A 111,817-nucleotide genomic window follows, 5' to 3' on the forward strand; every position below is an offset into this window, starting at 1 on the left:
TGGACAGCCGTCGTAACATAAAACAAAATCGTATGAAATATGAACAAGAGATTTTTTAAGAAGAATGGCGGATGGTAAAAATGTTAGTTTGATTGGGTTTTAAAACTGACAAATCATACAATAAAATATGAATAATTGATATTGCCATACGATCATAGACAAATACATAAAAAACAATGAAGAGTAATTAGCCAAAATTTTGTGGGGGGCAGGTGGTGTGAAATTTCCAACCTCCCCCCCCCCCCCCCCAAAAAAAAAAAAAAAAAAAAAAAAAAAAAAAACGCTGAGAGCGAGCAAAAATTTGATCTTTTTATTGCAAAAAAAATATATAATTTGACCTTATAATATATATATTTCACTCCTTTTCCGTTCCTTTTCTCCCTCTTTTTCTCGACTGGGAAAATTTTTGGGGTCCACGCAACCAGCCCCCCCCCCCCCCATCTGTACGCCAGTGATGAATCGGTGACTATTTTTTCTACTTTGGTTTTGCGTTCATAAGCCTTAATATGCTTAAATGCTATAATGTGCCACCCTTTCTTTCATTTATTTCTGTTTTCTAAATATTTTTGATGGATTGATAACGGAGAAAAGGATATTATCTTGGATAGCTCAGAATGGAATACCAAAAATATAATTTATATATCACGCATTCGCGCATGTGCACTATACTGTTGAATATGCTCTCATATGCAATAGCAAATTTTGTACAGGAGCCTATGGGATATTTTTCGAATTTTCGGTCCTTTCAGGGATACGCTCTGATAATGCACGGGTAATTGATGCAGTCCGAAATACGCGTTGTCAATGCATCGCTAAAACACTCTATATAGATGATAATTAACTTTATTTAATATCAAATAAGTTGTAAAATATGTTACTGTTAACTAACTTGGCTTGAAGTGTTTGTATTTTATAAATACCCAATGTCTTCGACTGTAGACAGTTTTGGAAGTCTAAATTAATCCAATACAAAGGTTTGTTTATAGAAGACTTTATTACCGAACCAATTAAAATTCAGTTGATAAAAATAATCACAAAGCAATAAATAGTGCATGTACAATATTGCCATACGATATTGCCATACGATCATAGACAAATACATAAAAAACAATGAAGAGTAATTAGCCAAAAATTTTGTGGGGGGCAGGTGGTGTGAAATTTCCAACCTCCCCCCCCCCCCAAAAAAAAAAAAAAAAAAAAAAAAAAAAACGCTGAGAGCGAGCAAAAATTTGATCTTTTTATTGCAAAAAAAAATATATAATTTGACCTTATAATATATATATTTCACTCCTTTTCCGTTCCTTTTCTCCCTCTTTTTCTCGACTGGGAAAAATTTTGGGGTCCACGCAACCAGCCCCCCCCCCCCCCATCTGTACGCCAGTGATGAATCGGTGACTATTTTTTCTACTTTGGTTTTGCGTTCATAAGCCTTAATATGCTTAAATGCTATAATGTGCCACCCTTTCTTTCATTTATTTCTGTTTTCTAAATATTTTTGATGGATTAATAACGGAGAAAAGGATATTATCTTGGATAGCTCAGAATAGAATACCAGAAATATAATTTATATATCACGCATTCGCACATGTGCACTATACTGTTGAATATGCTCTCATATGCAATAGCAAATTTTGTACAGGAGCCTATGGGATATTTTTCGAATTTTCGGTCCTTTCAGGGATACGCTCTGATAATGCACGGGTAATTGATGCAGTCCGAAATACGCGTTGTCAATGCATCGCTAAAACACTCTATATAGATGATAATTAACTTTATTTAATATCAAATAAGTTGTAAAATATGTTACTGTTAACTAACTTGGCTTGAAGTGTTTGTTTTTTATAAATACCCAATGTCTTCGACTGTAGGAAGTCTAAATTAATCCAATACAAAGGTTTGTTTATAGAAGACTTTATTACCGAACCAATAAAAATTCAGTTGATAAAAATAATCACAAAGCAATAAATAGTGCATGTACAATATTAGGTTAAATAGAGAGTACTAAAGAAAGTTTTAAAAATACATTTCATCATAAGATAAAGAAGAAGAAGGGGGAAAAACACTAGGAGAAATTTACCTTGGCATCAATTTGGTTTTGTCAAGAGCAGTGGCGTACCTAGGATTTTCCACAGGGGGGGCAAATAATTTGACAAGCAAAAAAAAAAAAAATCTTCAACCACAAATAAAGGATCTCGTCCGCCAAAAAATTTGACAAGCAAAAAAAAGAAAAGAAAAAGGTCTTCAACCACAAATAAAGGATTTCGTACCAGAAAAAAAAATTTGACAAGCAAAAAAAAAAAAAAAGGTCTTCAATACTCGTCAGGGGGGCAGGGATATGTCCCTTGCATGGGTTGTGACTCGTCAGGGGGGGCAATCTGCCCCCTCTGTCCCCCTGTAGAAAAAAGAATAGTAACAATTGGGAAAGAATCCTTCAAAAATTTAGAGATTTATGAATTTTACCGTTTTGACAACCCACAAGTCTAAGTACATGCACTGCGTCACTAGTGGGTGTGAAAGTGGTTGTAGAGCTACAAAAATGCATCTTTTCTGAAGACTGTTGGGATAGCTATTCATTGTGAATTTTGTGCACAGGTTAACCAGACTAACGGTCAGTCGATTTAATTGATTATCGGCGAAACGTCGCATGAGTTAATTGTATTTCAATATTTCATTCAAAATCTCCATGATGACGATACGAATATGTAAAGAATTCACAGAAAATGGTAGAAATAAACATATCTCAGTTATAGTGATCTGTCAGTTTAGTCAGACGACAATAGATTTAATAATAATAATAAAAACATAGGTATATTTACCCAGGGAAGCCACTTCAGTTCTGAAAACTTTTCTCCCAGCGGGCCCTGCTATTATTATTACCCCGGCTTTAGCTGGGCTGCCTAGGCGCTCAAGCATTCAAGGAATTACTTCTTCCGGGTACCCATTCACCTCACCTGGGTTGAGTGCAGCACAATGTGGATAAATTCTTGCTGAAGGAAATTACGCCATGGCTGGGATTCGAACCCACGACCCTCTGTGGGTCGTGGGTTCCAGATGTAACAGATAATTATTTAGTCTGGCGCCAAATTGAACAAATTAACTTTGAAACATCCTTCGGTCATAAATTTTGCAAGATATAACAATTTTCTTTAGCTTGTATCGATCATTAAGATAAATTCAATAGACTTATATTTAAATATACTTTTCAAGAGTCTTGACGAACCAGGCCCGTTGCACAAAAGTTACTATTATGGTAACTTTGTCATCCAATGGTAACTACCATGGTAACGCTGATCAACGACCATTCAAAATCAAAGATTATGCAAGTTACTATTGCATGGCAAAGTTACCATAATGGTATAACTTTTAAGCAACAGGGCCCAGAAATCACCGCAAAACGAATTCAACATGATTTCCCAGTAAATATGTTTATAATTCATCTAAATTACCACTTGCGGAAGTACAGAGAATGCTCTACTAGCAAATTGATCTTATTGAATAGCAGACTGCATATAAGCTGTGTAAAAATATAACTACCGATAAACACCAGCTACTACCCAGTTTTACTTTCCATCCTTTGTTTTCTGAGAAACTATATATAATTCTTTTATTTTAGACAAATAATAAAAACTAAAATTTCTTGTTATTGGTAACTTATCTTATCATTCTTTAGCATGATTGATTTTATTTGTCAGGTATGATTTAAACAGGTAAAAGTATAACATAAAGCATCAAAATACCGTGACAGGATGTCCCATGAAAGCCGACATGGCCTATTTCCAATGGGGCCCTCCACTAAGTAATTAATACAGTAAGATGTAATACCAATATCAATAAATCGAAATGGTTGATCTCATTTTTGGGTTCGTTCATACCTAAAATAATTTAAACAGAGGTCCAATATATAAGAAAACTGGCGAATAGCGTGGGCGGCGGAAGCGGGGGGACGGTGGGGGCGGACCCCCCTAAAATTTATGTTGATAACCTTTTTTTTTTGCTTGTCAATTTTGTTTCCTACTTCCCCCCCTAAATTTAGGTGGTCCCCCCCTAAAATTTTGGTTAATAATCTTTTTTTGCTTGTCCAATGTTTTACCTGTGTCCATCCCAACATTTCAGGTGGACCCCCCCCCTAAATTGGCTTCCGCCGCCAATGGAGAATAGTGATGCCCATTTTTTCGTAAATTCAGGAAATTACCCTCTTTTAGATATTGGTGCTTTCAGACGCCCAAACACGTTTAAAGCATGTACTTATTTCACTCGCTACGCGTTTATTCATGTTATTGGGAGGGACTGTTAGTTATTTCAGGCTTAAATGATGGTATAAGTGCTATACCTACGGTCTTTCTGATAAATTCATGTTTTTTTATTTATTTATTGAAAGTGCTAACGCGCAGGAGTTAGGGTAACATGATTATATACACGCGGGATTGTAACTACACTGTAAAAAATGAAGTGCTTATCAAGCACTTACAGTGCTTGTATAGTGACTGCACTACGAGTGCTGATTTTCTAGTTTAAATTTGAATTAGAAAATCAGCACTCGTAGTGCAATCACTATACAAGCACTGCAAGTGCTAAATTAGCACTTCATTTTTTACAGTGTATCTGAATTGAGAGTGGGAGTTTGGTATAAGAGGCTTACAAAATGGTGTTGGCGCTATCTACAGTCTTGTGCTTATACCAGGACTAGAAATGCAAATCACAAGATTTATCAGACACGTATATTAAAGTATGTGTTCATCACAGCGACACCAGATAAGATTGTAAATTGATGAAAATCATGTCAGCGTCCAAAATAGCTCCCAGATATACATAACCTGATTGCAAAAGCAGATTGGGGAAGTATGATATGATTTATTATGACAGCGTCTCAGACCATTATTCTCGCATTTTCACACTTCATGCGTTCGGTTTATATCCATGAAAAATTGTTTTGTTTTTTTCTTCTATTCCTTTCATCTACCTAAGCTGTATGCATTAACAAGGGGTACGCCTAAACGTGTGCATGCATAACAAAAACTGAGTCTATGTATGTAATCAACGAATGCAGATTATCGTATGTATATTGACGAAGAAAAATAAGTTGAAACGTGATCAAGTATGAGAAATAAAGGTAATCATGCATATTTAAAAAACTGATGAATGGACCCCCCCCCCCTCCAGAAAAAGAAAGAAATCAGAAAGGAAACAAAAACTGGTTGGTGAATTGAATGTGGGTACACTTTGGATAATTCAGCTTAATTACGCATGTCAATATGATGTTCGGCACGTGCAGATGTACAGTGTCTGACGAGTATAGGTTTGACTCATATGCCGTAGTTTTGGTGGTATTAGGGAGTTTTTGCATTCACTACGGAGAATTCCTACAACGCATCGATTCCTTTGAAAATACAAGTAACATCACAATGGAGAGCTGAGAGGCTTTTGTAGAAAGCTGGTGGACTGGGACAGCAGATCATCCGAAGTTTTGCAGCGGACGAACAATTGCAAATATGTCGTTGTCCAGAGTCAAGAGATTCCGATGCTGTCCCGGTCCACCAACTTTCGACAAAGACCTGTCAGCTCTCCATTGTGATTTAACTTGCATTTTCAAAGGAATTGGTGCATTGTAGAGAGTGTCTCCGTAGTAAATGCGAAAGTCCGGTGTTCCGTAACTGTGCAAACAATGAATTGCTTGTCATAAAGTGTTCCCGAGGGTGTGTGTGTATGAGAGGGTGAATTAAAGTGGACAACCATGAAGGAGGAGTAGTCCCTCTAACGGCAGACCCCGCCTGAACTAAATATGAGGAGTACCCCCTCCCCCCCCCCCCCCCCCAGCGAAATATATGACTCCCTTTCACCATGTATATACATTTCATTACACTTTAGATTTTAATAATGGGATAACACAAATAAAGGCCATCATAAAATTCGCCTATCCAGGTATACGCTCCATGAATCCGTGCATCATTGACTCTTTTTCTATTTGCTTTTCAAGTCAAATGGAATTTGCACCCGACGATGAAGCCAAAATGCCTGCAAAGGGGAAATTTAAGCGCAGGCCTGTGTCATCATCACCTTGGGTGGTCACGTGATATAGGGCAATCGCGTATACCCGTCCATTCGAGAAAAGGGCCCCCTAAATCCAAAAAAAGTCAGGTCCAGTTTACCCGGCGATTTGATAATTTTGCTTTGATTGTCACAAAAAACATCTGGTAAACTGGACCGAATTTTTCGGGAACTTGGGGTACCCTTTTCTCAAATGGTCAGGACAGGCCGCATAGAAATGTTGTTAGCGCTATAGCAATGCGCTAACAGAGGCCCTGTTCCAACAGGTAATGTGGCAGCGATGCCTCATGTTACAACAATACTTACACATTGGAATAAATGTTTTGACTTCAAAATCCGACAGATGTGACAGGGTTTACTGTTAGTGCTCTGTTAGGCTAACAACGTTTCTGTGCGGCCTGTGCAGGTAAATAGGACCTATCGTTTCGGGAATGGGGGGGGGGGCTTTCTCGAATGGTCGGGTATCGCGAATACCCGACCCGATGTAACAAAGCGGTGTGATGACACGAGCCGGTAACAACACACGCAGTAACCTCCTGCTACATTGAATTGAATTTATTACCAAATATATCACTGTCAGGTACAATTACATGGAATAGTACATCACATATAAACAAAACATTTGGTAATTGAGGTTAGCCCCAAATAATGTCATTATCATAGTTTAAACAATAATTTTAACTGAACCTCAATATTCTACATCAAATTCAGTACTAATTCTACTTATTACTGTTGCAGAAATTTGCGATCATTTTTAGTGAACATATTTACACTATTTACATGAAAAAATATCTTAATTATTCACAAAATCTTTATATAGAACTATTTGTTTTCAGGCAGTATTTACCCTACCAAATTAATTATAATCTTCCAGTAGCATTGATTTTAAAGATTTGCTAAATATCTTGCGACTGGGGGTGTTTCTAATATTACTTAGCAGATGATTCCATAAAGAAGTACCAGAAAATGAAATTGATTGTTTTCCCAAATTGGTATTATTTTTGTCAAGATTAACATTTCGCTTTTCTCTATTTCTCGTATTGTGAAGATGGTCTATAAATGAAAAATAATCAATAAAACAATGCGGCAACCGATTATAAATTAGATGGTGCATAAATACAAGTTCTTAATGATTCTACATGATATAGGCATACAAACAATTGCTGGTCAAATGTCATCTCTAACTCATGTCGATATTTGATGCCACTTGTTCCATTGGAAATCCTCACAGAAGTGTGATTTTGTCGAAAATATAAAATTTTGAATATTTTAATAATTTGAGCATCTTTATTATCAGACTGCATTTTAAAATTGAATGACACCTCATCATTATTTGCTATATATCAATAATTGCGATTAAAGTACATATCAAAACATGAACTATGCAAACAAACTGTTGATAATTTGAGCATCTTCATTATCAGACTGCATTTTAAAGTTCATCATTATTTGTTTTATATCCGATATAATTGCGATTAAAGTACATATACAAACATAATGAAATATGCAAACAAATTATTGCTGGTCAAAATGTCATCTCTAAGTAATATCGATACTTGATGCCACTTGTTACATTGGAAATCCCCTACAGAAGTGTGAATTTGTCGAAAATATAAAATTTTGAATATTTTAATAATTTGAGCATCTTTATTATCAGACTCCATTTTAAAGTTGAATGACACCTCATCATTATTTGCTATATATCAATAATTGCGATTAAAGTACATATCAAAACATGAACTATGCAAACAAACTGTTGCTGGCCAAATATCATATCTAACTCATGTCGATATTTGATGCCGCCTGTTCCATTGGAAATCCCCTACAGAAATGTGATTTTGTCGAAAATATAAAATTTGGAATAATCCAATATTTTGAGTATCTTTATTATCAGACTGCACTTTAAAGTGCAGACACCTCATCGTTTTTTTACATCAATAATTACGATTAAGGTGTTACTTTACCATTTTGTTTGGACAATTTGCTGGTACAAACCCACACCTATTCCTTACTGTTAGAACCATAAATCCGTCAAAATCAATTTACATTGAATGATCTCAGTTGATATAATGGGTAGGAGTAATATTTTTTATCTTGTTCCTTTATTCAATCTCCTTTATTCAATGCTCAATAAATTTTTTATCATACTGTATTTTGTTCTACGAAATAAGAATGTTCATCTGTATAATTGTACTTGATTTGTATTACTTTATATTACTTTGTATTATGTTTTGAATGGAAATGGAATAAAGAATTGAATTAATTGAATTAAAAATCTTTGAGGAGATTTTTTTTAAGCGCTTTAATACAATATCGGCAGGTATATAAAATAAACACATTCATGTATAAACACAATATATGCATCTATATATTCTTTTATGTGTCTTTTTTTATATTTTTTTTTTGGGGGGTCCCTTCCTTTGCAATCCTATTTTTCAATACTGCACATTGTGTAAGAAAATGTTATATATTTGATTTATGTCATGCGAATGGCATATGTGGGGGCACATGCCTCCGATCAACAGAGCTGAATTTCACTTTGTGCCCCTGACCAACTTAAGCTCCCACATTTTTTGCATATTTGCATGACTGTAATATTTTTTTAATGTAATGTATATATAAGTTTTTATATTGGTCGAAATAATAATAATAATGATAATTATAATAATAACTTGATTTTAATTCGTCATGATGACGAATTAGGTGGTCTGTCATCATTTTCCATAAAGTTAATTAATTTTTAAAAAATCACTATAATCATTATCACTATCATAATCATAGTCACTAACATTACCATCCTAATCATCATTTGAGAAAATCTCATCACCTATATTACCTAGATTACAATACGGAAACTTAAAAAAGGTGATTTTTATCTGTTATTCTTCAATGTTTTAACTTTCATTCCTTTTAATGGTCATGAAGGACCATGTGCGAAATGGTGAAAAATGTTCACCCTTGGGCCCGAACCCGTACGTGCACACAAGTCATGAACGCTTGCGACGCAAGTCTGACACCTCACCAATGGTGCTGCAGTACTTCCCGTAGACTTTACACGTAATCGAACTACGATAATCTCAAAATCAATTTTGCAAGTGAAATACGGGCATGATCTTGGCATCTGATCAGAAAATGGAGAAACATTTACAAAAGCTTGGAATCTCACCTACAACGTACCCAAAGTTCAGCGTAAACCGACGATGAATAATGGAGATATGGCTCAAGATAAACAGGGATGTAAAATCCAGTTTTGAGAAAATCTCCCGTAAAGATTATACACGCCAAAATGACACACCTCTATAAATCGCAATTTTTAGGATGATCTGTTTATCAGAATGAAAACTAAAGGTTATTATTAAGAAAGAGTAAGTCCTCAGCTACAACATATAGAAAACTGGGTGAAAATTAACTCACGTTTACGGAGTTGGAGTCAAATTTGCATAATTATGATGACGTCATGGTACGCAAAATGGAAATTTTGCGTTCCGACGCCATTTTGATTCGTGGTGAACTTTGTATGAAATTTATTCTTCACATGCTAATACCATGTACCATAAAGTTTATCAAAATTCACTTCTTTTCATTTTGTGTGATGTGTAATTTGTGAAAATGGGACAATTTATATGGCAAACTATGACAAATACAAGCTAAACAGATCAGACATACTTTGCGATTGACATATTTCATACAAAACTCTCACAAACACACAATAAATTAATGGATTTAGCCAAATCGTCTTTTTTTCCAATTGACCCCCAGTTTTCTTCGTTAGATATTGTCTTTTATATTCAAACATTTGCCATGTTTTCTGTGGCGAGTTCATTCCCCTTCTGTTCAATTACAGAGATCAGGGATTTAAATTCCTTTTGCATATTTTGTGACGGACAATAATAAGAAGTACTTAAAAGTAGTCTCTAAGATTATGGTATCAGTCATGTTATTCCTGATATTGTATCTTATGTATTCTCTGTATGACATTTCCTTGTAGTATGTAGCAAGGTCATCAAACCACTCATTAAAGGAATGCTCCAGGCTGAAGACAATGTGATTTGAACAAATTAAGAAAAATCATTTAAACGAAACAAAACAAATTTTGATCAAAATCGGACAAGAAATAACAAAGTTAGGACATTTTAAAACTTTGTATTATTCCGTTGAAACAGTTCTAGGCATGTCTTCATGAATATTCAATGAGCAAACTGATAACGTAATATTCCCACTTATTCTTTTGTATTTTTTATATGAAATTATTTTTATTAAACTTTTTTCCTCCAAGAACTGAAAAAACATTAGTGCATTAGATATTCGTTGCTGCAACTTATTTCATTATATGGTAGATTGCATACTTTCGTCTTAATTATAATTATTTTGTGCAATATTGAATACATATATTTTTCAAAGTAAAGCTATTTTAAATGAATAAACTTGTTTCTGATTCATGGCCGAAGGCAGCGGAGGGGGGGGCAGTTACCCTCACCCTCCGAAATTTTGATAACTTACATTTTTATTGAAAATTTTCACAAAATTCACCAAACGTATGCATGAAATTCTTCAATTGCACATTACAACATGCAAAAGCTCCCCAATGACAAGCTTGGTCACTCGCTTTAAAGTTGTTTCGAAATATTTTTTCGCGTCCTACCCCCCCCCCTCCCCAGCAAAAAATTACTGCGTAGGCCTACGACCATGTTCTTATTTATTATGTGATACTTTTGCACATGTGCGTGACACGGACTCGGACTCGTACATGCCAGAGTCGGACATCTCGGACTGCCTGGACTCGGACACATCACTTGTCTCACTGGCCTAACAATATGAAGGCAAAAGATATTTATTCGAGCAAACCCATCCTCATTTTATATATATATATATATACACCACTGATTCTATGGAGGGTAACCACTGAACTTACTTTTCGTAAAGTGGGTAGAAATATCACCAAGTTTGAAACTATATTGACTGGCGGCGGGAAGGCTATTTAACTGTTTCAGGTGATAGATGGATCGTCATATTATATCCTAATGCTCTGGTAGTAACCATTTGACCCCTGAATTTCAAGGGCCACTTTAACACACGAGTCTATGGAAAATGTTTTAGTCCCGTGATACCTTGAACTTTGAGTGTTCGCTATTGTAAATCTCCTGCGCTTGGCTGCTTTTTACTGAATGAAGTATATATAGAAGTCTCGTGACCCTGGCCCGTTGTCCCTTGTTTTTGCAATATTACGACGCCTATTATGCTTTTGCTGTATTTGCTCTTACCAATGGTATATTTGCTTTGGTCCTTTTAAATATGACCAGTTTTTACTTTGCAGGTGTCTATATACTAAACGATATGGATGAATGTAATATGCATATAGGAATACCCATATAAAACTTGACTTATGAGTGCCTGGCAAGAAGACATAAGGTCCCATTTTTGTCTCACCTGCATAGCAGAGTGAGACTATAGGCGCCGCTTTTCCGACGGCGACGGCGGCGGCGGCGTCAACACCAAATCTTAACCTGAGGTTAAGTTTTTGAAATGACAGCATAACTTAGAAAGTATATGAACCTAGTTCATGAAACTTGGCCATAAGGTTAATCAAGTATTACTGAACATCCTGCCTGAGTTTCATGTCACATGACCAAGGTCAAAGGTCATTTAGGGTCAATGAACTTAGACCATGTTGGGGGAATCAACATCAAAATCTTAACCTAAGGTTAAGTTTTTGAAATGTCATCATAACTTAGAAAATGTATGGACCTAGTTCATGAAACTTATACATAAGGTTAATCAAGTATCACTGAACATCCTGCATGAGTTTCACATCACATGACCAAGGTCAAAGGTCATTTATGGTCAATGAACTTTGGCCAAATTGGGGTATTTGTTGAATTACAGCCATAAATTTGAAAGTGTGTTGGTCTAGTTCATAAAACTTGGACATAATAGTAATCAAGTATCACTGAACATCCTGTGCGAGTTTCAGGTCACATGATCAAGGTCAAAGGTCATGTAAGGTCAAAGAACTTTGGCCACGTTGGGGGTATTTGTTGAATTGCCATCATATCTCTATAAGTGTATTGGTCTAGTTCATAAAACGTGGAAATAAGAGTAACCAAGTATCACTGAACATCTTGTGCGAGTTATAGTAGTTTTCAAAATCAGCACTGCTGCTATATTGAATCGCGTGATGCAGGTGAGACGGCCAGAGGCATTCCACTTGTTAAGTCTTTTGTATGACTCGGGGATTGAGCCCATGACCTCCCGATCATGGGGCGGATGGTCTACCACTGAGCCTCCACACCCGGTTTACCCATACATTGTATAAAAAAAAGCATTAACTAGGGTGTTGAAATGACACCCGAGAGATTGAACTTAACACCGATCGAGAAGCGTATAAGTAACAACCAGCACTGTTAGGTGTTGAACTAAGAAAATAAACACCATAGTAAATTAACATGCGGGTTTTTAACCCAGGGCAACATACTGTCCACACAACTTTTGGTTGGAATCTGCCCAAATTGGGTAATAAAAAACTAATGATTGGGTAATAAATTTGCTCAATTGGATAATAATTGCCCAGAATATATATATTTTTACCAACATACATTACCCAACACAGTGGACAGTATGTTGCCCAACATAAAAGTGTGTACAGTAATTTACACCATAGTTTTCAGTAATCTAAAACTTGATAGGGAATCAAAGTCAAGCAATCTAACTATAGGTTTATGAATTAATCTACACTGCTAACTTCATACTAATATTGAAATTACCACATGTTATCTACGGAATGATAATACAATGTAGATTAGATTCATAATGCAAATAGGGCTACCCCATAAAAATGAAATTTTAATTATTTAGAGAAACCTATTTTTTAAATACATTGTTTAAAATATTTTTCATTTCATGTGTCCGGGGTGGGGCTTACCATGCAAAAAGGTCAAATTTAGTTATTTTTACGTTTTTGTATACGGTTTTGGAAAAGGTAGGACTGAAGCCCGCAGCCCCTGTAAACCTTGCATGAGCATTTGAACAGAGAGATATTAACTTTATTATTATTAAAGGGGAATTTCAACCTGACAAAAAGTTTACTGTAAAAAATAGTAGACAAAATAATAATAAACATTGACGATGGTTTGAGAAAAACCAACCAAAGAATTCAAAGGTTATTTGAATTTTAATTATTTGATTTGTGACGTCATAATGCGAGCAGCATTCCTATAGAGAATGGTAAAAAATAAATAAAATGTCATTTGCTCTGAAAATTTAAGAATGGTTTTACTGTGCCTTTTGTATACCAATAAAAAAAATAATTTCACACCCAATCATGAAAAGAAAACAAAAATAAGTCATCAGGAACCATTAAAAGTATGAAATTCACCCATTTTATATTACATATCATATGGGGCAGCTGCTCGTTTATGACGTCACAAATCCAAGACTTAATAATATAATAACCTTCTTAATCCTCAACGGATGTTCCTCAAACCTTCACCAATATCTTTTATTATTTTTTTGCTATTTTTACAACAAACTTTTCTTTGGGGTGAACTCCCCCCTTTAAATGTTATGTTCGTTATAAACGAAGATGGAATCCGCGGTAAACTAAGAAAGGACGACTTCAAATTACACAGGTGAAATATGTTGCTCCAGAAAGCTTGATTGATATTTATTGTCATGCTGATCCAACAAGAACGATTTGTTGTAGTTTTGTTTGAAATGGCTATCAACAAAACAGGAGCATTGCACTAACGGATATAACTGAAGAGAAATGATGCATGAATTCATAAATTATTGTCGAGAAGACAAACTGAATAATTCTTTGACCACAGATATACACTGTTAGAATATTTATCCTTAAAATAAAAGAAGTTCCGGATCCTGCGGCAGAGTCTCGAGAACACCTGTAATCTTACCAGATTGCGTAATCTTACATTATATCATGTAAAATTGCAGGAAATTGGTATTTGGTGTATAGAACCTTACAAATTTCCTTAAATAAAACACCCTTTTCCCCTTTTTAAACAGACCTGTTCTGTTAAATTGCAGAAAAAATCTTATTGTATGAATTTACAGAATGATTCTGTTATTGCTTTCTGCAAAATCTTCTTTTTTCTGTAAAATCAGTGTTTTTTAACAGTGTAGATACTAACTATTTTACCGTTTTATGAAACGATGAAATATATAGAGTTGGCTAACTCATATGTTTGTTCTACAAAATATCTGAATAATTACATGGAACTATATATATCAATGATGTCAATAATTACTCATGATTATGTTGTCATGAGTATTTTTAGATTGTGGTTTTCCTGATTAAGATACGCCCTGTGAAAAAAAGGCAGCTATTCTGCTATTGGTGTATCAAACCTTTAGCATTTATTTCATGTTTACCAAGTTAAGAATATATTCTTTTTAATTAAATGGTTTATTTCTTTTATCAATATACATAAATAGATATCAGTGATGAATTCATAACAACAACTAATGAGCTCACATCTTTGTCAATATTTCATGAGCATTCATCGCCCATGAGGCATTGCTAAATTGAATATATTCTTGTGAACTATTATGTCATTTTTTTTCATATTAGATATATTTTGAATAAACTCCACACCAATAATTCCATAGGTGATAGCAGTCAACACAATGCCATCTTTGGCCATCTCCTCACCTCGTACGTAAAACGGAGGGATGCAAGTATTATAGATTTGAAATAACGCATCTAAATCTGCGAGAAAAACATAGAAGTGATCAGTCACACTAAAGAAACTACTCCAAATCGGCCGATGATATGCCCTTGATAATAATGCAATAGGTTTGGTCGGACTGGAGACTTTTTGGCTGGTGAGACTGTTGCGCGAGTCCACATCACTTCTATAAATAAACCACCATTGTGACGTAGGCAAACTTCACAATAAGAGGAGAGTCTAAGGTACTAGTACATTATTGGTCATATCTTTTTTGATCAGCATTTACTGGAGTCATGGATATTTATAAAATATAGAGAGATCATGCGATACTTGATATGTAATGACAAAGCTCTCAAAATAACGAATTTATTATTTAATAGGCCTCGAGGTTTAAAAGCTTCGAAGTACTTCTCATGACCGCAAAAAGTCAGCTCAAGGATATTGAAATTAGGTGTCAATATTCATCATCTTATTCATGTATATACAAAGTTTTTATTAGTAAAACTTAATGAAAAATTTGGAGAGTAATTATCTATTTCATCATCTTCATTATCCTAATAATGTGAAAAAGAAGAGTTATAGTCATTATTTCATGGATTTTGATTATGCATGGTTTTGATGAATCGTATTTTATATTACATACCGATACTACTGTACAAAAAATGTCTATTCGATATATAATCTTATCTGGAATAACACAAAATTGCGCCTGATGTTTATAGCATTTCAAATAAGTAATAAGGTCCCCTAACGTGTTACCATAGCTTTTATTATTATTATTGTTTATGTTTTTATTAAAAGTCAGATCAAATTACAATATATACAATTATTCAATGAGACTATTAAAAGAAATAAAAATAATCACATTTACAAAGATAATAAAAAAAAAAAAATCGGGCAGAAATACAACTAATAATCTGTGCCAAACAGTACCTATGTAAACTTTTAACTTTTAAACTTTTAAAACTTTAAAAATGTTCATAGGTACATCCACATCTGTTAACATTATCACAAGTTATCATCTTACGGCAAAATCAATCAAAATCAATGGGGAGGGCGTATTATAGTCTTGATATTACTCTCTGGATACCAGTTCGTAGTTCCACTCTGCGCATGATCAGAGGAAGGTCATTGGTACTAAAGCGACATGGTGGTTTAAAATCTAATGAGATAAGCACCAACTTTGATGTCTTGATTTATATTCATAAATTCTTTTCAATTGTGTTTTCATTTACATCCACAAAAACCCACAATGCGGCCACGAACGTCTGGTATTTCACAGTTTGCCAAGTGCATTGTGCAACATGAATTCACAGTAGACATCGGTGTGCTATTCTTATGAGTCACCTGGTCTATTCAATTTCTTCATCCAGCTATGCAAGGCACGCTTATGAAATATCTTGCTTTGAAATCATAATGAAAGAAATGAAAGGTCATTTGACCAAAATTGTCCATGAAGTAACTACGAACTGGCATATTGACCACATTAGTCCAGGATAGAAGGGGTCGAACTTTGTTTTTTTTTTATGGTTTCTTGTCAATTCGAGGGTGCTGATTCCGAATCTGAATGATGCCACTCGTGTAACCTTCGGAGCATTTTCTGCAAATTGGCAAAATCCAATATGGTCGCCAAAGTATTCAAATTACCCATGAAAATCATAAAATTGTCCACACATTAGCTAAAACGTACATGCAATTGTGCTGCCGGAGTGAAATACTCTCTGAAAAAAAAAGATTTTTGACAATATTTATTTTCTTGATATTCAAAATGGCCGCCATAAACCACTGTACAATATGAATGGGGGGAAATTAATTATCACAAAAGTTAGCACTAAAATGCAAGTAATGATGATCTATGAGTGAAGTTAGTGTCTGAAAGCATGATTGCTAACGATATATATCATTTGTTGTGTCATGTATGTGATAAAATCCTGTATTTTGATATTCAAAATGGCCTCCAAATCCCTAACACTATTATGTACAATGTGAATGGGGATAAACGAAAATCACAAGAGTGAGCATTAAACGAGTGGAATACTGACTAAAAACTTATTGTTAACAAAATTTATTATTTAACATGCCATGTATGTGATAAATCCTGTATTTTGATATTTATAATGGCCGCCAAATGCCCTAAAATTATAACGTACGACGTTAGAGAGGATAAAAACAATCACAAGGTTAGCGCTTAAACGTATGTTTTTGTGTTAAATTAGTGGAATACTGCCTTAAAATATAATTTTCAACGAATTATATTATTCGGATTTCATGCTTGTGTTAAATATTGTATTTTGACTTTCAAACTGGCCGCCAAAGAGATTGACTGTATTATGTACAATCGATCTGGGAAGCCAATTTCACAGGAGTCAGCACCATAAAATGCATATAATTATGATCTAAGATTAAAATATTGTCTGAAACATAATTTCTAACAAGATATATCATTTATTCTGCCAGGTAGGTGATAAATAATGTATTTTTAAAGTAAAAATGGTCGCTATAGGCCTAACGGTAGGTCTAGTATGTACTATGTAAATGGGAACATATAATTTTAGCAGAATTTGCTTGACTAAATGGTGTTGCATGTATGAGTGAAATTTTGTCTGAAAATATGATTTCTAACGAAATAGCTCATTTCTTATGTTATTTAGGTGATAAATGCTATATTTTAAAATTCAAAATGGCTGCAATATCATGATGCTTTTTTGTGGAAATTATCTTTCCCCATTCAAATTTCACATATTAAGATAAGGGACTATGGCGGCCATTTTCAGTTTCAAAATGCAGCATTCATCACCTTTATGACACAATCTATGATATATTTCGTTAGAAACGATTGGGTTTAGACAATTCTTTACACTTACATCAAAATTAAGCAATTTTTATAGTAAAAATTATGTCAAAATTATCTGTCCTTAGTTACAATATGTGATGTATTTAGTTCGAAATCATGTTTGCCTTGATAGTTACGTGCGTTTTTTGTCTTTCTCATTCTGATGAAAATTAATTTTTCTAAACACATTTTACATAATTTAGTTAGGGCTTGTAGCAACCATTTTGAAAGTCAAAATACAGTATTTATCACCTACATGGGAGAGGAAATGCTATAATTCATAAAAAAAATCTCGTTTTCAAACAATATTTTCCTCATACAACAGAATTATATGGATTTTATAGTCAGGCAAATCCTGATTCTTACAAAATTATTTGTCCCCATTTACATTGTAGATAATAGTGTAAGGGCCCAAAGGGGCCATTTTGAATTTCACAATACATCATTTATCTCATGCTCGTTTTGCAGCTTTTCAATTCAGACCTCATCCAACACTTTTGATTCCTGCTCTTTTCGTGATGGCATGATCATAACAAGCATAGTATCATTTTAAAGAGAATTATATGATCCTTTGAATGATATAAAAAATGGATTGTGTAAAATTAGGAGCTGGGAGAAATTAATGGCCAAACTCAGATTTCCAAACTATTTTTGAGCGGTTTAGTATGATAGAATTGACAGTGTTACCATGACTACTTCGAGATACTAATTCTGCGGTAAAATTGATCTCAGGCAAACGATGTCTCGATTTGGTCAATTAAAATATGCATCAAAGATTATGGATTAAATCTTTCGACCATATATTTATTCAAACTTATAAACGTATATCGATAGGTGATGTAACCTTATTGATTATTTGTGTAAGTAACTCACTCCCTTCCTAAAATGGCTATATGATAGATAATTATTTATATGTTTATTTACGTTTTGTTTAAAAAAAAGACAGGGTTAATTTATTCCGTTCAAGTCAACCGGCCTGCACTGGAAGGGAGTCTTGCCAAAGTACATACATAATTATAAACATGACAAATAAAATACGAAAAGGAAACGATGATCAATGTGCCAAATTATGGATGAAAAATTGAAAGAATAATACCAGCTGAAATACCTTTTTCTAGTACTGTATACGCTAAAATATGATTTGATCACCCTAAAAAAAAGGGTAGCCCATAGATTACTGAATTCAGTTCTTCAATTGTGTGATGTATAAGTGTGTTTATTTTAAGTACATGACTATGAAATCTGAAGGTATCAAATGTCCTAATGCTAACTGATTTTTGGTTTCTCAATAGATATTTCCTGGAATTTGATATTCAAGCTATCATTTCAATGTGCCAAATTATTGATGAAAAATTGAAAGAATAATACCAGCTGGAATACCTTATATACGCTTAATTATGATTTGATCACCCTCAAATAAGGGTAGCCCATAAATTACTGAGTTCAATTGTGTGCTGTATAAGTGGGTTTATTTTAAATACTTGACTATGAAATTTGAAGGTATCAAGTGTCCTAATGCTATCTGATTTTTGGTTTCTCAATGGATATTTCCTGGTATTTAATACTCAAATTAACATTTCGCTTCATCGAAATGGTAATCTGTTTATAAGTGGTTTTGAGAACCGATAGGTGATAAATTACTGTAATGCTAATTATAATACTGTAGTACCACCGTTTATGTTATGCTATGAATTAATCGAAATGCAACAATCAAAATGATATCAATCATGGAGTTAGCAAGCAATTTTCTGGTATAATTTTTGAAAAAAATAATAATAGCTGTATTTATAAAGCGCTTTTTGCCTGAGGATACAAAGCGCTGCTATTATTATCTCGGCTTTAGCTCGAGCTACCATCACCGGCGCTTAGTGCGTACAAGGAATTAATTCATCTTACGCGCCCGTTAAATAAAAGAGCATTAACGTTGAATAATGTCGAGTGCAACATCATGCAATACTGTTATTTCATCATTGTTAAATTCAATTTATTGTTCATTTTAATTCTTTATTTCATTTCTATTCAAACATAATACAAAGCAATTTAAATCAGATAAAAAAAATAATGGATTGATATTAAGAAAAGCAGTGTAAAATAGAGAGTATGGAAATTGGGGGGGGGGGGGAGTGGTCCACTAAAATCAGTGCTTGTACAGTTTGGATCCCCCCTTAAAAATTTAAAAACAATTAGGTGCGTAATGTTATACAGGCGTAATAAGGAAGAAGAAATGAAAAGGTGGATATCGGACTGGGATAAACAATTTTTTTTTATCCATTTCCGTGATCAACTTTATAAGGCGAGGTAACAAAAAATAATTGGGAGGCCTGTAACTGCAAATATGAACACTCATGAATCGTTTAAAGTTAGAACGGTCTTTTTTCCTTTCTTTTTTTAGTGATCCAACTCTGTATGGTGCTCAGAGACTTCTGGTATAGTAAGTTTTAAAGCGCTTTATAATAAAGCATATGATTATTATTATTATTAGTTCACATTCTTACTTTCAGTTTAGCTCCGTATATGCGAGTTGTGATATGAATGGTTTTCTATAGAAAATGAATCTAAATCAAATCTAAAAAACCAACTTAGTTTGTGCGCCTTGGTAACTTTCAAGGACCGATATAAAACAATGAAAGAATAGAAACAATGAATAGATTTATGCATAGAAACAAGTCAAATGAATAATCGACGATTGCGTTGATACAATTGAACACAAGTACGTTACGTATTTATAGTAACCAGTAAATTATAGATATAGATTGCTCTGCATACTCTACACAGACAAACGTCGTTTAAAAATTCAAAGTAAACGAAGTTTACTAATGTATGAGCTTAACAGTAGATGTTTAAGCGGTCTAAACAACTGTTTAAAATCTTAAACAACAAACTTTGATATTTATATATTTGATTTTCATTAAATTAAGCATGATTGTTTAAACTGTTAAACAACTTCTGTCAGGTTAATATTGTTCAAAATGTGGTATAAAATCTTAAACAGCGGTTTTACTTTTGAAAGATAAATTGTATGAGTTTGATGAACGTCACGAGCTCACCAACTGTTGTTTAAAACAGAATCGCGTGTTACACGAATTGTTATTTTTTATAAAAGGTACATTCACGAACTCGATATGTTGCTAAAAAAATATGAAAGTGAAGCACGCTGTGAAATCAGTGTACTTACGTAACCAGTCGCAAAGGAATGAATTGTTAGAAGACAATGTTGAACGAATTATTGAAGAAATTGAAGATAATGTAGAGGAATAGGTGAACATAGTGTGTTCTCCATCACTACACTCTAAATTTCCATTTTCTTAAATAAATAAGTCCAGAACGGTCGTCATAGTTACCAGATAATGTTGGAATTATTTTCAGTGATAGAGTTTTTTTTTCAATCGTCAAGGTTTTAGATTCATATCTTATTTTTCAGTAAAGAAGGATAAGTTATCAAAACATTGAATTTATAAAAATAGAATTAAGGATTTTACTGTTATGTGTCGTTCTAATTTGTTGTAGCCAACGATAGCACCGAATAAAATTGAAGTAATTTTAGCGTGTATAATTGTTGTATAATTAGTGTTTGAGAGACCAGAATGATGCATTCTGGGATATCCAGAGGTGACGGAATCGAAAGAGTCTAGGGCGCGAGATGAAGCTATATTGAAATTCTATGCAATCATATGGTACTCTTCTTTGAAATAAAACCCTTACATGCATGGGTTAAAGTCCATACCCACTCTTTTCTGGTATTGTATTGTATTTTTTGTATTTATTTAATCACGGTAAAACTTACATTCAGTCATAACAGACTGCTTTTCAGCAAGTCCGTGAACATTAAAAACATGTAAAAGTGAGACAATACGAAAATATTCAAAAATATTACAGTAACACATAAAATAAAACATACATAATTAAAATGAAAAACAATGATAATTAAAACTATATAAAACCGCATGTACGAAAAGAAATTATTCTCTAGCCCCCCCCCCCCGGCAGATGAGTTAGAAGTCGATGGAATTAACTGATTTCATAAATAAAGAGAACTGATCCAATTGACGGGTATTACTTGGTAAGGAATTAAATAATTGAATACCTATATAGAGACCGCCGTCCCTTATGAAATTTGTTTTTGGTTTTTCGAGATTAATCCTACACTGGTAATTTCGAAGAGAATAATTACTTTTCTTGATACTTATTTTGGAGCACAAGAAAGATGGAAGTTGTCCATGAAGTAATTTAAATATAAAGGAAACTGCCTGTTTTTTCCATCGCAATTCTAACTTGTCAATGTTCAGAGTAGAATAGGTTGGTACTATATCTATAATCAACTCTTAAGACCATACGCAGTGCTCGATTTTGAAGAACACTCAATTCTTTAAGTAAAACTTTCCATGCATTGAACCATACTATAGAGCAGTAATCAAAGTGTGGTTGAAAGAGTGATTTGTAAAGCATTATAGCAGTATTCAGACTGATGTCCACTCTACATTTATTCAAAATCTTGGAAATTAAGTAAAATAGTAATGCCAGTTTTAAAAGCAGCAGTAGCAGTAGTAGTAGTAGTAGTAGTAGTAGTAGTAGTAGATGTGTAATTTAAAAAGTGGCATGATTAAGGAACAACATAACATCTTCAAAATTTCATTTGGTTTTGCAGATCGTCTTAAACACCCTATTCTTCGAGATACTTTATTGGCTGTGTAGTCGATGTGCTATTTCCATACTAATTGTTCATCAAGCATGACACCAAGATATTTAAATTTCTTCACTCTATCGGTGTGTTGATTGGAGAGCATTAAATACAGAGTAGAACATTCTTTAAGTTTTTGTCGAGTGCCTAGTGTCAGCTTATTATTGGTAAACCATTTTTCTGCTACCTGTAGACCAACTTGCACATCATTTTGTATTTCATCAACATTTTTGGCTCTTAAAAGCAAGACGGTATCACCAGCATGTACTTTGCATTCGAGATCAGTAAAAGCCAATGAAAGACTATTGATGTAAATTAAAAACATTGACGGCCCTAATAATTGAGCCTTGAGGCACTCCAATGGTAGCCGGGGCAAGTGAAGACATATGATCATCTATTTCCGTTTAATAGTAGTAATAATAGTAGTAGTAGTAGTAGTAGTAGTAGTAGTAGTAGTAGATTTATAAGTAATAGTAGTAGTTAGTAGTAGTAGTTTTTGTTGTAGTAGTATTAGTAGTAGCAGTAGTAGGTAGCAGTAGTGGTGGTAGTAGTTATAGTAGTAGAAGTAGTAGTAGTAGTAGTAGTAGTAGTAGTAGTAGTAGTAGTAGTAGTATAAGAAGCAGCAACAGCAGCGGTAGTAGTAGTAGTAGTAGTAATATAAGAAGTAGCAGCAGCAGTAGTAGTAGTAGTAGCAGTAGTAGTAGTAGTAGAAGTGGTAGCAGTAAGATGTGGAGCAACAGTATTATTATTCGTAGTAGTATTATTAGTAGTATTAGTAGTAGTAGAAGAAGTAGTAGCAGTAGTGGTTGTAGTAAGAGGAGCCGCAGTAATAGTAGTAGTAAAAGTAGTAAACATGAAGTACCCCCAAAATAATGAAATAACACGGTTGCAATCTGGACAAAGTCTACTTGGGTTAAACTGCAGAGGAAAGGTCTGGATGGTTCACTCTTATTCTACAATAATACTTTAGCACAAGTATAAAAAATTATACCAAAGTACGATCTTTGCTTTTTGTAAGTTTTAAAGAATCTAACTTCATTCTTCCTGATTCTGCTTCAATCTATAGTCAAAGCTTAGATATCTTTCCCCTTGATTATATTTAGTCATATTTTGCCCCAATTTTATTGTGCCTAAAGGCTTGCTAACGATGATGGTAATTGATCTACATATTTATCTTCCTGCGCTTGTTGGAATAAAGTAACGATTAAGTTTACTTGTGGCTTTATGCCAGAAAAGTAATCATTATTGAACTTTGGCTTTGACCTTTATGCGGGTAACATCGCCAATATTTGTTTAAATAATCATCACAATCATAACAATGTTATTGTTATTATTTTTGTCATATTTGTTTTTATTGTTATACTAATTATAATGATTATAACATTTCTATATTATATAATTATTATCATTATTATTCATTATCATAATCACCATAATTATCCTTAATACTATCATTAAAGTTATTACTATTATCATTATCATAATCATTTCCGATATTAGTAGTAAAAATAATATTTCATAGTAGTAGCAGGTGATACTACTACATTTACTTCTACTACTACGACTGCTACTTTTTGTTGCTATTGCTACTACTACTACTACCACTACTACTACAACTACTACTACTCCTACTATTATTACCACTACTACAACATCAACAACAACAACAACTACTACTACTACTATCACTACTGCTTATTTTTGTTCTACTGCTACTAATGCAACTACTTCCTTTTTACTACTAATAATTTTACTAAACTTCTACTTTTATTATTTCTACTTTTGTCATCGAATTTATTAGTGATAATTATTATTCTACTAATTTTTCTACTATACTACAACAACTACTACTACTACTACTACTTCTACTTCTACTTCTAACTACCACTAACTACTACTACTACTACTACTACTTTAACTTGTTTTTTTTACTACCACTACGTATTCCTTTACTTTTATCCCGACTTTTATTATGATTATTATTCTCATATATTTGACATTGTGCAGACCTAGTATGGAGGAGTCATCAAACCACAAGCCAGCTGCTACCACTCCACCCAATGGAATAACGGTCTCCATCACCGACTACAACCAAACTAATGGGTACCAACGCCCCGCCGACAAGACTCTTATTCCGGAATACTGGAAAACCTTGTGGAGTTACGTCTATCTCAACATTGTGGTATTCACCATGTGCTATGCTACTGTCGTCACACATCGGGAAGCACCCGATCGTCACATACACCCACCCCTCCCCGATCGATTTATGGACAATTTGCCTAATATTACTTGGGGGACAAAGGGCGCTGAGATCTGCATTATGGTGCTAGCTTTCGTCATGTTCGGCCTTTTGGTCTTTCATAAACATAGGTAAAGCACTCGTCAGTGTAGTCATATCCACGGTAATACCATCGCGACCCGATAGCGTAATGAGTCACTAGATGTGAGAGGTTAGATATAACATATGGGGCATTTTTTCTAAAAGTATGGAGGGAGCAAAGCGAGTGAGCAATTTTTACCTTTTTAATACAAAACACTAATTTTGTGGTAGATTTTGACAACATAATAAGAGAATATCATCATATTTCACCCCGTCCCCCTTAATTCATTTCCCTTTTTATTACTTCTTATTCTTCGTCACGATTTTTTTTTTTTTGGGGGGGGGCTATGGTCCCAAGCCCCCACTATCTGTACGCCAGTACCATGAGCGCATTTAAATTTATCTAGCAACCTTATGACGATAAATACTACCGAGTGAGTCAAGTCGACACCTGTAACTTTAACCATTTTCAGCAGATTTAACGAAAGCTAGTCTTCACCTTGAACTTTTGAAAAGAACAATTTTCCGAGGCGGAGGGACATGCAATTACAAGGAGTGTAGCTTTCTAACAAAAAGCATGTGCCATATTGTGTCCAGTACGGCATGTATGGGTTCCCCTGAATCCCCAACCCCTAAAGCCCCCGATTATACATCATATTTGTAATTGTTTCGAATGAGAAATATTGATGGCTATTAAGATAAATGTTATTTATTCAGAGATCGAAACCGACAACTGCTGACTTACAATTTTATCGATTGATATTCGTGAACATTAATCTTATCAATCATGTAGCTCGCTACCAACTGAATGTTTTAAGCACAGTCATACGGTACAACGTTCAACATGTCCAATATACTCATACGTTGAACCACACTTTTATGATCCTCGTTTGCATTTTACATATTACTTACATGATGAAATAAACTCCACTAAAATGGCTAATTGGCAGCACGCGTTCCTTTTTTTTACCATTCGTGTTTCAGGAAAGGGAATTCCCCTTTCTCTCCCTCACTTCAGAAGCGGATCTAGAGGGGGGGTTGGGGGGGTTGCAACCCCCCCCCAAAAAAAAAATCCGGGGACCATTTTTTTAAATCTTATCTTTTTTTTTAAACTTGTAATTTTATTTTATTCTATTTCTATGTATTTATTTCAAAAAGAGTGGTGTTTTAGATGCAAGAAAACGCCATTTTCACACACAGATTTTCAAAAATTTTCCCTACTGTGGGAGGGGGGACACCCAGTGGCGTAGTTACGGGGGGGGGGGGGCATGGGGGGGCACGTGCCCCCCCCTGAGATTTGGTGTGCCCCCCTGAAAAAAATTGGCAGAGCAAAAAAAAAGGGAGAAAGAAGAAAAGAGAAAAAGAAAAAAGAAGAAAGACAGAAGAACAAAAAGGAAGAGGAAGATAAGAGGAGGAAGACGAGTGAATGAAATAATGTGAGGGGAAGACTTGCACAAAAAAAAATCTATCATGTTACCATATAAATTTTTTGCTTGCGCTTCGCGCCAGAATTGCCTGTTCAATGAGATTCATATCTTGCTCAATAGGCTGATATGGAGCAAGTTTTGAAGTCTATATACAAAACATGTTTTAGCTCAGACATCGAGCTTTCATTATTTTTTTTCATTTACAAATTTAAGTGCTCTGTAAAATGTTTGTTTTTATGGTCTACATATCAGCATTTTAAGCTCACTAGGTGTATTCCATAATGTTCCATTAAACAAATGTATTCAGAATGCCCAGATTCTAGGTCTAAATCTAAAACATGCGCGATGGCCTGCATGTTCTTTATTTAAAATGTACTTAAATTATCCAGTTTCACGTCAGAATATCAATAATTGTCTGCTCACGCTTCATGATCGCATTATTAATGATACCCAATTAACTATATCCTATTTATGATTTACAAAATATGAATAGAGTGTCCCGCTTTTAGGTCTGAAATCTCAATTTTCTACCTCTCGCGCTTCGCGCTCGCATCAATTGTTTAGTTACATACCTATCCCATTTATTAATACAAAAAGTGCTTAGAATGACCATTTTTAGGTCGGAATGTCAAAAAAATTTGCTCGCGCTTCGCGCTCGCATTATTGAAATATATACCGTCTTCGTGGGTAACTGTAAGCAGTCCTTAACAGGTCCCTTTTCAATAATGCTAGAACAGTTAATAAAAAAAAAATTCTGCTCGCGCTTGGCGTTCGCAGTAACCATCTAGTTACATACGAATCTTGTTCAGGATCACACATAACATTGCCCAGAATATTAAATTTTCAGGACAAAATACATAAAAGTAAAAAAAAAAATCGCTCGCGCTTCGCGCTCGCACTTTTTATAAGGCTTATTTCATGTTAATGTTGTTTTATAAGAATAAAACTAAGAAGTGACTGATCGGGGAAAATATAGGTGAAGATAATTTCGGGCACCGTCCCCTATTGGCGAAAGTCGGATCCGCCCTTGTGACACATACACACACACACCGAAAAAATGGTGCCCCCCCTGAAAAAGCAAGGACCCCCCCCAGTGCCCCCCAAGGAAAAAAATCCTAGCTACGCCACTGGGGACACCCCCTCCCACACCCTCCCCCCTCGCTCGCTCCGCTCGCTTGGACTCGGTCGCTACGCTCCCTCGCATACCACCCCAACCCCCCCCTTTATAAAAAGCTGGATCCGCCCCTGCACTTCCTTCATTCCATTCTCTTTTTGTCTCTGATACAATCACACATGTACCTCCCGCATACGCACACGCCCCCCTTCTTTCTCTCTCTCTCGGTGCGTGGAAGTAAAAAAAAACCCCTACCATTTCAAACTCATACACCGTTTATAATGTTCACATCAGGGAGTCGGTCCTTTGAAATAATGTAACAAGAAATGAATACAAAACTAATATAACATTTCTTTGTGGTAATTGTGGTAATGCATGTAAAATTAAATAAAAATGGCAAAGGATATGAACAGATGAATACCTTCGAGGTAATTGATATAAAAGATACACAAGAGATGAAGGGAAATTTGGTAAAAACGCACAAATTGACATGTAAGAAAAAATATAGTAGCTAGAAGGCATTTTATTCTTTCATTAGAACTTACATTAACGGGAAATGAAGGATTCGCGATTTCCCAGCTATTAACGAGATTGCAAATGTAACGAAAGGAATGAAAAAGAGCACGGTATGACAGATTAAAAGAGGATTTGAATTTAAAAAAAATTTCAGGATATTTTGTGCGATTTTCATAAAAGTTGTTTTTATCGGGTGCCCGATTAAATTAAGTTATCTGCATGTTTTTTTTTTCTTCTTTTTAATATAAAACATGGAAATGGCTGAAAATTTTAAAATGCAGTCTATGTTAATTTGCTGATATCCAATCACCAAGGCCATGAGAACGATTCTTTTTAATGGGGGGGGGGTGTTGGACCCTGCCACCCTGGGAACATTTTGTTGACTGGGGGTGCTGATGTCGATTTGACAAGCATAAAAAAGAGGTTTCACTCCAAAATTAACGTCATTTCCGTCCCGAGCAATTTGACGAGCAAAAAAAGGGGGTTCTGTAAAATATGTAGATCATTTTGGTTACATTTTTGTCACACCGTCCAGAATTCCCAGGGGTGCTGCCTTAGAAAAATAATGCACGCAGCACCCACAATGAAAATCTTGGGGTGCTTCAGCGCCCCCTGCACTCCCGCTTCCCAGGACCATGGGGTGCTGGTTTGGAAAAAAAAAAGGTTTTCACTACAAAACGACGGTGATTTTCGTTTAAAAATGACAAGCAAAAAACAAAAATTGTTAACTTTCTATATTTAGCATACCAACCTGCTGGTTATGGTGTATAACATACGCAGCACCCCCTTCATGTTCTTTCCAGGGCCATGCCAATCAATAAAAACAATTTTTAAGATAAGTGCTTAAAAGGCCCCATTTTAAGATACATTAAAACATTTCCGAGATGGTGCGTTAGATGCGTAAAAAACGACCAATTCGTATTATAACGGTTTAAAAAAAGCTTACAATCTACCCCCAGTAATCATCCTAATGAGATGCATGTGTGTCGATTTTCTAGCGTCTTCAGTTATTTTTACAATTTTTTTTTAATTATAATTTTACAGGACTATTGTCTTCCGGAGATTTTGCATAATCTTTGCGACTGTGTACATCATGCGTATATCAACGATGTTAAGCACAGCACTCCCAGTACTACCGCCACCAAGTGAATGCACCACACAGGTGAGATGATGATACACTGAAAAAAAAACATTGGTGTTTAAATTACGCCAGTCAAAGGACTAGGTATTTTACATCGGTGTTAAATTCTACACCAGACAGTGTTCTCAGTTGACCGACTGTTCTACATTAGTGTTCAATTGTGCATCAAACATTAGAGAACCGATTATTTTACACTCTAGTGTTAAATTCTAAACCAGACAGCGTTCTTAGAATGAGGACCAATTATTTTACACTCTAGTGTTAAATTCTAAACCAGACAGGGTTCTTAGAATGAGGACCGATTATTTTACACTCTAGTGTTAAATTCTGCACCAGACAAGTATTTTTAGAGGACCGATTATTCTACACCAGTGTTAAATTTTACACCAGACGAGTGCTCTGAGAGGACCGATTAATTTACCCCAGTGTTAAATTCTACACCAGGCAGTGCATGTTCTTAGAATGAGGCAACTTGTGTAAAGTCTGGAATAAAATACGGAACACTTTATAAAAAGAACACAATTTCAACTTTTATTTGATTCATTACCAAATGAAAATACTTGTGTTGTAATGTCACGTTTTCACTTGACAAGACGTGAATGTTCTTATGAATAAAAACTTGAAAATTATTTTAATAAAATTCGTGTATTTTAATTTTTTATTTCTATTTTGCTTCCTCATCACCATACAGCCTACAGATACCTTTTATGAGAGGCTTGCTCTCACCTTCTCTTTATGGATGAAATCTGGTTCGCGTTTAAATGGTATTAAAATGTGCGGAGATTACATGTTTAGTGGACATATAACATCTTTAACCCTCGCCAATCTAATGATTATTGAATGTAAGTATACTTCCCATGCATGTCCTAATTATTACAAAACTTTGCAAATAAGATCTTTAAAAAATATTTATTAAATTATTTGTTCATTCACTCATTGAGTAATTTATCAATCTATATATCTCTCACTTATTTATTCATTTATTTATTCATTCACATACAATATATTTATTCATATATTCACTCCTGTATGCATTAATTCATTCTTTCGTTTATTGTTTCGCCTGCATAGAAGAGTGAGACTATATCTTAGAAAATGTATGGATCTGGTTCATGAAACTTATGAGTACGGGTAATCAAGAATTACTGACCTTTCTGCCTGACTTTCAGGTCACATAACCAAGATCAAAGGTCATTTACGGTCAATGAACTTAGGCCATGTTGGGGGAATCAACATCGAAATCTTAACCTAAGTTTAAGTTTTTGAAATGTCATCTAACTTAAAAAATATATAGACCTAGTTCATGAAACTTGGACATAAAAGTAATTAAGTATTACTTAACATCCTGCCTGAGTTTCAGGTCACATGACCGAGGTCAAAGGTAGTTTAGGGTCATTTGACCAAGGTCAAAGGTAGTTTAGGGTCATTTGGGGGTATGTTTTGTTGAATTGCCATCATAACGTTGAAAGTTTATAGATCTAGTTCATCACTGAATATCTCTTGCGAGTTCCAGGTCACATGACCAAGGTCAACTTTGGCCATCATAATTTGAAAATTTTAAGGATCCATTAAAGTTCATGAAATGTGGACATGGGGTTATTATCTTGCTTAAGTCTTAGGTCACATGATCAAGGTCAAATATCATTTAGGGTCAATGAACATAGTATTTTATATGTGTTATCATATGAATGGTGTTTTGGTGTATTATTATTCCATAGTCGTTTTCAAAGTCAGCACTGCTGCTATATTGAATTGCGTAATGCAGGCTAGACTGCCAGAGGCGCTACAATTTTTATCATTTTTTATTATTTATGTATTCATATACATATTTATTTATTTATTCATTCATTCATTAATTTATCATAACACATATATAATCATGTTAGCAAAGATTTCCACTTGATTGATATATGGCCAATGATTCAATTAAATTCATTTATTCTTTTCCATTAATAACATCAAAATATGTACAGTTGAAATACACATGTACTGTATATACAAAAAATATATCAAATACATAAACATAGCAAATCAATATTGTAAGTAAGAGAAATAAATGTAAAATGGAACACCTGTAGAAAGCTTTTTTTTTTAAAGTTGTAAATGGCAGGAGTCCAAAAGTTAACAAAATACAAATATAATAATAATAATATTGGATGTATGCATTTGAATTCAACGTCTTGCCCCCTGTTCCCACCCCCTGACCCCCACTCCCCCTACCCCATCTCTCTCTCTCAGGTAGAGTTCAAAATTAATATTGGCTAAAATTTAAATTGAAATGAAGTTAATATGATAACAAATAAACTTTAAGATGTTTTTTTTTAGTATTCAAAAAGACATTCTCCGTAATAGAAGTTGGTAATGAGTTCCATACTATAATGAGCAATATATTTTGTATAATACGCGTTGATCAGGAGCAGAAATGCCATGCCAAACTTCGAACCCTGGCCTTTCTGCCTATTGTAGTCAGTCGCCTTCATTCCTACCATTTCTTGCACATAGAGATCAATAAAATTAGCCCTACATTATCAATCAATATGCTTTATGACAACAAAAAATAATGATTTATGGAATGATATGTTGATAGAAAGGATATGATTCCAACATAATATTTATTTACAATAATCGTAAATTTTTACCCATACATGTTCGCTTTTCGAAGTAAAAACAAAAACAGTCAAACACGGAACTTCGAAATAAATATTTTATTTATCTAGACAAATACTTAAGTAGATCAAAATTGAGATTTCTGTTTCCGGGTTTTATTTTTGCTTTCTCAAGCGAAAGGAAATCGAGACCCGGATGTTAGATCGCATCTGAGATTACCCATCCGGTTTACCAATGTTATGAACATTGTGGGCTGAAATCAGTGGAAAGGGGTACTTCAGGATGAAAGTATGATTTGAGCAGATAAAGAAAAATCAGACAAACAAAACTCTTAAAATTTGATCAAAATAAGACAAGGAATAACAAAGTCAGGACATTTTAAAGATTTGCACTATTTCGGTGAAACAGTTTTATGTATGTCTTCATGAATATTCCATGAGCACACCAATTATGTAATATCCCGTTTTGCTCTTTTGTATTTTATCACATAAAATTGTGTTTATTTAAAATTTGTCCTCAAAGAATAAAAAATTAGATTGACAACCGATTTAATGCGTTCTGTTTTTAGTGCTGCAACTTATTTTAATTACCAGATACGCATATGATACACAAGATAATGCATCAAAATACGAATTATAATTTTATGACTTTGTAACAACATACGAAAAGGAAAGTGGGAATGTAACATCACCAGCCCACCTGATGAATACTCATGACGATACATGTGCATATAACTTTTCACAAAATATTGCTAAACTTGAAAAGAATCAATAACTCCGATAATAAATGAGATTTTGATGAAGTTATCAGTATTTTGGTCAGTGAATTTTACTCTATTTATTTAGATAATTATTTTCAGCCCGGAATATCCCTTTAAAGATGTTGTATCACGTGCTCACACCCTTTAACCGCCGTTCCCACCAAACCCTAAGTCTCCCCTCTACTATTCCATAGAAAAAAAAAGTAATTCTAACCGTACACTCTAAAAAAAAAACAGTAAAATTTTACCCAATATTGGGTTAAATTTTTTTAACCCCATATTTGGCTATTTCAACGCAACATTACCCAACCAACATGCATGTTCCCATTTTACCCAACATTGGTTAAACTTTTCTTTAGATTGTTATCTTTTCTGGCATCAGGATGATTTGATAGCAAGAGGGTGACCCAAATGTGAGCCTGATGAAATTATAAAGGTTTAAAAGCATATGGAGACAGTAGGCCTACTGTAGTTATTAAAATCATCTCTTTTGCACGTCATTATTCGACTCGTTCTTCCTTTCTTTTTTTCTTCTTCTTTATGTGTATGAGTGTGTGTGTATGTCGAGCATTTGCAAAAATAGTGATCGTTTTCCCAGTTATCCTGCTTCCACCCACATCTCTTCAGTTTCTAATTTCAAATGGCTCCCCATTGCCGCATGAGGGCGCAATAACATTTCTTATTTTCACTATCAATAAGTCAAATCCTTCTATGATGAATACAAGATTAAAAAACAACTAACCCCCCCCCCAAAAAAAAAAACTGAACTACATGTACCAGCAGGAAATACAAATTTCTTCGGGGGGGGGGGTGTTGGGGTGATCATTCAATTTCAGCATATGGCCTTCAGTTTTTTTGCCGGTAGTGATTTTTTTTTATTTTCAATCTCGACAAAAATGCATTATTTTGCGAGTCTGATGAATGACATATTATTATCATGCGTACTTATCTTAACTTAACCCTGTCCTTTTCTTTTCTCCCGCAGACTCTCCGAGTAATTTCTTCGTTTTGCGTTGTTTTGCAGTCGTCGTCAACGTCGTGGGGTCCTACATCCTGGTCGTTGGCAGGGGACACTACACGGTAGACGTCATCATCGCTGTTATTCTCGTTTTCGTTGTCTTTCAATATTATCACACACTCACTAGCCTTTACGTCTTTACAAAGAGCAGCAATAAACTCCGCTGGTTTCCTTTCCTTTGGTATTTCGAGCGTAACGTGTGTTGCACCGTACCAAATGAGTTCGAGATGCCCCGTCTTTCACACTTCTTTACAAGGGGGAAATAAAAACTTTCAAAACTTTTATGAATGATATATATCTACGTGCCTTGATCAAGTTGATGGTTCTGTTCCAATCTGTTAGTTATGAGGATTGTTTTATACTTAACAACAAGTTATGAACACCAAAAGGAGACGCCTCATACTTTTAAATTTGTGGAATGGAGGATGGCTGGTCAAAACTGAAGGTAAAGAGGCTGATGTGCTGGGGGCGCCGAGTTCCTCAAAATTATATTCTGTCGCCTAGCCTTGACGTCGTCATCTTGATTTTTTTTTATTACAACGCTTAACCAAGACGGAGACCATATCCAGTGTTGTATTCACAGAATATTCAGTCCAACATAATGGCTGAAAGGCGCCCCACACAATCACCCTCGCGCACACAACTCGTTGCACGGATGTGCTTCAAGCGTGCGTGTATTTGTATGGGTGTGTGAGGAGTGTATGCGTGGCTATTGAAACTAAAAACAAGGCGGGACGTTTACATTTGGTCCACTATCGTATCGTAGGGTGATCGTATCCTGCATGGTACGAACACCAAAGCTTGGCGTACGAAGATCATACGATTTTCTTATGGATTCACGATCATCGTACGGTCTACAGGTTTGTTAACCGCGGAGTTATACATTTTTTTCCCCCTCAAAATCATTGGATCGTAGCCCTTAAATAAACCGAAGAGGTATCATACGATCAATGCTGGGACATCGTACAATAAATGGGCATCGCACGATCAACGCAATGGCATGGAATATTGTACGGGAATCGTACGATCAGCGCATTGGACATCGTACGATTTCTGCATGTTTGTATGGTTCGTGTCTTTTGCCCTCTACGTTGCAAAAGACAAGAAATCGTACGATGGTCGTACGATGGTCGTTACTGACGTAAACACAAAAATTGCAGCCCGTAGCAACCTACGATGTCACCAAAAACCGTAGACCAATCCATCATACAATATTCGTAGGAAATGTATTAACGAGAACGTGGTTGCGAGCGAAGGATTTTGCGTTAATAATTTGTTCTGAAAGAGGCTGACAAGGATTTTTATAAATGTAACCATGACAACGCCCGCAGTTGATATATTACATATTACGTAAAGGACAAGTCCACCCCAACAAAAAGATGATTTGAATAGAAAGAGAAAAATCAAACAAGAAAAAATGAGGGGAAAAAAGACAGTTTTAACCTTAAAGGTCAAGTCCACCTCAGAAAAATGTTAATGTAAATCAATAGAGAAAAATCAGACAAGCAGAATGCTGAAAATTTTATCAAAATCGGATCTGAAATAAGAAAGTTATGAAATTTTAAAGTTTTGCTCAATTTCATATGTACATCCTGGTCAGTATGCGAATGAGGGGACCGATGACATCACTCACTCACTATTTCTTTTGTATTTTATTTTATGAAATATGAAATATTTGAAATTTCTCCTCATTGTCATGCAGAAAATATTTCATTCCTCCCTGAACATGTGGAATTATATTGTTTAAACATTTTGTGGTTCAAAGAAGATGGTCATAATTTTCAAATCCGTAAAAATGAAATATTGTATAATTCAAACAGTAAAAAACAAAAGAAATAGTGAGTGAGTGACATCATCGACTATTTCATTTGCACATCACTGAGTTGAGCATAGAACTGTTTTGTGAAAAATAAACTACACTTTAAAATGTCATAACTTTCTTATTTTCCATCCGATTTTGATGAAGTTTTCAGCATTCTTCTTGTTTGATTTTTCTCTTTTTGTTCAAATATTTTTTTCTAGGATGGACTTTACCTTTAAGCAACAAAACAAATATAGGAGACGACAATTCTTGAACAAGCAACTTCAACCCAATATGTCTATAAATTATGTGTTTAATTATTGGTCACTTGGAACGACACATACGGTAATTATAAGCACTTACAAACTGTGTTGGACAATGTCCAACACAGTTTGTAAGTGCCAAAATGCTTAATGAACAGCATACGTCCGAACTGTTGTTAAGGATTGGTTGGTTAAAACATTAACCAACCACTTTAAGAGTGCATATAATTGACAAGGCGGACCTACAATACCGTATGAGAGTTACAGTGCGCGTATGGGAAAGTTTCTTACTTGATCATGTAGATATCGATGGCGCTTTTATTCCTTTATATGTGTTATTGTTTTACTTCCAGTTACCATAAATAAGCACTGGAATTAAAACTAATGAAATGGAGTAAAGGTCCTCATGTTTAGATATTTATTTTTTGTAACAGCACAATGAGATTCGAGATCAAATTTGAAAAATCTGAGAAAAAAAATAAAGTAACTACGGTATTTTCCTTTCTACAGTATATACGAAGGAAACCTGAAATATCTGAATCGTCAATTCGACAATCTGAATCAATGACAGGAAATAATATTTGAAATAATTATTGATACGCAGTACTTAATAACGTGCCGTTTTTATAATGTCTTCAAGTATAGACTTTGTGTGTTTAATGTGGAAGATAAGCCTATATTCGGAGAAAATTCAATCAAATCGGAAATCTCTTATGAAAATATTGTTTTATACGTGTCTAAATTTACTCAGAGAAACAGAAATTAACATTACATTCTTGCATTTTATATCTGGTCTAATAATACTATGTGTATATATATGGTTGAAAATTATATATAGATACATCTCGAAGCCTGAAATTCAATTTCAAATTTTTATATGAAAAAAACACTTTGCCTTTCTGTCTTGTTATCATTGCTATATCATTTCTCGATAGTGTTCTCGTGTGATTTTCAATGATAATGCAATTTTTCAAACATTATAGTACTGTTGCAATCATGTGAATTATGAATGGAATATCGTATGTTTGTGTGTCTTATATCAATACGGTCCTTCCCTTGAGTGGTTGGTCCCGATGCAAAGCCAATCGGAATAAAATAATTCAGAAGTCAACGGATACACAACTATTAATATTATATTTTTTGCACGAAAATATTTCGGATGAATCCAATTTACACTATCAAAACAATATTAGTTAGAATATACTCAAGTTCTGGTTGATTTTGACCATCCTTCTTTGCCAAACACAATATTGGTTAATGTGACGAATTTTTTTTACGAGTAAATAGAAATAGATATATGCCAGCCACGTGGAACTTGCCTTAAAGTTATACCATTCTCTCATAATTGATATTGGATATATAATCATAAAATTAATTTGGTTACAATGTGAACAATATCTCTGTTTTTATACTTTCTAGAGTACAATGATTTTTCGATTGTTAAATCTTTAATAAACACATATGGTGGAAACGTTGCATTTTATTTTTCTCCCTTACCCCGCCTTTGTCCTTTATCACATTGAAAACAAAAACTTGTTTCTCAATACGATGTTCAAGTCGAGCTGTAACGTACATTTCTATTTTGCATTATTATCTTTATATTTCATAATTTTTTTTTAATGGACAATTTTCATTTTGCGAGCGGTTTGTCTGATGTTTAACGTTCAACTAATTCAATTTCATTCTATTGCACTTTTTTAAAAGGATTGGTCAAAAACAATAAATATGTATCCGACCAAGAATGCCAAAATAACCGTCAAATCAACAAAAAATGAAGGATTATAAACCAATAATTTTGTTATTTTCTTACTCGCTATTTTGGACCAATCACTTTTGAGTGTAATATTCTATGTTCGTGGGCTCTAATTCAAATGTTATTCAGGCAAATCGCCCAGATTTTGTTTTAAAATAATGTTCACTAATAAACGCCTTGAACAGGTGTACTGATGATCAACTATATATATATTACTCAATGAACAAGACATTTATATTACTCATCAATGCTTAGTAATAATTGTAGAGTATATTTAACCATATATGGCTATTTATTAGGGACTCAATATTAAAATTGTGTAAATTTAAGACGGATTTATAGTCAAGGGATCAATAAGACGGTTTATGGCCTTGAAATTGCAATCTGTATCGTAAACCCGTCTTGATATTTTATGCAAATATTTGTAATATTAGCATAAGCAGTACATTCCTCTGATTCAATGAATAGACTGTATGAAATCATTATGTTGGGATACTTATTTCAAACACTTATACTTATACATTTACACACTCTTAAAATAAGGAATGGGCCAAAAAAAATCGGTAATTGATGAAGTATACTTATCAAAATCAAATAATAAATATTTCATTAATTAAATTCTATATACCAGAATTTTGGTTGGCATTGACCATATTTATTGGTCAAACACACGTTACCTATAGATTGGATAGTTTGTTTAATCCGTTAAAAAGTAAATATGTGCATATGTATATATACATATACACACCCCCCCCCCCACACACACACACACATATATATATATATATAAATATATATATATATATATATATATATATATATATATATATATATATATATAAGTGTGATCAATCTTGGCGATGTACGTGTACGGGTCTCCGCCATAATTATATTTGAGATCAAGTGCATGGAGAGGGCCGTAGCAAGGTCAATACCAGTCTTCATCAAGCTTTCGTGCACATGCCCTTCATCAGGATCTAAACCAATATATAAAATACAAAATATACGCCTACTAAATAACAATTGTAAATACAATACAATGCAATATATAACGGAGATAAGTAATTATAGTTCATAAATCATAACCAGTTATTGATGAAGACTGGTATTGACCTTGCTACGGCCCTCTCCATATATATATATATATATATATATATATATATATATATATACTGTATATATATTGTGAAAGAAAATATATTTATTTTCTTTTACAAAATATTCAAATAAAAGACTTGTCAAAGCTGCTGTACATGTATAATTTCTCACATATATATATATATATATATATATATATATATATATATAAATTAATCAAAAGAAATAATAAAATTAATACCAATGGAGCGCATAGCTCATTGTCTGAAAGCAATGCACTTTAATTCATTATTTACTTTGTTATCATATACTTTACAGATTCATATTATGATATTTTAATCTTAATTTATATTAATCAATGCAATCATGTAATAAAAATTATATTTTCTATGACTTGGATTTATTCTCCCACTTTCACTCTCTTTATCTTGTTCCTTCGCCTTTCTGTCATATTCTGTCAATAAATTGCAATGTGCAAGTGTATGATAAACTATATCAATTTGTACAATCTTCTTTAGGAAACCCCAAAGTATAACCATCACTATTATTATTAAGAGCAGGTTTGGGCTCAATTACAAGGTAATTGATCAATTACGTACTTAATTACAATTTTTTTAGTAATCATAATTGTAATTGTAATTGAAATTTTGAAAGGGAAATTAATTGTAATTGAAAAAAATGTAATTGACTCCAATTACTGTCAATTACTTTGAATTACATTAAATTACTTTACAATAAACTTGCTTAATGTATGATTCAATTTCATGACCTTTTTCATGTCAACTGCTTCAGCATCAAAGAGTGTAATAGGCAGAATCCGTGCTCTTTAACATAATTAAACCTTAACCTTGTCAGTTTATCTGTAACTTAGAGTTATGTTGAAATAGGTGGTGCTATAATAGAGTACAAATTGATTTCATTTATGACTTCTATAGAAAGTAATTGAAATTGTAATTGTAATTTACAAAAGTAATTGCTAATTGTAACAGGAAAAATGTAATTAAGTTGAAAAGTCACTGTAATTGAACATTTCTTTAATTACGTAATTGAAATTATAATTGTAATTGAGCCCAACCCTGCCTAAGATCAAACAGCTGAAAAAATATGAAAGTAAGTACGTGTACGAATTTGATTCGCTTTTTTTTTAAATCTCGCAATGGAGACATGGTTATTGCAATTTACCGAAGGCTGCAATGTGCAACGTAGATAGCATGTTATTGAATTATTGATTGAATTTTATCATTGTGTAATAGCAAGTATTATTGAATGTATATTTCGCTTTATGATTATGTACAATGAGTGTTTGAATATTTGTATTCATTTTACTCGATATAAGTATTTGATGTGAGCAAAGTCAAGGTAACTTGTGTAATGATCATTGTAATGCAGTGTCTATTAACAAAAAAGGGTCTTTCTTTTCGAATGTAGTACTGTCTTTAGATACCTTAACTTGATGTTTATTCATCCAGGATGTATGTAAGTGAAAGTATTTCCCAAATTGGATCGAATAAATGTCTAATCTAGTTTGACATGAATCACATAACGTTATACATTATTTTATTGAGTAAAGAGAACAAAATAATATGACCACATTCTTTGTGTCTTCGTTGTATGTGTATTTACTCTGGATATCGTCGGTAAATCTGCGATCCCGTTGGGAAAAATTGAAAGGAAAATGGCGACGGAAAAAGAAAAAGGAAAACAAGCAGAGAATAGAGAGAGAGAAAAAAAAAGAAAATTGAAGGCAGTGGCAAAGAGAAGGAGGAAAACAATAATTAAAAAAATGAGAGAAGAAGGGAGAAGGAGCAGATGATAAATTTTGAGGTTTTGGGGATAAGCTGTACATGTGTCGTGTAAATAGAGATGTAGCACCTGTTTGGGGAAAGAATGGGTTTTGGTATGCCACTTGTCGGAAAAAAAACTACGCCCCTGAAGGATACGATTCAAACTAAAAAAAAAATAAAACGAATGAGAAGCACGAGCTGAAAATAATATACTGACCTGAAAAGGATCCATTTTATGCTTTTTTATGGGATTCATGGAGAGGATGCGTATCTTACTATACATGGCATACTGTAACGCGAGCTCGTAGCGCAAGCTATTTTTTTTATATGCAGTACTTTTTTGTATTTTGTACTGGATGTCGGATGTTTCATTTCAGTTACAAGAGTAACAGTTCTTCTCAGCCAATGAAAATCAAGAAAAGTGGTCACTCAGATCAGATCCAACAACTTGCCTGACAAAAAATGTTGATGTAGTGCTTCGAAGAATTGCATTTTGACATTAAGAGAGTCATGTTAGGGGTTTTGTAATAGCCTACATCATCTATACATTTGGACAAAAAAAAATTAATGGAAAAGCTATTTGATTGAAATATAGGTCTTAAATCGAAATTCTATTAGCTAAAAGAGGTTTCCATTATCTTTTTTTCTACAGAAGCGTCGATGCCTATCTCATCAAAGTGAAAGACTCGTTGTTTGGACTTCACTCTGAAATACTTGGTTACCCGTGTCTTTATTATTAGCAGGTGATGCTGGCGTACGGCCGCCATCGGACGGAGTGTCCTCTCGCATATTTCCGTAAGATACGGCCTGTTCTTCTTGACATCACCGAAGACAGGGAATCGTCTGCCACAAGGGATCAGGCCGAAAGCTGCAGTAGAGGATAAGAAAGAAGAAGCCTTGGAGAAAGTTCAGAGTGATGAAGAGAACCTGGATCCCAAAGATGGCTGGTTTGATCAGGGTAATGCATCCCACGACCCAAGACATGATGATCAAGGTGGAGATGCAGAAGACATCCTTGAGACGTCCCATGGCCCTTCCTCGTGGTGAAGTATTATCACCCTGTTTGATGACTAACTCCCCAGATCGCTTCATCTCATGAACAGAGAGGATGAACGTGACGATTGTAAAGAGGATGATAATTGAAGCTGGTATCAGAAGACCGCAAACCAATGGCCAAAACTGAAGGAAGCAGCTAAAAATGAACCGAAAACGTTGCAGCATGATGGTGAGAAATGATAAGACCTGATGTACAACATTATACCCTGATCATTAGAGTTAAGCATGTCGCACACAATTCATTATTCAGTCCTCTCCCTTGCATGGAGACTATTTAATACTGGTAATAATTTTAATGATAATGAAACAACAAATAAAAAGTAAGAAATATTTGCTTATACATCACTTACTTTCTCAAAAGTCTCTAAGCGTTCCACAATAATGCAACATAATAATATATAATTTTTATATAGCGCTTTTCCCATATACGGCTCAAAGCGCTTTCCAGCATATTATTAACGTGATTAACACACTCTGGTTTTGGCATAGCGTCTGTCGGTCTCGCGCTCATTCGTTTCAACATGTTCAAGGAATAAATTCATGCCAGCTCCCCCATTTACTTCACCTGATATACAAAATGTATTTTACTATACATTCTTCCTTTCCTTTGTTTTTTATGCTAATCCCCCCCCCCCCACACACACACACACATTTTCCAACCCCATTTCCAACTTTCTAGATTGCTTCCAACTAGCCATTATTTTCTGGAGTATTTTTATTCTTACGTGACATCACGACATTTGATAAAGTACTTCAAACTATCTGATTGAACTGGATAATTAGAGATATACATCTTTTTTTACAATAACAATCATCATTAATTTTCCGCTGGTTCTCTATTCACACTTACACGCAATATTGCTTTTTAGATTGTAAGTGCTCATGGAAACTTTTTACACTACAAACACAGTTCAAATTAACTTACTAGTCCGATGTTACATAGTTCCTTCGAGCAACTGCACCAGTCAGGGTGACTATTAGTCCGGGAATACCTAACGAACGACAAAAAAATTATGCTGTAATGATAATTACATACTTTAACTATCATACGATAAAATTTCTGACCGGGGATTTTTTTTTTTTGCTTTATCGATTCGCTCTTTTGTGATATTCAAATAAGGATGGTCTCGAAGTGAATCTCAAACGTAAGAGATTAATCGCGAAAAATGTCGAGGGGAGGGGGCCTCATGCCCCTCTCCCTGAGCATTAAAGATAAGAATACAAAATAGTATTTCTGAAGGTTCGCTTCGCTTTCTTGGAAATTTAACGATGTGAGGTATCCCCATTGAAGCACCACATATACATGATATGTACTCCGTAATTGCAAAAGAGCTAATCTGGTCCTTAATCACGCTCCTCTCAGAGTGAGACGGGGGACCAGTCCTGATGGAGTGAGATTTCAATCTTTCAAGAGTGAATTTTCACCTTTTTAGGAATGAAAGCGTGCATCTGTTTTTCACTTTCACTCCAAAAGAGGTGAAAATTCACTCTTGAAACGCGGATGTCTCATTCCATCAGGACTGGTACCTCATCTCACTCTGAGAGGAGCGTGATTGAGGACCAGGTTAGCTCCTTTGCATTTACAGAGTAATTCTTTTCCCCCTTTTATTTTTCTTTTTTAATTTCCTTTACCTTCTTTTCCTATTATGCTCCTCCTCCATTTTTTCACTTTTTCTTTTTTCTTCAATCACTTTGTTCTTCCCCGTGCTCTTTTCTACCCTTTTTCCTTTTCTTCATCTTTTTCTCAATCTATTTATTCTTTGTCATCTTCATCATCACCTTTTCTTTTTCTTCTACTACTACTACTAGAGTAATACTGCTTCTTCTTCTGTGTCTTCTTTATCTTCTACTACTACTACTACTACTACTAATACTACTTATGCTTCTCCTTCCTTTCCTTTCGATTTTTTCAGTCTGTATTCTGCTTGTGCTTATTTGTCTTCCTCCTTTTTGAAAATGTTCTGCCATTCTTGTTCTCACCTCATCGCACCCTCTCCGAATTGCAAAGAGTGAAGTGTTTCATAAAAAAAGGAATTAGATGAAATCCTACCCCATGCTACAAGTCCAGCTTTAACCATGAAGCGCGGAATGTTGGAACTGGATACAGAAAAGTAGATGTCGAGACTCTCCAAGCCTATCCAAGCTAAGGATGAGATGGAGAAGTATTGAATGAGACCGGAAAGGAATCAACAGGGGCCGGTGTCAACCTCCGGGACGTCAGGATATGCATCCAATTCAATGATGATGATGAAGGTGATGTATAAACACAATAGGGTACAGCATAGCCACAGGAGTATCCAACGAGACTGTTTCCCATGTTCATTGCTATCATGTCTATATAGAACAAACATACGGAAATACACACAGATTATTATACACGCACACGCATATATTTTTTCAACACACGCACACATACGCACCCTTGCACCCCACACACACACTCACGCACACACACTCTCCCAACGCCAATACAAGCGTAGAGGAAAGTTTAGACTATCAAATTTTACAGGAAAGGATACACTATAGGGTACATCAGGGACCTTCTGGAGTAAGGGTACGTATACGTGTGGATGTGTGAGGGTGATGGTGTGTGCGTGTGAGTGAAAGAGTTGAGAGAGTCTGTTCAGGGAAGTTGGGAAAAGGTCGTATTACTTGATTCTTACTTGTTTAGGACATTGGCGAGCAGTGTTATCAATAAACACACGATGGAGAAAGAGCAGCCGATATAGATGAGATTCCTTGATGCGGCTGAAGGAAAGGAGGAGTGAACATCCTATACAAGAAAGTAAACAACAAACTATCAATCTGGGCCCCGTCTTACAAAGAGTTGCGATTGATCCGATCAATCAAAACTATCGAAAGCTAGCAATGTCAACATCTAAAATTACACGTTTGTTCAAAATATTTTCTAGAAATGATGTAGATTCATACATTTACTATTTTCTTGACGATTCAGTATAATGCTTCTCCTCGTTTTCAAAGGACATTGAGCAAATTTAGTAAAGAACAATTATGACTCTGACCCTGATTTACAATATTTCAGAAATAACAATACGTCAATAAATCTAACTAATTTAAAATGGAAGATTATTTGTAGTGTTATGGTCCTGGAGTTTGGCACAGGCATTGATCTTAGTGCTCTTGTATCTGTTGGAGATAGAGTTACGTTTGAAGGCACAGGCTTACCAGATATAAGCGCAAATCAAAATACGTGATTCTGATTGGTTGGTAACCATGTTGCGTTTGATTTTTGTGAGGTGCTTTTGGTCGCAACCCTTTCTGTAAGTGGTCTTTTTGGCCTTAAGAAAGTCTAGCCTCTGCCACTGCTTTCTGACCTTGTACATAACAATGGCTAAGAGTTGTTTAAAAAAAATGACCAACAAATATCTGGGTTGACTGACTAAGTGACAGTGTCATACATTAATGAGATTAATTAACATCTTAACATGATATTTACCTAAATTAATTTTGTTGCCTACTTTTATAAGAGAGGAGTTGAGAACAAATAAGTCCAGTTGAAATAGGAGTTGAGTAGAGATTGGTCCGCATTGATCTAAACTTTTCCAATGGTCCTAGCTGGTGGGTAATACATAAAGATGAATTGTCACTCTTTTTTGTCGTAAAAGATATATCCACATGTAGATGATTAGCACTTAAGAACATGTTCTTGGCGAACGTAAAGTTCTGCGTAATTTTACGAACAAATTTATGAAAAATCCACCAAGTAATATCAACTCTTCTCTCACCATTAAAACTGCAAAGTTGGTCAGGTGATCGCAGCTGCATACAATTGGTTCACTTGTATTATACTTCAGGCCACTACTCCTGTCGCCTGATGACGTGATATGACGACTACCACTCGTTGACCAATCAGGGAGGGCAATGTCCCAGAAAGCACAAGTTGGATTCTGATATCCAGCCTGTTCGTTAAGAAACGTGGTAATATTAATGATAATTGTGATAGCATTTTTACTTACTTAGGCTAGCCACTTCAGTTATAAAATGCTCTATCTGCTGGTTTTCTCATAAAATAAAACGTTATTGAAACATCTAGCACTAAGCTAGCAGAAGGTTTTATTTTCAAAAGTCTTTGGTATGACTCGGCCAAAGATCGAACCTATGAACTCCGTTTATTAGGAAGGCGCTCTTCCACTGAGCCACCATGCCCCGTATTTGATCCAAGCCACAAGAATGGTGAAGACGATGAGAAGGCAGATTGGGTGACATGTATGACGGGCCGTTCATGCCATAAACCGTCATATTATTGGTTATTAATTGAGAAACACAGTGCGTAAAGTCGTAAGGACGCCAATAATGCTAGTCCATTAGCAGCTCTCTTTAGCATTAAAGAAAATGTAAATATACAGATAACAATGTAGGTCTATATATCAGGTAGGCCTTAATGTTAAAATAACAAAATTGGATACAAGTTTTCTTTCAGGAAATGCGTTTTCTCCTCTTGAATATCTAGAAATTAAAACAGAATATCAGGTTGATCGTTGAATTTAAGATACGGATAACTCATGGGCGAACCTAGGTTATATCGGTATGATTTAACATCTTCACATCAATGTGATCTTTATAATGATCTTTATAAATGGAAAACAAGAGCATACCCTTATTGGTTTGAAGCTGAAAACGATGTCGTCTTCGAGGTTGGTGAGCTTCTTTCCTCCAATCGTCAGCCCAGCGATCAATGAATTAACACTTCGATTGAGACCATGTCTGTTTTCGTTGATTTCTTTGTGGTTGCTCGATGCATACAGGGATGACGTCCGAAACATCGTGAGGGCAACGCGTACTTCGTTCTCTTTAGTGGGTTCCTCAAGATTGTCAAATACACTTTGCGGTATGTCTATTTCTAGTGGAAACTGTTGATCCGGATCGCTCGAGGCATGGGTAAAGTTGATTTGACGCATAGATAGGTTTAGACCAACTTCAAGATCAGCTGGAACCACATCGGAAATCTGTTTTTTTAATGCAAATCAAAAGAAAGTTTTGGGCATGGAAGGAAATATTTTATAAATATGAGATGAAACATATTAGTATCAAAAGTAGATATGAATGCATTATTCATGTTCGGTTTTGCAAGATTTCACGATAAATTCCTTCATGATACTGATATGGGCGAGTGTATCTCAATCTGAAATAATATCAGATGGAAATGGAAGATGGGAGATTTTTTAAATCCAGGTTGATTTTGAACCTCAGTTCTTCTGTCCTTGGATAATAAACCGAAATTATCATAACATTATGTTTGCATATAACAGGACAATTATTTATCAAAGCCAATTACATAATTAAAATAATAGTTCCCAAATCAGAGACAAGTTAATGAAGATACATGGCGATTATGGTCCTTGACCTACTTGATGACAATAATTATAATAATAATAATCATAATGATGACTTGATATGCAAATAGGCTTGAAGTCTTGTGGCGCATGTGGATGAAGGACAGAAAGTGAAATGCTAGGAATGAATAAATATAGCACTCCGACAAAGATTTAATCTCTACAGTCATGTCAGACAGTCAGAAACTGGACAAAATCATTTATGTACACATGTTACACTGCAAAAACTCCGGTGTTGATGTAACACCAGCCCGGAATCTATAAATAAGTGTTAAACAACACCAATTTGGTTTTGGTCTAACACCAGATAGGTGTTTACACAACACCACTTAGTATTGAAACATCGTCGATTTGATTCCAAACTGGTGTTGTTTTAATACCGCTCTGGTGTGGACATAGATTCTGGGCTGGTGGTAAATCAACACCGGAGTTTTTGCAGTGTACATTTTTATATTTACCTGGACATATACATTTGGTGAATATTTTGAAGTGACGTTCTCATCGTTCAGTGCAACAACTTTGAGATGGTCTTCGAAAGCTGTTAGAATCACTGAGATGGCTCCTGTACTGGATTCGATCTCGTAAAGATCAGTCTGGTCAATGTCTGCAAAGTTCTTTACGATGGTCGTCAGAATCGATGTGATCTATAAATCATTTTTTAAAATTGAAATTGAAACCACTTAGAATAAAATTGAGCCAAAGACCTCAAACTGTTTAAAGAAATAATTTGTGTTAAGCTAGGGTTACACCAAAACCGAATTCTCCCGAATAAATTCGGACCGATTCTGCCCGAATTAGGCCTGATTCGGATGGTTTCGGTGGATTCGAATGTTCCCGAATCCCTCCCAAATTTTCTCGTATTCGCGGAGGGAGAACAGAATTACCCAAAACCACCCGAATACGTATATTCGGATAAATTCGCAGCTGATTCGGTTCAGGTGTAACACTAGCTTAAATCATACTTTGATTTCATGATGTTAATAGTCAACCACTGGGTGTTGTGGCGAGCGCCTGCATTCTAAGCGACATCGTTAAAGGTAAACAAAAAAATTGATGTTGATTTTCGAGGTTCAAGTCCAGGGCTCCGTCTTACAAAGAGTTACGATAGATCCAATCATCGTAACTCTATGGAAGTCCATCAATGTCATATTTTTCTACATAAATATCCTTAGTAAACAAAAAGAATCACACTGAATCTTTAGAAGAATGATGAATGTATGAATATACATCATACAAAATTTAAAACATTTGCATTTTAGATGTTGACGTTGCTGGCCGCACATAGTTGTGATTGATCGGATCAATCGTAACTCTTTGTACGATGGGGCCCTGGTTATGTCTGCCGGATGGTGACGTTAAGGGTCGGTCCAAAACGTAATGATCATATCTAGTTGATAAACGTATGTATGAAACTCAATATCTATCTCATAATTATACAATTTGAGATAAATCTGAGTTTGACATTTATTTGAATGTGGTTGATACTAGATGCCTCCGGATTGCTTGGTTTTACATCTGTAATGTTCTTGATGATATTTGCAATGTTCGCAACATCCATATGGGTTAGTTCTTCAGGACTGTCGGTCACTATTAATTATGAAACTCAATATCTCTACAACTTGAGATAAATCTGAGTTTGACAGTTAGTTGAATTTGTTTGATACTAGATACCTTCGGATTGCTTGGTTTTACATCTGTAATGTTCTTGATGATAATTGCAATGTTCGCAACATCCATATGGGTAAGTTTTTCAGGACTGTCGGTCACTATTAAAACTGCTTGTGTAACCTCCTCTAGAGTATCGTTTCCTATTATATGCTGGGAATAAATCAATCATGAAAGGAAAGCAGGACAAACTGTTAGAAAATTTCTACTTAAAAAAAAAATCCTGCAGCAGAGTCTCGAGAACACAGTCCTATAATATTACTGCTCTGTGTAATTTAGGAGGCTGCACTCTACAAGCTCCGCTTTTTAGCAGCCTCCTCCATTTCCAACCTGATATGTAATAATCTTGAATATAATTTTTGTACAAGAATACTTGAAATATGTTTTGTTATTTATATGTTAAAATGTACAACATAAACTGTAATTGTTGAAAATGGAAATAAACGAAATGAAATGAATGAAATGAAAATCTTACATGCATTTGTGTAAAATTACAGAAAATAAATATTTGGTGGATGTAACCTTACAAATTTATCGTAATAAAACTGTTTTCCCCTTTTTTAAAACAGACCTGTTCTGTAAAATTCTATAAAAAAATTGAATAAAATCTTTCCTGTTTTAACAATTTACAGAATGATTTTGTTACTTCTTTCTGTAAAATCTGGTTTTTTTTTCTGCTGTAAAATCTTCTGTTTTATCTAACAGTGAGGAGAAAATATTGAACTTGGAGAGATGACGCTTTGGTAACTTTACTACTTTGTCAGCAAGAGTGAATTTGAGTGCATAATACCATAGTGAATGACTAATTTATATGGGATATATTTATCGTTTGTTTTTAGTAATTTTGATTTTTTTTAATGGTGAAAATATTTATCTAAAAACAACAAACTGATGACGCGTCGTTCAAGTACCAGCGGAGCGGATATGTAAAGTAAACATGAATTCAATTAGCTCTCATGAGTAACGGAAGCGTTGTGCCTTTTAACTCCGATCCGAACTTGTAGGAGTGGATGCATCTGAGTATATCGCTGAGTTTGACCGTCATATATTTCGTATACTTCTCGAACTAATACACTAAATTCGCGAGAATTCATGTTAGGAATGTCACACAAATTCACACAAATATCTTTTAATGCAGGGAAAGTAATATTCTGCAAGATATATTCACATTCAATTACCTCTTTAAAGTTTAACGTGCTATAATAAACATATTGGTCGAATGAGTTCTTTGGACTGCTTAATGCATGGTTGGGATCCATCGATTACACATGCTAAACATGCATGGAGGTGGATGAGGGGCGCATTCGAAATCTCAAACCAAAGTAGGCCTATCCGTCACAAAGTAATTGTGTCCAACAGTCGTTTTTTGTTTGTTTATATGTTTTGAAATGAAAGACTCATCAAGATGTAGGGCTACTTACTGCTAAGATATATTTTAAGATCTGATCTCGAGTCATCGTAACAGGAAAACATTCTAGCTGACTTGTTATTTGAAAAACAGGCCCCAGTAAACTGTTTCTGATGCAAACTGCGCTACCCAGCGGTAGTCCAGCTATGGAAAGATATTGATATGCCGTTACCGAACTTACTAATAAATAAATTGTTTTCGCAATCACTGTGCACCCATTCCTATGAAAGTGCAAGTCAAATCGCAATGGACAGCTTAGAGTTTTCTGTCGAAAGTTAGTGGACAGGGACAGGCGGTCGTCCGAAGATTCGGACCGGAGAATTGCAAATACGTACGTCGTTGGTCCAAGAGTCCAGTGCCGGCCGCACAGAAACGTTGTTAGCCTAACAGAGCGCTAACAGTATAAGCTCAGTCACATCTTCCGGATTATGAAGTCAAAACATTTATTTTAATGTGTAAGAAATAACATTAGGCATCGCTGCCACATTACCGGTTGTAACAGGGCCCCTGTTATATAGCGCGTTGTTAGCGCTAACAACGTTTCTGCACAGGACGACCCTGCTCTGTTTATTAACCGATTTTCGACTGTTTTGTCATTGAAGGGCTTTTGGCAACACATTATCATCGTAATCGAAAGCGGCTGCGTATAGTGATCGCGAAAATGCATTGTACACCTATACAATATTTTAAAGAGAGTGGTAACAATTTTGGATCCAGTAATTTAAAGCTACAACAGACAGCTGAAAAACGTATGATCAAGCACTTTGCTTCAGCAAGTCCATAAGTCTTATGGACTTGCTGAAGCAAAGTGCTTGATCATAGTTCAACTGAGGAAAGAAACTTTTCTGTGGGGTGCAAAGTAAAGTAAAATATCCATACTCTTAAATCCAGGTCAGATCGACAAATAAGGTTGATACACTGTTCTGTGTGGGTGTTTAGATAAAGCTGTTCGTAAGTTAAGAGCGACTTTAAGAACGACTGGTGAACCTTTCTTGTGGTAAATAGTATATTGAATTTGTGATGGTTTGGCGCATAAGAAAGGTTCGCCAGTCGTTCTTAAAGTCGCTCTTAACTTACGAACAGCTTTATGAAACGGCTCACATGAATGTTGTATTTTTTATGAATTGCATTTTGGGTAAATCATGGAAAGAAAAATGAATCATCATGTTTGGAAGGAATTGAGATGCCAGGACCTCACCTTGTGCAGTATAAAATGGGCATCTTTCATTCGAAATAGAAGAAAATCCATCTATGGCACTCGGAAAGGTCATGTTGCCAAGCTAAGCAGAAGAACATAATTCTAAAAGAAAATAATAAAAAAAGAAGTAGAAGTATGACTGTAAAGAGTGTAGTAATGTTACCACAACAATACTGCTACCCCTTCTAATGCATTTTACAGATATGGCTATATGACGTCTTATACTCGTATAATACTGAAAATGTTACCAATGACAGAATAAAACTTGACAAGGATATTGATAGAGGACTGTGTCAGAATCGTCACCTTTGGGGTGGGGTGGGGTGGGGGCAAAAGGAGATGGCCGACTCTGATTTTCTAGTAATGAAAAGTGGACAAAGAAACAGAAATGTATACAATTGGAGCAAACATATTCTTAGAAAATCCAATCTAAGATGAAAGATACATGAAATACATAAGTGAACAAGCTTGTCTTTCAAAATGTGTAGCGGAACTCTTTAATATATTCAGTTCATGGCCGGTGCTCACCCGGACAATCAAACTCGTCTGTAAACTGAGATGAACAGGTTAACTCCTTATCATTAGAAGCTGCACGGTAAAGGTAGGATTCAGAGACTCCCTCATAGCCGGATATACGACAGCTCGAAACCTTGGATACGCTCGCTGACCATCAGGAAGTGTGACATCAGACATCACTTCTCCTTACAGAATAGGACCCAGGGTCAATATCAGACCATCTAGTACACATCCTCGACCCACTTTCTATCTCCAACAAATATTCCTCTATCACGCTTGGCTGTTCGGGTGATTTGAGAAAGGATATATCATGTAAAGGTATTAATTAAAATTTATTCATATTTCTGTACAAATATCAGATATTTATTTCATTTATTAATGATGTGCTTTAGGACTTTAGTAAGTTAAATTATTATGTTCATATGAAAATATATTCACATTGGGTTCATGGCCAAGGTTAATAACGATCAAGATAATGATAATAATTCTTGTTATCATAATCAAATATATTCAAATAATTTAAGATGTGTACAATTTCGAAACATGAATTATTTGCTTAATTTATTGATCAATTTGTATTTGTAATATTCAAACTGTGAATTAGTCAAAGAAAATTGAATAACTTGGTTCAGAAACACAGAAATCCACACTAAAATGTATCTTACTCAAGTTAATATATTCGTTTTAATTAAATGTTTGGCCATGGATGCTATACATTTATTTGTGATTCCTACCTGAATATCTTCACCGCTCCTTGAAAGAGATACGCTGTTCACATATTCACAGTCCGTGGTGATTTCTAGATAGGTGGTATTGATTGTCGACATGTTGCTCTGAAAACGGTAGACTGGAAAGAACGCCTCTGAGACGAATTGTTCATTCGGGACAACGCGACTCATCGATGGGTCTCCCTTTCCATCTATTCGAGTGCCTTTCGAGTACTGCATGATGGATATCGGTTTGTTGGAAGTTATCAACATCATTTCCTGGGTAGTTACATCGATGGTGTCATATTCTCCCATTGACAGCTCGAGGTTAAGGTCTCCGATTGTCACCCTGGTGTTGTCTCTGCCGGCTACAACCTGCAGAAGGTACCCAGAAGGTCTTCCCGCAATGGGGCTCACGACGAACACCTACCCCCATGCCTTGAAAGGGGCCAACTGCTCTGCTAGGTGATCACATGCCCCGACCTCCTGGAGAACATCGGCACACTATGAACCTGCTGACACGAGGACGGAAGCATTCGAAAGGATTCGCGATCCCGTTATGTTGGTTAAAGGAGGGAGCAGTTGAATTGACTCGAACGGGAGGAGGGTGTAACGGAATATATCACCAAAGTGGGAGGTAGCATTCTGGAAGGTTATCTTGGAGGTCAAATGGATTTCGATAGACGCTACCCGATCCAGGGATGGGATCTCCAGAATGCCACTGAACAGAGGATGTGAGCCCCTCTCTCGGGATATCAGCGATACAAAGTATTCATCTCCTGCATATTTCATAGGCATCGCAGTGTATATGTCAGAGGTGAACGGCGCCATGTTGTAGACAAGAACGGAGATGTCCATATCCGACCTCACCAATACCGTGTTGATTGGACCCGCTGTGTTCTGGTGGATCAAGGAAGAGCTAATTAGAGCTTGTTGTGAAATTGTAAGATCCAGCATCCGGCGACAACAAAGCGGAGTGGTCCAGCTCATCTCGGCCGGGAGCAGAGATTTGAACCTCGGTCTCTCCGTCGATAGCTTCAATCAACATTCCGACCGTTTCATCCTCAAAATGGTAGTTTGGCATTGGAGCGAAGAGGAACACTTTGCCACTGATTCCTCGTGTTCTCGTCAATGCCAAAATTTCTTCAGATGAATACAAACATTTATTATTATAAGACTTTCTCAAGTGGACTTTCGATATAGTGCAGAAATAAACTTCGGAGTAAGAATTTCACGTATGCTTCTGTATTTTTTAAAATTCAATTGTGGCTTGTCTTTTCAACAATTTAGTTGCGAAAGTTTGAACAGAACATCCTATCAAAATGCTCCTATCATAAAGTTAGCTTAATTGATTTATAGAAGGAACAATAGTATAGAAGGAACAATATGATTTATAGAAGGAACAATAGTATTTCAAAATTTGTAAAAATGCAATTGGCTGATAAAGCGTAATGGTATTTCTTCCCGCAACTAAAATGACATTAAAAGACCAATATAAAAACTTTACACGACCCAACTCTTAGCCTCCCCCACCCCTCCTCATAAAAAACGAAGCTGTAATACACAGCTTGCGGTAAAGTAGGTAGATTAAAGTTATCGTCACTGGTGTACAGATAATGTACACCCCCAACCACCCCCCCCCCCCCCCTTATAAAAAGGGGGGAAATGAAATGGAAACCGAGAAGGGTGAAATATGAAGTCATTTCTGGATATGACGCGAATTATGTCACAAAAGTTGTATTTTTCTTTTTCAACAGGTTATTTTTTGCTTGCTCAGTTTGCCCAGTCGCCATGCATTATCCAGAATTTCCCCCTCAAAAAAATAATTCATTATGGCTTTCCTTATCGTGGTACTAAGACCTTGATGAAAAACAATTTACAATGATGTTGTGCCATCCTGAATGAATAAATGTCAATAAATGAAAATACACATACGAATAATTGTAATGAATAGAGATTATAGTATTCACCCAATCCCTTTCCAAATATCATTCCATGTACCTGGTGTATAGATCAAGATGCTGAAACATGCAATGAACATTATCCAATCCATCTGTGTATGACAAGAACAAAAAAACATGAAAAGTGGAGCCTTGTGGCCCAGTGGATTAGTCTCCCGACTTTGAAACAGAGGGTAGAGGGTTCAAATCCCAGCCATGGCGTAGTTTCCTTCAGCAAGATCCGCGTTGTGCTGCTCTCAACTCGGGAGAGGTAAATGTCTTCAATCCTTAAAAAGGGGTTCGCTGTTAGTAATTACAGCCGCCAAACTAAAGCCGGGTGATAATATCAAAGTCCTTTGGAAGCGTGATGTGCGCTATATAATTAGAACTGTTTATTATTATTATTATCATCATTGATATGAAACATGTGTCATGGCCAGATTTCTATTCATAACAGTATATTCATTAACTCGGTATTACTTGTTATATTGATTAATGTCCGTTTGTCAAACTATATGTATAATGTTGTAACTGACTATTCTTGCATCAGAATTAAACTTATATCTCTATGGGACTATATACCCTTCCACCATACCATGGTTAAAATGTCATTTTTTTAGTTTTACTTCAAATTCCATTTTCCTTTCATGAAGACATATAACAATATGCTACCTCGGTTAGATTTTGATTACCGCCCCAGGTAAAAGGGTAGCCCCTACTTAGTAGAAAACCCGCAAATCTCTGATAATTAAAGGGGAAGTTCACCCTTACAAAAAGTTTATTGTAAAAATAGCAAAAACAAATAATAGAAATATCGCCGAAGGTTTGAGAAAAAAAAAATAATCAAAGAATAAAAAAGTTGTTAGAATTTTGATTATTTGAGTTGTGACATCATATGCGAGCAGCTTTCCTACAACCATATCGAATGGTAAAAAATCAATGAAATTTCATTTTCTCTGAAAATTAAAAATGGTTTTTACTGTACCTTCAGTATATCTACAGACAAAATCATTTCACACCCGTTTCTAAAAAGAAAACAACAATATTAAGTCATCACGAACCATTAAAATAATATAAATTTATGCATTTTATATTACATATAGGACAGCTGCTCGTTTATGTCACAAATCCAAAACTTTAAATTCTAATAACTTAAATCTTCAATGGATTTTCTCAAAATTTTCACCAATATCTTTTATTATTTTTTTCTACTATTTTTACAACAAACTTTTCTTCAGAGTGAGCTTCCCCTTCAAGCATTATGGGCTATTAAAAAGTTTGTCATAAAGGCTACCTCTGAGTATCACAGAGCTATAAGACTACTTACTTTCTCACAGTTCTCGTGTATAATGAGCACCTACATAAGATAAAACAAAGTCAAATTATAAAGAATTAAAGGAAGCAACGACTCAGTGATATGTAGAAATAATAACTTACAATGTGAAATTTGTATCCAGAAACTAGGAGATTAGAATACATTGAATCGCTGTACGCATCTAGTTCTTACCGATTTCTTGGGCGCCATCATCTACCGGTCTGTGGGCTCTAAATTCTGGTGTCAAAAATGTTGTCAAGATCTAACATTACCGCTTACACTGCCTCTTTACAAATGTGATTATGTTAAAGACTCGAATCAAAACCCTTCTTAGCTTTTACGAGGTCATTTGCTTGTCTTGAATAAGTATTTAACTGTGTTTATGTCATAGTGTATATTTTTCATACATTGTAATTTTACTCATTTTTATCTATTTATTTGCCAATAAAACCTTAATGCCAATAAAATGAAAATTCCAAAAGACCAATAAAATGAACATTAAAATGAGTCTAACAGTACAAAGTACGCAATATAAAAATTGGTCATGGATCTTTCTTTCTTTCTGTAGCGCATAGGGACATGCAATTCGTAATGCACTATAAAAGAACCACCAAGTGTTATTATCACTTATGTCGAGTATACTGCAAGTATACGGCAAACCAATGTGTGGGTATGCTGAATTTTCATCAAAACATAAATAAAAAAAATATATACCTTGTAGTCGTTTTTCTCAGTGTTTCAGAAATGACAGCGCCCATGCATTACAATTCCGATTTGGATGCTGAGAGGGTTACGTGTTGGGACAAGTCAATGATAAAACGATAAAATGTCGAGTAAGATTTTTTATTATTATTATATCTCTCTGACGCTTTTCGATATACTGCAGAGCGATATTATTTCGGTTTCCTGTTACTAAATTTAAAGAACAAACAAAACATTATTATTATCATTATTATTACAAATTAAAGGCTACATTGCGATAAATGTGTGCTTTTGATGTTAATTGTGTTTTGATATCCGACCCTAGAAAAAAACCAAACAGTCAATAATACTTTTATTATTATTATCATTATTATGAATATCACCTTTACTTCTTTGGTACACAATCATGAACAGAAGCGAATCAGTATAATAATATTGATCAATCTACCAATCGAAAACAAAGCATTCGATTAATTCAAAATAAATTAAGCGATCAATTGATTAATCAATCGATTAATATATTAATTAATTATCCATATCCACATTTTCACCGTCTTAATCATTATCATCGCCATCATATTATCCCCATCATCATCATCATCATCATCATCACCACCACTATCATCACCATCATCTTCATCATCACCATCATAATCATCATCATCATCCTCATCACCATCATCATCACCACCACTATCATCATCATCATCATCATGTTTATCATCATCATCATCATCACCATCATCGCCATTATCCCCCGTACGCGGATCGCACCCTGTGCCGATGCATTTACAAGAAGGTATTCAAATTAATTAATTATCCATATCCACATTTTCACCGTCTTAATCATTATCATCAACATCACCATCATCGCCATCATATCATCCTCAACAAAATCATCACCATCATCTTCATCATCACCATCATCATCATAATAATCATCATCATCACCATCATCACCACTATCATCATCATCATTATTTTCATCATCACCATCATCAGCAGCATCATCATCATCATCGCCATCATCATCATCATCATCACCATTATCCCCCGTACGCGGATCGCACCCTCTGCCGATGCATTTACAAGAAGGTATTCAAATTAATTAATTATCCATATCCACATTTTCACCGTCTTAATCATTATCATCAACATTACCATCATCGCCATCATATCATCCTCATCATCATCACCATCATCATCATCACCACCACTATCACCACTATCATCTTCATCATCATCCTCATCATCATAACCATCATCAGCAGCATCAGCATCATCATCATCATCATCATCACCACCACTATCATCATCATCATCATCACCATCATCGCCATTATCCCCCGTACGCGGATCGCACCCTGTGCCGATGCATTAACAAGAAGGTATTCAAATGAATTAATTATCCATATCCACATTTTCACCGTCTTAACCATAATCATCAACATCACCATCATCGCCATCATATCATCCTCATCAAAATCATCTTCATCATCACCATCATCATCATAATAATCATCATCATCCTCATCACCATCATCATCATCATCACAACTATCATCATCATCATTATTTTCTTCGTCACCATCATCATCATCATCACCATCATCATCACCATTATCCCCCGTACGCGGATCGCACCCTGTGCCGATGCATTAACAAGAAGGTATTCAAATTAATTAATTATCCATATCCACATTTTCACCGTCTTAATCATTATCATCAACATCACCATCATCGCCATCATATCATCCTCAACAAAATCATCACCATCATCTTCATCATCACCATCATCATCATAATAATCATCATCCTCATCACCATCATCATAATCACCATCATCACCACTATCATCATCATCATTATCCTCATCACCATAATGGTCATCACCATCATCACCACCATCATCATCATCATCATCACCATCATCACCATTATCCCCCGTACGCGGATCGCACCCTGTGCCGATGCATTAACAAGAAGGTATTCAAATGAATTAATTATCCATATCCACATTTTCACCGTCTTAACCATAATCATCAACATCACCATCATCGCCATCATATCATCCTCATCAAAATCATCTTCATCATCACCATCATCATCATAATAATCATCATCATCCTCATCACCATCATCATCATCATCACCACTATCATCATCATCATTATTTTCTTCGTCACCATCATCATCATCATCACCATCATCATCACCATTATCCCCCGTACGCGGATCGCACCCTGTGACGATGCATTAACAGGAAGGTATTCAAATTAATTAATTATCCATATCCACATTTTCACCGTCTTAATCATTATCATCAACATCACCATCATCGCCATCATATCATCCTCATCGAAATCATCACCATTATCTTCATCATCACCATCATCATAATAATAATCATCATAATAATAATCATCATCATCATCCTCATCACATCATCATCACCATCATTATTTTCATCATCACCATCACCATCATCACCATCATCAGCAGCATCATCATCATCATCGCCATCATCATCATCATCACCATCATCACCACTATCCCCCGTACGCGGATCACACCCTGTGACGATGCATTAACAAGAAGGTATTCAGATCTAAAGAAGATGGGGAAAGTGGTCCATCATAATTCTCCTTTCATCATCCGTTCTCTCCGTTCGTTTTCTTGACTGCTTCTTGTCGTTTTTCTCCACTGGTATAAAAGAGTGTTCCAATCCAACACATTACGCTTGATAAAACCTAAGGATGTAATCACTGGGAATCACAGATTAAGCTTCATTTATTGAATTCCCTTATGTATTTTCAATACAAATAAATGAAATAAAAATCAATGCTCAGTGTCGATTTATAGGAAATTTGGTTAGAGCAGGTTAGAGCAAAATATGTTGTTTTTTCACTAAACATAATCAAAATTAAAGACATTACCACATTATATTATATTTTATTTTATTGAAAATATTTCATCATTCTGGTCATTTGGGCATAAATCAACCGTTGCAATGTATGCTATTCTCTACACAACCCTCATCTCCAAATAAATACGACATAAAACTCTTAAATGACCTTTACTATCCTTGTGTTATAAAACATTTATATATGACTAAACATGATTTTTCAGCATAAAAATTTAATATAAATTTCAAATGCGAATTACTTTTGTTTACTACCTTTCAAGATTGTATCTGCTTTTTATTTCTTGAAAGAATTATTCAAAATCTTACGCGTTTTTATTATTTTCATCACAGCGTCACTATAGTGGCGTTTACCTTAGTATTATTGTTCTTTTTTAGACAAACAAATTGCTCTTCATTCTGATATACATTAAAGGTTAAGTCCACCCAAGAGAAATGTTGATTTGAATAGATGAGAAAAATCAAAATAACATAACGCTGAAAATTTCATCAAAATCGGATGTAAAAGAAGAAAGTTATGACAATTTAAAGTTTCGCTTATTTTTCACAAAAACAGGGATATGCACAACTCAGTGACATGCAAATGAGACTGTTGATGATGTCCCTCACTCACTATTTCTTTTGTTTTTACTGTTTGAATTATACAATATTTCATTTTTTCTAGATTTAACAATAATGACCATCTTGACAGAAGCATATAATATTAAACAATGCTAATTCTACATGTTCAGAGAGTAATTGATCGTTGTTTCACTTGACAATGAGGAGAAAGTTAAAATATTTCATATAATTAGATACAAAAGAAATAGTGAGTGGATGACGTCATCAGTCTCCTCTTTTGCATACAGACCAGGATGTGCATATAACTGTTTTTAATTTAGAGAAACTTTAAAATGCCATAACTTTCTTATTTTACATCCGATTTTGATGAAATTTTCAGTGTTATTTTTTTTTTCTTCTTTTTTGGAGGGTGGACTTGTCCTTTAAGTGCATCCTCTTCTATCGTATTATCCCCCTTAAACCAGTCCGTTGAAATACTGCTCCCACCTACTGCGAAGTTATATCTAAAGCAAAATTTGCCTCGTAATTCATTCAATAAAGACATCCTTATAAAATTCTTGGTGAAAAGATCCCTCTTCTGATTTAACGAAATGGAACTCTTCAAATTTTATCTCGCCTCTGGGCAGTTTGATTGTTACTTGGACATAAAGCTTTACTCTGTCGTTAATCTTCCGTAATTTAACACTGACATTTTGTTCCATGTTACCCCATATTTGTTCTTTGTCACTGCCCATTTTCTTCATGTTAAACAGATATCAAGAGACACGAAAAGTCCCAAAAATAAATAAACTTAAAGGGATACTCCGGGCTGGAAATGATATGAATTAAAGAGATAAAGAAAAATCAGACAAATAAAACACTGAAAAGTTTATCAAAATCGGAAAATGAATAACAAAGTTATGGCATTTTAAAGATTTGCATTATTTCGGTGAAACGGTTCCAGGCATGTCTTTATGAACATTCAATGAGCAAATTGATGATGTCATTTCCCCACTTGTTCTTTTGTATTTTATTACATGAAATTAGGTTTATTCATTCTACCAATAACTGACAATTTTGGATTGACAATTGATTTAGTGCATTATATATTCATTGCTGCAACTTATTTCATTATAGAGGAGACACATAATTCACACATGAAGGAAACAATTATGATTTCATGTAATAGCCTAAGAAAAAGGAAAGTGGGATGCGACATCATCAACCCACCTAATGAATATTCACGACGACGTGCATATACCTATTTTAAGAAAATAATGCTAAACTTTAAAATTCAATAAATTCGATATTTTTTATCAGATTTTGATTTGTGAATTTAACTCTATTTATTTAGATATAAATATTTTCAGCCCAGAGTACCTCTTTAAGCCAGTACGATAGGCTAGTATTTTTTTGTAAGTAATAGCAAATTGAGATATTGGGGCCCATAAATTTTTGAATTTCAACTCAATATATTGCTATTATCACGGCCGCCCCCATTGCTCAGATCTGATATACTCCAATGAGTAAATTGAGCTTATCTTGCCGCTGATAAGTCCTTTGGAAATGCTGTCAAAACCTAAGTCGACTGAGTAAGCATATTTCGGACCCAATGTGATGGATCTTCGATGTCCTCAAAGCGACGTGTTAGCATGCAACGGAACACCTTTCGAAACACCGGATGTCTCCACGCATAGATGATCGGATTCAAACAGTAATTCACCGACATGATAAGAAAGAAAATTACAAACAATGTCGGATGAATGCTTGTGAAAAACGTCACCGTTGCAGGAGCAAGACACACAAAGTAACACAGGACAACGGTGAAGAGGTTCCTCGTAATCTGCTGGTCAAGATCACGTCGTTCTTCTCTGCGTACCCTTATGCTATTAGTGCTCGCACGAATGCTATTTCTGACTTTCCGTACATGATCTCGAACGTGCATATAGATACTGATGTAGCAGAAGGCCATTGCAGCCATTGATGTCAAAGTACATGCCCCGAAGAGGTAATTGAACATGGCTCCTTTAACGACACCACATAGATGGTTAAACAAGCCAAAGTGAACACGATCTACTATCAGGAAGATTATGAGCATCAAAATGGGAAAACCCAGTACGATCACGAGAACGGCTGCGATCTTGCCCGGAGAGAAGAGTTTCTGCTGCGTTTGAGGCGGTCTTGTTACGACGACGTACCGGTTGAATGCGATGATGACGAGGAGACTGAAACTCCAGAAGTTGACGACACAAGTCAACGCACCCACCACTTCACAGACCAGGATATACGGTGTCTGATGACTGCTCGCGGCGCCGAGCAGCGCCCCCGCCTGAAACGGTAGAGCAAGAGCGCTCAAGGTATCGACACAGCTCAGTGTTACGATGAAAGCATTGGTTGCGGTATGGAGACGACGGGATAACAACACTGCTACGATCACAAACAGGTTCCCGACGACACCGATGAAACAGATGACGATGAGGATACAAGCTGATGCGATTAAAAGCGGCTTCGTCTCCTTTGTTATCGGGTCGCTTGTTGCAGATTGAGAAAGGTTGACGAGAGATTCAGTAGTATCCATACCTGTCTCTGGGTAGTTATATTATCAAGGTTATGTCACTTGAAGTGCCCTGCAAAATAAAAGAAACAAATTATTATGAAAATAAGCACAATTGTAACTCTACGTCAAACCTAGTTGAATGTAGAAACACTTAAATTGGTTGTAAACATAAAGCGTATAATTTTATGTTACACCCACGCCAAATAATGAGAATAACAATCAAAGAAAGAACGCTAACATGACTAGCAGTGGCGTACCTAGGATTTTTCACAGGGGGGGGGGGCAAAATCAGCCGCCAAAAAATTTGACAAGCAAAAAAAATAAATAAAAAAAATAAATAAAAAAAGAAGGTCTTCAATAAAAAAATGAAGGTTTTCGTACCAGAAAAAAAATTGACAAGCAAAAAAAAAAAAAAAAAAAAAAAGGTCTTCAAGCTCATCAGGGGGGGGGGGCAATAAAGGTCTTCAAGCTCGTCAGGGGGGGGGGGGCAAAAAAGGTATTTTAAGCTCGTCAGGGGGGCAGGTATATGACTTTTGTATGGGTTGTGGCTCGTCAGGGGGGGGCAGAGTGCCCCCCCCTGCCCCCCCCCCCCCGTAGGTACGCTAGTGATGACTAGTATATGCTTTTAAAAGAGGTGAAATATAGAAATGATTTTCTTAGGAGTAAACTGATTCTGATTGTTCGTGTTATGAGCATACCTCGATCGCCGATGGTTGAAATTAAATATTAAAATTTGAATATCACTAGCTTTATAATATATTTAGAATTGGCATTTGTATAAACATCAAAGTTTAGTGACTTAATTTATCACCTGACATAATTCAATGATTATTAAACAATATCCCTTACCCTACAATGGCCTCAAATCACAAAATCTGATTTCCTGTAATATCAAGGGGACAGGATGTTTTTCTTTGTCAATTGGATACTGTCTATTTGCATTGTCATGGAAAATAAATTTTACATGTAATGATTATTGTGCCCTTCTATCTGATGTTTAAATTGCCGTAATTCTAATTCCTCACAACCCACGTTAAACGAATACCGTATTTGCAGTTTAATGCAGTGCTTTTGAGTTTAAAGAGTTAGATACTCTGCTTACATAAATAATTACACTCAATCAATAGAGCACATCCCTTTTCTGAGAATGGCATGTATATCTATTTTAGGTAATAAACGCGATAAAGTGCAAAACATAAAGGGGCATATATTATTCAAATTCTGATTTGTGTCCCCATCCATAAAAAAAAGTTTTATAGTGAGTCATTATTAGCAGTGTCGCATGTATTTATCAGCTTGTACCCCTCCTTTATCCACAAAATAATGTTTTCCATTATAAAATGGACATCCTAAGCAATAAAAAACATCAGAGTGACTCAAGAATTCCTTGTAGAAAATAGATTATTCTAGTAAAAAAACTTATGTTATTCGTTAATATGACAAGAAAATTCTATTATTTTTTTCAATATATAGTAAAGCGATTCAAGTACAATACTTTTGGTGTGTAGTACTGTGATCCTAATGGAAAAACACAGTATCACAGAATGAGTCTTACAATATGTTCACAGTGTGTTCACAGTGCGCTCACAGTGGGTTCACATATGTTTACAGTGTGTTGACAGTACTTTCAATGTATTCACAGGAGGTTTACAGTGCAGTGTGTACATACTGTTCAACAGTGTGTTCACATGATGTTCACAGTGGGTTCAATGTGCGTTCACAGACTGTTCATAGTGTGTTCATAGTGCATTCACAGTGTGATTACAGTGCGTTCAGTGTGTCCACAGTGGGTTCAGAGTGTGTTCATAGACTTTTCACAGTGTGTTCATAGTGCATTCACAGTGTGATTACAGTGCGTTCAGTGTGGGTTCAGAGTGTGTTCACAGACTTTTCACAGTGCATTCACAGTGGGTTCACAGTGCATTCACAGTGTGTTCACAGTGCATTCAGAGTGTGATCACATAATGCGTCCAGTGTGTACACAGACTGTTCACAGTGGGTTCACAATGTGCTTACAGTGCGTTATTTCATCTTAAAACTGTCCACTAACAAACTGTGAGCATTCAAACTACAGAGACCCCGGTGTCCACAGTCTTGAATTGTCTCCATAATATAAGATTTTACCATGTTCACAGTGCATTATACAGTATATGCACACATTAATTGTGTTGCGAGACACTTTGTTCCTATAGCAACGAAGGAATCCGGGACAGGGGACAAATTAAATGGCATTTCGTGGTGGTTCACTAAATAAAACAACGACAGTATATACATGTAGAATGCTGGCAATGAGTGTTTAATTCAAAATTTCTTCGACATTAAAAAGAAGCAAAGCATTCTCACCTGGATTGCCGTTGAGTAGGGATTGCACATGTATCACACAACGTTGATATGCGTGGAATTTTAGAGGTTCTTCCGTCGGTAATGGAATCATCATCTGAGCAATATGGAATGAGAAACAATGCTACCACAAGCGCCCCTCCTGCGTAGGCCTATCTCACTTCTAAATAATTAACGGTCGCTCAAAAGCACTTATAAATATCAGTCAATTCAGGGCAATAATTAGCGAAGACAGTAAATGCGTTTTGAATGATGTGCGTACTTTAATTTCCGTGTAGGCCTAATATGGAGCGTCAGTGAATTGACATTCTGCAACAGTCAATATAATTGGGCATCAGTAATCGGTTAACTAGTGCGCCCCTCGGATGGGAGTCCATGTAGAAAGTCAGAGATGGTACAAGATGACCTCATTGATGCATAAACACAGTTCGATCTACATCTCCATGCAGTGTACAGCCAGTGATAGCCGAATAACTACGTATTTTCATTTTATATTAAAGTCTTTATATCATTTGAAATAAACATATAAACCTTTTTACATGGTTTAGCTCCATCGCGATACGCATTGTCTGTTGTTGATTACGGTGACGTCAGACACCACGATGGTAATAATAGAAAGGATATATTCCAACAAATATGTATTTTCATAATTAGCGGAAGCTGAACTAGAGGAAGTTATATAAATGTACCTTTATTGAGTCAATTCAGCAGACGGTTGACGAGAGATGTCATGAATGATATTCCATATGTGAAATTTTTAGAGTGGAGCTTAAAATGAGGAAATTTATATATTAAAAAATTCAAGGTTGAGGTTTTCATAGGCAAATGATGCCTATATTTAAGAAAGTAATAAAAAAAATATTGAAAGCTGTCTTGAAGATAAAGTATGATATGCACGGCGCACTAGATGTATATGCTACAATTCATCTATTCATACATCAGTGGCGTCATGAGTCAAAATCGTTGAGGGGGCCAGACATATGCGAATGCGGCCAAATTTCTACAAAGTTGGAAGAGAGCGAAGTGAGTTGGGCAAATATTTTGACATTGTCAATTCCAAATTGATTTCGGGAAGAGATTTTGACATAATATCCAGAGAAAGATATAACGTTTCATCCTTTTTCATTTTCTTTCTTTCCGCCCCCTCCCTATTTGTTCTTGGTCGGGAAACTATTGGGTGCACAGCAAAAACTGTGGTGTTAACCGGTGTACATAGAGGACCACACCAGTTATTTTACACCGGTGTTGAATTGGTGGTGTTAGTTTTACACCTATAGGTGTCATTACAACACCTTTGGTTGTTACATTTACACGCTTTGGTGTTATGTTTAATCTCTAGGGTGCAATTTTAACACCTCACGGTGTGGTCCTCTATTAACACCAACTGGTGTCAGTTTTAACACCCCAGTTTTTACAGTGTGGCAGGGGAGGGGGCATGACCCCAAAGCCCCCCCCCCCCCCCTCATCTATACATTTATAATTAATAATACATATATGCGCTTTATAGGTTGTGTGAATATGCTTTGATCATAACCTTACATGGCCTTTGTATTTTTTTTAAAGAAACTAATAGCCTCTCATAATAAAGAAACAAGTAAAAAAAGACCATGAAGCATACGCATTGTGTTCTATTATTAGATACTCAGTGATGCAAGATCGAAAGAACAAACTAGGTTAGTTCACGAATCATGCTTTTGGTTACATCATTCAAGACAAAATGGAAAGCGTGAAACCGCAAAATCATTCAATCAATATCGCTTACAACGTCAAGGTTTCGATTAAAATTTGAAATTATATCACTCCCGCTGTATGTGTTACACTTGGTACTGGGTAGAATAGGACCTGATGTTAGCTTGAAATAAAATTAATAATTCAAATAGAATTGAAATTAAAAAGTATAGCTCCGGTTTATAATTCCCATCTTTCTTACTAGATCGATACCATGACTTCACTACCGTCTTTGATCGTTGTCTTAGCAGCCATGTACTTCAACTTCTCTTTCTCCTTTTTATTATCTTCCTTTTCCTCACCCTCATTATTCTCTCCTTCTCTCCTCCTCTTCTTCTTCTCATCCTTCTCCTCCTCCTTCTTCTCCTTCTTTCCTTCTTCTTAATTCTTCTTCTTCTCCTCCTCTTCCTCCTCCTCCTCCTTCTTCTTCTTTTCCTTCTTCTTCTTCTCATTCTCCTTCTTCTTCTTCTTTTACTTCTTCTTCTTCTACCACAATTGTCATTACAACTACTTCTTCCACTATTTACTACTACCTTCCCCTTGTTTGCATGTGGACATATCCATCAATACATCGCCCCCCCCCCCCCGAATTCAACCGTATCGTATCTCTGAGTGCTTCATATCAATATTACCAGTAAACATAAGATGAAAGTTTTTTTATAACCATATTTCAATATTATTATGAAATTGATATCTACTCTGTTTCTCTCTTTGAGTGCTACAATTTAATTGCGGTAAACCACAATTTATTGTTGACATGTACAGTTTCTTTTGGTTTACTAACCAAGGATAGTTATCCGAAGACAAACATAACGTCATATTCACACAAAATGCAGGGACTTCCCAACTCACTGCAACATGCATATCACAATGCAATTAGAAATACCACTGAAGTTATTGATAGCCCCGCCTATGCCCTTACCATGGTAACACGCAGTTTTAACACACTTGGAAATGAATCTTTAATGTCTTTACCAAAGATAAATATTTGAAGCAAATTTAAAGAGCAACGGCAGAAATAAAGAAAAATATTTTTCGAGGGTTTTGGCAATAACATGCAGTTTTCATCAGGGGCGGATCCAGCCTTCGCCAATAGGGGGGGGGGGGATTTTCAGCCATATTGTCCCCGATCGGCCGCTCGAAGTTGATTTCTGTTTGTTTGTTTGAAGGGGTAGTCCTAATAGTCACTTCTAAGCTTTATACTTATAAATCAACATAAATATATGATAATCTCATAAGCCTTATTTAAAAAGTGCGAGCGCTTCGCGCGAGCTGATTTTTTAAATATGAATTTATTGTATTTTGTCGAATAATTCTGGGCAATGTTTGTGATCATGAAGAGATGCTAATGCAACTAAATAGTTACTGCGAGCGCGAAGCGCGACCAAAAATTGTTGATATACGTTTTGATCTGATCGAAAAGTGTACTGTTAAGGAAAGCTTGCATACGACACGTTACATATTTTCAACAATCAAAGAATGCAAGCGCAAAGCACGAGCTGATAATTTTTGACATTTCTACCAAAATAATGGAAATTCCAAGCACTTTTTGTAATCGTGAACAGGATAGGTATATAAATAAACAATTGATGCGAGCGCGAAGCTCGAGCGGAAAAGTTCGAGACTTAGACCTAAATACGAGGCACTCTATTCATTTTTGTAATTCATGAAAATTATGAGTACTTGGGGATCTTCCTACATTAATAATGCGAGCGCAAAGTGCGAGCCGAAAATATCTGATAATCTGACTTAGAATCTGGGCATTCTGAATGCATTTTTTAATCATGAAAATAAATAGAGCGAGCGCGAAGTGAGGCCTTAAAATATTTGATATTCCGATCTAAAAAGGGTAAATTTAATTTCTTTATTTCAAGCACTTTGTAGGAAAACTATGAGGTGGATATGAATCGCACTAAAAGGACAAGTCCACCACAACAAAAAGTTGATTTGAAAAAAAGGAGAAAAATTCAACAAGCAAAACACTGAAAATTTTATCAAAATCGGATGTAAATTAAGAAAGTTATGACATTTTAAAGTTTCGCTAAATTTTCACACAACAGTTATATGCACATCCTGGTCGGTGTGCAAATTGGCAGACTGATGACGTCATCCACTCACTATTTCTTTTGTATTTTATTATATGAAATATGAAATATTCTAATTTTCTCCTCCTTGTCAAGTGAAACAAAGTTTTATTTTTCACTGAACATGTGGATTTACCATTATTTTAACAGTTTATGGTTAAGTTAAGTCGGTCCTTATTGTCAAATCTGTAAAAATTGAAATATTGTATTATTCAAACAATAAAAAACAAAATAAATAGTGAGTGATGGACATCATCGACTCTCTCATTTGCATATCGCTGAGTTGTGCATTTTACTGTTTTGTGAAAAAAAGGGAAACTTGAAAATGTCATAACTTTCTTATTTTACATCCGATTTCGATGAAATTTGCAGTGTTATGTTTGTTTGATTTTTATCTATCGATTCAAATCAACAATTTTCTTGGGTGGACTTGACCTTTAACCTTTTAATAATAAAAGCTGATATCTTTAATAATTATTGCTTTTTGACATGGGACCGGGACATTCTAAGGACATTTTGTCATCATATGAAAATGATGACTATCTTCCTATTCCTCTTCCTCAGCGCGAAGTGAAACTTGTCGATATTCCATTCTGAAAAAAGGGACGATTCAATTATTGAAATGTCTTATTAATTAATCAAATAAGCCTATGAGTGCGTGAAATGTGTGAATGTTATTGCCTGAAAACTGGACACTTTAAGCACTTTTGAATAGGATACATGAGTTGATATATTTTTAACAATTAATGCGAGCGCAAATCTCGAGCCAAAATTTTTGATAAACTGTCATGAAATGGGGATTTTCAGTTTGTTAAAGAATTAATATTGTCAGTGGCGTAACTACGGGGGGCATGGGGGCACGTGCCCCCCCCCCCCCCAATCGGCTGACAAAAAAAAAAAAAAAACGGGGTAAAGGAGAAAAAGAGGGAGAAAGGAAGAGAAACTAAATGGGAAAGAAGACATTATTGTTCATTATAATGAAAACCTCCCGTTTTCAAGTCAATATACACCAAACTGCCAAATATATTTCCTCGCACTTCGAGTTATTATTGTTTTATGTACAATAGTATGCTTCTTTTTCATGACTACTTAAAGTGATTGCCCCATTTTAAGGTCTTAATATAAAACATTTCCTGTCCGTGCTTACGTTCGCAGTAGTGGATTGGTGAAATAATGTCTGCTCTCCATGAATTCCTAGAATCAGTCCTTAAAATGTCCCTTTTTCTAATCTGAATATCAAAAATTTTCAGCTCGCGCTTCGCGCTCGCATCATTTGGTTAGTTAACTACGTATTGTCTTCGTGAATTCCTACAAACAAGCCTTAAAATGCCCCTCTTCAGGTCTGAATTTCCTAAATTTTCAGCTCAGGCTTCGCGCTCGCAAGATTTGATTAGTGAGATGGGTATGTTAATCATGATTACAAGTTCTTTATGTGCATGTTTAGATGGAATTCTAACAAAATCAGCAAGCGCTTATTGGCACTCGCATTAGATGACTATGGTGAGATGTGTATACTCTTAATGGATTCCTAAAATATAGTCCTTAAAATCTTCCTGTTTTGGGGTCAATATTTACAAAAATTTCAGCTCGCGCTTCGCGCTCGCATTATGTAGCGAGACAGGTACGTATCATGATTACAAAAGATTGATTATAATGTCCCTTTTTATGTCTGAATATCAAAAATTTTAAGCTCGCGCTTCGCGCTCGAATTATTTGTCCAGTGAGAGACATATCCGTTTAATGGCACTGTCCTTAAAATGTCTATTAGGTCAGTATACCTGGCAACTGGGTGCGCTTTGCGCGCTCACTTAGTGACTCAAAAATTTTGCTGGTGCCCCCCCCCCCCCCAATGCCGTGACCCACGGTACGACACTGAATATTGTGTTATACATAACTCACCAACATGGCACTTTTTCTTATTTTATTACATGGAAAAAGTGTGAATGATATGTCTCCCTTAAAATGAAATAAGTTGCAGCAAAGAATGTATAATGCACTATATCAGTTGTCAATTCAATTGTTTTTGGTTCTTGAAGGGAAAATATTTAATTAACCTAATTTTAAATAATAAAATACAAAATAACAAGTGGGGATATGACATCATTAGTTTGCTCATTGAATATTCATGAAGACATGCCTTAAACTGTTTCACCGAGGTAATGCAAATCTTTAGAATACAATAACTGTGATATTCCTTGTCCGATTTTTAACAAAACTTCATTGTTTTGTACGTCTGAATTTTCTTTATTTGTTCACACCATATTACAATCAGTCTGTGGAGTACCCATTTAAACGTGCTTATAAAGTTTCAGATCAGAATATCAATAATTTTCTGCTCGCGCTTCGCGCTCACATCATTAATGTAGGAAGATACCTAATTACCCATCATTTTCTTGATTTACAAAACATGAATAGAATGTCCCGTTTTGAGTCTTAAATCTCAATTTTGTTTCCGCTCGTGCTTCACGCTCGCATCAATTGTATAGTTATATACCTGTCCTGTTTATGATTAGAAAAGTGCTTAGAATGTCCTGTTTTGAGGTCTGAATCTCAATTTTGTTTCCACTCGCGCTTCGCGCTCGCATCAACTGTATAGTTAAATATCTTTCTTGTTCATGAATCATGATTACAAAAAGTGCTTAGAATGTCCAGTTTTTAGGTCGGAACGTTTGATTGTTGATATATGTATCGTCTTCATGGATAACCGCAAACAAACCTCATAACAGGTCCCTTTCGATCAGGCCAGAACGTATATAAAAAATATCTGCTCACGCTGATTGCACTCGCAGTGATTATTTATTACATACGCATCTTGTTCAGGACCACAAACATTGCTTAAAATTTTCAATTTTCAGGACAAAATACATGAAATTTCCAAAAAAAAAATAGCTCCCAGCACCCCACCGAAAAAATCGTTCCCAGGGCCCTACTCACCAACCAAAATGCGAGCGTGCAGCGCTAGCCGACACTTTTTGACAAGCAGACCTGAATAGGGATATTTTGAGAACTTAAAGAAATACACGAAAATAATAGGTACCTGACAAATCAAATTTTCCGAGCGCAGTGCGAGCAGGAAATATTAATATTCAGACCATAAAACTGACTTAAAAATCAATTTGTAAATCAAACAAAATAACGAAAGTTCGATTTCCGAGCTGAAATATGTTTTGTATATTGACTCCAAAACTTGATATTTTAAGCTCCATATTGAGCAAGATATGTAAATCACCTAATGGGCAACGCGAGCGAAAAATTTTATATAGTGACATTAATTTCTTTTCCAAGTCTTCCTCTCATCTTATTTTTTGCACTGGTCTTTCTCCTCTTCCTTTTTTTCTCCTCTCTTTTCCCTTCTTTTTCTTTTTTTCTTTCTTTCCCCTTTTTTTTGCTCCGGCAATGAGGGGGAGGGGGCCCGGGCCCCTCGATCCTCCTATGGTTATCATGGCAACACAATTTCAGACGCGTTTGGAAAAGGGAATTGCATGTTTATACCCGAAGACTATTGTTGGTATCAGCTTTCACAAGCACAAAACCGTGGAAGCAATTTGATCCGCAATTAGCCTTTCTGGGTCATTCGAGCCAACCCATTCTCATTTTTTTTTTTTAAGTTTGATATAGCTGACTGACAAAGTGTAAGAATATGATTGTCCATCCAACACCGATTCTATTTTTGGTAATTACTGAACTTCCTTTTCCCTAATAGACCAGTTCGGACTTACCTCATGGGCAATTTTGGTCAAATGACCTTTCATTTTTTACATTATGATAGGCAGATTTCAAAGCAAGATATTATGTAAGTATGCCTTACATAGCAGGATGCAGAAATTGTATAGACCAAGTGACTAGAATAGCACACAAATGAACACTCTATGAAAGTATTCGTTGCATTTTTACTTTGAATGCATTAACAAGTTGCTATAACAATGTACTTGGCCAACTGTGAAATACCAATCGCTATTCAATTCATTTATTAATCATATAAAAATATTTAAATACAATGTAAAATAACATATAAATGCAGCAACACATACAACAAATAAACATAATTTATACATTCATGTAAAAGAAAAATCAACATATGGTAAGAGGTAACCAAAAATATTGAAATCCTGTAGGCAGGTGCCCCTTTACAAGTATTAAATTTAACAAAAATAATTCAATTCAAATAGACATAATCATTATACATTCACACATCGAACACAAAATCACCCAAACCCAACACACATCCATGACCCTATGCACTCAAACAAAAGAGAGAGAGAGAGAGAAGAGAGAGAGAGAGAAGGGGAGAGAGGAGAGTATGTTTAGAAAAGGGAAAGGGAATCAAGATGAATAACCACTAATTGTCTTTCAAGTAAAATTTTAAATGAGGAGGCAGTTGAACAAGAACGAATTATAGGATCTTAATTGTTATAAATTCTAGGTCCTGCATGTTTAAAAGAATCATGAATTTGATTATTAGAGGTCAGTGGAAGATGACAATGAGAACCGAGTTTCACTTTATGCTCTCTCTCTCTCTTGCTTACATAGTAGTATAGCAGCAAGGGCCATTTAGTTTGATTTGGTTAGCCTTTATGAGACACAGCTATACCCAATGCAAAACCCCACAAAAATAACACTAGAAGCTCATGATGATATTGGGTATGATACAATCAATTATGATTTAATAATATCTTCATTTCATATACATCTCTCGGTAGTACAAATCATGATAAACATGTTCTAATATTGACTTTACCATTCATACCTATGTACTACATCATAAAAAAAAATCAGAAAATGACAAGAGCAAAATGTAATCAAATACACAAGTCTGATCAAGGTCTATGCATCACATGTAATGAAATGGCTGACAAAGACTAGGGCATTGTGGGAGGATTCAGTGAATATTCTTACAATCACCATAACCAGATCAAACCTTCTCTCAACGAGGACAACGGGAGATACAAGCTTCCGAATGTCTATGAACCGATCATCGATCATTGCATCATTAGGGTCAAATCGGGTCACATTGCCGAGGAAGGCTGCAGTCAGTAGCCAAAAACTTCAAGGTAATTCTTCAAATATTTTTTTTTCTTGTCTTGAGATCAAAAGGTCAATACATGTTTGTTAATTCGCAGCTGTTGAGGGCAGCATTCCCTACAAAGCAGCAAGAGTAGTTTCAAGGAGAAGTGAAGCAAAATGGGATTTCTCGTGCTTGAGGTACTTTGTCAAAAGTCTCTGCAGCATCTTTTTACAGCAATCCCACTATAAATGCACTTTATGTCTTTTCATAACGACTTTCCTACATTCCAAATTTTGTTGTCTATGAAGAAGTGTGATAATTGGTAATAAAAGGCCACTTGCGGGATTCCCGCACATCAGACGCAGCAGACTTTTTATATACTCCCCCTGGTAAGTTTGTCAATTACTGTGGGATTTCAATATTCATATCATGAAGAATAAATGCTACTTCAAAGATGAAGTATTATAAATTCAAATCTTGAAGATAATGCAAATGTTGGTATTTTTTTCAACATGATTTTTGTTGTTGCAAGATTGAGAACTCTGCAAAGATCAAGAGAAATTAAATTTGATGGCATAAAAGGGTTCTAGAACAGTGCATTGTATGCAAACTTGACACAGCTGATTTTTATTTTCATATACATATATATGAAAAGAGAATGAGTGTTCCATAATAATGATTTAACTATTCTTTCACACAGTGAAAACATATGTGTAGGACAAGTCTGCTCTTAAAAATGTGCCTTTTTGAAATACACTGAAATTGATACTACATTCAAATTTATTTTAGATTTAGTATAAAACACTATGAATACACATTCCATTGAATGGTGGACAGAACCTTGCATATAAAAAATTCAGGAGTGAATTATCAAGTACAAAAAATGGTGTGGCTTCCTTCAGTCGAAGCACCATGGCTTACAGATAAATGAAAGTAGTTGCAGTAAACACTAATTTCATCAGAAAGTCTGTAAAACCAAGGTTAATTGTCACTATATCATAGTAGATCTGGTATATGGTATAGTCAGATAAACTGAACCTTGTGAAATCATGAAATCTCAGCTGAAAACCGACCACACTGAAGATCACCAACACAGATATAAAGCATATGTGGGACAGAGTATGATTATTGCTTGGAAAAGAGACCAGATATTTGGCTGAAATTTCATGTTTGTTTTGATAATTTCTCAGCAAAAAAAATATCTTCCAGAATCCTTGGGAACATTATTTTTATTTATAGTACATACAGACACTTGGGTGGTCATTTTATTTGATTCTGTACAAACTCATTTTAAAATCATTAAACTGGCATTTATATTTTAATATTGTTACGGGAGGTCGACAGAAAATCACTATACTGACTCATTAAAAGTGAATATTTGTCAAATCTCCAACATACAAGGAATTTATTAGCACCATATGCATTGAAATTTCATTACAATTTGACATTGTCAGTTCTATAGTGATAGATAGTCTGCTTGCAAACCCCTCACTAAAGTTAAAGCGCCTGATTGCACAGCCTACAACGACTTGTGCTGAGGGCCCTCTTACCTTAAGCAAGTTTTAAATGTGCTAGTCTTTTGTAAAGGCCCATTTGTTAATCAAAGTTTCAATCAGGGTCTGTGCTTGCAGACTACATGTACGTGATAGATGGTCTTATTAAATAGTGATATATGGATACTGATCACTGGACTAGCTGAAAAAAACCATGTGACCGGTTATTTATTTTAGCCAACAGTAAAATCTGCTTATTAATAGTTCTGCTGACGAGTCATGGTTCCGAGATGAGGATGATTTATCAAATAACAAGGACCCACCTCACTATCTAATAAAAAAAATAAAGCACAGGTTTTGAGATGAGGATGGTTTATCAAATAACAAGGATCCACCCAACTACCTTATCAAACATATACCACTAACACACATCACTTTGCTTGGGCATTGGCATAATAACACAGACTTGTTACCCTTGAAACAGTCTGAACGCTCTCAGCTATACCTTGGGCATGCTAGAACCGTTCCTGAGGTACCTCATGCATTTAATACCAATTCCCTCAATAATGTGTATCACTATTTTGTATACTATTTGATGTTACATTTTGACATTGCCTGTCAGTTCTCTGTTGATAGATGGCACTCTTTGACATTACATTCCAATATTGCCAGTTCTATCGTGATAGAGAGTACCACTTGAGGTTACATATTGACATTGTCAGTCCTCTCTTGATAGATGATATTTGAGGTTACAGTTTGACATTGTCAGTTCTACGTCAATAGACCTGGCGTACCATCGCCTGGCGACCCGGTTGGGTGATGCGAAGGTGCAACTTGTGCACACTTGCCAATTCACTTGCTTTGATTCCTTTTTACGCAAGTTAGGATATGTATCAATATATATTTTGGAGTTCAGAAAGCAATTTCAAATATGATTAACATAATGCATCGTAAAACTTACATTAATTTTGTGAAAAGTCACTGAAAACTGTGTTTTAAAAGGGAAAGGTTGATCTTCATGCTGAGCTTGAGCAGTTGAAATGACGTCACTCAAGGGCACGTCGACTATGATTTAGGAGAACCGCAAAATGGATGTGGCGATGTTCTCGATTCTGATAGTGGACGTGTGTGAGGACCCGAGGCATATGGCAGGCCAAAAAATGACGTCATCTCGTATCAGTCGTCTATGTCGACGTACGTTTCTAAAACTGATCATTGTCAGGTCTTTCGTGATAGATGATGCTATTTGATATTACATTTTAAAATTGCGAGTTATATATTGACAAATGGGGCAATTTATGTTACAATCTGACATTGTCAATTATATGTCAATAGATGGCACCATTTGACAACATATTTCATTATTGCCAGTTCTATATCGATAGATGGCACTATTTGAGTCATTGAGGTAAGAAAACTGGATAGAGCTTGTTATATGTTTGAGGTAACATTTTGACATTGCCAGGTCTATCGTGATAGATGACGCTATTTGATATTACATTTTGACATTGCGAGTTATATATTGATAGATGGGGCAATTTATGTTACAATTGACATTGTCAGTGTTATGTCCATAGATGGTGCCATTTGACAACATATTTCATTACTGCCAGTTCTATATCGATAGATGGCACTATTTGGGTCATTGATGTAAGAAAACTGAATAGAGCTTGTCATATATGTTGCTGCATGCACAACATGGACACTATTAACAGTATATGGGGCAATACCAACACGTATTACACAACAACCACATGCCACAGGAAAAAGTGTGGAACTTTGTGAGCATTAGACCTTTTGGAATACTTTTGAAGTGTTTCCAGTGGCAGGTTTTTTTTATATCAATGATTGAAGGTTACATTTTGACATTGTCAGTTCTCTGTCGATAGATGGCGCTATTTAACGTTGTGCAGCTTCTCTAGTTTATCTAACCTTGCATCCTCCTTCTGATGCCAGTCTTGTTTTTGCTTGTGTTGTTTGACACTCTCCACTACCTTACCGTCGATCATCTCACTTGTAAGGATGCCGTCCTCGGAAGCAAATGCAGTTGCCTGGCAACAAAAATAAACAGATAACAAATAATAATGACAGTAATTACCTAGAGTACTCAATTCAGAAATATAAACTCATACAGATTTTTTTCACGCCATCCTAGCTAGCTCAGACAAGCAGAAAAACACCCAGGATTGAAGTGAGACCATTGTCCCTTAATTAATAAGTCTGGTTGGAAAAAATGAATAAAAAAATTAGTTCTACTTGTAAATTTGAATAATGGAATGAACAGTCACTGAGTGATCATGAAAGACAATTTACCACATCTAAGAACTGATGTTTGCTGTCAAGCATTGGAATCAGATAAATGATAATAGATTTACTCAATTCTTCTTAAGACCACACACACTGGACACAAGTAAGCATGTAAGACCTGTGTAGTTCCTCAAATGCTTGAGCAATACATCACATACACAGGTGACAGGAACTTTCAGCTCATACATCTTAAGAGTAAAATCAGATTAAAACGAAGATCTTTGAATACAGGACAGGAAATAAGAAAATGAATGAAAACTAGATCAAAATGTCAAATATACAAATTATATGGGAAAATAACGGACCTGCCATGCTACTCCTAGTTTCGCAATCTCTCTTCCAGATAACCCATCAGTCATTTCAGCTATCTTACTACACTTCTCATTGAAGTCAAACTGGCCGACCTTCAGACGTCTGCAAAGGAAAAACATAAAAGGAAAAATCAAAGATATGTCTGTAAAATCAAATTTTTTGGGGTAGGAATTTAGCAATAATGAAGTACCAAAGTGTGACATTTTTTGTTCTTATTCATTTCAACATGTCCGTGACCACATTTTGGTAATGCACGATGAAAAACCTCCACATAATGAAATTGACATGAATTGGTTCATGGCAGCCCAATGTATGGGCGAATGGATACCTAATCAGTCCCACTGAAATCCATTTAAATTGGCCTGGTTCATTACTATTTGGAACAGGCCAATTTGCACCGATTTCAACGGGGTTAAGTTTAGGTACACTTTTCAAAACCAATCATTGTGAAAGAATGGAGACTAGCTGAAAAACGAGACGTGCTTTAAGATTCTGGATACCATAAACACAAGTTAGCACACATCAAATGTGTTGTACAATATCTTGGAGAAAATACCAGTTGACTAAATAATGCCCTTTGCTAAGCACTGAGCACATACTAATACTTTGTATTTTTTTTTTCTTTTCAATTTTACTCCTTTTGGGCTTTGATTTGAAAGTAGGTCCAGAGTTCGGTTTGTCCCTGACCACTGTCGATCTGGTATGTTAAACCTGGATCCGTGCAGTTTGGAAATGATGGATATTGTTATAGTATTACATTATAGTGTAAGAATATGGTGATGTGCCTTCTTCCGCTCTAGCTCTCTATTTTTCTTCTTTACCTCATCTCATCCTTACCTTCTAGCTTCCTACTTGTAGCTCTGGGTTAAATTATTGTTCTCAATTTCATATACAATATACATATACATATGTACTGAAATTTCCATCTGTTTATGTTTAAGATTTGTATTTTCCATTTGTATTGTATTATTGCTTGTATTTTGTATTTTTAATGATATACAGGTCCCCAAAGTAAAAAAAGTATTTGACTACTGATGGGGCTACCCTGTTTAAATAATTTGTAATAATTAAATGAATAAATAAATAAATATCCCAAAGTCAACTGGCACATAATATTGATTCATATGGAACAAGTTTGTTTGAGAACCACAAGTCTTATACCCGTAGACGACTATTGACCCCATTATCCTCATGAACACACATGTGCTATTACCCAAGGATCATCTGTACCAAGTGTGATCTCAATTGATGCAGAAATAAAGAAATGTGAGAAAGTTGAACAAAAATTTTCAAAAATTATGGACATGGCCTCGTATCATTTGACCCCTATGACCTTTGGTTTTGACCCCATCATCCTCGTGAACACAAATGTGGTATTACCACTGATCTGAATACCATCTGGATGGGTAGTCGAACGCTGATTGGCTACATACAAAATGAAGTCAATGATGCAGAGCGGCTGTCATCTTGGGACCATCAAAGAGCCAAGATGTATCTTTGCTTGGGTGCAATTTGTTCAAAATAATTAGAAATCATGTTTATGTATACTGGTAATTTTGTTTTTTGCTCCAGAAACTGTAATTTGGTTTATTAGTGGTTGATTATCAACAATGCAGTGTGTGTGGAGTATGGCTGTACAAACGCAGATGACAAAGATATGCGGAATGTAGGAGTTACATTCCAAAGGTCAGTGTTCGAGGAGAACCGGGTCCCATGCATGGTTTCTTGTGTTTGTTGCTGCAAAAATTCACGCAACTATTATAGCGTTAATAGATATTTCCTATCATAGAACATATCATAAAAGGTTTAACCACGATATAAAGACTCGTGGGAGCTTGCTCATTAGCAACCAAAGAGATGGAGATCTTACAGAGACGATGGATGTGGATTGGCCATACTATATGAAAACGAACGCCTAATATAATAACTAGACAGGCATTGACTTGGAATCTTCGATGGAAAAGGACGAGGGGAAGGCCTCAAAACTCATGGCGTAGAGACACGGAAGCAGATGGTAATAGGATGGGCGGCACATGGAAAGAAGTGGAGACGCTGGCCCAGCACAGCTCTGCCTGGAGGAACTTCGTTGATGGCCTACGTCCCAGGAGGGGCAATAGGCGTACGTATTTAAGTATAAAGAAACACGATATAAAAGCATTGATCATGTTTGACACAACCGTAGAGGAAATCCATCTTCACACGCTCTTTAAGTTGACATCTCAATGCTTCACACTGATCAGACTTCACCATCTTGGCAAATGTTACACTTCTGAAAGAGTTTGTACAAATATCAAGAAGCAGCTGTCAAAACCGATTCATTTCCGACACCAGTGACTTAAACATGTTTATGAAGCATGCATGGAATATGTTACGTTTGTATATCATATTTTACAAACGCTGCTCTCGCTGGTCGGCGAGCTGTGGATGCAGTTGTCTACAGCAGCTACCACTGTGTCCAACTCTCGGGGATCTCGTGTCATTGCCGAGTTAGGCATCTCGCCTTAAGACATACAAGAGTTCCTCCCGGGCGTCCCCCAGTCGGACAAGCATTTGTTCGGGGGGAGAAGTGGCCTCCCTTCTCAAAGAAGAAATTGAAGGCCGCAAGCAGGCATCTGAACTCCTCAAGGCCTCTCGCCCACCGGCTCCTCCCACGTGGCTGTCCCAATTCAACCTCGAGCACCCGCTCCGTCGGGTCATAGACCCCGCACCAGACCACCGGTTAGTGCTTCCGTGGCAGTCGGACAGCCTCGAAGGCTCCGGCCAGACCCAAGCAGTGTATTTGACGGGCTCCGTCATTTCCTCCCCGCATGGGAGGGAATAACGGACGACGCACTTATCTTGTCTGTCATGCTAGATGGCTTCTATATCGAAATAGAAGCTTTCCCTCATGGCGCGATTCGAGTCACCCCGCCGACCGTTCCTATCCTTCACCAGCAATACATCGAATCGGAAATTGCTGCACTGCTGGAAAAGGAGGCAATAGAGAGAGTACCAGTCAACCCACATCTTTGTCTGTCTCCTATTTTCGTTGTCCCCAAGCGCTCGGGGAAGCTGAGAATGATATTGAACACGAAGGTGATCAATACCTTCATCAAGCCAGATCGCTTCCTCATGGAAACTCTGGCGTCAATCATACTGTCACTACAGGCGTCAGACTGGGCCGTCTCTCTCGATCTTCGGGACGCCTACTTTCATATCTCCATCCATCCCGCTTCTCGGGATCTGTTGGGCTTTCGGTTTCGAGATGCGACTTACCGATACTGGGCCATGCCTTTTGGCCCACGTCTTGTTCCATCACCTACTGTAGTCTAATATCGTGCTCAGATATACCCTCATCAATACTTTGTACAAAATTGGGAATATGTTTGATTATGCCAGAACTTGCCTATATTCTTACAATACTTATATACTGTCAGCTTTGGCTCCGCATTCAGACTCAGCTCGTGTCTGGTAGCAATTTTTTTATTCTTTTTAACCTGTTCCATTGCCTTGTTAAATACCTTACTCACTTATTTCACCAATTATTCCCAACTTTGCTGCCAGAATTTACCTATATTTTGCAAAATTTTATACACCGTAAGCTTTTAGCTCAGAATTCAGGTTCAGCTCATGTGAGGTTGCAAATTTTAATCATTAAATACAATGTGTAAATGAGTTTTATGTATTACAATGTAATAATGTGTGATGATGTCCATTGTTGATATAGCAGTTGTGTATTCATGGACAAAACCGCAATAGAGTTATTCAATGTAACTGCCAAATTGTTGCAGTACATGGACTTAGTTAATGTAAGGTTCTTGGTTATTCTTTCTTGAATTATTTTATTATCTGCTATTCTATAGTTCTTCTTTATGATGATTGTGATACATGACATATTACACCATATACAGAGTTTGTGAAGATTAAAGTATATATTCAGTTGAACATCAAAGTATAATGATACAACAGCAATCATTGATACACTGAAGACCTAGATATCATAATAGTGATTCATCCTTATGAGATTTTTGGACTGTATGAGAAAATCATTTGATATCATCCAACGACTTGCTTATTGATGTACCCTTTGCAATTACCTGTATTTAATTAAAAAAGAACATGATTGCTAGGTCTCTGCCGAACTTCGTTAAGGTTCGACAGCAACACATGATGATGGTCATTCTGTCAAGTTCTGTTAGAATCCATTTTCTGTTTCAGAAAATGTTATCATTCAAATGTAAAACCCCAAGGAAAAGATTATCTTAGTTTCTACCTTGTGAATTTCATTAAATCCTGCTTACCAAGACTGAAAACATATACAATTTTCATATCAAACACACGTCAGTGCACATACAAGGGACTAGACAAAATGATTTTTTTTCCATACATAAAAATACATAGATGGGACTCACCTCCTACCCTGTGAAGCAGGCTGGATAACATACTTATCAAAGTATAACCTAACCATTCGTTCCCTCTCCTCACGGCCAGGAAGATCAAAGCCGACCATCTCATCTAAGCGATCGTTGATGGCCCAATCAAACTGCTCTGGTTGATTACTTGCTAACACCAACATGAATCTAATAATAATAATAATAATTGTACATTTATATTGCGCAATTTCTATTTGTATATACTCAACTGTGCATTTCAAATAATGTTATCATTACACCGGCTATAGTCATGCTGCCTGAATGCGCTCTGGCATTCAAGGAATTGCTTCCTGCCGGTACCCATTCACCTCACCTGGGTTGAGTGCAGCACAATGCGGGTAAATTTCTTGCTGAAGGAAAACACGCCATGGCTATAGATCGAACCCACGTCCTTCAGATTGCAAGACAGGAGTCATAACCACGACGCCATCACATAAACAAATAGTGCAGTTGGTTCTTAATCGGCAAATATAATAAGACTATCAAATCTAACGAGAAAGGTACTGATATTATCATTTTTTTTAAGTCAAATTTACCTGAGAGGCGAAAGACAGACTGAATTACTATGACCCGAAGGTCTCTCCTCCCGATATAACTGATTGGGAGACTGCAGGTGGACCATTACACCGGGGTTTCCCCCAACTCTAATACGAAAAGTGCAGTTGGTTCTTACTGGTCAAATATAATACGACAATTAAATCAATCTGGTATATTGCATTGATGAGTATATAAGTTGTTGTTTTTCTTTCACTTCAACAAGAAATAAATTAATTGGTACGAATATTCTTACAAATTAACAGATGTTGCCATAGAACAATATATCTTTAAAAAAGCTTCCTGGGAATAAGAATCCCTGAAAAAAAAAAACTTTCAAATTCATCTCAAAAGCAGGTAACCTCGAGCAATATAGTAGGATGGAGAATTATTCTACAAAATTAAGAAATTTCTTGATTTTAATCAAGATCATGGATAATTTTTTCCTTTTTTTTTTTTACTGTGAACAGATTTTTTGTTGTTGTAAGTCATTAGTTAGCTGACCCATCTGTGCACTTTGAAATGCCAATATAATGTGCCTTCTAAATTCTATTATTATTTCAACACATATACTGTAAACATACATTGATCAGACTTACTTGTTAGATTGTTCACCGGTGCGATAAAGGAAGGCATTTAGAGTGCTACGCAGATCCTCACTAATGATTTCCTATCGAAAATGAAGAGAAAAACTACAATTAACCACCTGAACTATAAAATAAACCTTTAAGATATTTTTTATTGATTATAAATGACTACTTGTGTCTTTGAAATTCATTGTCTAATAATGCTACATACATGAACATGTTCCATAGCCAAATCAAATATTCCTGCATAAAGACATTTGCCATGAATTACTGAAATAATTCAAATAATTGCATACCATAATGAATTGTTATTTTCTACACACAATCGCCCGTATTCTGAAGTCGGGTTTAAATTAAACCCTGTTTTAAAATTGTGGTTTAACTATGGAGAGCCAATTGGGGCACAAATCCCTAACAGTACACATTCAATTCTTTAACTCACATGAAACCCAAATTAGTTCATAATTGTCTGGGAATCATGACTGAAGTATTTTTCTTCATTGTGAAAACAAATAGGAAACAAAATAGTAAACATAAGAAATATACAATATTAACCTAACTTTTTTAATTTTTGGCTTCCCATAATTTTAGTACAGAGTTAGACCTTGGTCTAAGTTAAACCTGACTTCAGAACACGGGCCTATGTCACGCAGGATAGCAGCATTCTGAACAGGTGTGGACAGTGCTTCATATACATGGTCACATAAACAAACACCTCAATGGTTCTGAGTGGCTTTCCAAACTGAAAAAAACCCTCGCTCGAAACTCAATGCCTATTTCTTTGATATTTTAGCCTTGGATTGAACATGGCCTATGTTTGATACGGATAATAATGAAGACATTGTCATCCAAGTTGACAAAGTGGATGAATATCCTAGATGTTTATCTAGTTGGAGCTTTAAGGAGACTAAATCTAATCTCCGGAAATCTCCAACCAGCAAAATTTTAAAATTCACTTCACTCTTGACAGCACTAGCGCTTTCTCGACATAATGACATGAATAAAAACTGGAGTAAGATTTTCATTGTCTGATCATTTGACTATGGTTTAATGAAATACCTTAGACCTAAACTCAAATGAAATAAAACTCTGTAACCCTGAATGGCTCAGTACACTAATCTATCATCCAACTATGAAAATGATAAAGCTTGACTTACAGCATTTCTTCTCCTTAAGAAGGCATCTGCTTCATCACAGAATAGTAGTAATCTACAAATCGAGAGAAAAAAAAGTGGATAAAATCTCCTCAGGAGTTCACTCAGAAGGGCCTGACAAACTTATACCTCAGTCAAATTTGCTCTACGGCGGCCGTACGGCGAGTCGAAAACAGCTGTTTTAACATTTTTTGTACCAGGTACATATAGGTGGTTTGAATAAAAATGAATAAAACGGCCGTTTTCGACTCGCCGTACAGCCAATGTAGAGCTAATGTGACTGGGGTATTTACAACACTTTTATTGTACAAAGAAAGGCATTCACTGCCGAGGCTGGCAACTCTACTTTGTTGTTAAAGGGGGAGCAAATAGGTTGAGAGTTGAGTGGACAAACTAGTGGCATTATATTTTTCAATTCAATTCAATTCATTTATTCTTTTCCATTAAAAAACAACAAAATATGTATAGTTAAAATACACATGTATATACAAAAAAATAGATCAAATACATAAGCAGAGTAGATTAATATTGTAAGTGATATAAATAAATGGAAAATGGAACACCTGTAGAAAGCTTTTTTTAAAAAGCTTGTAAATGGCAGGAGTCCAAAAGTTAACAAAATACAAATATAATAATGATAATAATATAAGATGGCGCATGTATTTTTCTGTGACTTGTGATGAAATAATTTATCATAATATGCCATGAATCATATGGGACATGTTTTAATAAAAACTTTCTGTACTTGTATGTGTGAACTGAAAGATAAACACATGAATTACATATTAAAGTGAGGCAATTGTCATATCTGAACATTATTGTCCCCATCATCCTGAACGACACACATGTGGTATTACCCAAGGATCATTTCTACCAATTGTCATATCTGAACATTGTGAAAAATATTTGTGAGCTTTCTTCTATCAAATCTGAACAAGGCATTAATTAGCCTGTAAAATAAAACAAATTCTTTATCAAACACTTGTTAAATACGAGTAGATGAATTGCAATACACAGTGAATTTCTATTCTAATGAACTTCTTGTTTAAGAACGTTTTAAAATGACATCACAGGAGAATTCTGAGGTTTATAAAATGCTCAGAGTATAAATGCATTTGATATAAAGCTAAATTCTGGAATCCACATTACAGATCAGTATTTTAAGTCAAATATCATTTGAAATCATAAATAAGATGACTATAAAAGAAATTGTAAATGTGGTACAATGAAATAAATTTGTTTCATTCTTACCCTCTTCTGCTTGTAGAAGCCCAATCGAATAATTTATGTATTGAACTGACTCCCTCCTTCCCCATCGGGGCAACGTCACCTCCCGTCATAATGGCATAGTCCATTCCTGAATGCATGGCAAGTTTCTGTAGCAATGTGAAATTCAAATTAATTCAACTGTGTATGTGAAAATATAAGAACGAATGAAGTCCATCTCTAGGAAAAATGGAGTTGAACATGGGATAATTGGATTGAATAGATTGCATGAAATAAAGCTGATCATTCTGAGGGATAGAATCATTTTTTTTAGTGGCCCAAACATCGAGTAGTGTGTGTGCAGTGCTTTGTAACCTAAATTAAAAGGCTCTACTATCAAATGACCTGTTATTACTATTTAATCAATCCAATAATTGTCTTTTCTTAATATTTCCCAAATTGCAGAAAATTTCAATGAACTCATATAATGCCTTTTATGTTATTCAAATATTCTGTTGTGAATTATTATGTAAGGTATATTATGTTTATTGTCATGTTCCAAATGAAGATTGCATTGTTCATGTTAAATTTATTCAATTTGTTGTCTTATCATTTTGCACGGCATGTAAACAAGAAGAATTTCCAATTATGGACAATAAATAAATACTTATACTTATACTATGGATCAGATTGGATAACTTTGCTGGTAAATGAGTCCATCTTGTGTGTGATGCAAATCATAGAATTCCACCCAGAAGCGCTGGAAACAAATGAAAACTGAATAAAATGCTCATTGGACAAAAAAAAAATATTTTGTTTTTCTTGTGAAGCAGCCAGCTAAGCATAACAAAGATGAAGACACATGGCCCCATCTAACAAAAAGTTGCGATTGATTGATCAACCTGAACTATATGGAAATCCATCATTGTCAAAATTTTTCCTACAGGAAATTTGCACAAATTTCCTTTGTAAACAAAGAGGTTCACACCCAGTTTTCAAAACAATGAATTTATGAGTATACATCGTATCTAGAAAACATTTTGAAGAAACATGCATTTTAGATGTTGACACTGCTGGCTTTCCATAGTTGTGGTTGATTGGATCAATTAAAACTCTTTGTAAGACGAAGCCATGATCAGAGGACATTATTTTACCTTTGCAAAGAGTGTTTTTCCTGTACCGGGTGGGCCGTGCATCAGTATATTCCGGTACATTCCTTTGTTAGCTTTGGTATTCCTAGTTGTTATGGCGATCTCTCGAAGACGTTCCTCAAGCTTTGGCTAAAAAACAAACAAACAAGACCACATGTTATTCTGTGTTAAATCAAAATACATACTGCAAAATGATGTATTGCAAGGATGTATGATCATCAAGAATTTCAAGGCGCATGGACAAGCAAGAACATAAACGCCAACGTCGAAAAGACAGAGCAAGCACCATCACTGAGCCTGCACAACTGCCGGGTTTTACTTGTCCGAACTGCACCAAACTTTTTTGGGTGAAGATTGTCTACTCAGCCATCTTCAAACCCACAAGAAATACTTAAATTGTGGTCATCTTCACAAGCAAAGGATGAAGATCATCATCATTTAAGTTTAGAACACACACATGTATGACGTACATTAAAAAGAATGAAATAGTGCAATCAAATTGTGTTGTTAATTCCTACTTCGGAAAATTAAACCTACCTCCAAGACAACACCCGCTAATGCATCCTTTGGGTTGTTGAATATTCGTTTGGTCACTTGGATTGGATGACGGGCGGCTTCTATCGGGGTGAGCCTAGAGGTCTCTCTGACCAAGGAAGGTTTACCTAGACGGGCCTCGATGTAACGAGCGGCCACGCCCGTACCCATCTTGGCTGAATACACACCGAGGGCTAGTAATGTAACTCCCGCTGCCTGTTATAAAATGAAAAGAAGTCGCAGTAAACCCTGATTTCATAAGAGAGTATATAAAACAAAGGTTAACTGTCACCATATCATCATAGATCTTGATCTGGTAGAGTAACATAAATTATACTTTGTGTGAAATCATGAAATCTAAGCTGAAAAAGAATTACACTGGAGATCACCAACACAGAAATGCACATGTGGGACAGTGTATTATTATTGCTTGGAAAAAGACATCGAGCTGGAGTTTTATGCTTGATATTCTAATTTCTCAGCAATTACACCACTGGTGTCGAACCGTGACGTCATACTTTTCAAGTGGGGGGGGGGGGATGAAACAATAGATCATTCCCCCCCTTGAACAATAGATTCACAGCACAAATTGACACCCATGAATTACACAATATGTTCTTGAATCCTTTGGCACATATTTTTCATTTATGCATACAGATAAGTGTTCATCTGATTGGATTCTGTATGAAACAATTTTGAAATCCTTACAACTGGCATTTATCTTTATTAAAAGCAAATACATGTACATGTGCAAACCCACTGACCTGTATAGCACTATCTCAAGTCCTCAACACCTTAAATTTGGCCCAGTTTCTAACCCATAATGCAATATTCTGAGCAGTATAGTCTAACAATTTGGGCCCACTTGAATGATAAGCCGATTCACTACTCCATACATTTATACTAAAATAATAAGAAATAGGGGTAGTAAAACGAGACTTCTTCCCCTCAAAACATTTCATTTTCCTTTCACAAATGAGATTATTGTCTAATTTATACACTTAAAAGGTTATCTAAAAAATATACATATTTCAATAAAATTTTTTACAACATACAGTAAATGAGAGACCACAAACAGAGTTCATCACTTCGAACTATCCTTAACCCTAACTAGGCCGGGCTTTTTTGGCTGTTCTGTGGCCGGGGGGGGGGGGGTGATTCAACCCCCCCCCCTGAGATCTCGGCCGCCGATCGCGCGAGCGCTGCAAAAAATTGCATGCTGGTAGTGTGCGATGTAATCTACAAGGCTGTATGGTAAAATTTTCCAAAATAATGAGATTTTATTTCATATGAATTAATTTTGCTAATTTATGCATAAATCATACTTTTTGCTCTAATTCACTAAATAAAGCTCCTAGAATGCTAATTTTTGGTAAAAATATTCTTTGTAGCATTCGTAACAATGGCAATTGAAAAAAATTTCGGTTTGGAAATCAATTTCTTATGTATTTTATTGTTTTTATGAATTTCTTATGTATTTCATTGTTTTTCAACCTTTTGTTTTTCTTTGTTTTTTTCACCAGATTTATTGCACAACCTTTTTGAAGCATAATTATGCTAAAATCGATTGCTTTCAGCTGTTTAAAGTAAAAATAATCATATCTTTATGAATAAGATGAGAAAACTCAATTTGCATTGACTTTGTACACAAAATCACGTTTTGGAACAATTTTTAGTCTGACATGCACTTACATAATGTTGCGTAATTTCGGAACCGCGTACCCGGGCGTCGTAAATTTGGTCTCAAAAGATGCGCGAGACTTAAAAGTATAAACTCTGCGAGTGGCGCTATCAAACAATTTCGCGCGGCGGAATGATCGCAGAAAATGTTGAGGGGGGGGGTTGATTCAACCCCCCCCGGCCATTTTAGGGTTAATAGATAAATCCAACCCTGGTATTGCATTCATTCGAGTGAAAGCAGAAAAATTATTTTTAAAACAGAATGGTGAAAAAAGGGATAATGAATAATAAAGTTATGGGATCACTCGGAATAAGTAAACCTCAAATTGGCAACTTGTAGAATAAATGGTGAATAAATAGGGACAAGTTGTAGGATCTTTTATTTGTCATGTGATCAATAATCAAGAACTTGTAAATTTTTCCCAATCATGATCAAAAAGTCATGATCAAAAAGTCAAAAGATTATAGCTCTTTATAAAAGAAAACCGTGTAATGTAAAATGAAACAGATTAATTTAATTCAACTCACTGTGGCTGTTACTCTATCCCAGTCAGATATAAAACTTCTGAAGCCCTCTCCCAGAATGTTTCCTGCCGTTCTGAAATAAAAATAACAAAATCATACAAAAATTTAATAGATCTGATAATCAATAAACTCCATGCATTTCAGTTCTGACTCAATTGCTTTATAGAAGGAAAAAAAGTTAGAATGCAATTTTGTCCATTAACAAATGATAATTGTGAACTGACATACATATGATGCATAATACATCTAACTATAAAGTTAGAACTGACCTTAACTCTTTGTGACTCCCCCCCTCCCTCTGTTTGCATCTCTCTACATTCTACACAAGGTGAGGTGAGAGACAACTTTCAGTTGTCTCTCAATGACCGTGTGATATCAATAGCCAGTGTTCACTGAGGATACATTTGCCTGAAATTCATTTTTGTTGAGAAACTAAAATGATTTTGAGAGGAAAGGTACATGTACTTGGTTACATAATAAATGTGATATAAATGTAATGCATAGGGAATCAGTGTGTTATCATTGAAGCGTTCCTTTAATACAAGATTATATTGCTTAGAATGTTGCATTATGGGTAATAAAACTGGCCAGATATGAATAGTTGAAGACTTGAGGTGGGGCTATTAAGACTGCTGGTTCGTTTACACTTTAAAGGTGAAGTTCACCCTGACGAAAAGTTTGTAGTAAAATAGCAGAAAAAATAATGAAAAATATTGGTGAAGGTTTCAGGAAAATCCATTAAATATTAAGAAAGTTATTAGAATTTGAATTGTGACGTCATAAATAAGCAGCTGTCCCATTAGTTATGCAATATAAACTGCATAAATTTCACATTTTAATGGTTTGTGAATAATAATAATTATTTTTTCTTTTCTTTTTAGGAGCATGTGTGAAATGATTTGTGTATTGAAGGTACAATAAAAGCAGTTTTCAATTTTCTGAGAAAATGACATTTCATTGATTTTCTACCATACAACATGGAGGAAAGCTGCTCGCATGTGACGTCACAAATCGAATCATTAAAATTCTAATAACTTTCTTATTCTTTGAGGGATTTTCCTCAAACCTTCGCCACTATTTTTTTTTTCTGCTATTTTTACAATCAAGTTTTTGTCAGGGTAAACTTCCCCTTCAATTTTTTATATTTCTACTTATTTCATATCATTCATCTTACTTGATTGACTGCAGTACCGTTTCCCTATACTCAGCTGCTTCAAGACGGATCTGCTCCTTCCGTATATCTTTATTTTCTCTCTCTATCTTTGCTTTCCCTCTCAGTTCAGCTTCAATCTTCTTCATATCATTCTTCAGTCTCAACTCTGCTTCATAATCCATGGATGCTGGCAAATGAAAGGAACATAGTTCAAATGAACAAAAGGAAACATATTGTCTAAATCAATGGATTTGCCCTTATTAATGAATAATAGAGTTTATTTACAACTCTTTCTTCTTCTTCATAGCTCCCTAATAACCATTTTTACTTATTATCACATTTTAATGTACTTTTCAATTATTGTGTTTTGTTCATATTGTATTTATATATTTATACTCCATAGGTGAAAGGTTTTTATTGTTATTATATACTATGTTTCTTTACAATTGCAAAGCACATACAATTCAGTTTTCATACTGTGAAAGATGTACGTGTATATCAATAAACCATGATATTGAATTTAACTGAATTGAATTTTGTTTGTTTTGAATCAATTAAAAATGTAAAATACTTTACAAGAACAAAATGGATTTATCCATTACGACTTAGAAATTTGCATCACCTACAATTTTAAATAATACAAGTCCAGTAAGATCTCTCATTTCAGAATATTTGGTAGATTCTAACAACCAAAACACCTTGGCACTTGTATGTAAGAATTAGGGTGCCCTTGAGAGCCAAATATGTCAACGGATCATAGAAGATCATCTTACATCTTTTCATAGCTTCTTGCTTCCTGACGGAATCCTCCTGTTTTGCTAAGTTTTCTTCATTCATCCTTTTCTGAATGGGAAAAAAACAATCATTATACAAATTAGTCTCTCCCACGGACCTGGTTCTCTCCATTCTTGCTGGCACATCTGGCACTAGTTGAATTATTTAGGTGTTGCATTGTTATTGAAAGGGAAGGTCCGTTTGATATTAAGATGGTGCTATAAGAGCAGAAAATTTAGTATAACATATCCATTAATGATTTTTTATAACAAAATCATAATTAGATTAGAATGGTATTAATTAGTAATTATTATATATGCAATCTTCACTCCCTGGGGAGTATTCCAACAAGCAATCAATACATAGCAATTGCTTAGCCAACCATGACGTTCGCATGGTTTATTTCCAATTGGTCTAATGCCAATTCGGCCAATTACCAACTCGTCTACTATCATTTTGTCTACCATCAGTTCGTCCAGTATCCACAGGTTGTAATTGCCATTTCATCCACTCACCATTTTGTCTAATAACCAGTTGGTCAAGTAGCCATTTTATAGTCTAATTGGACTAAGTTTTAATTGGGTGAAATGAATGAAAAAAAACTGTGTATTAGACCAACTGGTTATGAGACGAAATGGTCATCTTTTAGACAAATTGGTGATTAGACAAAGTGATGATTGGACCAAATGGTTATTACACCAAATGGTTGTTAGACGAAATGTTGATGGATGGAATGGCAACAGACTAAATGAAGGTAGGCTATGTGATGAGTGTGCGCGTTGGCAATAGATGAATTGGCAATTTACTGTTCGCATCCTACCAAGTACTCATTTTAACTAGGGCGGAGAGAAGCAAAGTGCGCATTGATGCCTTGCCAAAGGACTCTAGTGCCTTGATGTGGCCATTATGTAGTCTTGACCAATTAGTAATAACTTTCATGATTGTTGCAGAAGATTAAAGGGCATTCGAACCTTGGTCATTGAAGTGTGTAAAAGGACTCTTGTGCCTTGATGTGACTATTATGTAAGTTTGACCTATTAGTAAGAACTTTCATACAGTTATTTTTTACAGAAGATTAAAGGGAACTCGTACCTTGGTCATTGAATGGTGTGTGAGAGAATAGAAAAATAGGACAAATGTGAATGTGAAAGTTTGAAAGATATCAAACAAGGGATAAGAAAGTTATGAATGTTTTGAAATTGAGATCACTAAGACCATGTAAATGTCAAGTAGGCAATTTTTAAAAGTAAATTATGACAAATGGTAGCGACAACTTTCACATTAGTCCAGATTGGACATTGATATATGGAAGGCTTAGATGCTATATATCCAACAGGTAAAGTAGAGCGCCTGACTCCTAAATTATTCAACCTAGTGCCAATCTGGGGCTTGTTTCACAAAGGACTTGCAACTGTTGTAACTTTGCCATTATGGCATTCTGATTGGCTGCTGAGCCCTGTTACCATGATAGTTGCAATAATGGCACTGTTACAACAGTTGCAAGTCCTTTATGAAACGGACCCCTGAAGTTTATATCTAGGTATAGTGATTGCAGTTTTTAGCGACTTCAAACATTCATTACTGTCTGACGTTGTTCAAGCTTTCATTATCTACCAATCTGAATTTTCTCTTTCCTCTTTGATTAGGTCTGATTTATCTTTAAGATTAAAAAGCGAGAGTATAAATAACCTGTTGAGAGAGCTGATCATCGTATCTCTTCCTTGCTAGTTGGTCCTGGTACTGAGCCCTTCTTTGATGTTCTTGGGTCTCCTGAGACATGGTCTTTCTCTTCTCCTCCTGCTGGACCCTAGTCTGGTCTAACTTCATCTGCTCCACGGCTCCTTCATACTCCTTTAAAAAAAAAAAAAAATCATTTATAGAACAAAACATAACAATTTTTTATTCTCCGATTGAGGTTCTTTTCAACGCTCCAATCAGAGAAGAAAGATTTATAACCTAGGAGACCTTTTCAGGAGTCGAGGACTATACATGGTGTTAACTGCCAACTTCTCCACCATGAAAACGTTCTAAGATCATACAAATATTATGATCTTATTATGAACTATACTGAAATAATAGTTGTTAAAAGAAAGATTTGAATTGCAATACAGTAGTGGATTCAGGGGAGAAGGGGGGACCTTTGGTTCTATGCTCGTTGGATTCTTCTCTTTTCATTCAAATAAACTTTCTCTGGGGTGGACTTGTCCTTTAACGGTTAATTGTAGGCTCATGTCTTTTTAATGGGGAAGTTCACCCTGACGAAAACCTTGTTTTAAAAATGAAATAAAAATAAAAAACATTTAAAGTTTGAGGAAAATCCATTAAAGATTAAGAAAGTTATTAGAATGTCAAGTTTTTGATTTGTAATGTCATTAACGAGCAGCTGCCCCAAATGTTAATGTTATGCAATATAAAATGCATTAATTCCATTTTTAATACTTTGTGATGACTTATTTTCTATTTTCTATTTAGGAGCCGGTGTGAAATATTTGTATATTGATATACTGAAGGTACAATAAAAACCATTTTCAATTTTCTGAGAAAATGACATTTCATTTATTTTTACCATGCGATATGTTGGAAAGCTCCTTGCACATGACGTCACATATCAAATAATTAAAATTCTCATAATTTTTTTATTCTTGGACGGATTTTCCTCAAACCTTCGCCAATATTTGTTATAATTTTTTCTGCTTTGTTTACATTAAACTTTCTGTCAGGATGAACGTCAATTTTAATTCTAACTAAAATTCTTCATCTACTACTATATAAGTATTGGACAGCATTGAGTTTCACATTTCCCCCTAAATAAGGAGAGTATTTATTAAATTCTCCTTATTTGGGGGGAAATGTGAAACTCAATGCTGTCCAATACTTATAATATACAGTAGATTACAAATTTTAGCTAGGATTAAAAGGGAAGTTCACCCTGAAAAAAGTTTAGTGTAAAAATAGCAAAAGGAATGATTGAAGTTGACACCTGCTAGCTCCACTTATGCTCTACCAATATGCTATTGGGCGATTCCATAGTGTCGTACGGGACATTTTGTCAACAATTTCCAGTCTCTTAGCTGATTGCTTGAGCAATGAAAAATTATTGTTGGTCAATAATAAAGTTATAGTGGGTAGTCATGTGAAAAACTGATTACCAACAAAAAAATATTTGATTATAATAGCTGAATTAAGGGCGAAAATGTTGTGTGTCGTACGGGACTCGGAAATGTCCCGTACGACACGCAACATTTTCACAATCTCTAATTCACCCATGGACAGCATATTTTTGTTGGTTGTCAATTTTTCATATGTCTACCCAGTAGTACTCTATTATCACCACAAAACAAATTGAAGTTCTTTGTTTGTTTGGACAATAGGTTGAAAATGTTGCGAAAATAGCTGATTTTTTAGCATGGAATCGCCCTATTGCTGGTAACAATTTTGTCTAAGATACAGCAGCCCATACCTTGATTTTTGTCTGTTGTTCCAAGTGTTTTGTCTGTTCTTGCATCTTGGCGAGATCCAATGCTCCCCTTGCATTTGCTAATCAAAAGGGAATAAAAGTTAGATAATTCAAAGATAAATACCAGTTGCAGTAACGATCTCAAAATGAGTTCAAACAGAATCCAATAAAATGACCACCCAAGTGTCTGTGTATAAATAACAAATATGTGCCAAATGGCTCTGGAAGAAATTGTGTAATTGCTGAGAAATTAGGAAAATAAGCACGGAATTTCATAAAATGTCGGGCATTTTTCCAAGCAATGATATTACGCTGTCTCAAATATATGCTTTTATGTGATCAATAGGGATAATAAGAATTATTGGTTTCCACTTTCCAGCCAAGATTCATGATTTCATAAAGATAAGTTTACATTAGTTAATGCACCAGATCTAGATATCTATGATAATATGGTGACAATTAACCTTGATTTCAAAAGACTATCTCATCAAATAATTTTTTGCTGCAACTACTTTCTTTTACCTTTAAATCCATCACTCTGTCTGCACTAAAATGAAATCAGAACACAGTACATTCTGCAGTAGGGCTGCATGATACTGTACAAGCTGTTTTTTCGCGTACAGAATTTTTCGCGAATCGCGGGGGTCGCGACATTTTCACAAGTTGTTAAATTCATGATCTGGGGCCCGTTTCTCAACACCGTCATAAGTCTAACTTCTTGACTAAATCGGAGATAGTGAGCTACTTGTCAGCTAACCGTTTCACGAAGCCCTCTTTACCAAGATCGGGTACAACAACCTCACTAAATATTTATGACACCTCCGAACCTGTCATAACTTCTTTCTTAATGACGTAGTGGCATCACGTGGGTAGACTATGACATGCGAAAGTGCCTAGAAATTTTTAAATTATAATCTTACGTAATCAATCATAGAGGTTGAAATTACATCACAAAACAAGTGGGTTAATGCATTCAATGATAATTGTAATACAAAGAAACTATAAAAACCATTCATTTTTAAATAGTAAAATGATTTAATCGATAAAGATTCTACCACGTCAGGCCATTCATAACTGAACTCGTATTTGTTGTTTTCAGACCCCTATTAACAGTTGAATGAATTCTATCTCTAATTTATGCATATAATTTGTCTAATATCGTATCTTTCGGTATCAATGATTACAAATGTTTCGTTAATCTATATTTTGATGACGTTTGAAATCGTTAAGTCCGTATAATTATCATCATTTTACAAAGAAAACCGTTATGGTTTACTTTCGTAAACTATTAAAATTGGGTATCCCGGGGGTACCCATCTCAACGTCCACAAGTGATTTTTTAGTCATGAAATGAATTATTTTCATAATTTAATTTTCTCTGCAATTGAATGCTCCAGTCTTCATGGTCTAAGTATGTATGATGCATAATTCACCTGTGCTATTATTTTGAAAAGATTTATTTCCCAATTCATCATAATATTTGCAATTTGTCATAATTTTTATTTTTGAAAATTGTGCTATTTTGTGACTAAGGCTACGTCTCGTCTGCTCTTTTTACCGATAGTATCGATATCAAGGTATTCTAGTTAGGAAGCCTTTCGAGAAACAGGTTTAGTAAGATTGGAACTAACTCCGTGGTTGGTGGATAAAGATATGACTAACTTGTCCATGTGTTGAGAAACGGGCCCCTGAAGATGTACAAACACTTCCACTGCATTTCAAAGAAGCAAAACTAGGGCAAATCATGTGCAAATCAAAGCTCCTGCTGATGTGTGTTTTATATATAAATATGTCTCTGTAAAAACAGTTACAAAAAGTGGGAAAAGGTGGCTTAAATTTTACTTTTTTTATCTTTAGATCTAAATATTAATCATGTCACAGTTTGATCTGTAATCCATAGGGTTGAGCAATCTTTGGAATTTGTGTTTTGTTAGATTCATTGCTCAAAAAGTTGATATAAGTGCAAAAATGTTGAATTTTGTGAACAGAATCTTACACTTCTGAAAGCTCTGGTCATGTGACTTATGAATATTAATGAGTATGCAAATAGCTGCCAATACGTGTGTATAGAGTCAATCAGATGACAATAAAATCAAATCATTTCATGGAAAATACATTCTAATATCACAGTGAGTGAATAAATATTGATAGAAATTATGTAAGAAAATAGATTAGGCTATGATTTTGTTTGAGAAATAAAAAAAGTGAAATTCTAGCTAACTTTTTAAATCATTTACTGGACTTTCTAAGTTTTTTTGTACACATAGAGATGCATATCTCAACTTTTTCACTACACAGGATGTTTTCAATAGGAAAGCTTTGCTGTTGGGAATATTGGCACTGACTAATAAATGTGTCAATATTTTCGCATGTTATTAAATTCAAGGCCGATCGGCGATTCGCGAAATCCACGAAAATAAAACCCCCGCGAAAATAACAGCTTATACAGCATTATATATTCATTTCAAGTATTCAATTTTTCGCTATAAAACAGTCAATAAGCATTGTCAAGTTCAAGGAATGTAAACATTCTATTTTTTTCAGATATATAAATAGATGTGTGGAGTTACATTGGTTAAAGGAGAATGAAACTCTTGGAGCAAGTTAGCTTTTGTGAAAGCAGAAAAATCAAAGAATAAGATCAACAAAAGTTTGAGTGAAATAGGACTAGCAATAGAAGAGCTATGAGCATTTGAATGTCTAGATCACTAATGCTATGGAGATCCTCCCATTGGCAATGCGACCAAGATCTATGATGTCACAGATGAACAACTCTCCCCTTTTGGACACTGAAAATATACCCCAAAACTTCTCTTTTTGCTCATTCTAATCATATGCAAACGATTTATCAATGATATAATGTTGTGAAACCTTTGTACTTGTCCTCTCATAAAGAGAACACCTCACCTTGTGATAGACTCTATAAAAGTGAGAATATAAGTGAAATAAGTACTAAAGTAATGAGGGAGTTGTACGTGTGTGACATCACAGATCTTGGTCGCATTGCCAATGGGAGGATCTACATGGCATTAGTGATATTGACATTCAAATGCTCATAACTTTCTTATTATTCAATCAATCTTCCTCAAACTTTCAACAATATGTTTCTTTGATTTTTCTCTTTGATATGGATTCAGCTGGTTTCAAGGGTTTCATTCTCCTTTAAAGTTTAAGCCTGGGTTACACCGAAACCGAATCAGCTGTGAATCCATCCAAATACATGTATCTACAATGTATTCAGGAGTACTCTTTTCTCCTTCCCAGAATGCCAGTAAATTCGAGAGGGATTAGGGAACATTCGTGGAGAGATTCAGCTCATTTTGAAATGTTTAAAACCAGCCGAATACTCTCCGAAAGACTCGTATCTGGCCACGACAAATTTAAATCGGGCCACTTTCAGGATATATTCGGAGGAAATTCCGATAGATTCTGGGAGGCATTTGGGGTATTCTGGCAGTCAATTCTGCTCTGATTCAGGACCTATTCACCTCTAATTCAGGGAGACGAATAGGTTTCGAATCCACTAATTCCATCCGAATCAGGCCATATTCTTGCAGAATTGGTCTGAAATTATTATATTAGGGACGATTCGATTTTGGTGTAACCCTGGCTCAAGGAAAGACATCTTTATGACCCTTCCTTTCACTTTCTTCAGTGGCTTGAGCACAATCCACGTGGATATGGTGCTCTAGGCCAGCGCACACTACACAATCCGTTACTTAGTAACTTACATTTACAACACAATTTTTTAACAAATCACATTTTAGTAATTTACACAAAATAGGCTAGGTAGGCCTACATGAAACTCCCAAGAAATCATTTTATTTTTTAAGTTTAACGTAATGATAGGAAATACTAAAATTGTGGTCACAGACAAAGATAATTTTCTTATCTGCTTAAGTTACATGTAAGTCTTAAGACAGCTTTCAGTGCAGTGGACATCAGGGGCCCGTTTCTCAACACCGTCATAAGTCTAACTTCTTGACTAAATCGGAGATAGTGAGCTACTTGTCCGCTAACCGTTTCACGAAGCCCTCTTTACCAAGATCGGGTACAACAACCTCACTAAATATTTATGACACCTCCGAACCTGTCATAACTTCTTTCTTAATGACGTAGTGGCATCACGTGTGTAGACTATGACATGCAAAAGTGCCAAGAAATTTGAAAATAATAATCTTACGTAATCAATCATAGAGGTTGAAATTACATCACAAAACAAGTGGGATAACGCATTCAATGATAATTCTAATACAAAGAACTGTTGGTAAAACGCCACAAAACCATTCACTTTGAAATAGTAAAATGATTTAATCGATAAAGATTCTACCACGTCAGGCCATCCATAACTGGACTCGTATTTGTTGTTTTCAGACCCCTATTAACATTTGGATAAATTCTATCTCTAATTTATGCATAGAATTTGTCAAATCGTATGTTTCGGTATCAAATATTTATGTTTGGTTTTGTTAAACTATATTTTGATGATGTTTTGAATCGTAGAAGGGCGTATAATTATCATCATTTTAAAAAGAAAACCGTTATGGTTTATTTTCGTAAACTATTAAAATTCGATGTCACGGGGGTACCCAGGCATCTCAACGTCCACATTAGACAGCTGGCAGCCGTCTGTTTCGAGGAGTTTTTTAACTTTTTTTTTTTTTTTTTTCTCCTCGTACACAGACGGCTCGCTAGCGTGCAGCCACCATTAGGGGACTTGCAATGCAAAATCCCCCCGTCGGGGCTCTTCAATTGTTGTCTTTAATGAATAAAAATTTTGAAAATTAACGCGACCAAAATGCAAATTAATATTCCCTCTTGGCATTAATTGCCAAAAAACTGAGAAAAATCAAGTTAAAAGGAACAAAAACAGTGACTTACCTCGGCTGTCGCGCAAATTCACTTCCCCGTTTTATCCGATCTTAAGTACATAAACATATGGCCATTGAGTCCCCTGTACAGATCGCGCTAGAACTTCGGTCTCTGTATTTGGTGAGTGAAGCCAACGGAGTTCAGCTGAACAACCAACATAACAGAGACCGAAGCTTTTGGTCTACGTCCACATGTGATTTTCTAGTCATGAAATAAACTATTCATAATTTAATTTTCTCAGCAATTGAATGCTCCAATCTTCATGGTCTAAGTATGTATGATGCATAGTTTACATGTGCTATTATTTTGAAAAGATGTATTCCCCAATTTATCACAATATTTGCAATTTTGTCATAATTTTTCTTTTTGAAAATTATGCTATTTTGTGACTAAGTAAGGCTACGTCTCGTCTGCTCTTTTTACCGAGAGTATCGATATCAAGGTATTCTAGTTAGGAAGCCTTTCGTGAAACAGGTTTAGTAAGATTGGAACTAACTCCGTGGTTGGTGGATAAAGATATGACTAACTTGTCCAGGTGTTGAGAAACGGGCCCCTGATCCCCAAATAATCCTACTCGCTCACCGGACTTGTCGAGCTCGCGGGCAGCCTGGGCCGCCCGCTCCAGGCCCGACGGGTCGAAGTTACTGAAGTTGCTGTAGCCGGCTCCTTTTCCTCCTCCTCCTGATCCACTGTCCCCCTTTCCATCTTTTCCTCCTCCTGATGAAGCTCCCGATCCTCCATCTTGTAAAACTGGAAGTTGAGGTGCCTCTGGCAGAGGCTGGTCCTTCCGAATCCCAAACAACCACGACATTTTGAAGAGATTTTACAGGCTATTCTCGCTGATGTAATGCCAATGCACGTGTGTGTATTGCTGAGGTCAAAGTTGAAACTGGACTAGTCTTTGATCAATAAATCTAAGCTAATAAGATTTTTTTCTTCCTAACGCAGAAAGCCCGAGGCGAACCACGAAGGCAATAAAATACTGTACTTTGTTCGAACACTTTCACTTTCGTGTTTATTCAAAATTATTTCGTTCCCTATATTTGGTTGTGATATTAAATCATAAATGTATATGGCTATAATTTGGAGACTATATTTTTCAGATCGATACTTGACACCACTGGCGTAAATCCCGGGGGGGATGGGGGGATATATCCCCCCCACTTTCGAGGAGGGGGGGAATGGCCTGTACAAACATCCCCCCCCCCCACTTTTTACGAAAGAAATGAAAAAAAAAATCACAACCCCCACTTTTTACGAAAGAAATGAAAAAAAAAATCACAAGAGATAATTGTTTTATTGGTGAAAATTCTTCCTAAAATACCGCTTAACAAATAAAACAATATTATTAAATCATAAAATGCAAATAAAGAGCAATTTCACCATTTCCAAACGAAATACTTATGTCCTTATTATAACATTGAAGAGAAACCCCTGTTTCTTCCAATTCATCAATGTTGGGGTCTTTGGGAAGGGATGAAGATGGAATGTCAAATTTTTTTTAATGTAATCTCTAATAAAACCATTATTACCATCATGGGGTAAAAAAGATAATAATATTGGAGGGGTATTTGCCATATGGATATACAGTGGCGTAACTACGGGGGACATGGGGGGCACATCCCCCCCCCCCCCCCCCCCCCATCGGCTGACCAAAAACAAAAACGAGGAAAGGGGGAAAAGGAGAAAAGAGGGAGAAAGGAAGAGAAACGTAGTGGGAAAGAAGAAAATATTATTCATTATAATGTTATATTATTCATTATAATGTTATATTATATTATAATTATGTTATATTACAACTTTATGAAACATAATTTGCCCAGGGCCTACGTCTATTTTTATTGTTCCTGGTGCTCGCATTGTCTGTTTAACGAGATATATAATCCTGTAACATACCGTTTTCAAGTCAATATAAACCAAATATATTTCCTAGCACTTGAGTTATCATTGTTTTATGTAGTGACATATGCTTCTTTTTCATGACTCAAAAGTGATTGCCCCATGTTAAGGTCTTCGTATATATGAAACATTTCCTGTCCGTGATTACGTTTGCATTAGTGGATTGGTGAGATATGTCTGCTCTTCATGAATTCCTAAAATCAGTCCTTAAAATGTCCCTTCTTCTGATCTGAATATCAAAAATTTTCAGCTCGCGCTTCGCACTCGCATCATTTGGTTAATGAAATACGTATGGTCCTAGTTAATTCCTACAAAGAAACCTTAGAATGCCCCACTTCAGGTCTGAATTATCTAAGTGTTCAGCTCGCGCTTCGCGCTCGCATTGTTTAGCGAGACAGGTACCTATCATGATTACACAAATTTGATTATATTGTCCCCTTTTAGGTGTGAATATAAAAAAATTTCAGCTCGCGCTTCGCGCTCGCATTATTTGATCAGTGAGCTACATATCCGTTTAATGACATTGTCTTTAAAATGTCTCTATTAGGTCAGTATAACTGGCAACTTAGCGCACTCACTTAGTGATTCAAAAATTTTGCTGGTGCCCCCCCCCCCCCCTCCCCAATGCCGTGACCCACGGTACGCCACTGTGGACATATCAATGACAATTCCTTGCATATCTAAAAACATGATTGCAAAAAATGCCAAAATATTTCAGTCATCCCCCCCACCCATCAACACGGATTTACGCCAGTGCTTGACACCCCCCACCCGTCTGTGTGGGGGTCCATATATTTTACTCAATCGGGCTAGAATTAGGGGCAAGTCCATCGATCCCAACAAAAAAGGCAATTTTGATGAAAATAGAAAATCCAGCAAGTATGCCATTTAGGCCCTATATACTGACAAATTTATCATCATGCAGGGGCGGTATTCTCCGGGGGGGGGGGGTTTCAGATTTGGACTCGGGCCGCGCGTGCACTAAAAAATGACTGATTTATTTTATATTTTTTTCAAAGGTGGTTGTAAAAGACTGGTCAAATAAGCAAACGTATGATGGGGGCAGGGGGCAAGCTGCCCCCCCCTTGCGGATTTCACCGGGAAAATAAAAAAACAGGAAAAGGAGAAAGAGAAAAAGGGAAGGGAAAGAAAGAAAGAAAGAAAGAAAGAAAGAAAGAAAGAAAGAAAGAAAGAAAGAAAGAAAGAAAGAAAGAAAGAAAGAAAGAAAGAAAGAAAGAAAGAAAGAAAGAAAGAAAGAAAGAAAGAAAGAAAGAAAGAAAGAAAGAAAGAAAGAAAGAAAGAAAGAAAGAAAGAAAGAAAGAAAGAAAGAAAGAAAGAAAGAAAGAAAGAAAGAAAGAAAGAAAGAAAGAAAGAAAGAAAGAAAGAAAGAAAGAAAGAAAGAAAGAAAGAAAGAAAGAAAGAAAGAAAGAAAGAAAGAAAGAAAGAAAGAAAGAAAGAAAGAAAGAAAGAAAGAAAGAAAGAAAGAAAGAAAGAAAGACTTTTTTGACTTTTCAAATGAAAACTTTATTTACAAATTATAATCACAAAAGTCAGGTATATAATAAAAGAATAGTTTGACATAAACATTCAAATGAGATCAGGTTGATTACAAGCACAGAGTTATAAAACCAAATGTTAAATGAGCCATGCAATGCTGCCCTCGTTAATTGTAAAAAGTAATCTATTCATACACCATTTACGTGAAAAAGCATCAATATTAGAACATAATTTGTAATAAGTAAATTCATAGAGTATTCTGTTTTTGAGACGATGTAACCAAATAATAAGTGGATCGGTGAAATTTGAGGTACGGTACATAAAATAAATGGTACTTTTTAAACTAATAATAAGGAAATTAGCAAGGCGGATAACCTTTCTGTCACGCCCTCTGGCATGCGGAATGAGTGCCCAGTATAGGTCAAAATTAAGTTTGAGAGAGGGGAGGAGATTGTTCAACAGTCTATGAAGAAGATTGAGAGGGGGTTGGATTCCTTTACATTCGATGAACAGATGTTGAATGGTTCCTGGTTCTCCGCACCATCCGCAAAAAGAAGAAATGTCTGTATTAAGATGATGGAGTATAGTGAGCGACGGTAAAATATTGTGAAGGAGCTTGTATTGAATATCAGCCTCTTTTTTAGGTGTTGGTAATTGATAGATAGATAGCCAGTTCACTTTTGTAGATGGATCGAGAAATCCAGTATCATGCCAATGTGAGCTTGATGAGATTGTCGTATTATCTAGTTCTTTCCTGTAGATTCTGTAGATGGCTTTAGAAGAAGCAGTAAGTCCATTTTCGGAAGAAGCCAGAGTGAAGTTGATCGGAGTAACTGGAGCAGACAATAGATCAGAGTATTCGTGTTGACAGCCTGAGTCATTAAAATATGTAGGAAAAACTTTAGAGAGTGCAGTTCGAATGAGTAATGTTTCACGTTCGATGAGACGCGATGATGGTTGTCGAAGTCCTCTTGGAAAGTTCTTTTGGAGACAGCTACTCTCAATCCAAAGACCAGTTGAGTGGTTTATCAAATGGCGAACTAGTTTCACTCCGCATGCCATCAGGCGCGTCGGAAAAAAATTATCAACATCAATTGCATCAATAATATGAAAACTATTTAAGGGCATGTTAATTGCATGGCTGAAAGAGAGGGATTGTGTCACAATTCGAGCTCCAGATGTCAACCAAGCTCGCAGAACTTCACTGTAGTAAACTGGAAGACTTGTGTAAAACTTAGGATCAATTCTTGTAAAGAACAAATGGTAATCAAATCCTAATTTACAATACTGTCTCAGAAAATGAGCCATAAAGTCGTTTACTGGATGAGAATTTAACGAAAGAAACCGTTGAATAATCGAAAATCTGTAAGTTAGAACACGAGCTTGGAGACAAGCTAGCCCCAGCCCTCCTTCGTCAGGTTTTTCATACAACACTTCTTTCTTTAACCAGTGCCGCTTATTTGACCAGATAAAATTCACAATTAAATTCTGAAGTTCGTTTAATACATTTTCAGGAGGAGAAAGAACTGCAAGAACATGAAATATTTTTGATGCAGCGAGCTGGTTTGCAATCAATACCTTGCCTTTAAATGAGAGTGAGTTCGATAAACGAGACCACGAAATGAAAGTCTTATTAAGTCTTTCTTTACATTTAATCCAGTTTTGTTTAGAATAATTAAACGTGTTCCCTAAATGAACTCCTAAAAAGGGGAGACCTTCACTATTCCAAGAAAAGTTGAGGGGTTTATCATTCCGCCCTTTCCAACGGCCGACCCAAAGGCCTTGTGATTTTTTTGTATTTAAACATGCAGTAGAGGCCAGACTAAACGTATTGTAAGTTTGTTCAACTAATTCAAAGCCAGCATCGGCTGTAACAAATATCGATACATCGTCTGCATATGCAGATACTACACAAGGTTTGTTAATAGCAGGGATATTTAATGCATGATTTGACACGTTCTCTCTTAGTGAGTTCAGGAGAGGCTCAATGGCGAGAGTATATAGCAACCCTGAGAGAGGGCATCCCTGTCGTATTCCTTTCTCAAAGGGGAAGGGAGCTGTCAGGGATCCACACACTTTAATAAGGCTTTCAGACCCTTCATACAAAATTCGTATATAAGATATAAAATGACTTCCAAAGCCCATGCGTTTCATAACATTGAATAAATAAACATGATCTACATTATCAAATGCCTTTTTCTGGTCCAAGTTCAATACAGCCAAAGAAATATTATCAGTGTTTGCATAGAACAAAATATCTCTAATGAGATTAATGTTGTCATAAATAGAACGACCGGGGATACAATAACTTTGGTCTCTTCCAATAACATGGTCAATGCATGATTTTAGCCTACTGGCAAGCAGCCTAGCAAAAATTTTATAGTCTGTGTTGAGGAGGGAGACGGGACGCCAATTTGAAATATCAGCGAGGTCTCCTTTTTTGGGGAGTAAAGTAATGACCGCCCTCCTAAAAGAGTATGGTAAAAATCCAGATTCAAGAGAGGAGGTAAGAACTTCGAGAAAATCATCTTTGAGCATGGGCCAAAAGACATGATAAAATTCAGAGGTAAGTCCATCGATACCAGGAGACTTATTTTTGCCTAGCTGCTTGACAGCATTATCAAGTTCTTCTACAGATATTGGATTCTCAAGGTCCTTTGATAAGGACGGATCAAGCGTCTTGATATTTACAAGTAAACTATTGATGGCGCTCTTGTCAGTTGGCTTTCGAGTGTAAAGAGATTCATAAAAATCCCGAACATGATTTTTTATCTCTGAAGGGTTCTCCGAAATACGTCCCGAAGCGAGCCGAATGCGGGATATACTTTTTGATAAGGAATTCGTTTTTTCTAAGTTGAAGAAAAAATTGGAGCATGAGTCTGTTTCATTTGTGTATTTAAAGCGAGACCTCACAAGAGCTCCGCGTGCTTCATTTTTCAGTAACGAGTTTAATGCATTTCTATGCTCGTCGAGAGTATATTTATCTTGTTGGCTAGATTCTTTTGCGCTCTGAAGTTTATCAATCTCTTTGTTAATTTCTATTAGAGCTTGCCTTTTCCTTTGTACTATTTTTTTACTATACATTTGAGTAATTGATTTTATATGAACCTTGCCGAAATCCCACCAAGATGCAAGATTCGGGAAGTCATTTTTTTCTTTTTGCCAATCTGACCAAAAAAGACGAATAATATCAATGTAACTTTCGTCTTCCAAAAGAGTGTTATTAAAAATCCAATATGCACTTTTTCCTTTAGCTCGTATTGGGAATTTCAAAGTTAGAGAAACTGCAGAGTGGTCAGATAAGGAACAAGGTATAATTTCACACTTATGAATAGAAGAAACTAGACACGATGGTACATAAAATCGATCTAATCTAGACTTTGAAAAGCCCTGTGCACTGGCTGGATTGTGCCGTTGCCAGGTGAATTTCTTTTCATTTGGATTTAGAAAACGCCATGCATCGCAAAGAGAAGATTTATTCAGAACATTTTGCAAAGCCGTAACAAGTTTAGGTCTGCGTTCTGTGAGCGTGCACAAACGATCAATCGCAGGATTTTCAGTGCAATTAAAATCACCCACAATCACAATATTATCTTCGCAACAGGTGGAGATATGACAATTAAGGGCATTAATAGCTTTAATTGCCATTTCATCAGATTGAGGAATGAGTGTGTTGTATACATGATAAATACAGTTATTATGGGAGAGCTTGTTATACAAAATATAGCCATCAAAAACAATACAAGTAGATAAAATATCGACTTGAGAATTATTAACCAAAGTTGTCACTCCTGACCCTCGAGTAATACCGGGTGAGCAAAAAGGTTTATGCGACCAGTTGCTCCAGCAAGGATTGCTATCTTTAAGGTGGTAAGTTTCCTGTAAAAATACAACGAGCGGGTTGCATGCAATTTGCTCAACATAAACTCGGAAGGAGGCGTTTTGAGTTTGGGAGGAGCATCCTCCGGTGTTGAGGGTCAGCATTGACAGTGCCATTATGGCTATAGCAACTTGAGCGTCCGTAATGAATGGAGAGAAGGTAAAAAGGAATTAGCTCTCCAGAGTGCTGATCAATTTGTATATCCTCTGCTGCATGTTACGTTTTACTAGGGGGCTGTTTTTCAGGGGCTTTAATTGTTTAACTAGCCCTGGAATATTTGATGTATATTTCCGTGCAATCTGGGCAGGCTTTTTCCGCCCTTTTACGTTTGACAGAAATTTCACAATTTGGCCTTGGGAGAGGGGGCCTTGAGTCAATGGGAGTGCATCTTCCTTCGGGACATCTTCATCCGTTTGGGCATCTTCCCAAGTCATGGAGTCAGTGTCGGTAGATGAATCTCCAACTGTGGAGGATGGGGTAGGTGGGATATTGGGGGTTTGGGAGTCAAGGACTTGCGTTAAGGTTGGAGAGTCTACGGTTTCGGTTTGGGAGGAGGGAGCTTTCCTGGCCACTTTCCGAAGAGGAGAGGGGGCCTTCAGTGTAGTAAGAGTAGTATTGTTTTCGTTTGATTCGGGTGTTAGTTGCTTACGTTTTGAAACAACTTCAGAGAAAGTTCGGACAGGTGATGGGGGAGTTTTCCACACAGGCGAAGGGCACGCAGAAATAGATTTGGGGGGAGGGGACTTGGAGGACACGACTATGGGCGTGGTAGTTGAATTGCTGGACGGCTGAGCAGGTGATGTCAGAGGTATGTGCAGTGGGGAGGATTGAGGCTTCCTAATGCGCGAGGGGGTGGCTGAGGTAGAAAGGGGCCCACGATCACGAGGTGGTAAACTAGGGAAATCAGAGGAGGTGGGTACAGGTGGGGGCATTGTAGTTGCCTCCAAGGGGGGAGGTGATGGTGGCATGGGGTCCGAAACCGTAGTGAGGGGCGGGGAGGATCCGCGCTGGCGCACTCTCGTGTCATTTGAAACTGGGGCAGCGTTTGTCTTTGACTGATTAGTATTTGTGCTTGTTTGAGGTTTCTTACAATTGCGGGAAATATGACCAAATTCACCACAGTTAAAACATCTAACTGACTCAGTTGAAATAAAAACACGATAGTTCATACCTGAAAACACGAAATTAATGTTATCTGGAAGTGTTGTGTTAGGTTTCACTAACACTTGAACGTGCCTTCTAAAGCTCATAATATGGTTTAGACGTTTGTCTTTAAATCCTAGAGGTATTGGTTTGCAGTCGGACACAACTTTGCAAAAAGGTGCTAGATTTTCAGTCAAGACAGAATTCGGTAGTTCTGGGTATACATTAGATAAAATGACTCGAGTAGTGGGCCGTACAAGGGGGGTTAGTTCAAGAAAGGCCCCCTCATACTCAAGGCCTTGTTGTACAGCATTGATAACAGCTTCTTTGGATTTTAGATACACAGCTATGCGACCATTAGAGATGCGAGAGGCAGATATTACGTCATTAGCGGGTATAGTTGTAGTAAAGACATTGATATAAGATTGTATCGTTACATTTTCAATAGCTTGAAAGCTTACACCATTGTGACGGGTGACATTTTTAAAATGTCCTACATTGTTTAACAAAGGGCCAGCTGCACTTGTGGTACGCTGGCCCTGTACACTACGTTGGTTTGCTTGACTGGCCATGTACGAACCAGTCTAGAAACCTTACAAAATTAACAGAAAATGTGTTTAAAAAACACTAAAATTGGTAAACCTGACGAAGGAGGATCGAGTCTATATCAATCTATAACCCAACACAATTGTAATGGTACAAAAATCAAGGACCAAATGGTCATATAAATCAGTGAAAAACCAGAAAAACCGGAGCTCGAAAAAAACACAACTACCTCACGAAAGAAAGAAAGAAAGAAAGAAAGAAAGAAAGAAAGAAAGGAAGAAAGAAAGAAAGAAAGAAAGAAAGAAAGAAAGAAAGAAAGAAAGAAAGAAAGAAAGGAAGGAAGGAAGGATTAAGGAAGGAAGGAAGAAAGAAAGAAAGAAAAACTGAAGAGGAAAGGGGAAAAGGAAAGGGAAAAAGTGAAAAGAAGATATCGAAGAACATAAATAGAGAAGAAGGAAGGAAAGCGAGAAAAGAACATTGTACAAAGTAGGCCTACAATATATCCTGAAATACTAATACATGAGCATTTTTAGCAAGAGAGGGATATAAAATCAAAAGATATGACTCATGGCACAGGCAATAATAGCGGGAAAATGGGAGAAAGAGGCAAAGAGAAACGGGAAATGATAGAGCCAAAAATTAGATTGAAAAAAAAAACAGAATATGAAGAAAAGGGAAAAGAAAAAAGAAAAGAACTCAAAATAACACGACCGGGCTGCATGCTGAGGAATAAAAAATATAAAGAACGGGAAGAAAGGTGGATGGCGGCTATTATAAGCTTGCTAAAACGGTCGCAACCAGGACAAAAAATACTAAGCCAAGGGTTAGTTATACTAGTATCCCCCTATGTCCTAACCTACAAGCTTTAAGCCTATACTAGATTTACCGTAAAAAGCCTTTTAATGTTTACTTTGGGTAAATAGTTCCAAAGCTACTATCACATTATTATAATTTCGTTTCAAAATCATTTTAAAAGGCCAAATTTTTCTGGCTCGCTTCGCTTTTTGGCGACTTTTTACAAATGTTATGTTGTGCCTCAAAATAATTTGTTGATTATCCACAACCGCTTTATGAACCCGCGGTTCGATTAGAAAGTGGCCATCTGCAATGTTTAGAAATATCACTAGGTTCCATGGGCTCTGCCCGGACCAGTGACGGCACCAAGGGGTAACACGGGGGCATAATTTTGAAGAAAAATGTATAGTAAATGTTGTCATATAAGCCTCCTACTAAAGCTGCAAAGTACTCCAAACAGCTTTTTCGTTAATTCTTTAGATTTTGAAAATTTTCTCATCCATTCGCTTCCAACAATTTTTGTCAACATAAATCTTTCAGGTTGTTACATAAACTCAAAATTTCGCTCGCGCTACGCGCTCACAGTATTTGACTGAGATATATAGTAAATCTGTTCACATGGGATTTGAAATCCAGTGTTAAAGTCAATATGCTTCTCACGATTGGAGTTTTCATTATTTCGTTTTAGCGAGATACACATACGTATTCATAATTTTCATAAATCAAAAAATTATCAAGTTCTTTTCTTTTTTCCTTTTCCCTTTTCTTCATATTCTGATTTTTTCAATTTAGCTTTTGCATCTACTATCATCTACTATGATCATTTCACGTTTCTCTTTGCCTCTTTCTCCCATTTTCCCGCCTTGCCTGTGCAATGATGATTTTATATCCCTCTTTTGCTAAAAAGGATAATTAGTTTTTCAGGATATATTGTACTTTCTTAAATGTTCTTTCCTTCCTTTTCCTGCTTTCCTTCCATTTTCTCTATTTATGTTAAGTGGCGGAGATTGGATTTGTTTCCTTGGGGGGGGGGGGGGGAGCACCGGGGATCCCTTGCTTTTTAATGGGGGGGGGGCAACAATATAGCTAATGTTTTTTTAACTTTCATGCATTTTGTCCGAAAATTTAACATTCTGGGCAATTTTGTGATCCTTGGCTGAAAAAGATTTGTATATACTGTAACTATATAGACTAATTACCGCGAACGCCAAGCGGCGAGCAGAAATTTGTAATAAACGTTTTGGCCTGATCGAAAAGGGGCCTGTTGAGGACACTATGCAGTTATATGAAAAATATGATAATATTTCAATTATGCGAGCGCAAAGCGCAAGCTGACAATTTTTTGACATTGGCCCTTCCTAAAAAAATGTCATTCTATGCACTTTTCGTATATAATCATGAAAGGGATAAACAATGCGAGCGCGAGAGGAAAAAAAAATCAGATTTTAGACCTAACGGGCGGGACTCTATTCGTGTTTTGTAATTCATGAAAAGGATGGGTAATTGGGTATCTTCCTACATAATGCGAGCGTGAAACGCAAGCAGAAAATTATTGATATTCTGATCTAGAACTGGATAATTTAAGCAGGTTTTTAATAGAGAACAAGCTGCCTAAATTTTAATAAACATGCGTACGCCTGTTTTAGATTTAGACCTAGAACCTGGACATTCTATCCCATTCTGTATACATTTTTTTTTACTCATGAAGATCAGTAATGCCACCTCGAAGAGCGAGCTGAAAAGAATTATATTCCGATCTAAAAAAAGGGTCAATTTAAGCACTATACAGTGTGTATCAAAAAAAAGTTTACACTTTGAAAAAGCCCTGGGAATTGAAAAATATACAACATATGGGTAATTTTTTCACATGTATTCTTGGGTTTGGATCTTATCTATCTAATGAAAGTAAAAGTTTTGACAGAATGTTACACTTGAATGAGCACTGTACATTTTTGTAAAGCTTGCAGAAATCTGTTTGCGCAGAAATGCTTGTTTTCACGCTGTGTTAGGGGAAAAGGCGAAATCAAACTTACCCTGCGAAACATTTCTCATACATTTCCCTTGCACTTTTAGTCAATTGAAATAAAACGGATACATTCAAACATTTTGTAACAATTTTGCCACCAAAATTCAAATCTTAACACTTAGTAACCACAACCTTAACCCATTTGTGCCAGCTGGATCTGAGGACATAACTGAATCTAAACAAAAGTTTATACTGTATCAGACATCTCTCCAACATTTTTCCACTAAGTTTTTATCATTTAAAGTGGGTTTACATTACATTTTTCATTTAATACTTGTTCCTCCACACTTTTCCCAAGCTTGATAGGGCCTAATGATTAACAAAATGCAAATCAAGCCTAAGCCATTTCTGTAAATCACAGCTCAGTGTCAAGCAAATATCGTCACGATGGCCTCGGTGTGTGGGTAGTGGGGTGGGGCGCAGTGGCACTCTTCGAAATGTTATGGGCAAGGAAACAAGTTAAAAAAGGTATAAGATATCTTCAAATCAATTTCACTAGCTAAATTCCTTGTGTTCTTCATGATTAAGTTCTACTTTTATTCGCATAACTATTTCAAAGTTCTGCGCAAATCATTTTTCACTATTGAACTTTTCAAAAGTAAGTGGTGCTCACAGTTATATCGTCATTTGCTTAAATGGATCTGTACCAATGTTAAGATGTGGAAAAATCTTCAGGATATTACAAATATATAATTTTACTGGATTTTTTCTAAGTGTAAACTTTTTTTTGATACGCACTGTATAGTGCCATGAATAGATTTTTTTTTTAAGTCTCCCCCCACCTTATTTTATTCACTCATCTTCCTCTTCTTATATTCCTCTTCCTTTTTTCCTATATCTTTCCCCTTCTTTTTTTCTCCCTTTTTTTTGCTCCGCCAATTTTTTTCCCCCGTAGCTATACACCACTGTTTATGTTTGTTCTTTCTGTCCCTTTCTTTTCACTTTTTCCCTATAGCTTTATTACCTTCCTTTAATTTTTCCCTAGCTTTCCTCTTCATCA

The 111,817-nt window shown here is 35.7% G+C and overlaps 5 protein-coding genes across 7 annotated transcripts; 1 reads left to right on the forward strand and 4 right to left on the reverse strand.

Annotated features, from left to right (window-relative positions):
* The first annotated feature begins 19,952 nt into the window (after positions 1–19,952).
* Positions 19,953–35,678, forward strand: LOC129275669 (sphingomyelin synthase-related protein 1-like). 2 transcript variants are annotated; one of them, XR_010295723.1, is made up of 6 exons: positions 19,953–19,993; positions 24,248–24,610; positions 28,662–28,779; positions 29,450–29,600; positions 33,111–35,289; positions 35,336–35,678. XR_010295723.1 is itself a non-coding variant. In XM_054912169.2 (5 exons), exons 2-5 carry the CDS (start codon positions 24,255–24,257, stop codon positions 33,407–33,409), a joined length of 924 nt encoding a protein of 307 aa, XP_054768144.2. In that variant the 5' UTR covers positions 19,953–19,993; positions 24,248–24,254; the 3' UTR covers positions 33,410–35,660. The 2 variants fall into 2 exon arrangements, 1 of the variants encoding a protein (XP_054768144.2); XM_054912169.2 differs by having other exon boundaries at positions 33,111–35,660.
* A 2,642-nt stretch (positions 35,679–38,320) lies between these two features.
* On the reverse strand, positions 38,321–43,671 carry LOC129276893 (adhesion G protein-coupled receptor E5-like). Its single transcript, XM_054913288.2, has 4 exons — positions 43,562–43,671; positions 42,949–43,232; positions 41,824–41,890; positions 38,321–41,034 (listed from the first exon to the last, which is right to left on the reverse strand). The coding sequence occupies exons 2-4, from the start codon at positions 42,974–42,976 to the stop codon at positions 40,665–40,667; spliced, it is 465 nt and encodes a 154-aa protein (XP_054769263.2). The 5' UTR covers positions 42,977–43,232; positions 43,562–43,671; the 3' UTR covers positions 38,321–40,664.
* On the reverse strand, positions 43,227–52,577 carry LOC135156600 (adhesion G-protein coupled receptor G6-like). The gene is made up of 7 exons (XM_064109173.1): positions 52,437–52,577; positions 51,774–52,121; positions 47,924–48,070; positions 46,711–46,896; positions 45,515–45,865; positions 44,645–44,818; positions 43,227–43,232 (listed from the first exon to the last, which is right to left on the reverse strand). Exons 1-7 carry the CDS (start codon positions 52,575–52,577, stop codon positions 43,227–43,229), a joined length of 1,353 nt encoding a protein of 450 aa, XP_063965243.1.
* Positions 52,578–59,591: 7,014 nt separating this feature from the next.
* Positions 59,592–64,618, reverse strand: LOC129275668 (somatostatin receptor type 4-like). 2 transcript variants are annotated; one of them, XM_064109769.1, is made up of 2 exons: positions 64,067–64,618; positions 59,592–61,793 (listed from the first exon to the last, which is right to left on the reverse strand). In XM_064109769.1, the coding sequence occupies exon 2, from the start codon at positions 61,742–61,744 to the stop codon at positions 60,746–60,748; it is 999 nt and encodes a 332-aa protein (XP_063965839.1). In that variant the 5' UTR covers positions 61,745–61,793; positions 64,067–64,618; the 3' UTR covers positions 59,592–60,745. The 2 variants fall into 2 exon arrangements, with proteins under 2 accessions (XP_063965839.1, XP_063965840.1); XM_064109770.1 differs by having other exon boundaries at positions 63,279–64,543.
* A 7,894-nt stretch (positions 64,619–72,512) lies between these two features.
* LOC129276428 (ATPase family AAA domain-containing protein 3-B-like) lies at positions 72,513–99,922 on the reverse strand. The gene is made up of 14 exons (XM_064109237.1): positions 99,614–99,922; positions 94,163–94,239; positions 92,392–92,553; positions 90,702–90,771; positions 89,950–90,115; positions 88,779–88,848; positions 86,574–86,786; positions 86,040–86,165; positions 84,931–85,055; positions 83,683–83,734; positions 82,538–82,608; positions 81,384–81,551; positions 76,986–77,094; positions 72,513–76,424 (listed from the first exon to the last, which is right to left on the reverse strand). Exons 1-14 carry the CDS (start codon positions 99,840–99,842, stop codon positions 76,269–76,271), a joined length of 1,794 nt encoding a protein of 597 aa, XP_063965307.1. The 5' UTR covers positions 99,843–99,922; the 3' UTR covers positions 72,513–76,268.
* Between the last annotated feature and the right edge of the window lie 11,895 nt (positions 99,923–111,817).

This window comes from Lytechinus pictus, chromosome 14, assembly GCF_037042905.1.
Source record: "Lytechinus pictus isolate F3 Inbred chromosome 14, Lp3.0, whole genome shotgun sequence".
NCBI lineage: Eukaryota > Metazoa > Echinodermata > Echinoidea > Temnopleuroida > Toxopneustidae > Lytechinus > Lytechinus pictus.

Bases quoted from the DNA above. Each gene is read 5' to 3' on its own strand.
- LOC129276893 (XM_054913288.2), bottom strand. From the start codon at position 42,976: ATGGTTAAAGCTGGACTTGTAGCATGGG. The intron at 41,891-42,948 runs GTAGGATTTCAT...GTCGTTCGTTAG, and splicing joins AGCTGGACTTGTAGCATGGG to GTATTCCCGGACTAATAGTC. The intron at 41,035-41,823 runs GTAAGTTAATTT...GTTCATTTTTAG, and splicing joins AACTATGTAACATCGGACTA to CTGCTTCCTTCAGTTTTGGC.
- LOC129276428 (XM_064109237.1), bottom strand. From the start codon at position 99,842: ATGTCGTGGTTGTTTGGGATTCGGAAGGACCAGCCTCTGCCAGAGGCA. The intron at 85,056-86,039 runs GTAAAATAATGT...ACATTGCTACAG, and splicing joins GAAAAACACTCTTTGCAAAG to AAACTTGCCATGCATTCAGG. The intron at 83,735-84,930 runs GTAAGAATGAAA...CTCGATTTGTAG, and splicing joins GCTTCTACAAGCAGAAGAGG to ATTACTACTATTCTGTGATG.
- LOC129275668 (XM_064109769.1), bottom strand. From the start codon at position 61,744: ATGGATACTACTGAATCTCTCGTCAACCTTTCTCAATCTGCAACAAGC.
- LOC135156600 (XM_064109173.1), bottom strand. From the start codon at position 52,577: ATGGCGCCGTTCACCTCTGACATATACACTGCGATGCCTATGAAATAT. The intron at 48,071-51,773 runs GTAGGAATCACA...ATTTATTCCCAG, and splicing joins GGAGCGGTGAAGATATTCAG to CATATAATAGGAAACGATAC. The intron at 44,819-45,514 runs GTATGCTCTTGT...CTTAACGAACAG, and splicing joins TCAGCTTCAAACCAATAAGG to GCTGGATATCAGAATCCAAC.
- LOC129275669 (XM_054912169.2), top strand. From the start codon at position 24,255: ATGGAGGAGTCATCAAACCACAAGCCAGCTGCTACCACTCCACCCAAT. The intron at 24,611-28,661 runs GTAAAGCACTCG...ATAATTTTACAG, and splicing joins TTGGTCTTTCATAAACATAG to GACTATTGTCTTCCGGAGAT. The intron at 29,601-33,110 runs GTAAGTATACTT...TTTCTCCCGCAG, and splicing joins CAATCTAATGATTATTGAAT to ACTCTCCGAGTAATTTCTTC.